Source organism: Anas platyrhynchos, chromosome 16, assembly GCF_047663525.1.
Source record: "Anas platyrhynchos isolate ZD024472 breed Pekin duck chromosome 16, IASCAAS_PekinDuck_T2T, whole genome shotgun sequence".
NCBI lineage: Eukaryota > Metazoa > Chordata > Aves > Anseriformes > Anatidae > Anas > Anas platyrhynchos.
Window position 1 is genome coordinate 2,039,569 of NC_092602.1, and position 115,513 is coordinate 2,155,081.

The following is a 115,513-nucleotide window of genomic DNA, read 5'->3' on the forward strand; positions in this document are numbered from 1 at the left end:
TCTCAAGGAAAATTCCTCTCCCACACAGCACACAAGGTGCGATGTCTGCAGGGTACGCACGCCGCTGAACTTTGCGGGCACAAGGTTTTGGGAGGCCAGGAAAGGATCTTGTGGATGGGTGCCTGGGGGAAAGCACCACGGGAGCCACCCCGCCAGCCAGCACAAGTTAATCCCCTGCAAGACTTGTCTTCAATAGGGAAGTGAAGCAACCTCTGGTCAAACCCAGCTTTAACTTAAAAATACTTGCTGACAAGTGCTGCTAATTGTGTAATCATCTAAAAGGAATCCAACTTCTCGAAACAACTGCAACCACTGACAAACTTCTTTGCTCCTGCTTGCAGCCCTCATCTGAAGAGGCACTATCTTGAGAACAAAAGATCACCGAGGCGTTATCAGCCCTTGAAATAAAGGAACTGGCTTGTGAAGATTTCTGTGTATTGTTTTTCCTTCCCCAAGTAAAACATCTCTTTTCTGAAAAATGCGTTGAACTAAGCAACTCCACATCAGGGACTCTACCAAAATTCCCCAGAGTGGATGAGTTTCTCACAGTGTCATTCCTATGGCTTGACTGTGAATGTTTGACTTCCTATTACTAGTCTATTCACTAAATGGTGAATTTCTCCATTAATTCAATTAAAATTTACCATGAAAGAATGTTGGTAACACTCAGAGCATCCTAATCTCCCACATCATGTTCCCCTTGGTGAGAAAGTTGAGCCCCTCTGTGAAACTGTTTCTGATTTCAAAAAAATTACCTCCCATATTTACAAAGGAAAAAGTCTAACACCTTTACTATGGTCTCGAGATGTGCCAGTGTTCTTAAAACCTTAAAACTTGAAGAAAAAGCATCAGTTTTGGCACTGTCTCGCAGGTAAACCATGTCTGTGCCAGGCTCTTCCGAGAAGCTGGCAGGGGCCATCAGGAGAGCGCAGCCCCTCAGGCTCTTTGTTTGGGGACATGGGATGTGCTGGCAGGGTGCGGCACGCAGCTGCGGATGGCACAGATTTCAGCACTGACAAGCAGATGCAAGTTAATCACATTAATAACCCAGCCAGGATCAGGCATTGCTCCCTGAGTAATGCCTCACCTTGCCTTTTCTAAAACCTAAAGCAAACACAAGCCTGAGCTCAGAAAAGAATGGAGCTGAGTTTCTGTGAGTAACAGCAGGAAGAAAGGGAGTTGGTGATCTGTGCTGGAAAAGGTCTCTGCAAAAGCGAGTTTTGCAATCTACAGGCACAGTTTCTACAAAAGAACAAAAAAGAAGCAAATAGTCACTATATAATTTTTCAGAGAAATTATAATTATATCAAGTAAAAATTACAAACTGAGTTTCCCAAGAAACTAAGGATTGAACATTAAATTGAACAGAACAACAACTCCTGACAATAGTTCCACTTGTAAACACTGTCACTGCGTCCATCAAGAAATGGGTGCTCACAGAGCTAACCATAATTTTTTTTTTTTTGCATCCACAAATACTACCTAATGAGCACAGAGAGTTTCTCTAATTCAGTATTTGTTCTCAGCTGTCAGTCAAACTTGTAATAGGTAAGGGAAAAAAAGATTACCTAGAGGATGACATCCATCTTTACACTCCTTTCTCCCTAAGTGAAAGAACACGTACTTTGTCTTTACCACATTCAAGATGCAGGCAGATAGAAGATGAGTAATGACTAATACAGTCAATCAGATGTAAATACCACGGAGAGTTTAAGTTATAAAGCCAAATTATAACTCAACTTACACAATGTTTTACAGGTTTCTGAGGTCCAGTCAGTATCTATCACTCCTCTTCAAGCTCTAGTTAGACACATCCTGCAATACAGCATTAAATTATTCCCACAGGTTCCTACTAAAGGCAAAGTATGCCTGCTATCTTACGAATTGCTGACTTCTTGCCAAGACGCGTGCTACGGTCTGTGCACAGCGTGGCCGAGCGCAGCTCACAAAGGCCACACGTGCTGCTTGTTCCCAGCTCATCCAGCAGCGTTTGGCCTGGCAGGGAGCAGCGTGAAGCCGTGAGGTGTGCAGGGAGCGCGCAGCAAGCACTGCTGAGTGCAGCTGGAGCAGCCAGGGCACATGAACTAAATAAAATGAGCTAAATAAAACAAACTAAATAAAATGAAGTAAATAAAATGAAGTAATTAAAGTGAAGTAAATGAACTCTAAGCCTGATGCCCCGCTCCTATAGAGGCTCTCAGTTCGGCGCAGTTTTGCTGAATTTTCACACACGTTACCATGCGGGCTCGTCATCCCCACCTCCACACCTGAGAGCCCCCAAAACCACACAAGGCGGCAATTTGGCAGCTGAAAAACCCCAAAGCGGGACCAAACCCATAGGCATGGGGTCACGGGCGGCTACAGGGGGGGGCACACCAGGGCGCTCCGACGGAGCCACCTACACGGACCTAGGGCTGCTGACTGGAAATAAGTGAACAAAATGGAAGGGGATAGAAGGGAAGGGAAGAACAAGGCACCCCCAAAAGCTTGGGGCACCCCCCCCGTGTGGCGGCGCTGCGTGAGGGGAGCCCTGAGGGCCCGGCCCGGCCCCTTCCCCCCGCCCCCGGCGCGGCTGCGCAGTGCGGTTCTGCGCTCTCATCATGGCGGCGCGGGGCCATGTGCAGGACCCCAACGACCGGCGCCTGCGGCCCATCTACGGTACGGGCCCCGCGGGGCTTGGGGAGGGGGGGGCGCCGCTTTTTGGGGGGTTTCGTCGCTTTTTGGGTATCTCTGATTTTTGCGGGAGCCCTGCCCCTTCGGTCTTTTCGCCGCCTGCTGTAGGGGAGCAGGAGGAGGACGGGGCCCGAGCGCCGTGTTGGTGTTTCAGGGTGTTTTAGCAGCTGGGAATTAGTTATTAGTAGTAATTATTAAAACGCAGCCAGGCAGGCTCGTTAGGGTGGTGTGTTGGGGTGTAGCGGCTGTTTGTATTGCTACAGAAATTGATTGAAATGTAAGGGTGAGGTAGCTGTGAGATGGTATTGTTGGGCACCCCCTGTGCTGAGCTGTCCCTGGATGTTCCCGGGGCTGCTCCCTGCTCCTGGGGTTGCTCAAGAAATTGTGGGCAAGTTTCTGTTTATGCAAATGCAGGGGAAGAAAAGAAAAACAATTCCCCAGGCTACGGTGTCGTTCCTTCAAAAATACAGAGAAAAAACTCTCCCTATGAACGCACGGAGAGCAGCCCTTAATTTGGGGTGAGCGCGCCTTGGGAACGGCCTCTGCAGCCCAGCACTGCCCTTAGAGTCAGGACCTTTCAGTTTATAGATTTGTATCTCTCTTGGGTCCCAGCGAAATCAAGGAAGGCTGTGTGGTTGCACTTGTATTGTTGTTTTAAAGTTTGCTGCATAATTATGATTGCAGTTGTGCAGTGTATTTAACAATTTTTTTTCTCCATTTATGATTGTATTTGTGCAGTTTACTTCTTCCCTTAATTTTCTCGTACATGCTGTGATTACACAAATAATTGCACATGAATAAATAGGGCAAAGTCTGAAATGTTCGTAAAACAAAAATGTGGTAAATTTAACAGATTAAAGCAGATGACGTTGAGATGTATTTCGCTGTACTGACTTCACAGAGCGTGGCTTTTACTGAGAGAGCTTTAGAAGTGCTTTCTCCCAGGTCTGGAAAGCGTTACCTGATTTCACAAAAGTCATAAAGTGGAGATATACAGCATGAGGTTAAAAGTCTGTTTCTTTACTTGAAAAAGCGCTTTTAAGTTTGCGCCTTGTGCATTGATTGCTTGGGGTTCCTTGACAGATCTGTTTATCTTTCATCTTAATTTGTCTGCCTTCACCTGGAGGTTCATGGGTTGCGTTTGCAGCCATCGAACGTATCCACCTACAGACCCACAACCAACGTGGACTTAAATGTTTTCCTTCACTTTGAATTTCTTTGGAAGTTGCCAGCTCCCTTAGCTTACAACAAACTTAATTGTTGCTAGCAAAACACTGTCTTTTTGTTCTGCTGCAGCTTAGAGAGGTTTGTGGTTTATTTGACTTACTTCAGAAGACCTAAAGCAGAGATCTTATCAGTGCAGCTCGTTGTTAGACAACTCCAAGACCGGTGGGTAATCTGTAAGTGAGCCATGCAACACAGATCCTTAAATCAAGACATCTCTGCCTGCGTATGGAGGGATCACCAGGATGCTCTGCTGCAGAGTTCTTAAAACCTCTTCACTGATAAATCTGTGCTTAAGTTTTAATGTTAAAAGGTGATGTACAGGCTTCAGTAAGGTGAAATGGCCAACTAACCTGTGTGAAGGCAGAATATTAGGGTTTCAAGCCATCTGTATATTTTATACAGCAACATTTCGTTTTGGTTAGTGTGGGCAGGCTGCCTCATTTGAGGTTTTGTCTGTACGGTCTCAGGAGTCCAATTAGCCCTACTCCAAATTTGTACCACTTGGCTATGGAAGCAAATGTTAAAGCTGCTGGAGATGTAAATCTCACTGGTACAGATGCACATTTTGCACTGAAGATCACCTCATTTTACTAAAGATCACCTCTTAGTGAGAGCTCTTTTCATGAGAGCCACAGTTTTGAAAAAAAAAAGGTGTGTAATGTAACTTCAATGGTCTAGCATTATCTCTGCTCGTAACCTGTCAGGGGAGAGGCCAGAACAGCGTGAGCAGACCTGTCCCTGTTGGCATGTCAGGTGCAGCCCAGCTTTTCTGAAGGTTCAGGTTAGTAGGTATGAATTTTGGAAGGAGGGGAAGCACGGAGGGCCCATGTTCTAATCTAAAATAGCTGGTTTGTCGTTGTAGAAAAATTGCTGGTTTGTCTACATGCTGTAGATGGAGCTGAAATTCATAATACAAAGCTGAGAGAAGTGGTCTTGAGGCAGAGCTTTTCTACAGCTGAAGTGTTACTGGGTAGTGGGATGTCCTCACTCCGCTTTTTTGGCTTTGAAACTTCCCTGTTTAAAGCTTGGTGATACTCTGTTCACTCTGACGGGCTCATTCTGCTTGAAATACAGACCGTGTGGACAAGTAGGTCTTCTCGCAGCACTTTGATGGATTGGGAGTTTATGATTCCTAACCTGCTGTGTGTTAAAAGTCATTCAGAGTCTCCCAAAGGCACACCAAATTAATTTCTACTTTTACTGGAGCAAAGAGCGTAGTGAAGAGCTATAGCAGCAGGACTCGTTCTATTGTACAGCTCTTTTGTTGGTGTAATGAGCTACGGGGAGTAATTACAAAAGCTTGTTTGTGTGAATGACTAGAGATGAATACTGGGGCTACAAAGTGACATGTTTCCTGAATGTTTGGCTTAGTAGTAATTGTGCAAGGAAAAGGGGTTTTGCACTACCAGCCTAACAGCACGGAACTCTGCGATGAAGGTAGAGGTAGGCTTCCCGAATGGTCTGGCGGCCTGTTGTAATTCTGTGTATGTTCTTCTTACGCAGATTATCTTGATAATGGCAATAATAAAATGGCAATCCAGCAAGCAGATAAACTGCTCAAAAAACACAAGGATCTTCACTGCGCAAAGGTAAGCGGGGTGGTTGGTCGCTGAGCTCGTTTGCTGAGTGTGGTTTGAGACCTGGAGCATTTCACTGGGCTTTTCCAGCAGTGCCTGTGAGCTTCTAGAGATCACAGCGGGTTCTGAACCCTCCAAACACAGAATTCTCACAATTTTGTGTTTGAAAAATCATACAGATCTGCCTAGGGAGGTGCCTCTGATGACTGGTATATGTGGTTACACCTGTGCTGATTGTCTAGAGCCCTGCCAGAGCCACTGCAAGCAACCAGGGCAGATGAGCTGTGCCTTAAAATGCCTCCTTTAGACATTAGGTTGAGGTACTTTGTAGTAGTTTGGAGCAAAGCTTTCACTTGGAAGGAGTGTTCCTTACTGAAACTTAACCAGGAGGTTTCTGAGGCATCCGCTCTTCTGTCTCTTCTGCTGCCCTCCTTGTGCCCCTGTTGAAGGGGAAGGAGTTTTGTTCCTCACTTTCCTGAACATTTGAGTGTCTTTCTACTGTTCTCTTTTCCCTATGGATTTTCCTCTGCAGTTCATACCACTTCTACATTTTGGAAACTTCCCAAGCTGAAGTGAGTGTCATTGACCCGAATCTCATTTCTGTCACTTCTCTCTGGCCAGTTATTAAAAGAAAAAAAATGAAAATTGGTCAGTTTTCAGCCTGCAGGTAGGAAAATCTGAGTTGCAGCGGATGCCTTAGTGGCCTGCATGCGTGTTAAGAAATGCAAAGCCACACTGTTTGATGCAGCTTGCATTTGGAAATTTTCCTCTGCAGCCATATGGATTAGAAGCTCCATAAAAACTTGAGTTCTGTAGAAATAATTAGCTGCTTGGGCAAAAACCCTCTCCTCACGAGGAATGAGAGGACTTTCACTGGTAACTGCCAACTGTGTTCCTAACAGCTGTCTCTGTGTTGTATCAATAGGTTCTAAAGGCAATTGGCTTGCAGAGAACTGGCAAGCAGGATGAAGCGTATGCTCTGGCACAAGAAGTAGCAGCACTTGAGCCCACAGATGACAATTCCTTGCAAGCACTGACTATTCTTTACCGGGAAATGCACAGACGTAAGCTTTTTCCTTTGCCTCTCTTAGAAATCATAGTTATTTATGTTCTTCTAAAGTATGTGGGACCCGTATTATTATTTTATTTTTTTTTGAGAAATGCACAGAGTCCAGAGTTCAAATATGGGTGTATTTTTAAGAGGCTGTAGTTGAGGGGTTCAGGCCCTGAGAAGCTGTGTAACAGAAGGGAAATCCTGGCCTCTCATTTGACAGTTACCTTTTTGAATGTGGATCCTCACAGCAGGATGTTATCTTAAAATACTAAATTGTGAATGACTGAGTGAAACTGCGTGTCCTCTTCTGAAAGAAGCCAGAGCTCACATGGTGCTTATCTGCATCTCTAAACAGTTGTTGTTTCTGGCAGCTTCTTGTGGGTCTTGGTGGTGGTAGCAATGTTTACTGTTGAATCACTGGAGCAAATAACAATGGGGTGAAACAACTGTTGTAGAAATAGATGAGTTGTATCAATCTGCAACCATTTTTTGATGCATAGCAACTGCTTATGCCCCTCTAATCTCTTTCTTTCTGTGATGTACACACATACATGTATGTAGTTAAAGTGTTACTTCCTAAACACTACGAAACTTCTGTGTGTTGTGACTACAAAATAAACAAACCCTAGAGAATGTCAAAAGCCTTCCTGGGATTGTAAGCAGCTTGCTTAAACATTAAGCACAGGTCTTTAACTTTGAGGTTTATAGCTCAGAAAGGAAAAAGTGGTTTTTAACTACTTACACGACCAGAAGTGGAAGAAAACTGATATGTAAAATTATATGTAAACTGTGTGAAAACTGAAATACAAACTATATTTTGTTTTTTAATACTCCGTTGAGATGTGATTGTTTTTCATCCTTCTGTTTTTACATATCATAGTATCATAAGTATTGTGTCATGATAGGCCTATTGTTAAGAAGTATGGTGTGAAGTATTTCACTTGTTAAGGGTACTAAAGCAGGCAATTGAGAAGGAACAGGATATGACTAACGCGGACAAACCTGCGAGAAGAGTAAATAATTGGATATTAGGCTCTGAAAATGCTTTGTGTTTTGATACATAATTTACGTGGAGGCATCATTCCGCCAGGACTGGAAGTCTTGATTTAGTTTTAATGGTCCAAAGTAGATAAACTTACTTAAGGCAAGACTTAGAAGTATTTCTGATCAGTTGTTGCTGTTAATTTTTTTTTTTTTAGCATTTCCCCTGTTTGTAGTGCATGGGGTCTTCTGGCGGAGAGCGCAATTTCTGTGGTCGATGAGCATAATTAGATTACCCTTCAGAGTATCACTGATGCTAATTTTAGGTAGCCATGCTTTAAATTTAATCCCCAATGTATCTCAACTCAAACCTGTGGTTTTGGTTTAGCGGAGCTGGTAACTAAGCTTTATGAGGCAGCTGTGAAGAAGGTCCCCAACAGCGAAGAGTATCACTCTCATCTCTTCATGGCCTATGCCAGGGTTGGAGAATACAAGAAGATGCAACAGGTACGATCAACGACTTGTGTTCTGGTTGTTCTGAGGTGACACTTGAAGTCTTTATCATACTGGTAAGGCCTTTTTAAGTTGCATGTAATCGTCCAGAAAGCTAAGGCTGAGCTAGTGCAGGAGTTAGTCTGCTGGTTCATACGGAAGGGCTGAGAAAGCCGTTATCTTAGGGGAAAGGTTCTGTGAAGGCAAATGCTTCCTTTTCCTCTCAAGACGTGTGATAATTGTGCTTTCTGCATGCATATCTGAACTGATAGGATATGCTGGTGATTTGGGGATGGGAGGTTTTTGTCAATTAGGGTTGCACAGTATGGTGTTACCTATGAGGCAGTGTATTATGAAGGAGTTAGGGAGTAGGTACGAGATGATATAGCGGGATAGCCTGATCCATGTTTTCAAACTTGATTTCTTCTTTAATTTGCTGCCCTGTTTACAGAAAGCTATCTTATCCGTGCTTTTGCCTACAGAATCTAACATAAAAGTAGACTTGTATAGGTCATAACTCAGTGAAGAGAAACTTAAACGTGCTTTCTTTAAGTACACTGCCTCAGCTGGCAGAACATTGTCGTACTGGTTAGCTTTGTTTTCAGCCCTTCCAAATTAGGTGCCTGGAGAATGCCTATAAATGGAAGATTCTTTTCAGAGCATGTGCGCTCACTCTTCTGTATAAAAAAGCACAGAGCCAAGTAAATGACTCCTAATCTCCCTGTTGCTCCCGCTGTGTTAAGGTGACTTGAATTTTTGTACAAGAGTGGTTTAAATACCTAGAAGGACACATTGAGCTGTAGTGTTGTTCTCCTTTCTAAGAGTGCTGCTTGAGATCAAAATATAGACAGGGGCAAAGATATTGATGTATGTGAAATTTACCAAGGTTCTTCCTGCTTGATATATATTGTGTAGCTGAATATCCAAAAAGTCAAGGTTAATTTAAACCATATTCTATCTCCTCTCCAAGTGGAGCTATGTTATATCTGATAGTCCGTCCACTTATTCGTAACCAGAAGTTTTCAGAGATGCTGTGATAAATGCCTGTATGAAGTTTGTTTCGGTCTCAATTTTTTGCTTGTTTCATTTTGTTATTACGTGTAGGCTTTAAATACTCCTTTACTGATCAACCTGAGTTATGGTGTCTCAAATAAGAACTTCATATATATTGGTCATAGCAAACCTAATACTGTGTTTTGTGTGTGTTTGGGGAGTGTTTCCAAAAATCTGAGCTAATATACCATGATTTTTTTCTGATTAAAAACTAATTCTAGGTATTCCTGTCCATATATTGTTTTAAAGGCTTTATCAGCTTCGAGTGGAACATCACTCTCCTGTCTTTATATTTTAAGGTTCAGAATCTCCTAGGAACCTGAGCTCACAGTTATATCAGAATTAGGCTGTATAAGACTGAATAGCACCAGAGGCTTGCTTTAGCTGTAGTAAGGGATGTAGCAGAGGGTTGCTAACTGATTGGAGAGTGAAAATAACCTTTGGTTGCCTGTGTCCTGGGGTATTTCAGCTGAGAATAATGGCAAGTGCAAACTGAGAACACAGTCAGAAAATGAGCAGAGAAGTCCTGTGGAAGGAGTAGTATTCTATTATGTATGGTTCCTTATAATTAATTTTGCTAGGGAAAAAGTGATGTCTGTCATTCTACACAGACACTGGAAATCTGTGAGAGAAACACTAGAAGAACTGTTTCTGTGCTAGGCTAGAAAATCTTGAATGCTTCAGTTCTGCTTTGATGCAGCCAGGCTTTCAGCTTGACCTTTGTGTAAGCGCTGCTCTGCGTGTACAGGTGCCTTCGTCTCTCGGGTATCTCAGTGTGTCTGAAATGAGTGAAGGGCAGTTGCTTACCCGAGGAAGGCCTTTTAGCACTTACTGAGCATGCTAGTGAAAATCCACGCTGGAAACATCTCCCTTGCTCTTAAAGAATAAGTCTTTGGCTTCCTGCTGCAGTTACCATTTCTAATTAAAGCTTCATCTGTTCAGGCAGTCAGACATGCACATGCTCACTGCTGTTCCTTGTCAGACTAGCACAAAGTATTTGATCTTTGAAATGGTTTCACCTTCTTTCTTCTTCTTTAGAAGTAAGCTAGGTATCGGAAGGGCTTATGGGTTACTAAAAATCCTCTACTCTAGCTGATAATTCTGAGTTATTTCTTGCCATTGTTGTTGTTTAACTTGTGTTGTCTGTCATGAGTTCATAAACAGATGTGGTTTAGGATTAATTATTCCGTCTTCTATTTTTCAGGCTGGAATGGCACTTTATAAGATTGTACCCAAAAATCCTTACTATTTTTGGTCCGTGATGAGCTTGATCATGCAGGTGTGTACAGTGTTGCAAATGAGTTTGACTTTCACTGCAAGTATAGTGCAAACCTAGAAATGTTTTGAGTGAAAACAGATATTTTAAGTAAAATGTCTGTTTGAACCACTTCTGTATGATGCTGGGAGGATGGAACCCTCTTGAAACCACATTGCTAAAATGGTCGAAAACAAATGCAGTGGTTTTTAATGCAGCTTGACTGGTCTGCCTTACCACACTTACGCAATTTGATTTCTTCTCTTATCTGGACTAGTACCCTACTGTCTCTCAAGTTAGAAAGGTAACGAATAGCATCTGTACCCCGTTATACAGAAGTGTTCTGTTAGTAGGCTGTAGAGGTTCTAGGAGTTCTGGACTTAGCACGTCTTTCAGACTGCAGAAAGCGTGCGGTAACAGCAGCTCAGCTGTGCTGCTTTTAGGTTGTTCAGCTGCTACTGAATCTGCTGACAAAGTGTTGGCCAAGCAAAAAAATAAGCAGAGAGGCGTTAGTTACATTCTCTAAAATACCATAGCATGGAGAATACAAGCATGTTCTTGCTACATGTTACTTGCTGGGGGTTTTGCATGTCTAGAGCCTCTATACAACGTAATCAAGAGTGTTTCCAGGATGCTTATTTAAGGCAGAGAGAGCAGGGTTGCTCTCTTCATGTTGTGGATGGTAGTTCTGAACGTGTGGGTTGGGGGTATGGGGTTAAAGCATCTGATTTACTTTTTTCCTCTTTTAGTGGGGCAGTTGAACTGTTACAGTAATTCTTCCTCCCTTTAGTCTATTTCAGCACAGGATGAAAACCTCTCCAAGACGATGTTTTTGCCACTAGCTGAAAGAATGGTGGAAAAAATGGTGAAAGAAGATAAGATCGAAGCTGAGGCTGAAGTAAGACATGCAGATATTTTCAGCTTGACTTGAATGTTACTGAGACAAGGAATGCAGCGTTAAAGGAAGCTGATTATTTTAACAATTTTCTGAGATAATAATCAGTGTCCTGGAAGTAATGTGAATGTAGTAGGACAGAAGGAAAACAGAGCGGAGATCTGGGAGAGATGCGTGAGAGTGTGGCCAAGGAATTTATTTGGCATTTGATTTGACAGATGAAGTACTTGTTTTTGCTCCCTGGGAGGCCCCAAGAGAAACTTTAGGACTGAGAATGGAAAAAAGACCTAAATTCCTCAGTGCTCCACCCTCTGGGATGCTAAAGATAGCTTTGCAGTCCTTGCTATCTCCTAATGACAGTAACAAGAGTCACTTTATTTCTTGGCATACCTGTATTTGTTTCACTAGCAAATTTCATTGCTTTCTTTTAAGGTTGAACTTTACTACATGATTCTGGAACGTTTGGAGAAATATCAGGAAGCCTTAGATGTTGTGAGAGGAAAACTAGGAGGTAATGTTTTCTGTCAATTAATAATCACAGTCGTGTGGTGGAACAGCAGTTCTCTTTTGCTTTGGGTTTGTCCACTGGCTACAAAAAAAGCTGTAAGCAAGCCTGACTCTTAGCATCAGTTTCAAACGTTGAAGCAAATTCTGGAAGTGATCTTGTGCAGTCTTCTTTTACCGAACTGTTCATGATACTTAAGTGTTATATTCAGTGATGAATTTTATCCTACATTTTTAGGGACTCTTCTTTCTGGTGATTAAAATGCTTTTGCAGTTTTAAGAAATTGGGATGTGAAGATTTCCGCAGGAAATCTGGCCTTTCTTCTGTTGCATTACTGCTTTGCATCCTTGGCTGTAAGAAGATGCTTTATTCAGAAAGCAGAGAAGGAAATGCATTGATTAATCAAATCTGCCCTTCTGTTTTTAATTTAGAGAAGTTAACAAGTGAGCTGCAAAGCCGTGAGAACAAGTGTATGGCAATGTACAAGAAGCTGTGTAGGTGGCCAGAGTGCAACGCGCTGTCGAGAAGGCTGCTGCTGAAAAAGTGAGATGATGATTCTGCAATCCTACTGAGAGCTGAAGGAAAAATCCTGGCTGGTCATGAATTGCATTGTGTAGTGGTTCTTATAAGTGGTTGTTAAAGCAGAAGAATATCAGGTTCTCAAAGCATTTCTAAACATTTGAACTCCAAAGCCTGAGGAGGAAGGCAACAAAAGTGAATGCTAAAGGACAGTGGTGAAGGTCACAGGGAGAGTCTGTCAGTAGCATAGTTGCTTCTCTTTGACTTTGAAGGTTGAGTTCAGCTACATGTTCATGCAATAAACTTGTGTTTCCCTTACTTCTGAAGGCTGTGCTGGCTGTCCAGCTCTTTTTTTTTTTATGGTGGGAGAGGAGAACAACTGCATTTGTCTAATTTTCTGAAACTTCATTTCTCTCACTTGGCCAGACTTTATCCTGGGAAACACATGCTTTGAACAGATGCATCAGAAGAGAGCATGCTTATAGACCAAATCTGTTTCTTGGAACTGTCAGGAGAGATTTGTCCTTTGGTTTTTGTATTTAGCTATGTCCTAAACTTAACTACAAGCTCAGTACAGAGTCTTGAAGGTTAGCAGGTCCTGTATCCACTGTTCAAAGAGACAGCAAAATGTTTCTTCCAGAATTGTTCTTGGTACTAATGTTTGATAGGTATACTTGCAGAAGGCAGAACTGGAGGAAAATAAGAGTCTGTTTTATGGGAAACTTGGAAGTCGTAAGGGGAGAAATCATCTCGCAACACTGATGATGAGTAGAACTAGTTAGTATAAGGACGCTTTATCTTTACCTCTTTGTACGTGGCCATCTCCTATTCTGTACTTTTAAATTGTTCTGAACACAGAGAGGTGAAACTTGTGCTTCAGCATTCTGTGGAGGTATTCATGAGCTGAGTCCAATGGTTGGAATGTAAATATTAAGATGAGAATTTTTAACTTGTCTCGATTCCTTATGGAAATTGTCTCCTTTATTACATTTCAAGAAACTCAGGATAATGGCATTCCTCTCAGATGTGAGACCTTTTCAAGGAGAAATGATTCTTAGTACACTTGTGTGTTTTGTAATGTAAATATGATACTCCTTAAATTCAGTTTTTGTAAGGAATGCAGTTTTAGAAGTGAATTACTGTTTTGGCAATTCCCTAAACTTCTTGTTCTGTGCCTGCTTTTTGTTTCAGCTCAGATGATTGGCAGTTCTATATAACTTACTTTGATTCAGTGTTCCAACTCATAGATGAATCCTGGACACCTCCGCTGGAAGAAGAACAGTAAGTTAACAGTTCTGCATTGGATTTCTTTCTCCTTTGTGATGCAGAGAACTTCTTGCCTTCATGTATAGTGTTGTCCCTGTCTTTGGGTGGGTGACTTCCTGGCATCAGGCCCCAAATGTTGTCTTCTCCCTGTTTTATTTTGGAGGCTGGCAATAGTCTGTTGGAAACAGCTGTGTAAAGTGGTTTGTACACGGTAGAGCTCTTCCAGTTTGTATTTTTCATAGTGATTGAATTAGAGAAGCCATCATGCCAGGTTTCCTTAAGAGTGTTCTGGGAATATGCTGAGCATGTGTTTTCAGTGTCCTAGGAATGAGGGAAAAAATCAAGGAGTCTTCTGTTTCTGTAATTGCACAGGTCTTTGGAAGGAGAGGTACACTATTCTATCGAGCAAGCTGTGAAATTTATAGAAGAGAGGATAACAGAAGAATCTAAGAGCGCTCGGCCACTTCGGGGACCATATTTAGCTAAACTGGAGCTGATTAGACGTTTGCGTTGCAGAGGTTGTAATGATGAATATAAACTAGGTAAGAGCCACTAACTGGATGATAAATGAATCATTGGGGGAGAACTCAAAACAAGCTCTTTGTATTCAGTGGGAATTTAATTCAGCAGTGTGGTATTAAAATCTCTGTGCTGGTTTCAGTATGTAAAGGATTTTGATATCACTAGAAGATGAAGCTTGAGGAAAGGAAGATAGTTCAGGCTACTTCAGGCTTGTAAAAGCAATCAGGGAAACATTTAAAAGGACTTACTGGACTTTAAGAGCATATGATCTGTTACACTTTGATGAAAAGTGCATTCCTGATGCACTGCTTTTGTAAAAAGTCCTTCTGTTTAGCTGTAATAATCTCTGGGTGTTCATTCTTTTTTTTTTTTCCCCAATAACACCAGGATTTGTTTTCTTAACAACTTGCATTTAAAAATTACAGTTAGGGAGTCAGTGAAGGAGAGGGTATGATTACAGCAATACCTGTGCTTACTGGTTCCTTTTGTATTTCCATCCAAAAATAACTAACTAGATAAGCAGAGACTCTGTATGCATGCCCGTTATGCTGAGCTCTTATCTGCCAAAGTAGCTTGAATGAAGCTCTTAGAATTTTGTGTCTCTCTCTCTCCTTGGTTATCAAAGACATTGAGCTTCTGATTAAAATCTACAGTAGTGCAGCTATTTGTTCTGTAACTCAGTTTGTGATCTCAAAGAAAAAATGAGTTAAAGATTTCTCACAGTGATTTCATAGGTTCAGCTTTTAATGGAGCATATTAAAAGGATGAACTGGCCTTTTTCCTAGGTGATCCAGAAGAACTAATGTTCCAATACTTCAAAAAATTTGGGGACAAACCCTGCTGTTTTACTGATCTCAAAGTATTTGTGGATCTCCTCCCATCCAGCCAATACACAAAAGTAAGTAAAGGGTAAGATGGTGGCAGAAACTGCAGCGCTTGTTTGCACTTTGTGCTTTTCTCTTAAGACACCTCTGGGTCATACTAAGAGAGAAAAAGCTGAAGTTGAGTGTTTGGAATAGTGAATAGAGAGGTATTTGCTGCTTGCTGTTACGCAAAGCATCCTTCGCCTTTCCCTTCCTACCAATGCCATGCTTTTCCTGTTAAAGTTGTATATTGAATCGGAAAGATCCGATTTCTTATTGATGCAGGTAGGATGCTACTGAGGTGTCTTTCTTGGCTCTTCTGCAGCGCTGAACAATCTGCATGCTGATGCTGATTACAGGGTGACCAAGGGACCTACTGCAACTTTTCCAGAATCTTTCTGAAATAAGCTCCCTTTAATTGAAAGGCCTGTTTGTGCAGAGTCAGGAGCAGCTCTTGAATGACTTCAGCAGCTGGGAATCCCGTCACTCATCCCATTGTTTCCCTAAGCCATTGTACAAAATGCAGTGCTGGCTAAGGCTAGACAGCTGTTGATAAAATGTTTGTAAACAAAGTGCAGAGAGTGTTGTTGGTTTTCACAGCTTATTAAAATATTTTTTGACTGGTAATACAAGCTCGTCCTCCAGCCTTATTAGTAAGGAGAGAAAGGTGGCCTTGGCAGGTAGTCATTATTGCTGATGTTTTGAGTCAGAAGGTGTGTTCTTGCCCCACTGGCAACAGATGTGGTCAGTAGTGTACTTAACTGGAAGTGGGGGTACCATTGCAAGGTAACCTGTGAGTCTGGAAGCTTTGAACAAGTGTTACTGCTTTTTTAAGAGTTCTTAATAAAGTTACAGTTCAGTAGCTGAGATTGTGGTGATCCTGCTGGGCCAATATGCAGGTACTCCAAAAATAATTGTCATAATATCAATCTTGAATTTCTAGAGGCATAAACTGAAGTATGCAATGTAGTGATTTGCTTGCTCTTGCCCACCTCAGTAAAATTTCAAACTGAAAGTATTTTCAACAAAATCTTCATCAAAATCTATGGGAAAAATAGAATTTTTGTGCTTGGTCATCTGTTCCTTTTACCTAGATGTCTTGAATGTTTTGTTTTATTTTTGTTTTGCCCAGAGCAAGTGTTTGCAGTTCTTGTGTTTCAAGACCAAATGTAGTAAAGCTGAATTAATCAGCTTTAACTCGTTTTTAAGTCTGTAAACACTACTGAATTTTAAAGCAAGGAAAAAAATAAATGTTCACTTCTCGTTGTGAGAAGTCTGCTGTCACCCATTAAATAAAGTTGTAAACAAGAGGCTGCTTTTCTTACAACTTAATTTAGAAAAGTCATTAATCAAAGATGATGACCTCACTGGGCGCGCTGCATTGCTTCAGAGTTGAGAGAAAATATAACAGCTAGTACAAAACCACCATTTCCTTTAAGCGTGCTGTAAGGCCTTTTGGTAACTAATTATTTTAATTGCATAGGTTATTAGTGTGAGTGTTAACAAGTGCTTGAAATCCCTGTGTGTCAATGTTTTGGAAACTTTCCTGATATATTTTTCCCCCTCTGCTTGATGAAACTCACTAGGCTGTTAAGCAAAATGATAACTTTTGCTGGTCACCTTCTCCCCACAGCCCCCCAGAAATGCACTGATGTCAGTGTGATGTCAAGATTTATTCTGACACTTCCACCTCATTTCTTTTCTTGGTTTGAGGGAGGATATGATGTCTCTGTTCATGCAGTCCCGGAGGCCCTGCAGTAAAATTTAACAACGGTGTTTCTCTTCCAGTTCATCAGTCAGTTGCTGGAAGTAATCCCCCTGTCAGCGGCAGCAGAGAGCGAAGTTGCACTGCCAGCTGATATCAAAGCCCTCCAGCAGCACTTGTGCGTGGTGCAGCTCACCAGGTTGCTTGGCATCTACCATGCCATGGATAAGAAGGAAAAGCTGACTGCGGTCCGAGAGTTGATGTTAAGATACCGCCATGGATTGGAGTTCGGTGAGGAAAAATCTTGCAAGTAGTGGTTGCGGTTTGTTTGCAACTCTTTGTGAGTAAAAATTCAATTTTTCCAGGGGAACAGAACAACACAAGCTCTGGCCTGCATCACTGGTGTATAGCAGCCATCAAGCAGCTAGATAACTGTGCGCTCTCCTTTATGGCTACATCCTTGGATGTACCTGAATTAATCTATTTCCTTTTAATTTTCGTTCTTTTCAATCGTCTTAAAATAAATGAGGCGTTCTGTGTAGCTCAGGTGGCACATTGCTATGCTTGCAAAGTTGCTCGTGCCTTTAAGCAAAGCCAGGCTGTATCGCTGGTGTATGTAGGACAAAAATATAGGCGTTAATACTTATTTTTAAATCTTGCAACTGTAGAAGGGTTTTATCATTTCATCAAGTGTCAATGTACGAGGTAGCCAGAAAATTTTTTCAAAGTCATAACAGAAATTTCGTCATTACCAGAAAAATAACAGAACTTGTTTGAAGAGCTGCTTTCTTTCAGTGCTTCTATCTGGAGTTTGAATCCAAGAAAAAAAGAGCTATAATCTGAGACAGAAAAACATGCTGCTTTTGCATTTCAAGCAGAATGAATTAGAAAAAAAATGTATGAAGAGATATAGCATGTGCACAGTTGTTTCAGTTATAAAATCCAGAGTTTCCTTTAGAAATTAAGCAGTGGTTAATCATCTGTCAGATGGCTGTGTCACTTGATAATGCTAGCAAGGTGAGAAACAGCTGACAGCGCTGTAGTGACAAATATTTTAACTATGCAACTCAGGGCAACTTTGTTTTTCTTTTTAGGGAAAACGTGTTTGAAAACTGAGTTGCAGTTTTCAGATTATTACTGTCTGCTTGCAGTTCACCTGCTGCTTGATCTGTGGCTAGAGGAAGGTATGTTTGTAAAATCGCTTAATGCTTCCTGGGATGGTTGGGGTAGGGAGATTGGGTCCCTGTGGCCAGTGTGTACCTGACGTGCCTTGTTTGTCCCGTAGCTTTCTGTATTTTTTTCACTGTGAGGTATTTCAGGAGCTTCCTTGTTCAGCTGGCATTTGAGCTTAGTATCACTGACCTCTAAAGGAATTTTTTGATTCATTTGTGTAGGTCCTGGCAGTTTTGCTGCTGACTGTTGCAGCTCAGCGCTGTCCCCAGGAGTTTGTTCCAAGTTTCCCACGTAGATACTGTTTTTTTCTGTCCCTTTGCACAAGTTATGCTGACAACTCCCTTCTGATTCCAGAGATGTTTTGAGAGTATTTCTTTCCCTCCCTGACATACTTTGTCTTCTGGATCCCTGGCTTCTAGATGTTTGCTGAGATGTGCTGCTTTGTCTTCCGTATTCCTATCTGCCACATCAGCTCTGCCCATTAGTCTCCTAATTCCAGAATCTGTCCCCAGCGTGTGAGGGCTGTGCTCTGCAGATTTGAGCTGGATATTCCCTGTGCAGAGTTACTTCTCCACCTTTCCTTCAGAGAAAGCTATGATGCTGGGGTGGGTGCTATGTTTTAAGGGCAGCAACGTGACTGATGGATGTCATCCCCACGTTTAAATGTTGAGAGAAGTGTAAAATAAGGAGGGAGGTTTTGATGCCAAGGTGAATTGTGCTGTAAGTGTGAAGTGTTCCTCCCTGATCATACCTGCATGTGTTTTTATCTTTGTCCCCAGGTGAAGAAACAGCTGTGTGGCAGTGCCTCACTTTCTTAGAAGAAGGGTTATCTCATAGTCCTTCTAATGCTCAGTTTAAATTGCTGCTAATTCGAATCTACTGCAGGCTTGGTGCATTTGAACCTGTTGCGGAGCTCTACTCCAGCCTTGATGCAAAACACATACAGCACGACACCATCGGGTGGGTAGTATATACTGAGAATAATTGGTGGTCATCTCCAGTAACCAGTCCTGAGATATCTTCCGTTGTCTTTGCCTACTGGAAGTTAGCAGATTGTCAGACTGTCACAGTGTTCTGTAAAAGCATTCTTGAATTCTGTGAGACACATCTGCTATGGTGTGTTCTGCACACCAGTGGAGTATCTTTCCTGGGTGATTTTGATCAGTTCTGGATCTTGAGAATATTAACTAAATTTGAAACTTGTAAAATGTGTGTATCTTGGTGTCAGTTGTAGCTAGGTGTTCCTGCTTATGTCATTGCAAAGTTTGGGAGTGCTAGTTAAAGCAAACACACCAAATGTCCTCACCTTGGTTAGTGTGTTTGTGGGTATCTAAATAAGTTCATGCTCACTTAAGCTGGGTGGAGGAAGTCTTTTTTTTGTTTGTGTTAGGAAAAAAATAAATTCCTTTCTTTACTGTTAAAAGCTTAAATCTTAACACGAATGTTGTGAATGCTCCCCTGTTAAGTCTCCAGAGTCTTCAATAAAGCTGAAGTAGGCTGCAGGTCCATGTTCAGAGCTGGATTTGAAATTAAGGATTCCCCAGCATGTGTGCTGATGTTTGACTTGCGTTGTGTTGTGTTGCAGCTATCTTCTGACACGCTATGCAGAGTCGCTGGGCCATTACGCTGCTGCATCCCAATCCTGCAATTTTGCACTCAGGTTTTTCCACTCCAACCAGAAAGATGTAAGTTGAATGAAATTTCTGCATCCTTGTAACAGAGCAGCTATGTTGAGAATGCCTTAACAGCAGTATTGTGTCCTGTGTGAGGGCTTACGGAACTGTAGTGGGTAGTAACACAGGAATAGTTTGTGCAACTTTGTGTTTATACAAGAATTTGTAATTTACTGTTTGATGGAGTTTTTCTTTACCTTTCTATTTATACAAACCAATTCGAATACTTCTCAAAAAAAAAAAAAAGGTATGATTACTTCTAAATGAGTGGATTGTGATTTAAGAAAGTAAGTGAAATGTGGTAACTAAGTACTGAAAGTTATATGACAGCAGGACTTTGGAAAGTCGTACAGCAGCCCTGGGGATGGTGGGTCAGGATGTCGATGGCATGCATCAGAGTCCTTTGTATCACACTCATGGAAGCAGCGTGTCTTAGGGATGACTGTCGTGGGCACACAGTGTGGGGAAAACACATTGTCATCAACAGTAGCGAAAGCCCAAGGAACAAGGTGGGAGAATTTCAGAGGGGAAGAACTGACTTTTGAACCCACAACTCTAACTGTATTGTTTTCAAGTGATAGGATCAAAAGCCTGGTCTTGTACTAATGGGAGCTACCTGCTTTGTTCAGTTTGCCCCCAGAAAGTGGTGTGGATTAAAAGAAAGTGGTCTTAAATGAGAACCTTGGTACTGGAATGGAGGAGACAAGGGAGGAGAGTAGCTGAATTTTTCTCCAGGAGATCAGGTGCTTCCTAAGATGCGTGCTGTGAGCTAGACATCTGTCATACTCGTAGCTTGCTGCTTAGTAGCTGTGCTTGTCATTAGTCTTACTTGAGAAGAACACTGTGAGCTACATTCACAGGAAAAATCAATTCTGTTTCAGCATTCCCATAGAATCATGACAAATGGGCTGGATAGGGGAACAACGAAGTAACTCATTTTTGAAATCTCGATGGAAATGCACTGGGCAAATAGAACCAGCTGTAGTCCAGAACAGTGGTAGGGAACTACATGCATAGTGCTAGTCCACCTCCCTAAACCATGCAAGGCAGTCCCATTCTGAGGAGTGGGAATATGTCCCTGAATTTATGTTACACAATTTGATCTCCTGTGAGAGGTAGGTGAAGAAAATACTCACTTTACGTTGTAAGAAACAAAGGTGGGATCCAATTGCGACTCTTTACTTAGAGCCTTGGCAGGCAGCTTAGCCAGTGGTCATACAACTTGATTTTGCACCATTCCAGCAGTAGATAACATACAAGAGCTGCCTGTACTGAATAGTAAGGATGCTTAGACAGTAATCCCTCAAACAGTATCCTTGTGCTGCTGCAGCCAAGGTTATTTCTAGGTACAAGTTACCAGTTGCCATTTACCTGTGCCTGAAAGGTAGCTGCTGAGTTACTGTGACCCGTGTCCAACACAAATTTCACTGTAGGGAGGGGGATGCACAGAGATGCATGTGGATCATGAGGTTGGAGCTTGCTCTCATCTGCTTCCCTCACTTGCTGATTGTTTAAGCACTGATTCTACTTGCTAAGATCCTGTGGGTTCCTGGGTGGGATGTGTTGTGCTGGAGTGAAGCTCTGGATCCAGACAGCTTTCTCCTAGATGTCTGTTCTTGGTAGTTGTGGCTTTTTTTTTTTTTTTTTTAAATGAGGAGTGACTTGTTCAGTCTTGTTTAACATCCACCGAGTGACTTTTTAACAAAAAGCGTACCTGGAACCAACTGTCCAAATAAAATGTTTCACTGCAGTGTGCCAGGTGAAAAAAGTGAGCTGAAAAAACTACCAGATGTGATTTGTCTGCTTGGGAGCGCTGTGTTGTAAAGCAGCAAGAAATCATCTCTCCAGGGAAAACACTGAGTGAAGCAGAAGAAGGTTATTCTTTTTGGCATGAATAATAAAGATGCTAGAAGAGCACAAGCTGACTGTCTACAGTAGCTCAGCATACATCTACTGAAAGACCCACTGAGCCACGTGCCAAGTGCTGTTGCCAGGAAAATGCTACTGAACAAACAACTGAGAAATGCTGAAAAAGAGGTGCCTGAGCTGTTCGACCTGCCTCACTACCACACCTTAAAAGGCTGAAATTGCAAGAGCAGGGAAAATGATGCAATAAGTGTCATATAATGCTTCATGCTACAAGACAAGGATGCATCTCTGGAATCCACTCATGTCATGTCTCTTCTTGGAGACAGTATTGCAACTGGAGGACTGTGAGCCATTGTTGTTCTTGAGGAGCCAAATTTCTCATGTTCTGGATGATTCCAGAATTCAGAATCTTCTTTTTAGTGGGAAACTCATCAAAAGCCATGTTAGTGTGCAAATATCAAGTGTCCCATAAAATAACCATGACATACAAATTGCAGGAGGAGAATTCTTAGTGTGGGGCACTGCCCATCTGAGATGGTGGCGTGTCAAGAACAGAGGGGAAAAAACAGGGTCTGTACCGTAAGATACCTCCAGTAACACAAGGTCGGAATATGGCACCAGTTTCCATGCTCCAGTGGTTCTGCTGGGGTTGCTACTTCATGCTTAGGGTCCTGATAATCAGCTTCCCATTGAAGTCCCATAACAGTATCTAACTGCAGTGTTAACGGAGGACTGTCCTTTCAAGGTTACCTTCCTGCCTGATTTCAGCTGCTGCCTGCCCCTTTAGGGTGATGTTGATGCTAGCTGGAATGTCTGCTACAACATAGAGAACATGTCCCGTGTGTTCTGTGCATGGGCTCTGCTTAGAGCAGGAAGTATGGGGTGTGAGCAAATCTGGTATAGAAAATAAAGCTACTGATTCAAAGGGATTGCTTTGGATAAGTAGATTTTCCTTCTGACTTGGTGAACTTAACGGTCTGAAGTGAATCCAGTTAAGAGTGGGTCCCATAAGTAGCAGCCATCTAAGCTGCTGTGCAATCCTGACATAATATTTCTGCTCTGGGAGAGGATGCCAAGGACAGGGAGGAGAGAGAAGACGGTATTGCTATATTTGGCCAATGCTAAAAAGGCAATTTCATCCTTCTCAAGATAGTCCTCCTTTAAATATGCAGAATCACAAGTAATCTCTCTAATTTTCTTGTGTCCGTCCGTCTTTAATTTCTCCAGATACTGCAGGCAAACAGAGCACCAACGTGTCCTATGGGGATTTAAAAACCACGTCGATGCAGTTGAATTAGCTACCATAGCGCAATCCCGTAGCCTGACAATGAACTCTGCAAGGCTGTATATCAGAGGGTATGTTGCTGAATATTTGGCATATTTTTTTCATACAGTACAAATAACCAAATTGCTTAGGAGAAAGACAGAGCTACCTAGAGGACATTTTGTATTTTGGAGGGAGGAAAAAAAAAAAAGGTGGCTTTTATTTGTGAGTGCTAGCTTGCAGTCTGTGAGCCTTTCCAACAGGTTGAGCTTGTATAGTACAGATTTCCATTGCCCAGGGGTCTTTTTGGTGCCTCTCATCTTCAGTGCATTCCATAGTCATATTCAGAAGAAAATATTTGATTTGCCAGAATTTCTCACTCGTGGAGTGATTCTGATTTAAAAAGACAGCCATCTGTCTTGACTGGGAGCATAAATTGTTCACTCCGTCTATGCAGTTAGGAATTTTTGTTGAAATATGGTGCTTGTTTGGGGCTCCTTCATCACATAAATCTCCTCCTGGAGATTGCTTGGACTTAGGTGAAATATTAGTTGTGTTCCTTGTATAGCTGCATTTCATCAGAAGGGAAGCAATCTGTCTTATGGACCCTGATAGTTTCCTTTGGTGCTTAGCCTGTATTGTAATATGTATGTGCTTTGTGATGTTATTTTGTGATACTGTATTAAAAATCTAATAAAAAAAGAAACAAAAAAATGTGTGAGTAATTTTTTTAATCTGTGTTGTGGTAATATGTGATGCACATCCAAGTCAATTCCAGGAAACCTGGGATGTATTTATTTTGTCTGAAAGTACTTCTTAAAATGAAATAATGATTTGAAAAATGAATCTTTCTTTAAAATAAATAAATAAAAGAACCTTCTAAAATCATCTCTCTCCATCTATAAGTATCTTTCAGTTTGTGGCAACAGGAACGTGATCTTGTTCAGTGTTGGTCTGGTTACCAAATAACACTACCTAGTGGAGTGGCTGAGCATTATTAAATTAAAGCAGCAAAGCTACAGGCTTCTCCCAGGGTCTGAGTATCTGCCTGATTCTCTGGGTTAATGAAAGCCACAGAAATGCAATTTCTTGGCAGTGACCTTGTTAAACTAGTCTTGAATTTATAGAAGTAACTAATACAGAGCTGGTGTGTGTTTTCTTGTAGACCTCAGAATATATCATTCAAGCCTACAAGTACGGCGCGTTTGAGAAGATCCCGGAATTCATTGCATTTAGAAACCGGCTGAATTCTTCCCTTCACTTTGCGCAAGTTCGCACAGAACGGATGTTGTTAGACCTCTTACTTGAAGCAAATATGTAAGTACAGCAGCAGTGAGTGTATAATACCTTGCACAGGGAAAAAATGAAGACTTATGCATAAGTAAACAGTGGCTAAATGATACCTTAGTAAGTTGCACTTGTGGCTGTTTGGCAGAAAGTGAAAGCTGCTCTCTTCGTTGCTGTCTCCTTCAGCATCTTTGTACTGTGTGTAACGTTGCTGACACCTGAAGAGTTGAGAGAATGTGGTCTGTTAGTTAGCTGTTATTTTCGTTTCCAGTGCTCAGATGTGTGATTTCATGTTACTTGCCCTTTACGTACAGATCAACCAGTTTAGAAGAAAGTATAAAGTCCATGAGTCTGAGTCCAGAAGAGGATGACATTCCGTGGAAAGATTTGCGTGACAACAGAGACCTGACAGTCCTGTTTAACTGGGATCCAAAAGACAGGTGAGTAGAAATATTCTCAGCTGCAGTCTTGCACCTTTTTCTATAGCATATGGTGAAGGAGATCTTTTCAGGGCAAAACCCATACTTAAATGTTCTCTAGGCTGGCTAACTGCAAACTTAACATTCATTCATCACTTCCAGCAGTGCTGCCTTTTTACATATTAATACAATTTTCTGAATTTCTGACCACTTCTTCCTCTTAATGCATTATTCAATAACTTTGGGATAGGCTTTTGTACCCGAGTGCAAACTTTGCATTTTCCTGAAAACGTTTGGTGCCTTTCTCTAGGGACATTTCTGAAGAACATAGGAAACTCTCACTGGAAGAAGAAACCGTGTGGTTGCGAATCCGGTCTTTAACTTTAAGGCTAGTAAGCGGACTCCCAACTCTTAGTCACACTATTCAACCAAAGAACTCTGAAAAGACTGCAGAGAACGGCGTCTCATCCAAGATTGATACAATTCGATCTCTGCTTCAGCAGCTGGAAGCGGCAGTGGATTCAGGGAAGAAGTTTCTAGAACAAAAAATTCAGGTACCCATTAAGGAAAAAGCTATCCTCAAATATTAAATGAACGTGAATGCAAGCAGAGAAACTGAATGCATCTGGTAACGTCCAGCAGGCTGCAGAATGCACTTAACTGACCCTGAGTTTGTAGTGTATGAATCTGACTGAGAGATGTGCCAGAGGCAAACACTGTGTTCTGGATAAGGAAAAGCTGCAACACCTTTATCTTTTTCTTTGCTTCTTGCCTAGTATCCTGTCCTTGGCCCTCCTCCTACCCGAATGGCTGGCTTCTTCAGTAATGGCAGCTGTCAATGCCAGACTAGCTTGTTTTATCTTGTTAGTGATATTTATGAACTAGATACCAATGGCTTAGGTAAGTGTTTGAGGGGCAGGGGTGTAACCAGATTGTCACGATGTGTGGTGGGAGGGTGTGATGTGTCTCCACTTAGTCTGAAAACTGCTAGGCATTGGATCATGTGGACCCAAACTGTTACTTGTGTGTTAATTTTTGAATGATGCTTGTCTTGGAGATGACACTTTAATTTAGTGTTTTATCGGACTCTTCATTTTTGTGCTGTGTATGTTGATATAATACAAGATACTCTTTGAAAGCAGTTGCATTGGCTTTTCACTGCTAACACTAAATTACATTTAAATGCCTCTTGGTTTTCTGAAAGCAGAAAATGCAGAACTTGTAGTTTAGAACTACTTTTATTCACTTGTTTTTATTTTCTTTTCAGAAGATTCAGCAGAAATCCAGGAGAGGATAGGGAATAGTTTCAAGTCTTTAATAGAACGACTAACAGGTAAGTAGTAACCCAAGAATAAGTAGCGGTAGTTACTGCTTCATGTTACAAGGTCCTGAGTGTGCTGCAAATACATAAAAATGCATTAACGCATCTGCAGACCCTTTTGAAATGTGCTTGAAAGAAAGGCTGAGCATCCCTTTGGCTTGTTTGATCATGAAGTTGTTGCATGCCACAGATGTCTTTATGCTCTGTCATTTCACTACATTACAGCTTAGTCTTAGCAACAGTTGTCTCCCTGATATTTGGTCCAAGCGTGGTGTGGAGATACCATTTGTAATGAAATACAGTTTAGAGGAAACTTTACAGCTAGACCTTCTTGAGAGGCTTTGGCCAAATTTATCCCTAACAACTTAGCATGCAAAGCTATCAGAGGACTGATAATGACACTGAGATGTGTGGTGCACAGAAAATGAGCATTTAAGTTGATCTGCATGTACTAAATAAGGCTTCTCTTTTTTTTCTTTTCAGACTTGTTCAATAAATGTAAAGGTGACTTGATTGAAGTCAGAGATGGCACCTTGAAAACTCAGCCAAACCTGTTAGAAAACTTAGTCTTCTTTGTTGAGGTATTATTTTCTTTGTTGGAAAACGGAAATTTTGGAGTACTTCAGAGTGGGAATGTTGGGACTAAAACACACTGAAAATTCTTCGATCTCAGTCAGTTATGAAAGTGGAGCTTTTGCATATTCTGACTACTCTGAGTCTTTTCACTAGGAGTACAGTAAAATAAGTTTAGGAGCCACTTTGTAAAGTAAATGCAACTTGTAACACACTTGTACCTCTTTTTCCAGACGATCTCCATCACCCTGTGGGTATCAAGTTACTGTGACAGTGTCCTCCGACCTTTTAAATCCAACCTGCAAAAAAAGAAGAAGAAAAAAAAAGAAAGCAGTGTAGCTATGGTAGACGATATACCTTTTTCTCTTCTACTCCAATCCCTCAATCCGGTTATTTACACTGAAAGAAAAATCAGGATAGACAACAGTTTTGCATAAACTTTTTCTCTTGTAGAGTCTGATGTAAATTAGAGTTCAGTTTACTGATTTTTTTTTAATTCCTTTTCTGTTTAAAATCAAATGTCAGAGATGTGGCGCACTTGCTATCACGAGAGCTTTTTAATGAGAAATACAGCTTAGATTATCACAGGCCTTTCTTGCCTGAACGTGCTACAGTAAGGTAGTTAACTGATAGTGTTTCTCTGGGTAGGTAGGTTTAAGTTTAGCAACGCTGTGGGGGAGGAGGTGTTTAGCAATGATAGGTGTTATGAAGTGAGTTGTAATACAGAATAGTCATTTGAAGAGGCATTAACATGTATTTATAAATTAAAAGTATGTGTTTGTTTTTATAGCCACCTGTTTTTACACACTTCCTGGACTATGTTACCGAACTACAGACGTTAACTTCCAATGTAATAGATCACATCAAAGGGCTTGAAATAATTCTGACTGCACTAAAACTTGAAGAGTTGTCCCTCAAGGACACTCTGCTTTTACAGGTAAGAACTTGCCGTGCTCTGTATACTTGTGTGACAGACAGAAACCTGTTAGGATTGACTTAATCACTGTTAACCAGGTATGAGGGACCACATTGAGTTTTGGAGTGGGAAATTAGTTTTTTATAGTTTGTCATCTGGCTAAGTGACTGTTCCTCAGCTGATCAATTCTTGCTCCCTATGCAGAATAATCTTAACAAATGGGTTTTAAACACAGGGATTTTTAATTAGTTTCATTTTATATGATAGTGAAGAAAATCATAAGTTTTAACATTATTTTTGTCTGTGATGTGACTTATTCTGTTCATCTGTCTCTTAGTATGCCATAAGGGATGCAAAATACTTATTCTGGGAAACTTTTGAGATTCTCATACTGCAGATTAGTCACTTCCCTGGTAACATTTAGTTGATCTTTATGGAAAAATGAGTGGCAACTTTCTTTCCCCACTCTTGGCTGTGTAGGGAAAACCAAAAACAGGAGAAATAGGCAGTGTGCGTGCCAAGCCTCATGCCAAATTTAAACATGTGAAACACAGGCCTAGTGAGGAAGATTGACTTTTTAAGATAATTTCCCTTGTCTTGTTATAGACTGATGTAGAAGCATCAGAAGTATATATAAAAATATAAAATATATGTACTTAAATAAAAAGAGAACTGATAAAGCAAGGAAATTCCTTAGACTGTACTTCTTGTAAATTTGAATAAAAATTAAAAGTACATGATCTTAATATCAAAAGTTTCAGCTTTAGAGGACTAAGTTGTTTTCAGGTAATTGTTGAGATCTTTGTGATTATTCTGTTCCTTGAGTCAGCAAATTCCTCCATATTCCTTCTCTCATGCAAGGCATCAAATTGCTGCACAAGGCAGACTCACAAAATCCACAGATTAGATTCACATAGAGTTGAGCAGAAGCACCTGTGGGAGTCTGACTTTTCCTGTGTTTATTCATGGTTTCTATTCTTATTCGTGGTTCCTGTTCCATTTGTTTTTGATGTCACAGTAAACCCAGGTCCAGGCAATATGTGTAGCTCTTCTCAGAGCCAGGACTGTGTTTGCAGCCCAATGTGTTTAGAACTGAAAAGTGCTTTCAAAAAGTACTTGGGTACAAGTGTTAGTGAAAATTCTGCTGTGATTCAGGAATGGAGCGTTACTGGCGATGTGCCTGCCAAAACTTGCTGCTGATGTGAGACTTTTCCTGCATCAGAAGGCACTCGGGCTTTCCCGATTAACATCTATAAAAGAGTCTGCAAAAGACATCCTGGTAGCAAGTCTCCTCTTGACAGGACAGTGGTTTTGGCTGCTGCCCTTCGATGCAAACAATGTCTCATGATGGTGATCCTCCCAAAAGCCCCTTAGTTCGGGGTAATAGAAAACTGCATGTGGAAGGGAATTTAATCCCTTTGGGAAGGACAGGGTACACCAGTGCTGCAGAATGGGTGATAGTGAATCCAGTGTGACTCAATTGTGCTTCTGGAATTTGGTGTAAGATCGTTAGGTGGTCAGCATTCATTTGCTGTCTGAGTTCAGCTCTCCATATAAGGAATTCTCTACTTTAATAAATTTTGACTCAAAGTGCTACATGCACCCTCAATTTCAGCCATAAATTTCACGTGAGAGAGTTTGCAGAGCTGTTGAAGAAATGATAACATTACCAGACCTGTCTGGGGAATCCCGGTATGTGTAGGAATTACTGGTGCTGACCCAGGTGCTACTTACTCTTCCCTGATGACATTCCCTTGGTAAACTTACTATGATCCTAATTAAATTCTTCTTGGTGTTTGCTGAGATGGTATGGGATGTTTGATCATAGAATTCAAACAATTGCTATTGAGTGAATGGTTTCTCTTTTGCATTTTGCAGGAAGAAAAAAAGTTTACAAAGACTGTGCAAGGAAAGGTCCAGAGCAGTTACCATCACTCAGTTCAGGAAATTGGAGAGCTGCTGAAAAAGAGACTTGACACTATTAAAAAACTAAAGATTTGAGAAATCTTTGACAGACTCCACAGGGGAGTGACACCAGAGTCCCAGACAGAAGCAACATCCGATATACCATCACTTTAATCCAGAACTTCCTCATAATGCATGAAGGACTTAAAATCATAAAACAGTTTTTCTAGGTATTACAGATGTATTCAGCTGACTTAAATTATTGTATATAAACAAGAAGCAGGGACCCTTCTCGGGGTTTGACCACTTTTTATACATGTTCATAAGTATATTGCAACAGGAGAAAATTTAACTTTCTTCCCTTTTGATCTCTAGAAACAACTGGAGATGGTCTTTAGAAGCAGCAATAGAAATCCAGTGTAAAGTATATATCTCAAAGGAGTTGTATTTTCATCACCATACAGTGTTTATAATTTTTGTATGGTCCTTGCCTTAGAAATGCAGAAATCGTAGATGCCCGCATTCAGCCACCAGATGAAACAAGCCAGTTTTGGAGCTGCCTATTTTGTCCACAAGCCACCTGGTCCTTCCGAATTCGGGGGTTGGTCCAGCAGGGGGGTGCGAGGCTGCACTGGGGGAATCCCCCCTGCACGCAGCCTTCCCGCATTGCCCAGCCTTCCGTTGTAGGGTGGGAGCGAGCCGTGCCTCGTTGTGCTAAGGGCTGAGCGTGGAGCTAGCTGCTGGAGGAAAGGGGTGGTTTTGTGTTCAGAAAAACTGCAGAGCTGATGAGGAGCAAACTTGGCCGTTAAGTTCTCGAAAGAGATGGGAATTAGAGTTTCAGGAAAAAAAAAAAAAAAGACAAAACCAGAGACCATGTATATAATAGCTGCAGTGAAGTCTGACACTGCGTTCTAATTTCATGTCAATTTAATGTAAAGCAGCAATCATCATGACTTCTAAAGAAGTGTATTTAGATTACCAAAACTTTAAGACTTAAATATTTTCATAGAAATTAAATCCTGTTGGCTTTGGTTTTAAGTTGGCAGAGGTAACTTTTGCTTCCGCTGTGGTATGAGGCTGAGAATACTTTTTATAACTGTATGCTTGCTTTTTGCAGTTGATCTTTGATTATTCGAGTACTAGCTCGTTAGGCATTCTCTTAGAAAGTGCAATTGCATCATCTGCTCCTTCTGAATCTGCATTTCTGCTGTTTTTTTTTTTTTTTTTCGTTCTAAAGGAGCAATGCAGCCTAAAACTGGTAGGCAAAAAAGTACACGTTGCACCTACAATCCGAGGGACAGGTCGGACTTCAACAGATTCCTCATCTTCTGATCTAAAGCAGCTAGTAACTGAAGCCTATATTTAAAGTTCTAAGAGAGCTGACAATCCTACTTTTGTCATCTCTTCCGAATATGTTTTGTTAGAAATGCTAGAATGTTGATGAGAGTATTTTTTTAAAATAAATCCCCTGTGTAAAAAAAAAAATTCACATTGCTGCTCTTGCTGGATTTAGTTTTGCTTTTGCCCCATCCTGAAAGGGAAAGAAGGCTGTCTGCAGGTTGTCTAAATTGTAAGGGATGTCCTCATGGTTTAACTGCGATGTCTGGTAAGTGCTCTGGGCTGGAGGAATACCAAAACGTGTTAAAGTCTGTTTTAGAGTAATCCTTTTCCTGAACAAACTGAACTGTCTTATACGTTGTATAGAAATACCATTTTTGAAAGAAGGGTGTGTTCCTTAAATTAAAGCAAGACTGATGACTGACACTGATGCTTTGAAATGTGTAGGGTACGTGCTGAGATTATGCAATTCACAGAGAAGCACTGAGCCAGAAATCTGCACTGCCCGTTTTCGTTAAAGGAGACAAATTGCCACTGCTGATGTTCCTGTCCCATCCCCTCCCTGTGGCAGTGTAAATGTAGGTAGGGCTTCATGCAAACACCAGCACTGAATGCAGAGTTGACACAGCATCCTCGTCCAGGGGCTGACTTCTGCTGGAATTTCCTTGCACTGCTGCTGCGACAGGCTGAACTTGACCAGTTGTATCAATAAGAACAGCGACAAAAGTGAGGCAGGGTTAATATAACCAAGCTTTTAAAACCCTGTGGGCCAGAAAGCAGAACTTGTTTAAAAAAAAAAAAAAATTTCTGCATCAGTTCCCTTAAAAGCAGAATTGAAATTGCTGGGGGGAGGTGAGGGAGGGGATGTGCATTGTCTGAAGCGAAGCCTGAGAAGAGATGACAGCAGGGCTCAGCTCTGGTGGCTGCTCCCTCAGCCCATCCACAACCAGCACGGGGGGAATGCTGACTGTGTGTGTTGCCTGCTGTTCCGTTTCCAGGTCTGGCCACAGGTGAATGATAAACTTGTCAAATACAACTTGGTTCACTCAGTGTTTTATAAACCAGACGCCATCTCATCACAAGCTGTAACTCCTCTCTGGGAGGAGTCAGTGGGGGTGCAAAAATGACTGTGTACCGATTATTTGGGGGCTTGCTTGAGGGAGAGGGAGAATTTCTCTCTCCTTATAAATTGTGTACAGTTAAATATATTATATATTTCTTACAAAAGAGCATTTCCCTTCCAGAATGTGTCCCCCTGGGACTTGGTAAGAAGTTCAAGCTATCAACCATTGCTGCTGTTCACCCTTTTCCACTCTTGGGGTTTGTTTTTTGTTTGTTTTGGTTTGGTTTTGATGATGAATTGAAAAACATACTTAGAAAAAGCTACCAAGACTACTGTTTACAGACTGAAAAAAATACTGCTTTTATACTACTGGGATCATGAGCCACGATCCTTTTACAGATTTCCTCACCTCTTTGCTTTAAGTTGGTATCTAATGTAGATGAAGGTCAGAAATCTCTTACCCTGCTTTGTCTACATACCGAAGAAAATGTACAATGCCTGTTTGTGTTCCCCCTCATTTTTGTACTTTTTACCAATTTTAACTGTTCGAGAGTTGCATTTATATTTTGCGATCATTGATAATCATGGTGTTATTTTAACCGTTAGTAATCTCAAACGGGATTTTTTTTGTTGTATCTGCAGCCTTATCTGAACTTTCTCTTCCTTGATTATTCATTGTAATTTATGACTGTAGAAGATACGTATGCCTCAGCCTTCTACGGACTTAAGTGACACAACTGCAAACGATCTGCTTTAAACTGGATGGGTTTATAATTTATATAAAAGTCAGTTTCGTTACGAATCAGTCTTGCTGCCTCTTTCATTTTTCCATCTGGATGCTCGGGATGTAACCATAGTGCTTGTCTATGCTCTTATCCACGGTCAGCTTCTTGGTGAAGCTGGATGTTCTGGTGCTGGGCAAGGAGAAAATCAAGTTACCTGGGCTGAATAAAGAGAAAGCAGGGGGAGAAAAATGCAGCTTTCTGCATGTGGTCGGGGTTCGAAGCGCTGCCTGCTCAAGGGAGGGGGTTGATGGCTCTTTGTCTTCATGGTTCCTCTTTGCCATGCTCCTCTGTCGCTGCTGCTCAGGCTTTTTCTGCTTTATGTCCTACCTTTAGCTGAGGACACGGGAAAGCCCTAGAGCTCCCCTCAAAGCGCTGTGCCCACCGGGGCCGCTCAGAGCCGCCTGCCTGCACCTGAACCCCCCCCCCCCGTGCCCCTGCTCCCCTCCGGCCACCCGCAGCCCGGGGCGGGGGGGGGCCGGGCCCCGGTGGCGGCGGCGGCGGCGGGCGCTCCGCACGGCCACGTGACCGCCGCCCCACTCCCTCCGCTCTCCGCCATGGCTGCGGCGGCCGCCGCCGGCTCCCTGCTCCTCGGCTGCCTGCTGGGCCTGGCGCTGCCCGGCAGCCGCGCCCTGCACACCAAGGGCTCCGTGCCCCTCGACTCGCTCACCTTCTACAAGGTACCGCCGGGGGGCTGCTGGGCCCGCGCGGGGGAGCTCGGGGGGGGAGGTGGGGGGCGCGGCCGTGCAGGGAGAGCCGCGCTCCGGCCCTGAGCACCGCGGGGCTGCCGCGGGGGGCCCGGGGGAAGGAGCCGCGGTTGGGGTGGGGGGGACCGGGGGGCGCGGAGAGGGGGCAGCCGGGGTAGAGCCGGCGCGGCGCGGGGCTCGCGGGATGGCTGAGGATCCGGGATCAGCCAATGGCAGAGCGGCAGTGGCGGTGAGCAGCCAATGGGAGAGCGGCAGGGGAGATGGGCAGCCAATAGGCGCGCTCCAAGTGGAGCCGGGGCCGCGGGGGGCTCAGCGCGGCCGGCGGCTCCGTGCGGGGCCCGGCGGGGTTCGGCTCCCTGCGGGCGGAGCGGCGCCGCCGCCTCCCGGCCCCTGCCCTGCGCCCCCCGTGCACGGCGAAGCGATCCTCGGGTGGTCCCCGCTCTGAGCCATGTCCCTGGGGTTTGTGTGGATGGAGCAGAAGGGTCAGACGGAGCAGATGGCTGCTGTCAGGGTTGCATACTTGGTTGGGGGTTTTGTCCTTATTCTTTATTTTTTTTCCCCAAAAAATCGCTTTGAAAGCGTCTTCCAAGAGCCTGGAAGGGTTTTTAATTCAGCAGTGACCAGTGCTGGGAAGGATGGCACAGCTGGGTGGTAGGGAGGCAGAGAAGAGCCTGTCGAAAGGGAGCCATCGAATTGCAGGATCAGCGCGGGCACTTTAGCAACACGGGCAGGAGAGACAATGATCAGCTGAGCTGTTTAAAAAGCGTCTGCCCTGAACAAACTGCCCTGACATGAGCAAATAGCTCTTGCCACACGCCAGCCCCCTCCTGATTTTTCTGCTGTGACAAACCCTTTTTGGTGTTTTAAGGCTACTGCGTTCTACAGCCCTTAGCTCCTTAGGAGGAGAAGTTGAAGTAATTGGCAGTGTGCTGCAAGAGGAGCTTGAAGAGACCGGCAGAAATGTCAGAGCTGTAACACGCTGCGTTTGCTTCATACAAGGACAGTAAATAAGCTGCGAGATCAACAGGCCCTGAGCTGGAGGCTCGTGAAGTGGTGCAAGCAGCTGCTGTGTCCCTGCTTGAGCAGCACTCGCAGGGCGCTGTGTAGGCGGGGACCTGCGCTGCGAGCCGGTTGTGCTCACTAGAAAAAAAAGATGTTGCAAGGTCTTCTCCTGGGGGCAGAACAGAGCCCAAAGCAGGTGGCAGATTCACGCCCGAGCTCATTTAGCAGAGCTAAATTCAAAAGCAACGGCAGAAGTGGAGAGGAATCGATTAAACACCAACGCTGTGTACTGAACCAGAGCAGCGTTTCCGCTCCTGCCCGTACCTCCGCTCTGAGCTGCGGTTCTCATGCTGGGACGCTTCAGAACGGCCTTAGATTTGTCCTCCAACCTCCTAACATCCCCCTGGAAGTCTTCACTGACTTGCTTCCAAGATGCCGATCAGGTTTACAATAAGCAAATCATGTATAATTAAAGCCGTTATCAGATCCCCCCGAACCGATCGTGTACCATCGTTATCATCTGCTATAGGGATACGTACATGCAGTTTTCGCTCACGCTGCAGTGAGTCACTTTTCAAAGGCTATAATTAAAAAATTTCCATCTCCCTCTGCACCTACTCGTTGCGCAGGAAAATATGAAAGAGCTAAAACAACCTTAGGTGGCTTGTAGATTGCTCAAACCTGAAATTTTAAGTTTTGTCTTTTTCTTTTTTTCTTATTTTAGGTAATTCCGAAGCATAAGTTTGTCCTGGTGAAATTTGATACACAATATCCTTACGGTGAGAAACAAGATGAGTTCAAAAAGCTGGCAGAGAGCTCAGGCTCCAGTGAAGATCTTCTGGTGGCTGAAGTGGGGATATCAGGTGAGGAGCTCTGAACAGATTCGTACACTACAGGTTGGTGGCGAGAAAGTAAAACCCGCTGCAGTCTCTGCTCAAAATAGGCTCTGAGGTAATTCTGGTAGTGGGAGACGAGATTGACACGGTGCTGTCAGACCGAAACACCGAGTGGCCCTGCCCTGGCTGGTAGCAGAGCTCCGCCGTCACCTCCTGCAGCGAGCGTGGGAGTGCTGCGCTCTGCTGTCGGCTGGTTAATGAAGCAAGACAGCCCACGGCTCCAGTGGGTGCCACCCTCCTCCTTCACAGCACTTTTCTTCCTTCCTTTTTTTTTTTTTGTTCCTGAAATAAACCTTTTCATCCATTTTCAGGGACCAGACCCCGCAAGAACTGGGTTTTAGCCATCAGCCTGGTCAAACAAATCAAAGCAATATGATTAATTAATTGTAGCAAACCCTCTCTTTGCTGCTGATAAGGCTCAGAAAGTGGTTGTTGCACCGTGGCTGGCGTAAGCTGGCGTTTTGTTGTTGACTTCAGTGGGAAAGCAATGAGGAATGGCTCACTGCCACCTTACTCGTTCTTGCTTTGCAGGTAGAATTAAGGATTTAAGCCCACAGAAATTGCCTAACTGGAACCACACTGACATTGCTAAGCACACGTTGGTTTACCCAGGCAGCATGGTTGACATCCCTTGAGTTATGTTTTTTGTCCTCAAGAATAAATGGAATTTATGTGAGAAGTAAAAACATCCCGTTGCTTGGAATGCTGTCAGAACTAAAATACAAGGGTGTGCTCTCTGCACATAGACCAGGAAAAAAGAATCCATCTAACTGTAATATCAAAGGACAAAACAAAACAAGGAGGAAAAAACCACAATTAATTTCCCATAACAATAACTGGGTTTGTTCCTAGAGGTTTTGTGCTAACAGTCAAAGAAAAGCATCATTAGAATCTTGTATTTTTCTTGGGAAAACCTAATGATGGTCTGCCTTGCCCAAATGATTTTCTGGAGTGTTTTTGTTTCAGTGTATGGCATTTCCTGGCACAGAGGTTATTAGGAATTGTTGAAACTCTGGAGACAAATATTTGTCAGTTTGTAATACAAGAGAATCCTAAAATATTTTATTTCATTAGCTTAATATACTGTGTTTTTCTGTTTTGTTTTCTCTTGACAGATTACGGTGATAAACTGAACACTGACCTGGGCGAAAAGTACAAGATGGATAAGGAAAAGTTCCCTATTTTTTACTTGTTTCGGGATGGTGACTTTGACAATCCTTTACCTTACACTGGCCAAATTAAAGCCGGGGCTATTCAGCGCTGGCTGAAGAGTAGTGGTATCTATCTGGGGATGCCAGGCTGCCTGAAGGAGTATGACATGCTGGCCAGCAAGTTTGTGAGTACCACCGAAAAGTCAGAGCGGCAGTCCCTCCTGAAAAAGGGGCAACAAAGCTTAGAAAAAGCAAAAGAAACTGAGAAGAAGTCAGCTGAGCAATACTTGAAAATTATGAGCAAGATACTGGAGCAGGGAGAAGAGTTTGCTGCTAATGAAGTCGTCCGAATCACGAAACTGATTGAGAAGAACAAAATGAGTGATGGAAAAAAGGAGGAGCTCCAGAAAAGCCTCAATATCCTTGCTTCTTTCCTGAAGAAGAATAACGAAAAAGATGAGCTCTAATATGTTGGATAACTTTGTACAAGCTGTGAAACACTGTCGAGAGTCCTAACCAGTTCTCCTTATGCAAGAAAACTTCCCGCTGTCTTCAAGAGAGCAGCAGATTTCCTTCTGATATCGTCAGCTATAAAATCGAGCCATTCCTTAAAAATACAGTATTCTAAATGTTGGGAAAATCACCTTAAAGCAAGCTCCCAGTATTGTGTAATATCATTAAATAACAGTGTTAAAGTAGACCAAAAAAAAAAAAATACTAGATTGGCCTGAGGCACATTCCTGGTGGTTTTTACAGGTGTTCCCTGGCAAACAAATAACAAAATTCAGTCCCACATTCTATCTTACGGGCTTTAAAAGGTACAGACTTGACGCCCCTGTCCCTACCTTCCCCTGGTTTTAGTGCCCTTGGGTTTTATGCCCTTTCCCCCTCATCCTACCTTTTGCCTTCCCAGTAGGGCTTCTTACCCCAGTCTTGCTTTTCTTACCTGCTGTTGACCGAGAGACCCGCAGTTTCCTCTTTCTGCCTTCTCCTCCAGTGGCTCCTGTCTCTGGTTGCCTTGGGCAGCCCCCAGGTGAGGTTAAGCCAGGTTCTCTGCCCTCCAAACTCGCCCTGCATCTGCTGTCAGCAAGCGTCCTCCCGAGCCCCGTCACGATATTTGGGCTGAGCGAGCACAGTGCAAGGGCAGATCACCTCGAGGTGCTGTTACAAGGAGACTCACCAGTGCAAAAACAGGCCTTTTCAGAGGCTGATGAGGTAAATTCAGGTGAGCTTCCCCATGAAAAGGACATCAGTGCCTGTGCTTTTTGCCTGTTCTTCCTGATCAGTCTTCACCTCCCCAATTCAGAAGAAAGGGAGACAAATACATTGAAAAGTTGCAAACAGTAGTCAACGTGAATGAAATACCTTCTCCAACCTGGTCTTCAGAAGTGAATGGCACTCAAACTAAAGCTTCAACAGCGTTTGGCAGAGTTTTAAGTGTTTGAAAACGAGGTCTTGTGACGGGAAGCAAAAGTATTAATTCCTTAAAAGCTCCACCTGCTTTAATGGAGGTACCTGGCCCAGGGATCAGGCAAGCAGGTGCTGTGGGTGCTGTCCTTGCTGTGTGGAGCTCAGGCGGCTGCTGATCAGGGCCCCAGGCTGAGAGGAACACCTGCTGCGCCTTCTGCCTCAAGGCTCCGCTTCCAAGCTCGGCAAAACTCATTTCTGAGGGAGCTTTGCTGCCTTTTGAATCTCAAGGAGCAGACATTGCTGCAAGGTGAAGTGTATTAAAAATGCTGTAATAATAATAATTAATAATAATAAAAATAAACCGGTTCCAATTAATAGCTGACGCTTCAACTGCTTACTAAAGAAACTGCTGCTGGTTTTGGGGGTCAGGGAGAAGGCAAAGGCTGAGGGGGGTGGAGCGGGGTGGAGGCTCCTGAGGAGACCGCGGCGGCCGCCCCCGGCCCCTCAGCCGTTCCCGCCCTCCGGCGCCCGCCGGTGGCGCTGCGCGGCGCGGCGGCGTGGCGAAGCTAAGCAGGGTCGCCTCGGGTCGGCTGCTGGAGGGGTGACTCCGCCAACACCGCTTGTCTCCCCGGGAGCCCCGCGGCGTTACCGGGACCGGAGCCGAAGCTCCCGCGGGGGCTCCGCCGCCACCGCCCCCGGCTCGCTCCCCTTCAGCCAGCCCCGAGCGCTGGGGGCTGGCCCCGGGGCGGGCCGGGCTCGGTGTGGCCCCGGGGCGGGGCGCGGGCGGGGCGCGGAGCCCCGGGAGCGGCGAGGCGGCGGCTGCGGTGGGTGCCCGGTGGGTCCCCGGTGGGTCCCCGGTGGGTGCCCATGGCCCTCCCGGCGACATCGTCCCGGCTGGACGGGGGCTGGCAGGAGGTGAGCGAGCTCTGTCCCCTCTGTCCCCTCCCTGCCGGGTCCCGTGGGCTCGGTCCCGGCCCCCCGTGGGTTCCCCGTGGGCTCCCCGTGGGCTCCGTGGGGCCGTGGGGGGGCCGCAGGAGGTCCCTGACAGCGCCCCCGTGTCCCTCCGTGTCCCCCAGGTGTACTCGGCTCTGCAGTGGATCCAGTTCACCATGGCCATGCTCAGGTACCGGCTGGACGGAGGTGGTGGTGGCGTGGCGTCTTTTTTTGGGAAAAAAACGAAAAAAAAGAAAAAAAAAAGAAAAAAAGAAAACTGCTGGTCCCAGCCAGCCCCCCCGTGCCAACGCAGGCTTTGTTTTGTCAGTGTTACAGGTTCCAGCTCAATCATTGCCTACGCCGTCTTCCAGAACGCAGTGAGGTCCCCCGAGGTAAGGACGGAGCTGGGCTGCATGGGCCGTGGGCGCTGGGGTTAATTAAACCTTGTTTATTAGAGCCAGGAGGAGGCCAAGGGCTGGCCAAGAGCCTGTGTCCGTGCTGCCACACGTGTGGGGCTGACCTTGGGCTGTACCTGTGCGGGGAGGAGCAGGTCCCTGCAGCTCCTGCCGCGTCCCATGGGTTTGGTTTTGGGGCTGGGGAGCTGCGTGGGGATGCCCCAATGCGTGCACAGGTCCTGGGGGATGGCTGAGGCTTTAAACAGGCAGGCGTGCAGCTAAAAGGGATGTTAGCAGAGGTGCTGAGAGGTTCGGGCAAAAGCAGACCAGTTTGTTGTGCTGAGCTCCCCAGGGAGGCCCTAAAAATTCTCCTTGGCCATGCACAGGAACAGTTAACGTTGCTCATGCAGCAGCGCCTGGCACATCCCAAACGCTTCACACGTGCAGATCATGCGTGTAGGGAATCCAGCACATCTGGGATGGTAATCACGGACCTCCAGCCCAAGCTTGCAGGGTTTTTATGTCCTTGCACAGCCCGTCTGTCTGTCCAGGATTATCGGAGGCGGCGCACGGAGCTGTGTGAAGCTGCGGTTCTTTGGGATTTGCAGATGTCTGGCAGCCCGGTGTGTGGACCACGCAGATAACAGGTTGCTGCTAAGAGCAGGAGGACGGTAAAGCTGGCAGCGAAGTCGTAACAAAGCTGTCTCTGTACTTCCCTTGTCTTCGATGTTCATCATACATCGTGGGTTCAATCTGCAGCCCGCAGACCAGGGAATGCAGTAAATTATCCTCGGAGAAGGAAGTCATGCGTGCAGACATCGCTGGGTGAAGCAGGGTGGGTTGGAGAACCTGTGTTCAAGTTTTCAGGGCAAATTTGCACCGCTTGCAGCGTGCAGGGCAGTCTTGCTCCCGGGTAGCCAGAGCTTCATGGAAAAAACACATCCAGAACAAGCTGTGGAGGTCTCGGTGCATTCCCAGGAAGGAAGGAAAGCTGGGACTTCACCTTGCTGCTGGGACGGACGCCTTCCTGAGCTCGTGCTGCACAAGGCGCTTATCAAAAGTGACCAAGAACCCTCTCAAGATCCACATATCCCCTGCACAGCACCAGCCGTGGTTCTCTTCTGGGGTCCTCCCCTCTGCTGCGGCGTGGAGCTGGGCCTGGCAGGGGTCCCGCTGTGACTCAGCAGCCTCAGCCCGTTGCGTCCCATGGCTACCAGCCCGCATCGCTCGGGAGCCCTTGTGCTATCAGTCATATGATGTGGCTGCGGCCCGGGAGCTGCACTCTTGCTGTTTTTGGGTTGCACATGGCTCCCAGCCGCAGATGGAGCGTTCCTGCTCGAGGGACTCCAGATGTTTCTGCTCAGATTATTGCAAATTCGGCTCGGAAGGATGGATCCCAGCCAGAGGGACCCGTTGGCGTCGGGCTTCCAGGCTGTGCTGCTGCCAGCCGGATCCATTGCTGGTGTTTCAAAAGCAGCAAAATCTTCAGTAACTTCCCCATTCTCTTGTCCCCACATTTCTGGTCCTGTGGGCAAGTTTGTAAACAAAGGGGTTGGAAGAAATCCATATCAAAGCTCGCCACAAATAGTTTATTCCCTGTGTCATGAGACTCCAGAGTAAGAAATAAACAGCTCTGGAGGCTGGGAGGAGAAAAATATTATAAACACTTCCCCCTCCTACCCCCAGCTGAGGAAATCAAATATTGCGTTCTTGAAACTTGCTTTCGGCCTCTACGGAGTCAATAAAACTTCAGCATGAGCTGAATCATTCATGATGGCAAGCGCTGAACACGGAATTTCCTCTGTCATGTCCACAGGTTCTCTGCGGGCAGATGTCCGCGGGCGATGACCAGGCGTAGCAAGATCAACATCTGTGCTCCAGCCTGGCAGCTCCAGCCTGGCAGCTCCTCTGAATGATTACGTCTTTACAGTCCCTTCCTCTATTTTATAAATACCATTTGTTTCTTCTTTTCCCTTCTGCAAGTAAGAACCGTGCTGCCTTTCTCTTAGGACTGGGCCACCTACTTCATTTAGGTCCGTGCCAAAAGGGCTCCTCAGCCTGCAGTGGCGCTTCCCTCCGAGGACACGTGGTGCTGGAGAAAGAGGTCTCGTGTTTTGGGGCAAAAGTTTCTGCTTTGCTTATTTGAGAGCTGCTTGGCTCTAACATGCCGTGCTCACAACCTGGAAGTGTCCCCAGCCTGGCGTGCCCCTGCCTGCTGGTGCTTCAGCTCTGCACCAGCGAGGAGAAGCCCGGATTTATCGCTGCTCAGAGAGACGTTGATAAGCACAACGATGTCCAGGCTCGATCTGCTGGGCGAGGTGGGACAACCTCAGACCTGGGGAGGCAAGGCTGTTTGAGGAGAAACCCCGCAGGAGGCAGAGGGCCTGCTGTGGGGTCTGAAAGACACCAGGCAGATCTCAGCAAAAACCGCCTTTAGGGACAGCTCGGGTTCAATCAGATGTGCCTTGATGCTCCTCAGTCTTCCTAAGCTCTTTCTGTTTACTCACAGGGACAAGAGAAGCATAACATGACATGATGGGTGGCAGGCATTGACTTAAAGGACAATATTGGGGGAAATTTCACCCAAAGGCTCAGTTCCCGGAAAAAAATCTTAAAATCGAGTCTCCTAAAAAGCATCCTTGCTGCATTAACCTGGCATGTAAAATAGGTTCAGCCTGAGTCGCCAGCTGAAATGCCATGAAACACAGGGGAAAAATGCCCGTTTCAGGGTATTTCAGACCTGAAGGAGGGTTTGTGTTTCCCAGAAGTTTCTCTATCAATTGATTTTGTCGATTGCTTCTCCCTGCACACCTGCCTCATTCTGCCAAGCTGCAGATCACACCATGATCTACTGGTTTGTAAGGTTTGGTGCTGCTCTTGGATCTGGGGGCATTGCTGTGGCAGAGAGGGAGATTAGGGCAGGGCAGGGTGATGGCATAGAAGCAGATACAAAGGCAAGGGGAACAAGCTGCTGCTGGCGGTGGTCACGGGGCTGTTGTGAGCACTGCCCGGACCTGCTGACTGATTTCATTTCCCCAGGTTCGCCCTCTTTTCTACCTGAGCCTCTCCGACCTGCTCCTGGGCATGTGCTGGCTCACCGGGGCGCTGCTCTATAGCACACCGACCTCCAAACACGATCTCATCTGCTACAACCTGCAAGCCACGGGACAAGTGAGTAGCCTCGGCATCACGATTCATCATTTTGAGCCCGTTACTGTAATTAGCCTCGCCGGTGATCAGAGCGTGGCCGTGGGGAACTGTTCCTAGACCGGCTTTGGCAGAGGCTCCCTGGGCAAACTTGACTTAATCAGATCTCTTCGCCTCGTTTGTACGCCAGAGATAACGGTGCTTGGTTTTAGGTACAGCTGCTTTGCGAGAGGCAATAAGGAAGGCAAAGAGAGCATGGGATTTTGTGGTTGCAGCGTTTGGGTTACTTCTGCAAAGCGAGTAGATGGGGCTTTATCTATTTCCTGTTGGTCCCGCGCCAAAGATTATCTCTGTGCCTCCCATGCTGCAGCTTTCCTATTCCTCTTCGTGCTTCCTCCACCCAGGGCAGGAGCAGATGTGTTCTGCCATTCATTTGGGCTCGGATTTAAAACATTTCTCAGAGCCCTGCCCTTCCTGAGCTCGCTGACCCAGCCCTGTGCTCTCTCAAGTCCTGAGGATGCTCGGGGGCTGCTCTCTGTGAAACCTCAGCCCCCATGCCCCAGCGATTTCGGCTGCTTTCCAGCGCTCTGGGATGATTTCTGAGACTAACTGGAGTGGAATGAAGGAAATGCTGTTTTCCTGATGTTTTGCTCGTGTCTCACCAAGTTCCCACTTGGACGTTAAGCCCTGCAAATCACTGCTCTTGAAAAGCTGCGGGGCTTTTTTTGTGAGTGGCAACCTCTGGGCTTGACAGTTTCCTTCTGAAGCGCCCACAAAAATGTCGCTGGGAAGAGCAAGGGGCTGTGGAGGTGCTCACACCGTGTGTGTGGGGACGGGAGGCTGCAGCCTGGTGTTATTTCACAGCTGTGTCTGGGTGAAGTTGTATTGTGATGGAGAACAGAGCTTGGAGAGCAGCTGCTCCACTCCTGGCTTCTCACTGCTTTTCCAAGCTGTGCTGCTGGAGAAACAGCGCAATATGTTCACCGCAGCGTGGTTTGGTTATCTGGGAACGAAGCAGAACGGGATCAAAGATGTCCTTTAGATGATAGTACAGGGGAAAGTGAGAACAGCTCAGGGGAGGCTTTTCAGAGCCCGAAGGCAGAAGGAGCCGGCAGGACCGAGGGGGTTGCAGAGGGGTTGTAGAGATGTTTCCCTCGCAGCTTTGCCTGGGGGACAGCTCTTGAAGTTGGGTGTTGGGGTGAACTTCTTAAGGCCTGGAGAAGACAGACTGCAGTGCTGGAGGAGAAACAGACAACACAGCATCAATTCTCAGTGCGGACATGGAGAGCACGCTATGAGCTCGTGCACTTCTGGCTCCTTCCCGCTCTTGCTTTTGGGGTGCTGTGTGGGGTGCCTGCCCCATCCCGGGCTCAGCCACGGGGACAGCCGAGCCGGCTTGTGTCTGGCAGGAGCTCTGGCTGCTGTTTGCTCTGGGAGAAATTAAAACAAACGGAGCACTTGCCATAGCAACAGCGCCCGCGCGGCGCACGTGACGGGGCGCAGGACACCTCCTTGCTCAACCCCAGCAGTGCCCGTGTGCGGTGGGGACATCTCGTGCGTAAGTAGGAGCCAGCAACAGGTTTGACCGGCGCCTTCTGCAGAATGTAAGTGATCTGTGACCGAAGGAAATGAACAAACGGCTCCCGGCCCTGTCCTCTGCACGGAGGAGAAGTCTTGCAAGGGTTGCATTCCTGGCTGTCTCGTAAATCCACGTGGCTGGTTTGCACACCTAAAAGCTGTAAAAAGACAGGGGTGGGACAGGCTCGGCAGCGGTGTTTGCAGACCCACAGCACACTCCGTGTGGTTTGGTGGTCTCAGGGGATCACTGTAGGATCCGGGCAGAGTTCTGGCTTATGCAAGCTGTTGACCATCACATCATCACCAGGGGCTGAAGGTACTGCCAGGGGAACTCCCCTAGCATCCGCACCGTGCCCTAAAGCAGGAGGTGGCTTTATTTCATGGACTTTTCCTGTTTCAGCCCCAGGCTTGTGGTTGAATTCACACTATTAGATGTAAACAGTGCTCCCTTCTGCCACCCCTTGCCTTTGCTCCTTCCTTCTCCCTGCTTTGCCTTTGCACCGCAGCGCTGAAGCCCGGAACAGAGATCGTGGTTATAATTGCACAGTTCCCCCACATTCTTCCAGTTCAGTTCCAGTGGCCTAATAATGTCCTGGCAAGCTCCGCTCAGGCCACCGAGCACAATGGGGAGCCACCGAAGTGTTGTAATGAGGGGCTCTCGGGTCTCCCTTGAGCTCCTCTGGCTGAGCGCTGCGGGACCGCCCGCAGCCCCCGAGGTGGGGCTGAGGGGAGCAGAACTCCCTGCTCCTCCTGCCTTCCTGCAGCTCCACGAGAGGTTTGGGGTTCCCTCTCCCAAAGAAGGCAGCGTTGGCGCTTTGTGAGCTCTCCGAGGCGGTTTGCAGTGCAAGAGAATTATCTTTGCGGGCTGCTTCGATGACCTTCTCTGGAAGTAATTGAAGAAGGGCAACAAACCCTCATTAAACCTCCTCTAATGAGCTGGGAAGTCACTGTAACATTCACGCTGTAGTGTAGCAGTCCCTCGGACCCAGCCTCTCGAGGACAAGCCAAGAGTATTTGCACCCTTGGTGAAGGAGCCCGAGTTTATTTAGTGACTTATTCCTGGACTTTGGTGATACCGGGCTGACAAACCTGTGCTCCTTGCTTCTTTGGCAGAGGGTGGCAAATCCACAGAAAAAAATTCACTTGTCCAGCCCTTCCTCTTTGCCTTTGCCACTGAAGCATGTGTTTCCTGTAACAAGCCCAGCACACACGTATATATAGTAAGGGCAGGCAGCTCTGTTTGGACTCGGCTGCCTCAAGCAACCGTGGCTGGGGATCCAGAAAAAGTGCAAGGAAGATTTGTTCTTTTTACAGGAGATTTTCGGTATTTGGTTTTACCTCAAGCTGCAATCAAGGGCTGGGAAACTCATTGTGGGAAGCGGTGTTTTGTAGCTTTTCTTTCCTCTTTTTTTTTTTTTTTTTTTTCCATGGAGGGAACAGGATTCTTAGCATGCTAAATCTGGCTCACGGTGCAATTGTTGTAGTCTCTGCCCCCGCTTTCCTCTCCATGTATGCTATTGTTTCCCATTTCCGTGAATTCACTGGGCAGTGAGCTTGCCACTTGAGAAAAAAAAAGTCTCATCACCGTGTCTGTGTTGTGTTTTCCAGCGGATGCAGCGCAGAGAAGCTGGAAGTGCCTTTAAACCTTTTTGCATTGTTAGAATTTGGGCCAAAAAATGACCTGAGTCACAAAGATTTGTATTTGTAAGAGTCCTCTGGCCCTGATTTGGGGCCAAATTGAAGCCGTGCTAGAATTTGCGCCAAATTGAACCGGCGCTTTGTGGGCAGTCCCCCATGCTGTTTAATACCCTACCTTTGGCCCGTGGCTCATCAGCCATGAACCAAAGCTGCTGCAGGAGCTCTTGTCCGAAATCCTGGCTCTTTGTGTTCCTCAGGTGTTCTACGTGGCCTCTTTTCTGTACACTGTCAACTACACCTGGCATCTGTACAGGGACCTGAAGGTGAAATACAACCAGAGCCTTAACAGGATGCCCCCCACGGTGAGTAGGACCGATATACAGCAGCCGCTGGGGACCGAGACCTACCTGGGGGGTTCTGGTGGGGTTTGGGAGGCTCATACAAGGCAGCAGACCCTGCCTCAGGGGCTTTGAAGGCCTTCTGGATGAATTGGCGTATCTTGCTGTGGCACGAGTTACAGCTCGGGCTGCTGTAGGATCTCAGTGAAGGATTGGGCTTGCAAGGCCAAAACAGGCAAAAGCAAACAGCAGTGCATGTCTCAGAGCAGAGAAAGCTCAGGATCGGTGAAGTTCTCCCACAGAAGACCAGTTTGCACCAGTCGAGTAGCTGCTTTGTTGCTGTCACTGCCTCCTGGCAGAGCAATGACTCCAGGGGACAGGAAAGCAGGGGCAGCCTGGGCAGTCCAGAACTGAGAACTGGCAATTTCTGGCCTCCCCAGGTGTTGTACAGGCTTTGAGAGCATCAGCAGTGTTTTGTAAGAGCTTGAGATGGGAGGTGTGACGGGAGGGAGCTAGTGATAAAAGGAGGGGTTGGCTCCCTGAACAACCCCTGCCTTCGTCGTCGCTGACCTTTATGAAAACCCATCTGGGAGCCGGTGCGATCGCTGGGAACCGAGGAACAAGGACGTGGTGCTCAAAAAATACTCGTTGAGTTGCAGGCTAAACAAACACTTCACTTGCCATGTGATCTGCATCTCTGCCTGCAGTCGTTTGGTTCTCACACCTGGCTAAACAGTGGCACCACCACTGCTCTAACTGCAGGTCCTCCCGCTGTGGTACTGCAAGAGAGCAGGCTCCTTATGCAGCTCTTCCCGCTGAACACATCTTTAAACAGCTTTTCTCTTCCCCAGACCTTTGCTGTGGGCAGCAAACCACGTCTCAGACACTCCACCTGTCTGCAGATCGCTCTGTTTCAAGGGCTCTTGTCTGTAGGGTTTGGATCCGCTTGTAGGATTGGTTTCCTTCCTGGGCTCCCATTCAAAACGCAGCACCTACAACAAGTTTCCCAACACCACAGCTGTGCCTGTGTTTAATTCTCACAGCTGGTGTGTGGATGCCAGCTGCTGGAGTACATTTCCTCATGACCTGAGGCCAGGACACTCCAAGCTGCCTGCATTTCTTCATCAGAACGTGAAATTTTTGAGGAACAGGGTTGGGTTGAATGAATGAGCAGTACAAAGAAGGAGTAAGTTACACCAGGGAGCTCACCAAGTGTCTGCTGCTTGTCTGGTTTAAAGTGCTCTTCTCAGTCCTGGCTTTGAAGGAGACCACGTCAGTGAGCTGGTGGAGGTGTCGGATGTTCCTCTGGCACATCAGCACACACTGAGCCTGGCGGTGTTCATTCAGAGCAAAGCAGAAAGCAGCATTTGTACTTGGTCTGGGGATTAACCAGCATCTGTAGGATCCAGAGCTGCTGAAGCACTCCCTGGGAGCTGGTTCCTGGGAGCCAGTGGCTGTACAGAAACAATCATTTAATTAAGCTCTTTGGACTTTGCAGGTTGTAGATTACGTGAGCTGCATTGGCCGAGCAGCAACGATCTTGTCCAGGTAAGATTTGTTTCTGGCAAAATGCTGTGGGTTTGGTAAACTGCAGTGTCCTGATCCCTGCTTCCAGCTTGTTTTGGAGCAAATTTTACTAAAACCCGTGTTTGTCATCAATGGCAGCAGTGACCTAACAAACTCTGAGCAAGAGTCTTGGGATGTAAGGGCCTTTCTCCAGCCAAGTTACTTACAGCTGTATGAACTACGTATAGGTTCCTTTTCAGAAAGTGCTCCCTTTACTAATTGCCTGGATGAATGAAGTGTGGAAGTTAGCCAAGCTGGTAAAATACTCCTCCAGAGCAGCACAATAAGAACAATTTCCAAGTCCTCTGTAGTGACAGGAGACAGAAGAAGGAGTGTTTGGGGACAGGAGAATTGCAATACAGTAACTGTGCTGTCGTCCTCTCTCCTCCCAGCCTGGTCCCTTTTCTTCTCATGGTGCCTGTGTTTTGCCTGGGCAACAACAGCAATTGCTACCAGAACTTCAGTCAGAAGCACGGGTAAGCTTCACGCCCCTCTCTGAAAGAGCCTCACCACTTCTGAGGCACGGCAAGAGCTCCGTCCGTTCCCTTTCTCCCCGCAGATGTCTCCTGATGCACACAGAGGCAGCTGTGCCCACCACCGAGCCACTGACGCTGAACGGCTCCGTTTGCCGTGTGATGCATTTCTATGGTGTGGGGGTCTTCCTCGTTTCCTTTCTGATCAGCTTCGTAGCCATTCTGGTAAGAAACGTGGTCCTTGCACGCTAGCGGTGTGAAAGATGAGAAGTTTTGCCCCTTTTTGTCTTTACACGAGTGAGAGGTCACTTTGTGTGCATGCTCATCGGTCTCCCAGGTTTGCTTGGATGGTGCCAGCAGCCAGACAGCATCAGGGGATGAACTGAGTGGTGCTTTTTCCTTTTGGAAGGGATAATTTCATTGTGCCACCGTATAAATCCATCTGCAGCCCCGTGTTCTGTCAGCCCACCTCAAAAAGGATTTGGCAGGTAGTGGAGGCTCAGAGAATGGCAGCAGGGATCACCTAGTGCACAGGCCAGCTCCTGTGCAAGAGAGCAAATGAATTAAGTGTCCTCAGCTCAAAAAAGATCACGTGCAAAGCAACTGCTCTGCCCCAGGGTGTACCCTGTCGCACAGTGTGAAAAGATTTCACAGATTGAAATGAGGATTTAGCTAAAAAGCACAGGATAACTCTGTCCTAGCTAAACAAGCCAGATCAGAGCACGTGTCCAAAATCCAAGCAGTGATATATGCTTATTCTTTTTAGGTTGTACTTGTTCGAGCCCGAGGTTTGTACAAGAGGTTTGTAAACTCCACAGGATTCCTGGGAGACCAGCAGTGGGCCATGATTAAGGTGGTGGAACAACGAGTGGTTTTCTACCCCATCGCATTCTTCTGCTGTTGGGCCCCAGGTTAGCAGAGCACTGAGTTACTGTCACCATATCCTCGTAAGGCATAGAGCCTGGCAAGGAAACTCAAAAGAGGTGGGGTTAAAGCAACACCCTTTTGACACTCCCTTTTCACAGCTGTCCTACTCGGAATTCTGAAGCTGGTGGTTTCAACAAGCAGCAAAATCTACATGGCTCTCCTCATTCTACAGGTAAAGTCTTCATCTGCAACCTCCTTTGTTTTGCCTTCTCTACTTGAACCATCGTCTCTTAGTGCCTGCCTGTTTCTAATCTCTGCCTAAAAACCTTTTTTCTAGCTACAAATATGACTGCTCTATGAGCTTAAGTCAGATTTATACTTCTGGTTGGCAAAGATCTTTGTTAGTTGCTCTGTTTTTCACGGGCTTAAAAAGGTCTCAGTAACTGAGATCATAGCAAATAGGACTGGAAGGGGTCCTCAGAATTCGGTTAGGTTTTTCACTTTCTGTGAAAGTCTCTAAATGTAATTCCTTCCCAGCACTCATCCAGCTGCCTGATGTGCCTGAGGCAGCATTTCGCAAAGCTTATTAAAATAACCGTGAGATTCCTGTATCGTGTGGGGATGCAGATAGATAAAATTGTGCTGGAAGTGGGAGGCCTGACAAAATGTGCCAGGTTTGACAGCCTGGGAGGGAGCTTCCGAGTGCTGTGCGGCGCTGGCTGACGAGACAGCCCTGATCTCTGCTGCTGTCTCTCCCAGGCGCTGACAGCAGCTTCCCAGGGCCTTCTGAACTGCATTGTGTATGGCTGGACGCAGCACGTCTTCCTCTCTCTCAAACGCAACGCCTGCCGCGACGTTGACACTCAGACTCCTCTCCTGCGCTCCCAGAAGAAGTTCTATGACAGCACGCTCCCTGCCAGCCCTCCAGACGCAGAGGTGCCCACGTCCACCCTGCTCTGATGCATCCCTGCAGCGAAAGGAGAACAGGCAGCGTGCCAGCGGGGCCTCATCTCATTCAGCAGTGCCAGCTAGAGCTGGTAGCGGCTGTCTCGGTGTGCACTGTTGTCAGCAGCACAGGTAACTGCTGTGCTGGAAGAGCCTGAGCAGATCTGTCAGAGAAGCACTTTCAGTGAAGGTAGTTATTTATTTTACAGACTTGTATGGACCTTAAAGGGATTCTTTAAACATGGTAAATCTTCTTTAGTACTACAGACTTTCTCCTTACGGAAATATCTCTAGAAATGCATTGAATTATGTACAACAGCTCAGAGACCTAGTGCAGCTCCTTTGAGGGCAGATGCTCAAAGGATGTTTTAATTTTTTAACTGTTTGTCAGGTATTTGCCATTACAAGTTATCATTAAAGCAAAGGTGAATATTTTTAAATCTCTGACTTTTGATTCAACATAAAAATAAGAACACGTACCGTGCTGATAGCCAACTGCATGGAATGGGAAGTTGTAGCAGAAAAGAAACAGCACTCACTTCCATGACTTTCCCCACATCTCCCTTTTGGTCTTCAGGCCAACTTCTGCTCAGCTGCAATACTCAGAACAATAAGCTTCTTCAACCCAGTGGAGCATCTCTCATGAACCAGAGCAGGACTTTGCATGAATCTGTGCTGGTCTAGATACTCAAGTGAATTACTTACTAAGACCCCACCATTCTATAGAAAATAAAACAGTTTTTTAGCTACACTGGGAGGAAAACAACCCTATAACTTTTATGCTCTTTAAATTCTCATAGCTTTACTTTTCGGGTCCAACCCAAATTTATTTACATAGTTGGTAGGACAGGAAGAGGAAATACTCAAGTTTTGTGTAAGTAACTTTTATACAGTTTACACAGTTACACTGTGTAAAATACTTTGTACAAATCTCTTGGGAATAATGGTCTGGTTTCAGAGGTTCCCATGGGGCCTGCAGTCCTTTCCAAAGCTCAGCTGGTGCTTTCCCACTGCTCTCCCAGCTCACAAAGCTCTCCCACTGCTTTCATTCTTTTAAACATCGTCATCATCTTCTTCTGTGTTCTGCTCCTCATCTTCAGAAGTCTCTGATGCCTCTGTGCATGAACGTGTAGTGAAGAACGCAGTGATTACATTGATGTATCTGATTGCAGCAATGAGGAGAGCGATCAGAACGATGGCAACAGGAACAGCGATCCCTAGCGCAGTCCCAAAAGCTTTATTTTGGACAGCCTCTGCCGTGGAGATTCTTAAGTGTGGCGGGGGGCCACTGTCCATGCTCCCTCCCACACCACGGAACTGGCAGTAAGGGGGGGCCCAGCCAGCTTTGCAGTGGCAGTGCTCAAGGTTGTTGCAAACCCCTTTCCCCTGGCACAAAATGTTTGCATCGCACTTTGTTCTGACCACGGCGTCTGTGCACGTCTTATTAATGCAGATCTTTTCCTGACCACACTTGGTGCCATCGAGTCCTCCTCCTATATCAGGTACATCGACGCCAGCACGGTAGGCTGTGCCCCAGCACCACCCCTCAGACCCTGGCATCTGAATGATGGTTTCAGACCCCTCCAGGAAGGGAATCCTCCTCACATTCACACACTGCAGCCTGCCGCACAGAGCATTTTGGGGTTCACATGCCACAAAAGCAACTTCAGTCCCATCACCACCACAGTTGCCAAATCGATCCCCTTTCGTGTTCTGCTCTTTGAAGCAACTTTCTGGAGCACCCCGAGCTTCGTTCCCGAAGACTTTTCTGCACTGCTTGTCATAGGTTGCGCATTTCCCACGGTAGCAGTAGCCATCGTCGCTGCATTGCGTCCCGTCATGTATGTACAGATCCTCTGGGCACCACTCCGAAGTCCCGTTGCAGTACTCGGGTAAGTCACACTCATCCACCTCTGGCCTGCACTTGTATCCCGCAGCACGGAAGCGGCATTTCTGACAGCACTGCCCAACGGAGCAGACAGCCCCCGGCTTCAGCCTGCAGTCTTTGTAGCAGCAGGGGTTGCCTTGGCAGTGCTGCGGCCCCCCGCAGTCACACTGCTCTCCCTCATCTATCACCTTGTTGCCACAATGCTTAAAATAGAAAAATCTGTTGGGCTCGGGGATGTTGTTTAAGCATTCGCCGTCCCCTCTGCTGAGCAGGTCTACAAAGTTCTGAAGGCTGCAGTTGCTGAAAGCCGAGGCGCCGTTGAGCGACTCTCCTGTCATGTAGCACTTGGTGGCTTTTCCACACACACACTCTTTTTTGTCATGCTCCATCCCCAGATTGTGGCCCAGCTCGTGAGTGAAAATAATTGAAAAGGTTATGAAATCCCTTCGTATGTGAGACACAATACCTGACTGATAACCAGGGTAGCAGATGCTACCTACATAGGCCAGCCCAACGGTGAATCCGAAGTCTGTGTAAGTAAATAAATGTGCGACGTCATACTTCATCCTGCTGGAAAGGTCTGTATTTACCCAGCTATTAAAATTTGTAAGAACTTCTTGTATATCCAGGCTGTTCTTGATTATGTTGCCACGTGTCCACATCTCCAGCCCAATCAGGCAGATGCGAATCTTCAGAGGATAATAGTACGTTTCTGATAAATTGATCGTATCTGTAACCAGAGCCATCACAGAGGTTTCGTTGCTCCCTTGGTAAGAAAACAGCTGGTGGTCCACCACAATAAAGATCTCGACATACCTGGTGCGCATCAGTCTCCGAGACAAGTCTTGCTTCGCTGAAGGTATTTTAATACCCGTCAAGCCTGGTTGCTTTTGGATCGCTTCATCAGTCAATCCACACGTCGAAGGCTTGTCCTGGGTCATCTTCCGTCGATAGAGAAGGTGCTGGAAGGTCAGGGACCCTGGCACGGGCTCGATGCCGTAGCTCAGGTTCCCAATTTTCAGTCGTCCCCTCAGACCCGAGCAGGTGCTCAGCGCCACGAGGGAGCCGGGGCTGCCCTCCACGTAGCCCAGGTAGTAGCACTCCTCGGGGACATGGGGCTGCTCCACCACCCTCCTCCCTCGGGGGCTGTAGGTGATGACCGGCAGGTTTTTCACCACGAGTCCCCGCGTCTGCGTGAGGTGGACGACGCGGTTCTCTCCCTCCACCCTGATGACATAGGACACCTCTCCCAACGCTGCCCGGCCTACCACGGGGGACAGCTTTTTTGGCCGGATTATCTCATGGACAGCGTAGCCGGGTGGCAGCCGATGGCTGCCTGCCCTGGGGAGGAGAGGAGCCGCCAGAACTGCCCAAACGCCCAGCCTGAGGAGCAGGGCTTTGGCCTGGCCGCCATGACCTGCCTGGAGCCACCTCACCACCACAGCCTTCAAAATGGAGGCCAGACACCTCCGTGAGGGCTCTGCCAACCCTCGCACGGCCATCTCGAGCCTATCTCCCTTCAGGTGCTCCGTTGGTGGCTGTGGCAGAGCCGGTGCCCTGCAGCTGATCCCCTCAGTGCTGCTCAAGAAGGTTCCAGAAAGGCTGTGAGGTGACAGGGATGAAGGCCAGGCGGCCCTGCTGCGCTTTGCTCTCTGAGGGCTGAGGCAGCCGCAGAGCTGCCGCCGCTCTTCCCTCGCTGCTCCGTGAGATTTGAGGAGCTGGGTGTCCTCAATACCCCCTCCACCTCCTCCCAAAAGGGGAATCCCTGCCCAGAGATCGCCTGCGAAGCGCAGTTTCTGAGATTTAACCACACCAGCACTCCTCACAGTGCAGCACCCGTGCCCCCACAGCAGCTGACGCCTGTCTCAGTTGCGGCCGTGTCCGCCAGTGCAAATGTGCAGCAGCATTTCAAACTAACCTGAGCCCCTCTGTCATTTCAGTCAATTTTTTTTTCTACCAAGGTGTATGAAAACAATTTCTTTTTGCTATTCTACAGCTATTCTAACTCTACACTTGAATCTAGATCAATTTAAAATTAAGTCCACTGCAGCTGTGAGGCTGAAGCCAAGTCCTGCTTTCCACTGCTGCCACACGAGGTCCTATGCAGGGCAGTTTTGCCTCTCAGCTGGTTTAGCTCTGTCCTCTTCCACCTAGTCCTTCACACCCCTTCAGGAGCCCGTTCTCTAGCCTGAAAGCATCCGACCACCCTGCTTAACACTCGGTGTGCTCTGAGCTTTCTCACACGGTCCATGACAAGAGCTGTGAGCACCACACCGGTAACAGTTAGCATGGTCATCCTGATGATGAAATTCATAAGCCCATTTTTAGTGACTGGCGTAGGCCCGCTGTCGATGCTTCCCCCAAAGCCGAAAAACTGGCAGTTGGGAGGTGCCCAGCCACGGTTGCAGTGGCAGTTGCCTTTGTTGTTGCAAACGCCTCTTCCTCTGCACGTGCTCTGGGCAGAGCAGCTGGGTGCCAAGTGCTTCTCCCTGAGGATGCACGTCTGGTTAATGCAGATCTTCTTCACCCCGCACTGCGTGCCATCCTCAATGGCTCCAATATCCAAGGTTTCCATGCCCAAGTGGTAGTCTGTGCCCCAGCACAAGGTATCGTCCACTGGGGTTTGAATGATGGTTGAGTGCTCTTCCAGCCAAGGTAGATGCCAAACATTGATACACTGCACCCTCCCACACAGGACATTTTCGGGCTTACATTTCTGAAATTTGGTCCCTAGCCCATCTCCCTGGCAATTGCCAAACCGATCCCCTTTCATGTTCAGCTTCCTGTAACATTTTAGTGGAGCGGGCTCTGCTTTCTCACCAAAGATGTTCCTACACTGTAACATGCGTGATTTGCATTTGCCTGCGTAACAGTAGCCGTCCTCAGCGCACACTGTCCCATCTTGCTTGGTCACATCCGCTGGGCAATGCTCAGATATCCCATTGCAATATTCAGGCAGGTCACAGGGATTGGTGCTCTCCCTGCACACTTCTCCTTCTGGGAGAGGCTTGCAATTCTTGCAGCAGAGCCCAGAAGTGCAAATGGCTCCTTCTTTCTTTCGGCAGCTGTTATCACAGCAAGGGTCCAATTCACACTGTGCTTCTGAGCCACAGTCACACTCCTCCCCGAGCTCCAGGATGCCGTTCCCACAGCGCTGCGGTACAAACATCGTTACTGATTCTGGGATGTTATTCAGACAGTGTCCTCGCCCTGATGCTATAAAATCAAAAAAGTACCTTGTGCTGCAGTTGCTGAATTCGTAGCTCACTGTGCTCTGTGCGTTCATGATGCATTTAGAGGCGTTTCCACACCTGCAGTACTTGTCATCACGATCAATGCCGAGGACATACCCTAACTCGTGGGCGACGTAGACAGCAGTGTCCATGTAAGTCCGCTTGGCAAACGAAACAACAGCAGAAGCACGTTTTCTATCACAGGCACTGGCGAAGTTCGATTTGCCGCTCCTGTACAACGCTCCCGTGCTGTGACCAAAGTCCAACGAGGCAAACAGACACCCCACATCATACGCAACATGCGTAGGGCTTTGCTGGATCTGCCAAAGATTAAAATTGTGAAGGACCTCAGAAATGTTTTTGGTAATACTGATAGGGTTCTTCTCTGTCCAAATCTCTAGCACAGCTAATAACACGCGAAGGCGGAAAGAAGAAAACAGCCCGTCCACCAGATTGATTATTTCAATAACTTCCAACATCACGTTAGTTATGTCTCCACCGAAAGCGTCAAACCCTTCCTTGTCCACCACGACGAGGAGTTCCAGATACCGCATGTGCCCCTGGTCCTTTAACTGCCCTTTTGCTGTACCATGCCCTGGAAATTGCCTGCCTCTCTGGGGCGTTTTGTAGATCACCGTTCCAGGAACCGCCACCTCCCTCTGCAACAGAAGATGCTCAGATGCAGGGGAAGCTGCCAGGGGCTCAATGCTGTAGCTCAAGTTTCCAATCTGCAGCAGTCCTCTGAGCCCAGAGCAGGTAGTCAGAGTCACCATGGAGTCTGGGATGCCTTCCACGTAGCCGTGGTAATAGCAATCTGCTAGCACACGGGGCTGTTCGATCATGATTTTCCCTTGAGAGTCACGAGTGAATATAGGGAGGTTTTTTATTATAAAGTTTGTCTTCTGCCTGAGGTGAATGGTGTAATTTACCCTCTGAATGCTGATGACGTAGGACATGCTGTCCCGGCTGGCTTTCCCTGCCTTGGGGCCAAGTTTCCTTGGAATGACTATCTCGTAGGCTGCACTGCCCCAGGTGGGCTGGGGGCTGCAGTCTGCGTGGGGCAGCAGGAGCAAGAAGCAGCCCAGCGTGAGGAGAATCCCATTCCCCATCAGGAAACACCTTGGCATGACCCACGGCTGCATCCGGCTGGAGCCACGGTCACCGGCACGGGGCAGGAGGCGAAGCAGAGCCGCTCCTGGGGCTGGCATCCAGCTGGAACGGAAGGGCCCGAGGAGAGGCCGTTTCCCCAGCTCCACTTCGAACACAAACATTCCACGGGGGGGACAGGATTTCCAGGCACCAGCAGGAGCAGCATCCTGTTAAATACCATCCCATCCCACCACTAAGAGCCTGCTGTGCCCTGCTTGGGCTGACCCCGTTTGCTGAGAGCACGACGAGCCAGTGCTGCTACAGCAATTTGTTTAAAAGGGGATTAAGCCTTCCTAAGTGGAAAGCAACAGAAGATTACCAGGAAAACAATGAGGATTTGGTTGCTAATGGGTTCGGCACAGGGTGAGAGCCTGCAGTGGCTGTTGACAGATTTCCTTGCAGGGCACATCACTCAGCTGAGTGCCTGTCACCAAATGTTTTAACCGTTCAGGGAAGTTTCCTTGCTGGAAGGGGAGATGCATACATTGGGCCAGGCATCCTTCTTCTGTGAGTACAGAAGAGTCTTTTCTTCTACGCTTATAGAGTATTTGGCCGCCTTAAATACACTTGGGATGCTTGGAACTTGTTCTCTCACTCCCCTTCCCACCAGCCTGAACAAAGGCCAACCTACTTCTCACCTACCAGTTTCTCACCGGCTGCCAGTCCTTCCACAGTGCCCTGCCAGTCGTCCTCCTCTCCTACAGACACCAGGAACGCTCTTGGCAGAATGGAGGAGTTGTTAGATTCAACAGGGGGAATGTCATAAACACTAAGTGCTACTCGAGCTGCACAGAGCAATTCATCCATCCCTTTCCCTGGAAGCTGTAGCTACAAAAAAAAATAAAAAATTGATCTTCAGGAGTTAACCTGCAGCAGCGGGGATGTCCTGCTGCCATCTAACGGCATTTAGAGGCGCTTTTCAGGCTCTGTCACCAGGCAGAGCACACAAATTCCTAGGGCTTTACCCAGCCTATCTTGTTGGCCGCTCATTCACCTCAAAGAGTTGTGTTACAGAAGCAAATGCCTACCAGCAGTGGTTTCTCACAGTGCTGAGGCAGCAGGGAGCACAACAGCACAGCTCCGGGGCTCTGGGCACCACCATCCTCTCCCCTTCTGTGCTAAAGAGACTTGGGGACCAAAAAAAAGAAGCCAGTAACTTTTAAGTTTAGTAAAATCATTTATATACATTGATGCGTAATATTTACAATATAATACTGATCCGAAATAAACTAACATGGTACAGGTAACACTGGAAAGGAGAAATGCAAACATTTTAATACACAGAAGTTAAACGTGGCAGATGATGACAGATTCAGATTTCCTAAAGAAAAACCTGAAGTAATGACAGCAAAACTTTGACATGTTGCTATTTCCAATCAAAAACTCTTTCTCCTAGTCAATTCTCCTAACCTTTCAACATATATACCTTAAAATAATCAAGTCACAGGAGCAGTCAGATATACATAAAATTTTGAAAAGGTCAAATGATTTCTGAGATTCTTGTCTTAAATAAAACTCTAAGAAAAAAAAAAAAACAACTACATAGCTTTCCCACATCCTTTTAGTGTTTTTACAAAGAATGTCTTCTTTGTTCCCACACAACTCTTCCATCTCAAGATATGTACAATATTCACAGTCTTCTGTAAAGGATCAGTAGATTTATTACCAACTCAAATGTTACATAATCAAGACAAGGTATCTTGCATTTATGTCAACCAAAAAATAAGAAACCCAGGAAGAAGAAAGTAAAATGTAACTTTAAAATAAGCCAATTAGATCAATTCAAGTCTATTTAATTTTGAAATCTAAAACAACTTGTTTTCAAGAGTAAAATAATCAACTTTCTTATAGAAATAAAACCATTTGACCTAGAATTTTCAAATTGCATTTTCTTAAATCTGTCCTTCCCTACCTCCATTTCAGATCAGGCCATTCTTACTTCTCACAGACACTAAAATCAACAGTAAACCCATAAAACGCAGTTCCTCATCACAAAAGCCCTTAGAAATGTGACTTCCCTCCAGACACCAAAACACTTCACAGTCAATCACAAGTGTACCCACCTCACTATCAGTTACTGCTTGAAATGACCCTGTTGTGTAAGTGAGGAGAGCACCAGGAGAGGAGGCACTCTCTGAAGCAGTCAGATCCTGTTTTCTCTGCTTATTTCTAAGCTGCCTTGGATGGCAGCGAGCAGCAGCTGCTCTCCCTCCAAGGTGCTCCCCACTGCACAAACCTCTCATGGTACTACAGAAGTAGGCTGAAGCCATGTCCTAAAGACCATTACACCTCAGCGTACAAGCCTTGCTACTGTCATCTTTAACACCAGAGCAACCTGCCAGAGAAAAAAGAAGTCCCAGTGTGTTACACTCTGCGGTGCTCACAAGCTGCTTGGATCTCAGCAGACTGCGGCGTGGCAGTAGCCTGCTGAACCCACTGTGTTAACAATGAGAGTAGCTACAACCTGATCCATTTTTCTGCTCAGAAGTTCTGGCTCTCCAGAAACTGCCAGAGTATCTTCCTCCTCAGAGGGTAGAGCTGCAAAAGTGCTTTTGTAGGGAGTTTCCTGCACTCCCGTTCAAACACAGGAGAATTCCTTGCTTATTTCTCTATTTTCCATACTTAAAAGTTCCCATACACTGAGATTTCCCAGTGGAAAAACAAAAAAAACACCACACAGATTTCAAGTTTAAAAGGAAATGATCTATACGTTTCAAGATTGTGTGGATGTTGACACGACCTGGAATTTAGGGCAAGGAGAGAAATGCACATAGGGCCTGCAAACTTGCTGATACTACCAAGAAACAACAAACACTCTTGTCACCTGCTAATTCTCTACAGTTGTCATCAATGCATGTCAGTACACAAATATTCCATGTAGTGTCAGAAGTACAATTCTGGCTTATGCAAAAACTCCCCATTTCCATCAGAGAAAGTGACGGTTAAATAGGGACTGTGGTTCTTACTGTGGAATAAATCAAGCACTGGAAAACTCTCAACAGGATTAAAAGAAAGCTGACAAGGTGCTGACGAAGAATGGGAAATGAAGCATCTCCTTCATGTAGAAAAACTAAGTTACTGCTTAAAAAATTTCATAGAAAGAGTCAGACACTGGTTTGCCATCCAAGCTAAAGGTTACAAGGAAGTCTGTTATAGAAAAAAGACAAAAAAGAACAAGGCTGGACTGCCGTAAGAGTAGATTGGGAGATTCATGGCTCAGGTTTGTAAATGTAAACCCAAAATTAACGAGCTATGAAATATAACAATAATGTTCAAGAGTCGTTACTAATAGCCCTGAATTGGCACTTCAGTCTGCAGACCAAACTCATTCAGTGTCTGCACAGGTTTAGTACCAAAATATCTCTATAAAAAGCCTTCGACCAGTCTCAAAAGAAAGAAAAGTGTCAGAAGGTAGAAAACTAGAAATATGTACAGATTCTTTTCATTTGTTTGTTTCATTAAAATAAAAAAGCAGCTTTTGGAGCCAATGTTCCAGACTAGTGTAAGAATCTGCCCTGGGCGGCCTCATGGTCCAGGCAGCATAAGGACATGTGTCAAGGAGCAGCCCTGCATCTGTTGCTCCGCCAGGAGGAGCTCGAAGGCATCAAAGAGACGGGGAGCTTGGACTCCAGAGGGTGACACAAGAGAAGGATCACTGGTGGACTCACACAGCAGCACTATGACCCTTGCCAGGATGATCTCTTTCAAACGAGAGAGGACAAGTTTGAAAACAAAAGTTGGATCTTCTAGAGTGGAAAAAATAAGGTGGAAACAGAACTTCTGATCTGGGGACAAAACAAATAGACCCCACGCTTACTGTTGTCTACAGAAGATCCCATCATGAAAAGAAAAATACCTCGTACATAAGGAACTAGAACATTCTTTGATTCTGCTGTTGAACGGTATGATAAAAAGAGGAGCTTTATGCTGAATGGCCATTAAGCCTTAAAGTAGGTCCAGGGACGATGGGTTACAGAAGAAAGAAAGAGGGCTACTGATCAGAACTGAAAAATGCAGCAAGCGTTTGGACTCAGGTGCCCTTGGCAAGGCCAAGCACGGCTCTTGGGTCATCTAGCGAAACAGAAGGCTATTTTGTTGCCTCTACATAAAGACTCAGAATTTAGGTGCAAAGGATAGCTATGAAGTTTGTATTTCACAGCACTTGCTTCAAGTACTTACTGAGCAGGGTGTTGAGAAACTGTGGCTGTCTTGTTCACATATATAGTCACTGCAGCTGGCTGTATGTATAGCAGATGGAAGGCAGCTTCTGCAACTGGTTATTAAGAAAAAGAATGGTCTTTAACAATATAATTTGCCCCATCTGGGGGGACTCATGATTAACAGTACATAAGTGATCATATATACCTCAAGGAACTGAGTTTTAAAAAAATATTACAGTACCAATGATTTTTTGTATCTACAACTATACAGCATTTTCAAGCAGTATGGAAATTTCATGAAATAATTATGATTTATTAATTTACATAAAAATACTTTTTACAGTTAAAGAATAAATCTTAAATGGTAAAAAAAATAAGATTAAGAAGCTCCAGCTATTGAGAGTCATGGGAGTTTGTCTGCTCTTCAATAACTTGTTTTACTATTTCTGCCAGTTTTAGTCGATCCACTTTATCTGTGAATCCTCTGCCTGAAAGGAAAAAAAGAGGTAGTCAGCAGGTGCTGGGCAGAAGGAGGAAAGTAATTATGGCTGGCATCATACGCTGGCTGAACACAAAGTACAGAGACATTTAGGACAACTTTTGCAAGGCCACCAAATCAGTTAAGATCTCTAATTCCATTAAAAAAAAAAAGAAAGAAAAAAAAAAGAGAGGGAAATTAAAAACTTAAATTAAAAACAAAAAGAAAAAAAAATGAGGAAGAGACATGGCCAAGCCTTGTGAACCTGGCTGGTGCCACTGCCCTGGTTTGTCACGGAGCCATCAAACACTCCCAAAAGCAGCTGGCCTAGTTTAATTCCATTTCCTTTCTAAATTGAATAGAAGAGATGTTGTGCTGACATAGATAAAGGCAGCAGCCTCCAGAAAGAGGATAATAAACAGCTGGAAGGAAACCAGCTCGGATCAGCTAAAGCAGTTTCTAAAGTGATGATCCATCTGTGCTATTAAGTTCCCAAATGACTTGGTGCCTTTGAAAACTCTACCCTGAACCTCAAAGAGGAATTTTAAAGCAGAACTTTAAACCTCATTTCTAAAATATCCATGTTGGAGAAGGGCTGAAACAGTGTGGGAACCTCAATCAGTGTGGCACAAACTCAAGTTTGTTTTCATTTCCACATAATAAGGTCCCTGCTCTCTCTCCTTCACCCTGCGCTAGCACCACCCTGAAGGAAAGAGGAGTTCCTCACCATTCCAGCTGAAGCTCTGAAGAGTGTCTCGCAGCAACTTACACTCCCGATTATATTTCCACGCCTCCTGCATCACTTCATTCAGCTTCTCATCTTCATTCTCTCCTGTTTAGGAGAACAAAGATGAACGGGAGGTTTGTCATTCTGCCTCTCAGCAACACTCAGAGCTTCAGTAAACAACAACACGTACAGTTATTCCCCCTTGCTTCATGCAAACTAAGAAATTGGCTTGAAAACAGACACTCCTGTCTCCAAGTTATTTTAACAGCTCCACATGTTACTGTTGGCACTAATTATTATACATGCACTACAACTAGTGTCCACAGAAACAAGGCAGACTAGGATAGGAGCTTTGTCTTCTTTTTGAAGAAGACAGCTCGTCTGTCCTTCTTCACTGCTAATCCAGACTGATCGTGAGGCACAGCACAAAGTCAGTGCCTTGCATATTTAGGAATGTAACTTTCTTAAAAGTGGCAACCTTTACCAGCCTGCGGTAGAATGCACTGCGCAATCACATCTCTGAGCTTTTCCAGAGCCACATTGGAATCGTTACTTCCATTCTCCGGGTCATGGATGTAAACACCATCCTTCGGCTTAGTGCTGCAGAACAAGGAGGAAACAATTACAATTGGAATGCAACTCGAGTCCGCTACACATTGCATAACTGTACCAGTACAGCTCTCTCTTTCACTGTCTGGAGAGCTGTGAGAGGGAGACATTCAGCATTAATTATTACAATGTGCTGCATTATGAGACCGCTTCAAATATGAAGAAAAATAAATGTTAATTCAAAGTAATTGAAGGGTAATCCTAAAATACATTATTCTATTTTTCAGATAGGTAACCCAAAGAGAGATTACTTGACTTTTTTTTTTTTTTTTGTATATAAATGTCAGGATCTGGAAAAAGTCTTGGAATTCTTTAATTCTTTCTCCCAGTTTGCCTTTCCCTACTCAACATGTGCCTCATCTTCTCATAACGGATCTGTTCGAGTGCCTGTATAATGTAATAACACTACTCCACCTCCTTCCTGCCTGCACTGGCAGATCTTGAAAGAGGCACTGTATTATTCTAGTATCACTTGAATCCAACAATCCACTTCAGCATGAAGAGTATGTAAACCAAATCAGAAATTTAGGAGCGTGGTTACAATTGAATGAACCGGTAACACGCTCTAAGTCACTCTCCAGGCATCACAGCTGCCTACATCTTGATCTTTCAGAAAAAGCTGTAGAGAGTTACCCCAGCAATTTCCTTTTGCGCAGGATGGGGTTGTTGACGGAGTGAAGGGGTTTGAGACTGACTTTGAGGTCTTGGATTCTCATGTTCGCAAGTTGCTCTGCATGAGCCTGTTGTATACCTGCAACCATCGCCTGGAACGAGAAGAGTTGTGGTTGATGTTTTAATTAGCTCCTTTGGGAATTAAAGGACAACATATGGACAATGTTAGCCATGGACAGAAAGAAAAAAGGCATCAAAACCCTATTCACTTGTCCTATCCATTTCAGAGATGCGTAACAAAAATTAGGCGTGCATTAGAACTGCCATCGTTATCTGTAGGAAAATATACTCCAGCCTCACAGGGGCTGAACAGGATGAAGAATCATCCCTACATCTCATGTTCATATGCTTATGAGAGCTGACTGTACCCCTATTTGTGCAGCATTAAAAAAAAAAAAAAAAAAAAGCGAGGGGTATTCATTTGCTTCTAATTAACGAGGTCATAGCTGCAGTCAGATATAAAACATGGGGAAAAACCAGCAAAGACCTCCAGAAGAGTCCTCAGTCATTTTTACTGTTGTACTCTGTTCTCCACTCGTTAGCACTGACAGTCCTGGAGCTTCTCCTCCTAGCCTGAACCTCAAACTGAACTGTTTCCATTTTCTTAAAAATATCTCTGGCTCTCATTAAAGCAGAAGGGAAGCTCTTTGTCTACAGAGCACTATGTGAAAGAAAACACTCAAACCACCCGGGAGCTATCCAGCTCCTCTGTGCAACATTCCTGATTAAACAAAACATTGTTTAGACCTTGTCCATCATCAGCTGGGCAGAGGGTAGGATGTTATCAAGTGCCTCGGTGGAGTTGAGCCAGGGATGGTCCAGCACACCTTCAATGGTCAGCCGTTCCTCAGGTTTGACCTTCAGCAGCCTGGGAGAGGAATCAATCAGTCCATAAAGCAGTCATGATTGATTTACAATGTGCTGCTCTGTCTGGGATCAGAGCACTTAGCAATCTCTAAACATTAGAGAGACCAAAAAAGAAACCACTCCTAATAACTAAAACACGAAGCTGGCCCCGAGGCAGTCTGACTTTGTCAGCCTGACTGCCCCTCACTGCAGCTGATACTGTAAGGTTCTCACAGCTCACTAGGTTGTATTCAGCAACTCAGCGTAAAGACAGGCACTGCAGACCATTTTGGTAACACTGTGTTCAGCTGAACTCTGTATTAACATCCTCCCACGTGGGAAATTACCTTCCAGATAGACTGGAAACAACACGCTCTGGAAATGCACATCTAGAGCTCATCTGCGTGACAGTCTATATGCAAACCAAGGACTCCGGGCTGGGCGAAGTTTCAAAGCTGGAAACCTGTTCTCTGAGTTAGCTGCTTCCACCAACCCCTTGGCTTTTTTCCTCTGTAAAAGCCTCAAGTAACAGATGCTTTGACAAGCTACAGCAACTTGAAATAAAAAGCGACATTATTCTGAAACCTCTGAAAAGCCCACTGAGTTAAATTTGACTGGAACGAGACCCTGGAAAGAGCTTTTCTGGATAACCTCACGTTCTCATGATAATCATAACTGTTTAGTAAAAATAAGCAACATTTCGCACAGAGCACTGACAAGTTGTTCCAAGTGTCTAAATTAGAAACAGAATGACTTGATGACTTTGTCGTGCTTTCTCAGACAATGCTCTAAATCAGCTTCCTGGCTGCAGAGCAGAATTGTTTAATGCACCAAGAAAGTGGAAATAACTTCTACAAAATGTCAGCAGGACCACAGGCTAGCTCATAAATTTCACTGGCAAGGCCACGCTGCCAAACAGGTCGTCGGTTGAGAATTAATCCAAGACCCAAGATAGATGCATTCCTTCTCCATCGGTTTTCAAAGTCCTAATCTATCCTCAGGTGCTTGAGGTCAGAAATCAACCAGACACACCTGAAAGGAAGCGGTCACTTGAATGCAAAATGTGACCTCCAAAAGCAAGACTCCACTTGATTAGCTGCATACATAAATAACGTGGAGAATCCTCCAAAATTCTCAACGTATTCCTGCACTACAAACTCAAATCCAGGCTCTGGATGGAAAAGAGAGGCAGACAGGAAAGGGAGCCCTGACAGCATCATTCAGAGAATTGAGTTAGCTGAATACAAGTGACAACATTCTGTGAGCTGAGTTTCATGGCCATTTTAAAACACAATTACATCTTTTGACTGTTGACCTTGGTTTAAACAGAATTTTCACCGCAGCATAACCTGCAGTTTATGCGTTGAAAGATTGCGGGCTCTCCTGCACTGCTATAAACAGGTCTCAGCACCCTTCCCAAACTGTGCTAAGTCCTTGGAGGCTTTACATTACATCAGAAAAGACAGCAACAGTTTCAAATTGTTTAATAGATTGATTTTTTTTTCTATTTATATTGCTTTTATCCTCCCAGTTCCTCTGGTGATGTAAACAAAGGCAGTAAGTCCCTCTTGCTTTTAAAAAAAAAAAGAAGTGAGGTCAGGACATTGCTTTCAAACAGGATCACTGGATCACAACGTGTGAAATATTTGCAGTTGAGAGACGTGTATTGCATGATAAACAGCTCCCAGAAGCTTTTAGAATAGAATATCAGTGGAAAACCTCGTCTCATAGTCTGACACCTTGTGACAGATCTTAACCTCCCGTCTCATTCTTCCCTCTCGACTCCTTTTAGGCTGTCGAGTGTGTGCACAGGCTTCTACGGGACAGATCTACTGTACTTAGTTGTCCAGTTTCTATTAGGCCTTGATTTTAATGGAAGTTTAGACATTGCCACAGGAGATGTCCACCTAGAGAGCACTTGCAGACGTGCCAGCATACCTGCTCCCTCCACAGACTACATGCACAGTGCTCTAACAACTTCAGACACAGGAAACATCAAAATTTGCACACAATAGTTAGGGAGAAAAGAAGAGAGGGGAAAAAAATTTACCAAACTTCTTTTGCATTGAACATAGAAACTTTTTCAGCTGTATGTTCTGCAGACAATTTACCCCGCCTTTGGAAAAGTGATCCCTTTGTGACAATGCACTTTCATGTGATTTTCCAATTTCTTAATACAAGCAAAGAGCAATACCACATTTTCCTCAACCGACTCACTTTCGCACGATGTCTTTCGCCATCTCTGAGATCTGGCTCCACTCTTCCTCTGGAAATTCAAAACTCCCCGTCATGATCTTTTTCCGCATGTCCTTGGGAATTGTCCGACTGTGGTGTTTGGAGTAGAACGGAGGGTACCCACACAGCATCACATAAATAATGACACCCAGGGACCACAAGTCACAGCTCTGAAAGCAAGGAAACGATCACTTTGGGGCGCGATTTGCAGCAAGCAGTGGTTAAAAAACTTTTAACCTATGTTAAAAGCTTTACACAATTCCCTACAAAAGCAGAAGCACAGCTCAGCCTCCTCCTAAAGACCCATCCAAACACCTTTATGAGAGAGGAGGAGCAAATCTGTAAAGTCAAAATTACAAAAATTACAGAAATAACATTTACTACGTATTTTTCTCCCCATTAGCTGCTTTATGTTTTATCTATTCCTTTAAGTGAAACGTACCAGATCACTATTTCTACCTGGTAGTTTGCTTTAAAAGTGTATTTTAAAATATGTTTCTGGCAGATATATAAGCACAAGATGCTGCCAAACCAAACTAGTCCCAGCACCCAAGCTCTCTTGTTTACAGAACTCGCTCCTGTAACTCTCTGCTATGCAGCAGTGAATTGCATGGAAACAGGCAGTGTGTCAGGCACAAGCCTGCATGCTCACTGCGTCTCTCGGGGTATCTGAACCCTTGTCTCTGACCATCAGAACATGAATCAGGATACTAGATAGTCACTTTTTTAAGAATGTGAGACTAAAATAACCAAACAGCAAACTAATGAGCTGCCAGAAATACTTGTTCAGAGAGGTCTGCAGCAAAAAACACGGAGCTGAAGAAGCTCCAGAAGGCCTGGAGCTTTACAGGATTTCACAGCTGCTGACGCCGTGCTCCCAACCGCCCTCCACGCTCCCCTCCCTGCCCTGCACCAGTTACTGTGGGTGAGGTACAGAACGAGCCCAGCCAGGGGTGGATCCAGCCAAAAAGCACCTCAGAAAAGAAGCTGAAAGCTTCCCGTCTGGATCACTGTGTTCATGCAACACCAACGTGACTGAAGGAGGGAAGAGGGTTGTAGCAGCCTGGACTTCGACTTGAGCTTCGATCAGGCCCCATCCTTCAGCTCTGTCACCACTTGGTTTTGGCACGGTGCAGGCTGGGGCTGGAAGGCCTTGCTCTGACCCTGTTCATGCAGCCGCAGTATTTCTTTCCTGCCAACGCCAGCATTTGTGCAGCTGATCTTTCCTCCTCTACTGGCTTGGGTTCCAGCCCTATCAGTCCTCCAGGGGAATCCTGCTGGCTTATGCCAGTGCAAGGAGGGGCAGGAACACGCAGCCAAGTGCGAGAAGAGTCCTGAACTTCAGGTTCAGGTGACGGTGGAAAGCTGCCCAAGGGCAGATTTGGAGAGCTGAGGGGCTGGACAGGTTCTGTGATCGGTTTACACAGAGGATATTAATGTATCTTTAATGCATCTGTGTCATAGAGATCCAAACTTTATTGCTCCTGGTCATAACTGTGAAATTTGATGACAAAGTTGATTGTCTCAGGTGATATACACTGTGTCTATAAACTACATTTACAGCAGACACACCTGTGGAGGAAAAAAAAGCCAGAACAATATGCTTTAAAGACCTTGACATGTAGGCTGTTCCACAGCTTACCTTGTTGTAAGTGTAAGGTGTCGGTGAGGTGGGGATAATACCAGATTTTTCTTTCTGGTGTCGCCTTTGTGCCTCCAATACCTGTTGCAATGAGAGGAAAAAAATTGCAAAACACACCTCATTTACAGATACCACAAACAGCAACGCCTATGCCAGATGTCTCATAAATTTCCCACTGGTGGATTTATTCTGGCTGCTGAAGATTCTACCAAACTCAAACTGTTCTAAGAAAGACTGAAACTTACTACATGGGGGAAAATTCCACCTAAAATATTTTGCTCTTTTAGATGAAGCCCCCAGTTGTGCCTGAATTAAAGCAATTGCTCACACCTGTTTTGTCCAAGAAGTTCTAACACCTCCATGCTTTGGAACTGGAGTTTAAAGTGTTTGGAGGGTAAGCCTAGCTCCAGAGATGTCCCTTTGTGCCTCCCCCATGAACAAATCAAGTCAAATTTGTCCCTCCCTTTTCGAATCTGTGAGTTTCTACAAAAATCTACAGTTTAAATATACTTAGGAAAAACTTTATGTGCGTTTGGTAGCTGACTTCTTTTTAAAAGCCCTGTCTGTAGAGCATATGCCCTTCACCACAAAGCTCCAGCTGAGGAAGCGTTCAGGGCACTCAGCTGTGGCTGCATGGCTCTGATCTGTGCAGCTGCTCTTCCTAGTCATTAAGGCTGCCGACATGCTCAGTACCATAATTAAGTATTTATCTGCAGTTTTCTTATAATTCCTTCAGGATTCCAACACAAAGTACAAAAGAAAAAGTGGGTAAAGCAGCACTACAGAAAACAGCCTGTCTGTAACTATAAATTATGTCCTAATGCATAATGACAAGGGGGCCAAGTCAAAGGATAACCCTCTGATGCTGCCCCCTTCTAAGCAATTGCCTTTACAGAACCTTATTGTCTCAGCACGGTCATTTTGAAACTCATAACCTTGTATGAGCCTGAGCTAGGAGAAGGACTGCAAAGCAGGTACTTTTCCAAACCAATTCCTTTAACACAGTAAAAGGCCAGTTTTTAAAATACTGGAGCAATCTCACTAGTAGGAGTCAGGACTGGGAGAGTCAAGAGGCATCAGCAGTAAGTCAGCACTGAGAACTCAGTCTGAAATGTGCCTCATGATCTCATCACTGTAGCACTCAACCTCGAAAGGTGGCTCCTACACATCTACTGAAGATTCCTGCACCCAGAAGCCTTCAACAAGACAGCAAAGGCTTTATAAATTATATGGTTTTGAAGACGCAGGCAATAAAGATCATCATTCCCCTATAACCTAGAACTGTGATCGTTCATTACCTGAGGTGCTACGTAATATGGAGTGAACTGTGGTGTCATCAAGTCACCTTGGTCTACTTTGGCAAATCCAAAGTCACACAATTTAACAGGTGCGTCCTAAAACAAGGAGGAGAGGTTTCAGCATAAAATCAGCTTTTCTATTACATCCTTATCGCTTCCTACTCATCTTCCCTTTGGCACATGTATTCCTCGTTTATATTTATACCTTTATCATCCCACAATGCAGCTAGAAGATGTTACACTGATCTTTGCCATCATTTTTGTCTTCCTGGGAGCTCTGGGTCAAAGCAGCCCCCTCTCAGCTTTGGAGAGCACTAAATGCATTGTAGGGAGGTCGCTGTGTATGCAGGGTGGTTACGAGCAAGAGAGGAAAGAAACAGGCAGCATGGCAGCATGCTTCAGTCAAAGCACCTACGCTGCACGTATAAAACACCCTGATGACACCAGAGGAGAAGTGGGCAGAGAATTTTCCCCTCATCCCAGCAGGATTCTGTGCTGAGGTGGAGAACCTGGCCCATGCTGAACACCAGAGGCACTGTTCTCGGATCTGTCCTTCAGGCAGATCAGAGTATGGAAAAGCATGAAGCCAAAGAAATCATTCCTTTTTGTCACCAAAACATTGCATTACTGACAGTTTACATTTTTAAGCTGTTCTGAAAATCAACATTGAGCCATTTTAGAGAATTCAGCAGTACAAAAAGAGTATTAAGCCTTAATCTTACCAAAGAGTTATCCTTGAAGAGGAGATTCTCAGGCTTGAGGTCTCTATGTGCAATGTTTAGTGAGTGGCAATGCTGCAAAGCCAAAGCTATCTGAAAAAGGGCACAATAAATCAACTACAATTACAGAACTCCTGCTTCAGGAGAGTTATTTTAGTTTGAAAAAGGACATTGCTTAGGCCCCAACCTTTTTAATTCCACTTGGGTGGGATTCTCAGAGAAGACAACCCCAGCCACACAGAGCAATCGTGCAGGAAAGCGTGAGGACTGGGAAATGAAACCAACCGAGCTACGCAGTTCACATTTCACTCAAAGCAAACAGAAAATAAAAGCTAAGTTATATTCAGCTTCCCAGCCTCTTTAGTTTGACCAACTCAGGCTTTACTACAACCCCCAGAAGTGTAATGGATCACAAGTGTCCCCTTATAAGCTGTGCCAGGCCCACAGGGCCACTAAATGTGCCTGCAAGCCCTCCAAAGACAACACTCTGAGCTCTTGCTTCAATATTTCTGCAAATATTTTATTGTGTTTGTTACTGACTTAAGAGCCAACACTCAGGCAACGTTGTCCTTTAATTCTGGAAGGTAGTGCCTGCAGTTTATTCCTTTCATGCAGTATGACACAGAAATGCATTCCTTGGTTCTTTCAAAGCCAACTGCTTACACTGCCATGGTTTAGAAGTCTGTAACCTGGCCGTGAAAGCTCTACAGACTGTACATCTGAAAGTGCAACCCATTTAAAGAAAAACACAGCATAAATACTTAAACAGCATTACTGAGGGAAAAGAAATGCAAAGCCCCATGACTCTTATTTGGAGGTATTCCTGCTGGGAGATCGTACACACACACAGCACCCTGGGCAAAGTGCTGAGCCCTCACAACACTGCAAATTTCTGATGGAAGAACTTCAGCTCAGGATGCAGAAATTCAGCAGAAATGCAGCTCAGGAACAAACACGAGCACATTCTCAGATAAAATAAGGTAGCTTCACAAGGTTTTAACTATTACTGGGTACAAGGAGCTAAGGTCTGTAGTTAAGACAGTCACAAACAATCACCAGGTAAAAGAATAAGGCTTTAATGTCACTACCAAAATAAATTTATATAAACAGTAATGCAAGGAGTTACTTGGCACATCAATACCTAAGTGCACACAAAATCAGCATTCAATTCAGATCTCATCTTTTTACATAGCTCTAAACGATTTTTCCAACAGGTTAATCCTAGAAGCTGCCTTGCACTGCCAAAATCAAATCCCTCAAAAGACATGACAATAAGCTGTCAAGAATTCTGTAATTCCTCCTAATTTCTTTGCTGGATGAAGCCGAAGAGGTAACAGCACAATTAGCATTTCATTAGAAAACTCAAAGCACAAGACAGAAAATTGAGATGAAATGATGGGCCCCTGTATTTTGGCTCTGTACCAGACATCTCCCCAGCTCAGAGGGAGGCAGGAGATCAGGACAGGGGTATGTTCATACACAATCCTGTCAATTTACATCAAATGCTGTGAGATCTCCTTTCAGGTTCTCTTTCCTTCATTTTATTCATTCCCACCGGCGAGGGAACAGGCTATTCAAGGCCTCGTATCTGCAATGTCTCACCTACAGTTTGTAAATCTCTATTTAGGAATGTCACTACCACCTCTGCAAGAAGCAGACGAAGGCAACTCGGGCCCTCCGTTCATGCTGTGGTGCCAATTTCTGTGCAGAAGAAAGGGCTCAGCCATTCTGAGAGCAACACCTTTATGCCTCGTGGTTCCTTGCAGGCACAAGCTGCTCCTCTGCTGTGGCTCCCTGGAAAGGACATCCCAGCACACAACCACACCGCCTCTCCTGCAGCCTTCCCACTAACCCAGGCTCCCTGGCTGGCCACCACAAGTCACCCAAATGCTGGGAGAGGGAACAAGCCCACCTGGAACTGAGATAAACTGACACTGAACCACCACACTGAGTCCCCCAGAGCCCTTTCTGCCTGCTCTAGCAGCGTAAGCTACTCACAGCCAACACACTGCTAAGCCACAAACAGCCTATGGACACCCAGTAAATATCGTGGAGCCTCTAAAAACACAGCATTCAGGAATGAGCCGCCTAAAGAAACGGAGAGGGAAGAAGGAAAGCAGAACAAAGAGCACAGAAAACATGAGCTATAGTTATAGGATCCTCTTGGGACCTGATGTGACAGGCAAAAACCAACCCACAAAACCAAACACAGCACCCAGGTTCCAAACCACCAGCCCAGGGCACACGAGTGTTTCTGCCTGCACTGCCCCACCCGAGGGGCAAGCAAAACGCTCAGACTTTGGTGAGGCCAAGAGCCATTCCCAAACCAGAGCTCAGGAGCCACGCTGCGAGCCTGGGGAGGATTGGATCTCGCTTTGAGAACAACAGCAAGGCAAACAGCAGGAAAATTGTGAGGGAAAAGAGTTCTCTTCATCCTGTAGACCACGTTAGGAAAAGCAATGCTAAGAACAGCAGAGACATCAGGGTCCCAACCCAGCAGAGCTAGCCCACACCTTCGGATTCTTTGCTTCTATCAAAACTTTGGCATTGTCAGGTTATAACAAAGCAGGCAATGATCATTGGATCAGAACGGAGGATTATTTTAGCTTCCTTTTTCCCCACTCCCCCCGCCCCAGGAAATTGTTAAATACTTTAGCCATTATCATTCATGGATTTGCTTATACACGGATTGTGACTTGCCTGCTTTGTTACTTGGCTTGCTTGCTTCTCAGTAAAGTGCCGGTGCTGGCTGATTCTGTGAAATAGCTCTCCCCCTTCCATCATCTCCATTACAATTAGGAGCCGAGCCCTGTTTAAAAGCATTTCATGTTGTTACATTAAAAATAATCAAAAAAAAAAAAAAAAAAGAACATAATTGCTAAGCTAATAATGCACACTTCTTATCTACTGAGGCAGGCCAAAAGAGACACATACACTTGCTGCTTCTACAGTCGCTCTAGCCATTTTGGGGCAATAATTTTGACTTTAACCACACAAACTGCAGGACTTTCTGGCTCCCAGCACAACGTGACTCACTGATGGTCAGCCAGGAGCCTGCAGTTTGCTCTCCGAGCTGGGCTCCCACCTCCAGCTGGCGCAGACACTGAGGACATCTACGTGGATGCATTCAGACTCCTCTCAGACCTTCCACCAGCGAGCCAGTCTGGGCCTGGAAGCCAGCTAGACACATCGGTGTGTCATCTGCCCTCAAACAATACTGGGGCAGGCAGAGTCTTGCATTAAACACGTCAAACAGCTTCCAAACCCGGGCTGGCTGAGAGCACGGCCTGCACCCATCCTCGCAGAGGCACCAGCTCGCCTCCCTCGCTGCCTAGGTGCTAACGGTGCTCGTGGCAACTGAGAAGCAGGAGGTCGAGAGTAGTCCTCGGTGCTTTCGAGTCTGGATACTCTACTGCACCTCCTGACTTCAATTTGCAGCTCTACTGCCATCATTGTGAAGGTCAAGGAGTAGGAAGTGTGGTGATCCTCAAGAAACTAACCTCTAGTTCTCACCACACAGCAAAATCATCAGACTAAGACAAGTCCCAGGTCTTTATTTCTCCCAGCTATCCCCCCCTGCCTCAAGTAACAACCAATATTAAGACTTTTTTTTAACCCAAGCCACATTAACTTTTGAAAAATAACATCTGGCTCACGTTTTGCTACGTTTGTTTCAAGAAGGACTATGCATTAGGTTTACAGGGCAGGACCTGGTATTTTTAGAAACGATTCTTTCTTTGTTTTGTTTTTAAAGGAAGACCGGCGCTGTTTTCCACTGTCTCACGGTCATCACCATCATATAAAAGGATCTCCCTGAGGATTCTAGGCAGCGACAAAAGTTGCCGCTCCAATCCTGCTTTAACAGTGCTTTGAAAGCAGAAGGACCCTGAAAGGTTACAAACAATCCAATTCATGCTACTAAAGTAATATTGAAGCAGGACAGAAGCTGGAAGCTATTTTATCCTCTCAGACAATGCAAGTATCACAGACTGAATCAATGGAAGACCTCAGAAATGAGGATGCATTCAAAACCAGTACCGAAGGATGCAAATTCATTTCAATATGCAAAGGTTTGGGCATTGAGGAGGAAGGGTGGTGGTGGGTAATAAGTGTTTTGTAGCCTGAAGTCAAATATCGTGTCTGGAACCCTCCATAAATGTTTAATTTGGTTACACTGTGATTAGGGGAAAAAGGAGGAAAAAAAAAAAGCAAACTCCACTATACCTTGGCCTAAACATGGAAAGCAAGCTGTGGGAGTCAATCACCCTATGCAATCTTACCTTGGGCTGGATTCATGTGGGAACTGCACACTGTTAGCATAAACTTCAATAATTTGAACAATATTGGGATGTGTTGCACACATCATGTGCAGACGTACCTTGAAGAGAAGGGAAGAAACGTTACTGTACGCAGCGACACGCGCCCGGCCAGCTCTGCCCCCCTCTGCCCAGCACTCAGGAGCTCGTTTGGGGCTCAGCACCACTCCCACACAGTTTAAAACTGCCCTTCTATTATCCAAAAAATAAGCAACACCCCCAAGGATTTATACAGGTGACCAGCAGCCATTACACTGCTCAGACTAGGAAGGACATTTCAAGGTAGAACTAGCCTTAAAGTTGCAATAAAAACACGATTTAAACTGATAAATATCTGGAAAATCAAGAATAAAACCTGAAATTCCATAATCCAGATGTTTTTATGGCCAAATGGAGTAGTCCAGCACTCGTGACACGTGGAGCCTCATCTGTTCAGACTCGCTGAAGCAGGGACCTGAGGAATCCCACCCCATTTAGAGCTACCCGGACAGCCAGGTCTGATGCTCTTTGTATACCAACTTTTTTTCCCATGGGAATTTTAAATGAGAATTTGCTCCCTATCAGGAAGTGGAAAATGCTTTAAATTTTAGGATAATTACCATTTTTTTTCACTTTCATGAAAACCTGAACTGAAGCCTGTCATTCTGAATGGACCGACAGCTGACACGTTGGCACGTCAGCCTCAAAAGCCGCAAAGAAAGCCACAAAGAGTGGCGGGGAGCTGAGTTATTTTCTCACACACAGCCAAACCCGCCCAATTTAGAGTGCAACTTGAGGCATTTTTGGCAATTCTTACGGTAATGGCATCCGAGAGCGATGTATGGAAACAGAATTTCTTCTAAACTGTTTGTGTTACGTTGCATGGGACATGGAGAATGCTAGCTTTGAAACGTGGCTCTGTGTGGGCCTTTTGTGCAAACAGATCACACCGGGGGCAAATTCAGGGTCATAAACCCCCCCCTGTGTTTCACCCACCACCTCGTGCTCCAGGGACCGAGCACAGCGAGCCTGGAGGACCAAAGGGGAGGAATCCTGTGCAGTGGGATCCACAGAGCGCAAGTTTTTGAGCCACTGCAGCCATTTCCCCGAGGGGAGAGCCTGTGTGGCGTGTCAGAAGACAGGCAGCACAAACAGGAACCGTACCTCGTTTCTAGCTTTTGGACGATCGAGAAGGATTTTCAGTGCAAAGCGCTCCTGAGAGGATTTTTTCACGCAGACTCTGGTATCACAGCAATAAAATCATTCAGTCAGCAGGGGTGTTAACGAGACACTTCACGCAATTGATTCGTAGTTACGAGCTGGCTCTGTGCACGGGATTTAACAGGGATACCCCCAGCCTGCAGCGTACAGGGCACCTGCTACCATGTCCCAGCCTGAAAGCCTCAGCTTTCGGCCCTCCACAAAAGCAGACACGTTATGCCTGACACAAGGCTCAGCATAAAAAGAGAACTCAAAGCAATGGGCAACAGTTCAAGCTCAAGGCACTCTGTCCCCTCAACATGAGGAGTCACTTGTGATTAAAAAAAACCCAAACCCCCCAGTGGCAGCCTGAGCATCCCCGGCAGAGGATGCAGCCTGCGATAAATAAAGCGTCTCTGAATGGAAATCCTCGTTTTGGTAGGGCCACCAACAGAGCCGCACGCGTTTTTTCCCCTCTTTCCCCCATTTAACGCCAACAATTGAGCTGCGTCAGTGGGGAGGGCCCACACGTTAACGGGCAGCGAGCGGCACCGAGAACAAAGGGGCATTTTCATCGGGATCAGAGGCAGCGCAGCACAAAATGGATGAGGAGAAACCAACTGCCTCGACAGGAAGACGAATGGTGGCAGCACACATTCGCCCTGCCCAGCGCCCAGAGGTTTGTTTCCCGGAGCTTGTGCACAAATTCCTACTCCCAAAAGGCAGCGAGCTCGTCGAAAAGGGAATTTGTTTTATTTTATAGGGAGCACCCGGCTCCTGCCGTGGTTAGAAGCCCAGGGCAGGCAGGCCCGGTGCTGGGCGTGGAGCTGGTGGCATTATCTGCTTGGGCCTCGTGAGATGATCTGAAAAACCAGCTGGTAAAAATAGCTGCTGCCCCGAGTGACGACACCGGGGACGACCTTTGCACCGCCCTGGCAGGGGCATCAGGAGGACAAAGGTGTTGGAGCAGCGCTTGCTGGTGCTGTCCTCTCACAGCCGATTCCCGTTGGTGCCTTGCCTCAGGAGCATGGTAGCGAGACAGGAGCAAGACAAATTTGTTCCTCAGCCATACCCAGTAAAAGCCAACGCCTTGCTCACACACCCAGCACGCCCCATGTGGAGCACACGGACGTTTATCTGCTCAGAAGGAGCCTTCAGCACCATCACAGCACCCTGCTGAGAGCACAGAGCCCCGCAGCGCCTTACCTAACGGGACCGCTGATGCCAGCTCCCAGCTTCTGCGTCCAGTTTATGTTGTACTCCTCCAAAATGGACGTTTCCTGCGCGAGAAGGAGCAGGGGGAGGGGGGAGAGAATGAAAAAAAATACATAAATGACTGCGTCCCATCCAAAAAAACAGCTCAGCAGAACTGATTTGCAAGAGAGCAGAGCGCAAAGAGCCTGCTCCAGAGTTTTGGTTCCCCACGGGGAATTAGACACAAGTGCAAATGCTCACAAAATAACGCAGCGTTATCTCAGCACACAACGGGCTCCGTGCTGCGGGCACTGCTCGGCCCAGCACTTTGAAGCAGGATTACCGAAAGCAAGTGGATCTTGTGGCGTTAACACAGAGACATATAAAGGGCACTTCAAGAGTTGGGAAGGGAAAAACCAGCCTTCTGCCTAAAAACGAGCAGTTACAAGTTACAAGGCCCAATCTCATCATTTTTATGTACTTTTGGGTCAGACAGTAAAATAAAGTCACTTTTCTGCTTTCTTCGGGTTAGCAAACCTTTGGCATCACCCTCCTGCATATTAAACACCGCATGACTAGTTTTGGCTTGTCTGATAATGAACCCAGCTCCTGTTTGTAATCCCTTTGTCCAAATCCTTTTGGCTTTGTTACGACACAGCCCGGGCGCTGCCACGCTCCAACACGTCCCCGCACGGGCCGTGACGGCGGCGGCACAAACCGTAACACACGCCACAAAACTCCACTTCTGGGCTTCTGTCAGCGCTGCTACGTGCGTTGAGAATCGGCTTCCAGAAAGCTGCCTGGTAAATCCCACCAGGAGGAGGTGGAAACAAGAGCTGGCACCAGACGCACAGGGGAAAAAAATGAAGTTGCCCACCCACAAAGCAACGTCCTGCAGGTCAGCGTCCCCCTTCCCTCAGCTTTCCTTCACAACCTGCGGCCCTTTGGAGAGAAGCTGGTGTTTAAGGCAATATCTGAAGGGATTTCAGAGGGTAAAGGCAGAGAGGAATGGGAAATTTCATTTTTGAGGTAGTCCGGAGTGGGCACTGCATAAATCGTAAGTGACCAGAGGGAGAGGTGGAAAGGAAAAAGTTAAGGTTAGCTTCTAACTGGAGACTTTGGGAAGGGTTTTAAAAGGAAGGGGAAGAAAAGGAAGAACGGATTATACGCGGTTTGCTGTTTCCAGTAGAACCACAAAAACTTTCTCTTATCAATTTTACCACAAATTTCACCAACTTGTGAGAGGAACGTAAGGGAAAAGCCAGTTTAAGTTTCCCGCTATTCAGACACAGAACTGAAGGCACCACAGTTTGAACAAAAACTCAGTTTCAGAAAAGCATCCTGAGCTGAGAAAGGGCTCTTCTGAAGTGTGAAGTATTTTCTCCACATAATATGTTTTCAAGCTCAGGCTCATTTAACTTTTGAAGCCAGCCAGCCTCCTGAAGGGGTGAACCAAACGCTGAAGTGCTCTGGAGCAGCACCATGGTTGGGCGATAACCAGTTAGTTTTTTATAGCAGAGCCCCGAATTCTGCTGCTCCTATTCCAAAACCCGAGAAGAGCTTTGAAACTGCCTGTCCCAAACCAGATCTGCTTTTCAGCTGCACAGGTTGGATTAAGAAGAGATCTGTCCCCACACACAAACCCAACCTGGACAAAACTTTTTCTACTGCCTCGTGCTCCTTCTGCGACAGCACAGACCCCGTTTTATCCATTTCAGTGAGGCAGAACACGGAATTTGATCAGGAATTGGGAAGCGTGTGCTCTGCGAGTCAAATGACATGAGAATACGGCTGGGCAGCTCTCAGCTCCTGAGGGATAAGTTCAATTACCACAGATCCGTTAATTTTTAATACAGGATAATTTATTTCCTCTTTCACGTTCTGGGCATGCAGTGTTGTTTTGAATAAAAAGCCAACTTTTTTTTCAGGATTCCAACCTTTACTCAGAAGTAGCTGTAGAATTTGGCAGTAAAAACAAATGATCTGGTAACGAAGAAATGCTGCTCGGTATTGCTAACGATGTGAAATGCAGCATTTGAGAACTGTGCTGCTCATCGGTGGAGGGAATCGCTTACATCTCCTCCTCCCTCAGGGGCAAGAGCTCCAAATCCCGCATCAGGACTCTATCAGCACGGGTTCACAACATTCAAACTGCATGAAATATTTCAAATGTATGGATTAAAAGATGCTTTCTAAAAACGTCAACATTTATTTCTTCTGGCAAGCCTGAACGCCTCACCGTCTCCTTTAGGGCACAGGTGGAAAGGAGCTTTACACCTCGGGCTGCACGCTAAGATCACCCCTCACGTTCATTTCCAGCAGGCAAAAGGAGTGAACTAATTGGAAACATACTCAATTACAAAAAAAAATTAATGGGAGCAGAAAGGGCTGAGCTCTTTTCAGCAGCTCAGCTGCTTCTTGTTGAGCTCAGGGCACCCAGCACAGGGCTTGGGGCTGGTTATTTCCGTGAAGATAAAGGCAGGGAGCAGGGGAAGGTGACAGATAACAGCATATGGGAAGTTTTTGTGTGTATCTTTGTGAAACCCATCTGATTATCGAATTTATTTGCTTTTATGGAGCCTCCTGGACCCTGTGTGCCAGCAAACACCTCACACAAACCCAGGAGCCCCCCCCAGTGCCTCGCTCCTCGCTTATTTCACCTCAGAACCCCCCCGGGGTCCTGGCCCTGCCCCCGGGGGAAGGCAGCGGAGCCCCACGGGGACCTCCCCCTAACCCCAAACCCCAAACCCGATACACGGGGACCCCTCCCCCGTACCTTGATCGTCCTGTCCATGTCGTGCTCCCCCGACATCCTCCCGCGGGGCCCAGCAGGGGGGACCGGGCACCAGCGGGTACCGGAGGGCCTCGCTAGGCCACGGGCAGCCCCGGCCGAGCTCCGCAGCGCCTCATCCCCGGCCGGGAGGGCCGGGGGCCGGCAGCGCCTCAGGGAGGCCGCGGGCGGGCCCAGCGCCGCCGCTCAGCCCCGGAGCCGCCGCCCGGGAGCCAGGCATCGCCGGCACCTCGGCCGGGCAGCCCCGCCTGGCGGCGCGGAGCCTCGGTGAGGCTCTCCCCGCCGTGAAACGCGGCAAAAGGGGGATGGGGGGAGGGCTCCGCGAGCCGCTCAGAGCGGTTTGGGGATTTTTTGGGGTGTTGGAGGAGCGGGAAAGGGAGGGGAAGGCGGTCGGGGAGGGCGCCTCTGGAAGCGCCCAGGGGGTGAGGAGGGCCCCGGGGGCCTGAGCGGAGTCAGGCTCTGACTGATGACGTCACGCGAGGGGACGGGCTGATGAAGGGAGGGGGCGGGGCTAAGAGTGTACAGAGACCCCGCCCACCTATGTGAGGCCACGCCCCCTTCAGCCTCCCGCCCGCCCCCTCCCGCTCAGAGGCGAAGTCTCGCGAGAGTTGCGGTGGCGCCGCCCGCGGCTCTGAGGCGAAGCCGTGAGGGGAGGCGGGGCCCGGCCCCCGGCCCCCCCCCCCCCAGGAGTGAGAAGCACAAATAAAAGCGAATAAATCCACTAAATCGCAATAAATCGCACATTTCTCCCTATATCCGTGTCCCGCCTCAGCTCGCTGCCACCACCCCTGTGCTCCAGCAGCAGGCAGGGGCAGCTTTAGTGACAAAACTCTTTATTTTGTGCGCAGGTACAAAAGGGGAGCACCCCTCACGCAGCACGGGGGGGGGCCGTGAAGCGCTTACAAAGCTACTGCAAACAAGCAAATAAATGATTTTCTGGGGGAATCAACCCAAAACATTCATCAGCTGCACCAGGGCTGCAGTAGGCTGAAGGCAGAGCTCCTCCGGGCACCTTCCGAAGCTTTACATGTAATTTCTTAACGCAGTTACACGGCTGCCACCTAAGCTTGGCGTGTGACAGAGGCTTCCTTTGCTTTATTCCTCACAAAGCTGCATAGGTGTCCTCCATACGTGGGGGAGGATGTTGTCCTTTAGGAGTTTTTCTGGGGGATTTTGATGGTTACCTGGAGAAAACAAAGTTACAGGTCACCTTCCTGCAGCACCCCGCTGAGGGGAGGCAGAGACAGGGGCCAGCGTGTCCCTGGTGGTGGTCACTGATGGGATCAGGAGAGCTGTCCTAAGAGGCAGGGGAAGCTCAGAAGTGGTCCCTGCACCCCTCCAGAGGTTCCCCTGCTTACCAGGAGCCGTGCAAGCTCCCTGCCAGGCACATGCCGGAGGCCCTGACCTGTTCCAGACCTCATGCTGGATCACAAGCTGCAGGCAAACCACCTCAGCCCACGAGCTCCGTCACCCTTCAGACACTAAGCTGCAAGCAGACCGAGTGCCTGCCCTTCTGCCTCGCCTTCCAGGAAGTTACTCAACACCAGCAGTGCTGCTCCAGAGAGCAGCATTGAGGGCTGGGGTCACTGCTCAGATTCCCCCTCCTGAGTGCTAAATGCCCAGTTTTCATCTGCAAGTTTATACACACAAAAGCTTCCACCCCACTGACACACACCCCCAGCACAGGTTCTCTCTCTCTGGTCTCCACAAAATAAGCTTGCAGAGCCAGCACGCTTCCACTCCTTACAGTGAGAGACTCCTAAACTGTGCCAAGTGGCGCGGGCAATTGGTAATCTGTCAGTCAGGGCACGTATCCTTGCTTTCTAAAGCTGTACAAAACAAGACTAGCTTTCTCTTTTAAATAGTTACACGGAGTTTTGTCTGTGTAAGAAGCACAGCTCCAAGTTTGGTTCAAGTATTAGAAAGAACTGTGACTCCCAGGCCCACACCAGCAGGCACAGAGACAATTTGGAGCTACAGCAGAGGGTTGGGAAGTACTCACACAGGGGGATACTCACATTTTTCACCTCTACATATGCCTCCAGACCATATTCTCCCAGCTCTCGCCCATTCCCAGATGCTTTGTAGCCACCAAATGGGGCTTGTGCACCAAACACATCATAGCAGTTCACCCTGAAAAGGAAAGCACAAGTCAAGCACCTGCAGTTTCAGAACTGGGTAATTGAAGAGCTTTTTCCACAGCAAATGGACATCTCAGCTGTTTATAGCAGAGGGACAGATGAATTTCTAGACATGATTTCCCCACTTGTTAGCTATCTCAATCATCAGAATTAATTAATACCGGAACCCCATCTTTATCAGCCAGGAAGCAGAACACCATGAAATTAATTCATGTCTTGCACCACACAAGCTCAGAGCCTTGCGGGAGCTGCTGTCATTGCCAACTGCAGTGCTTCAGTTCTGCTCCCCCGTCCCATTCACTAATTCACAATGAGAGTGTGGAAGTTTAATATTCCTAAATTTCACCCAAAGCAGCACTGCAGTTGAAGGTCTGATGTTACATTCGGTGAGGTACTTGTATCCAAATTTGATCCAATTTGATCCAAAGCGCAGACAGGCTATCAGAGAGCAAGTGTAACAAGAAATCACAGCGCACAAGAAAGCTGCCAGCACTTTAGGGAAGGGAAAAAAAAAGCATCAAGGCTCACCAAACTGTCCCAGCTCGCAGGGCCTGAGACACATAATTAGCTTTGTCAAGGTCCTTCGTAAAGACTGCTGCTGCCAGACCATACTTGGAGTCGTTTGCTCTCTCAATTACTTCCTCGATTGTTTTGAACTTCAGAATCTGCATGACAGGCCCAAATATCTGCAAGATCCAAACAGAGCAAGTGAAAAAGTGTAAAGCGGTCCCAGGAGAGGCTGTGGTTGATGCTGGAGCTGTGTGTGTATGTTGGAAGTTGCACAGGACACTACATTCAAAGTATCAGTGTGTCACCTCCCATATCATGAAGCACCCAGCGTGTAATTTGGAAGGAATTTTGCTGCGCTAACTTCCTAAAAAGCGCCAAGTTTCTCTTTCTATTCTCATTTCCTGAATGTCTCGTGCTTTCAGACCTGATTCTTTCTCCACCAGTGGGTGCAAAGGGACAAAAGTGCGAAACTGAGGGCAGGAAGGTGCCGCAGGTCTCACCTCTTCCCTGGCGATCGTCATGTTGTCCTGCACCTCTCCAAAGACAGTTGGCTGGATGAAGTAGCCTCTATCTGCAGCGGGGCTGCCACCGCACAGCAGCTTGGCTCCTTCCCGCTGCCCGGCACTGATGTAGCCAAGGATCTTCTTATACTGCTCTTCGTCCACCTAAGAGCCATCGGGACAGACAGATCAGCTCGGTGTTTGCTGGGGGTAAAAAAAGGGTTCGACTGGAGCCCCTCCAGCACACAGCTGGGCTCTGGCAGTTCTCCATTTCACTAGGTTGCCAAGCCAGCTTCAAAGGGAAATGAGGATTTTTAAGTGCCAGTTTCAAGGGGAGGTTTTGGAATAATCAGAATGGTTAATTAGCTTCTCCCTCCTGCACACGGAGGTAATAGGCACAGTTCAAAGGAGATGAACTGGGAGACTGGAGGATACCCCTCATCCTGACCTACCGATGCCCAGTGACTCAAAATCAGGATAATTTCATGAGATAACAGTTCCAGACATCCCCTGCTCTCACCTGAGGCCCCTGCTCTGTTTTAAAGTCAAACGGGTTTCCAACCACCCTGGACTTGGCTTTCTCAACGCTCCTCTCCACAAACTCTTTATATATATCTTCCTGGACGTATGTTCGGGATCCGGCACAGCAGCACTGCCCTTGGTTGAAGAAGAGGGCAAAGTGGGCTTGATCCACAGCCCAGTCCACTAAGATGGGGGAGAAGAGAGAAAAAAAACACAGCCCAAGTCAGTAAGTGACTTTTTTTGAACTATTATCATGCCAGCTACTGGAGCATCAGTGACACAAGGTCCTTTCAGCTGATGGCATTTTCTATGCTTTGGTAGTTAGATACAGATTTAATCAGCATAAAGACCCATTAGAGTATCCCATAATAGAAGAAAAAAATCTGATCTGAGGTGGATTCTAGTTCTTATTTGAAATTAACAGATATTAAAGATGAGTTAGTTTGGATCTAGCAGAATTTCCTTCCTTACTAATGCATTTGGTTCATCCAGATCAAAAATGAACTTATATGCAAGAGATGAGAGAACCAGAACTGCATAACAATAAAAAAGGGGAGGTAAGCGCTAAGAGAAGAAAAACAGAACTGAGAAAGCTGAAGGAAGATACAGAAACAATAATCATTTGCTGATAACTGAGCTTCTCCCCAGTCCTGGGAAAGAAGTGGGAGTGAAGAAGCCCTGCTACACAAACACGGCAGCTGCAGCAGGAGGCACAGAGACTTCACGGAGAGAAACCAGCCAGGTGGTGTCAGAGCTGGGGACGCACGACGCAGGAGAGGTTTCTTTTCTCCCTCCAGCTCTGCTTGCAGAAAGCCAGCGTGAAATGCACAGACCAAACGCTCCGCCAGCAGGTGCTTACTGTCGGCATCAGACATGATGATGTTTGGACTCTTCCCTCCGAGCTCCAGCGTCACACGCTTCAGGTTACTTTCTGCTGCAGCCTTCTGGATCAGGTGCCCAACCTGCAGCAGGAGAAGAGGCATTAGGGACTGCCCCCAGCCCGCATCACACCCGGCAGAGCGGCTGGTTTTAGGTCCCAGTCAGCAGTTTAGCAGTAATCCCTTCATGGTCAGGGCTTTACGGGAAGTCCGCCTAGAGTTTCACCTCTAGCACAAAGCAGATCAAGGAAGACAATAGGAAATACTCTAAAGAAAGCACCTGAAAAGAGTCTTAGACAAAGGAAAATTCAACGTCACGCTGTAAAGGCAGCCGTATTTCTTGAAGGAAGTTGTAGAAGGCAACACACCTCCAGTATTTGTACAAAAGAAGCCATACAGGAATGAGATGATCTTTATGTCCCAAGGGTTTAAAGGTAAAGCCCCCCCCTTACCTCTGTGGAGCCTGTGAAGGCCACTTTATCTACGTCCATGTGGGAAGAGATGGCAGCCCCCGCAGTGGGCCCGTAGCCAGGGATGATGTTCACCACGCCTGGGGGGAATCCGGCCTGCAGGAGAGGGCAACGTTATTCCTTCCGTAAATCAAGGATTTCACCCACATTCAGCTGTTGGTAACGCTCTGATATGCCTCCCACAAAGAACAGAGCCTTTCCTAGCTCACTTCATTTCCCAGGTCTTCAGGTTTAACGCTTGATTTCCAAGAAGCAGAACAATTCCTTGCCCCACCCTGTACCCTAAACATGGCTGGGAGCTATATATTATTTCAGCTTTTATTTTAGCACATATTTGAGCTTTCTAATCACCCTGAAGTTTATTTAACTGAGCCTTGGAGTCCTTCCCTAAATCAACGAGGACGTTCTCTGCATGTGCATTTATGAACATGAAGGTGTTTGAATGCTGTGGGGTGTTGCTGACCCAAACCCTAAGATATCCAAGGCAATCTGGCATTTCTCCAGACCACACAGCCCTCTTCTGTTCCTGTCACATTACCCCAAACTCCAGCAGTTCTGACGGGTCGGCTGATGGAAACCCAGCCCTTCCCTCACCTCCTTGATCAGGTTTGCTACGTAGAGGGCACTCAGGGGGGTTTGCTCGGCCACTTTCATCACGATCACGTTCCCAGTAGCCAGGGCAGGCCCCAGTTTCCACGCCTGCATCAACAGCGGGAAGTTCCACTGGAAAACAAGAAGAAATTTGCTGAGCTTGCAAGTTCCAATTACCGAGCATGTAACGAGCGAGCTTTATTCAAATCTGCAGGTGCAGCACCTATGGAAGCAGCCTCTGAGCTTTCCCGAGCTGCGGTTTTTGGCTCCTTTTCAAGCACTGTCTTCTGCTTGCCCAGGAAAACTGTACTGACGTGTGAAGCCTCCCAGTACCACTGCGAAACCACAGCTCTTTTGGAATTAATCTTTACCCTCCATTTAGCCTTTTTTTTTTTTTTTGCATACTTTGAAAGAAACCCTTTGTAATGACAGGGCAGCGCTCGCAGATCGGTGAGGCATTTCCATTCAGTTCTTGTGCAATGCAGACACAAAACCCGTGTAAACACAGCGTGCAACAACCAGAACGTGGCTGCTCCTACAAGCAGGTATCACCATCCACGGATCGTTGTATACACGGGGCTTTGCTGTTGCCAAACCTCGTTGCTCTGCTTGCTACCAGTTACAGAAACAAGACCAGTTACATAAAACTGAGTTTTGCATGCTAGTTCTCTATTTCCTCATCACACAAACTACCACCTAGCATTAAAAACAGAAGTTTAAACTTAACTGTGGCGCTGAGATAATAAAGGGGCTGATTTTTATTTATTTATTTTTGCAGCTGATACAAAATAAATCTTACCCATACCCCATGAAATCAACAAGTAGGTCTGTGCTGCCAGAGCAAAGTAGCAGCCCTCCCAGCTGGAGCGAGGATCACGTTATTTTTAGCATTGGAAGGAAGCAGCGCTTCAAACAGCCTTGCATTTTAAGATACCTCCTCGTTGTAACACTCAATTCCTGACATTTTTCAGGACCTACTGATACATTTTACTGACCGGGATTATCTGTCCACAGACTCCCACGGGCTCATGTCTCGTGTAGCAGAAGAAGTCCCCGTCTAAAGGGATGGTTTTGCCGTGGAATTTATCAGCCCAGCCTGCAAAGTACCTGGCAACAAGAAAGTTTTGCTCATTGAATTGAAAACAGAAAACAAGAAAGATTTCCCCCAGCTGTTTGTTTTCCTCCCTTCTTCTGTCACTTCAGACAGTGCACACTAATGCAAGTATTTCCCAGGAAGGTGATTTTAAGAGTGGACAGTAAATGTAAACTTTCATCTCGCATGTTTGCCAGCAATTTGTATGGCCTCTGGTGTGTCAGTCCTGCACTGCCCCACAGCTTAATCCATTTGTACAAGTTCTGCATGTGGTCAGAGAGCAACAGACACATAACAAGAGCCCGTTGGAAAAAGTCTCAGGAAGAAAATTCCTTTTATTTGTACTTAACCAAAATAAGAAAAAAGGTAAGAAAGAGATGGAAACAGACTGGAAGGGCCAGATAATACCAAGGGGTCGAAACCAGCCTGAATCAGAGGCATCAGAGGCTCAGCTTCCACAGGCAGCCAAGCAGGAGCGTGGGGCATGAAGCGACCACGCTGTCAGCACAGCCTCTGTGCCTACCTGAGACATTTGACCACCATGTCCAGATCCACCAGGTAGGAGATGGAGTAGGGTTTGCCATTATCCAGAGTTTCCAGCGCCTACAAAAGACATTTTGCAGAGATTGCCTGAAGCACGGGATAGGAAAAAAAATCACACGTCTAGATTTAGATTTCATTCTCGAGACCCAAGACTACCTCCCAAGACCACCTCCCCGTCCCCTGCAGCTCAGGGTTAGCTGTGGCTGACGTCCTCGCCGCACCGATGGGCGCCCACCACCCGTCTCTGCCCCGGCTGAGGGCCCACGGAGCGCGATACGCACCGCCAGGTAAGCCCGGTCCCTCTCAATCAGGTCAGCCAGGCGATTCAGCAGCTTCCCGCGGTGAGAAGCATCCATCCTCCTCCAGGGCGAGCCCAGCTGGAAAGCTGCCCTGGCTGCCTTAACAGCCTTGTCCACATCGGCCTGTAGAGGAGTCCAAGAAAGGTGGGTGAGAAAGGAGCAACCAGCTCCCACCTCCCTCTCCCAGCACAACTGATGCCCTCCCTGGGCTCCAGGAGGAAACACCACCTGTGCCTCTTATTTCAGCTATGTGGAGTGCAAATATTGACATTATTCCTGCAATATCATCTGCTGGGTTAATATTTTCATCGTAGAACGAGGCAAGGAAAGAGCTCTAGAAATCTGCTTTGACACTCTTCCAGGGTTTGATTTCACCAGCACAGTCTAAAGCACTTTTTTTTGTTGATCAAGTATCTCTAACCCCTCATTTTGTCCAGTCGGGACATTAATTTGGTTTTAGTTGTTCTTCTGTTCTGGCTTGCTGTAATGGTCTCGCCAAGACAAGCTTCTGTGCCATGGACGAGCAAACAACAAAGAGCTCCTTCGCTCACCCCTCCCCTGGAGAATACAAACGAGTTTCCAGCCTGGAGGATGAGCCCCAAATTGCTGGGAAACAAAACCTTGCTCTGCCACAGACTCCCAGGAGGGCCTTGCATAGAGCACAGGGCAATTATACCGCTGCTCCCAACCCTTTCGCTTTCATTTCTTAACTTCCCCAGACTGGGGACAATCTCCCACTTCACGTGTACAGCACAGGGAGGCCGTTCAGGCACCACTGCCCTTCTGCCTCCTCTCCTGCCGTGACTCTGGGTCACGCTCCCACCACAGCAAGGGGCTCAGCATTCACCCCTGCCTGGCCCAGCAGCTTCCACCCACGGCTGCTCCTCCCAGCCCAGGCTCCACTCCACACTGTCTGCTCCTCCCCACCCTTTCCAGTCCCAGCTTGCCACTGGGAAGAGGCAAAGCCGGAGGGTTTTGCGAGAGCCGTGCTGGGGAAGGACAGCAGCAGCACTGCACGTGGCATCGGTGCAGGTCAGCCGCTCCGCGATCCCTGCGTGCTGCAAACAAACAGATCTCAGAGGGAATATTTACCTTATCGCCCTCGGCAACCTGGCAGATAACTTCTCCTGTTGCAGGGTTGACAGTTGGGAAGGTTTTCTTACTGACTGCATCGTGCCACTCGTTATTTATAAAAATCTGTAAGGAAGGCAACAAAACAGGGTCACGCCTTGGAGCCAGACCGAGGGGAATCGCTAGGAGCTTTATTTGTTTGCTGGCTTCTCAACAGGCTGCTTAATTCAAGGGGCTCAGCTTGCGGGGGCTCCAAAACCGCACGGATCTGGAGGCGATGTTCTGGCCCAGACGGAACAGCAGCTGCCAGCCGACAAAAAGGATCCACACCGCGGCAGTTCCCCTCTCACCGGCTCCTTCCAAAGCCCCGGGGAGCGCCTCGGGCAGCGGCACCGCACCCGTTTCACCCGCGGTACCGGGGCTGCATCGCCCCCAGCAGCCGGTGCCAGGCAGCCCGGGGAGCTGCGGGGACTTTGCTCGGGCACGGCCGGGCCCGGGGCAGCGGGGTCGGCCTGGGACGGGCCTGTTCTTGCTGAGCTCCGAGCCACGGCCGCGGGGAAGGAGCGCCCAGGCCATGTCGCAACACCCGCCCGTGTCGGGACACCCCCCTATGTCGGGACACCCACCTATACCACCGGGACACCGGCCCAGCCACGTCGGGACACCCACCTATGTCGGGACACCCCTAGCCGTGTTGGGACACCCCCCTATGTCGGGACTACCCCCCAGCCATACGGGACACCCACTTATATCGGGACACCCCCAGCCGTGTCGTGACAGCCCCCCACCTTCCCCAGAGCCTGCCCGTCCCCCCGGCCCAGCCCTACCTTGTTGTAGGCGATCTCAGGGCGCGGGTTGGGCGCGGGGATGGGCGAGGCGGCGGCGGCCGAGAGCGGAGCGGCCGAGAGAGGAGCCCCCGGGCGGGCCGGGCCCCAGCAGAGCCGGGAGGAGCGCAGCGCCAGCCGCAGCATCGCCGCCACCGCCAGCACCGCGTACGCCGTGCGCCACGCCCCCAGCTGGGCCACGCCCCCTTTGCGTAGCCATGCCCACCAATCGCTTTCGCCACGCCCCCTCCATTCATCACCACGCCCTCTTCATTCATAACCACGCCCACTTCCATTCACCACCACGCCCCTTTCATTCATAACCACGCCCACTTCCATTCATAACCACGCCCTCTTCATTCATAACCACGCCCACTCTCATTCATAACCACGCCCCCGCCAATCATAACGCGCCCTCTCGCCTCGCCCCCCTGCACGTGCAGCCCGAGGCACGCGGCGCGGCCGCCCCGAGCGCTCCCCCCCCCGGGTCCCGGTGGCTCCAGCCCAGCCCCGGCCGTGGGTTTCGCACCGAGGGGACGTCCCCGGGGAGCTGCAGCCTCCGAGGCTCGGGCTGGGACCCCGCTCGCTGCAGGATGAGGGGGCGAGAGGCGTAAAGGCAGCTGCAGGCTCCTGGAGTCCTCCTTCAGAGCCCAGCGCCTGGGGGAGGTCGGGTTTCATCCTGTGGCTCCAGCAGGCGCAGCTCAGGTTGCAAAGGCTCCCCTGCAGCCACACGGTCTCGGTGCTGAGCAGCCAGCGCAGCTGTCCCAGGGCCCTCCTGCAGCTCCCCTCGTTCCCCTGGCAGCTGAATAGGGCTGTGAGAGTGTGCCCGTGCTGGGGGAGCCAGCACCAGGCATTGTCACACACATCAGTGCAGGGACACTGCCACATCCCACTGTCCCCAGCAGAGTGTTTCCAACCAGAGCGAAACGGGCAGAGGACACCGAAGAGTTGAACTTTTTAATCTGGTGGATTCCAAGAATTACATCCAGCACTTGAATTAATACCAGAGAACATGAAAAGAGCCCAGGAATTAGCACAGTCACAAGCCCCCTGTCCTCCCTGCTGCTGGTCCGTGTGGAGCACTGGAAGCCCCCACTGGTCTACGTCACCCCTGATCCTCAGGGAAACCCAGAGAGATCCACCACAGCCCTGGAGCCATTGAGTCCTCCCCATTCCTCCCAGTTCCAGGGCCTCCCCAGAAGCCAGAGTCCTCCAGGAGTTCCCCACCACTGGAGCCTCAGCACCCACGGGGTGCTGGAGATGTGCTGAAGGAGAGAGGCTCTGCTCCATCTTCATTCCCAAACCCAGCACTCGCACCCCTGGCCCTGCTCTCCCCACTGCAAGGCTCCGTGCCTGCAGCCTCATGACCAAGGGATGGAATTTGCCCCACAGCTATTGAGCCCAATGGCAATAAAGGCACTGAGCCAGATAACAGAAATGCCTCTGAAATTCAAAAGCTCACAGGCTGCAGATAACACGACCCCTCCCACGCCAGAGGGGCCGGTTTGGTCTCACATCCAAGGCTCCCCAGCTCTGTTTTGGAGCATGCTGTCCTGCGGGGCACACGGGACCTTTGGCCAGATGTGGGACTTTCAGCTGGACGTGGGGCTCGGGCCTGGGCTGGGGTCTGCACAGCTGCGATGTTCTGCTCCTGAGACCTGTGTGAGAGTGAAATCCACGCCCATGCAGGGCAAGGAAGGGGCTGCAGAACCAGGGAAGCACGGCAGCAAATGCCCCAGCTCCTTCCAAATGCCCTATCCTCGTTGGGGATCCCAGAGCAAACAGGACAAACCACCCCTTAGGCTCTTTGGCCCTAGGCTGTGTGACATTCCTGCTGTGGTCTTCTTGTCCCCAAAAGGCTGGTGTCCCCCTGCTGCTTTATCTGGGCCACAGGAGGATCAGCTGAGAGGTGTACGTGCCTGCTCACCTGGCTAGCCTGATCCACGGCCTGCCCAGTCAGCATCGGAGACACGGCTCTGGCTCTGGCACTCTGCCTGCTGGAAGGGGACGAGACACATTACATCCTTCTCCGTCCTCCCCTGGCTCTTCCCCAGCCGTGACAGTGCAGCCACAGGCCGGCTGTTTCGGCCACACACACTCATGTTTGCTCAGAGAGAGGCTGAGCTTTGCTGTGCTCCCCTCGAGAAGCTCTCCCCGGGGAACTGGGAGCATGGGCAGCCTCTGGGACCTGAGCGTTCCCGTGCAGGGCATGGCAGGATCAGCCCAGGCACTGCTGTGTTCAGCTGAATTTCATCTCGCAGGGACAAACCCTGCCCCGCAGTGCCAGCTGGCCCTTTCCCTTGGCCCTTGCCCAGCCTGGGAGTGCTCTGACAGCCCTTGGCCAGGCCTGCTCAGCTGTTTAAGGCCCCACTGCTGTTATCTTTTCTCTGCAGGCAGCAGCACCCCACCCCTGGCCTCCTCCCCCAGCCTTTAAAATGTCCTTCCACAGCTGACACAGGGCAAGGGTGATGTCAAGGGAAAAAGCAGTGGGATGGACAGGGAGAGGGCAGAGATGAGAGGGATGGGGGGGGCTCCACCACAAGCCCAGGGCATGGAGGAGGGACAGAGCAGCAGCCCTGGGGCTTGAAGACCTGGGAACTCTCCCCCAGGTGTGAAGATGAGTGTCTGGAGGAAGGGTGAGGAGATGTGCTCCTCTCAGCACTTCCAAACTGCCTGCAGCCTGTTTCCTCTCCTCCGTCTTCTCGGGGATTAGCTGCTAAGCACCCTGACACGCTGGTTTTTGCTGCGTGAGCACAAGGAAACATTTCTGAAAGGCTCAGCAGCAGACGGATTGTGTTTTTTTGGCAGTTACAAGGCAGTTAAGTAACCCACTCGCATTCGATAATGTCACCGGAGTATGCTAAGAGCCCAATCTGGGCAGCAACTCGAGGAGAGCGATGTTTGCTTTCATGACACGCTCTGGGAATGATTACTTACGACACCACTCCCAGCAAATCTGTTTGGACCATGAGCCAGCCCAGAGCCACAGGCACACTGAGCAACCCTGCGTCCATCAGCAGCACTGGGAAGTGGCAGCACAGAGAAATCAGTTAGCAGAGCCCGGGCAGGGGACCCAGGTGTCCTCGTACCTGTTTTTGGCCTGTCCTGCCTTGCACTGGCAGAAAGAAGAGATGTGTCGTTAAAATTCTATCCTCTGGGACTTGATGGTACCCTCTCACTGACCCCAAACATGACCTGGTGAGTCATTTTGGTAGCTGCTTTCTGCCTCCTCACCACCACACCAGAAAGAACCAAGATCCTTCTGTTCTGAGGACTCAGGGCTGCAGCAGCACCCGCTACGTTTGGGAGAGCTCAGGGCCAAAGTGCAAGCAGCATCCCAGAGCCTGCTCTGCCTGATCACACACTTATCTCCGAGCAGGGATAAGTTGTTTGCTGACAGGGAGCCTGCAGGGACAGCCCCTGCTGGGAGAGCAGGCTAAGAGAACAAAAACGAGGAAATGTGGAGCATGCCAGCAGCTCCCTGCCCTACCCAAGGGTCATCCCCAGCCAGTGCACCAGGAGGAACTGTTACAAAGAGCATTAACTCGGTGTTAAGTCAGCCTTTCCCACTCAGAGACAGCCCTGCCAGGGGAAGGGAGTGAACAAGCAGTGGGCTGGCAGCACAGGAATGAGAAGTCCCAATTTCTGGGCCTCCATCAGCATTGGTGGCAGTGCTTTTGGGGGAGCAGCCCCATTTATTGCAGCTGGCCTGGCAAAAACCTGCTCATCTGGGAAGGGAGTGCCAGCTTCTGCAACTGCTGTTTCCTAGGATATGAACTCCGTACTAAGCAATTTCTCCAAGCCACAGGACTCTGAGCGCCAAGTGTCTGATGTGATTAGGAATGCAAAGGCTCTTAGAGGCATGCCACGACCCTTGTGTAAGGGAGCAAAGCTGCTGTAGGAAGGAAGATGCCTCACCTTTAGGTCTAGAAGAGGTCGCAGAGTCCACCTGAGCTGGGAAATCAGCAAACTCCACTGGACTTCCAAGATCCTTTCCAGCTTGTAGTAAAGACCCTGGGCCATCCCCAAGAGGCCACTGAGGGAAGTGATGGGGGGGACCTGGAGCACGGAGGCAGCCCCAGGACACGGCCAGGTGCCACAGCTCCTGCTGAGGAACGGCCCCTGCCTGGCCCAGGTGCTGTAACGCCGTGCAGAAGGCTTTGCAGCAGGGAGGCTCTCGAACACACGGAATCCTTCTTTGATGGCAAAGTCCCAGGCCAGGTCTGCCACGAACTCTGCGTGCTCTGGGCGGCTTTCACCTGGGGCTGGCCTCCCTGGGGACAGGAGAAGAATAAGATACCCGTGTGACACAGCCACATCCCAAACAGAGCCACGTGTCCTCATCCACGCCACCACAGAAGGACTCGGGGAGACTCTTCTCCAAGGAATTTGAAAATACCATCTTTTTCTCTGATAAAAACTCCCCAGGCCAGACCTGATGTATGCAGATAAACAGCACCAAGAGCCCCCACCACCTCCCTGCTTCCCAGTTGCTTTAAGGCTGGGGCTTCCTTCAGAAGTCTGAGAGCTCCACCTGTAGGACACGTCTCTGGGCTCTGGCCTCTGCTCAGTCCTCGCAAGAAAGAAGTGAGCACCCAACAACCTCTGATCAGCACAAAAAGCAAACACAGACCTTGCATCCACCAAAAAAAGCTGCAGCAGGGGAAGCGCCCTCTGTGTGCTCCCCTTTGGACCTTTTTAATGTTTGCAGGACACGACTGGACCACCAAACGTGCTATCCTCAAAGCACAAGGCTGCCTTGCTCTCCTGCTGACCCAGCAACCTCCCAGGCACATCAGGCTTTGCTTTACTGCCCAAAATTTCAGAGACCTGCGCAGAACTGGGCCGCGTGGTTGGGCTCCTCACCTGCCAGCGAGCTTTTGTAGCGTCCCTGCAGCACTGCGGCCAGTCGGAAGAAGGCAAAGGCCATGTAGAAATGAAAGTTCACGGGCAGCTCCACTCCCCTGTGGCCGCAGTACATCTGGCAGTACTCCTCTGCAGTGGGGACCCCCAGGTGCCCCCGATCCCACCTCGCTGAGCCTGGAAGACACGAGGGGCAAAACGAGTCAGCAGGAAGCAGGCAGCTCGGCGCTTCCTAGGGGAACCAGGAGCCTTGTGGCAGAGCCCTGCAGGGGCTGCAGTGAGAGGGAGAAGAATCCAGACTGGTTTTTGAACACGGTTCTGCTCCCTGACAACGCTCTGCGTGCAGGACCACGGGGCCAGCACCAAGCAGGATTTGTGGAGCACACAGCAGGGCTCACACCAGGGGCATTTCCTCAGCACACAGGCAGCAGGCAGGAGACAAACTGGGGATGGGGTGATCGTGGCACAGGGACCTGCACGTGCAGAAAAATGCTCTGCCCTGGAGGAACGTAGGGGTCTTCGGAGAAAGGGCAGAGCAGGGAATATGGTACAAGATCCACAGCGCTTCTGAACTGCAATGAGCCAACTGTCAGCTGAGCTCTCTAAGGGCAGGAGCTAATCTGTTTCAGAACTCTGGTTCCTCTCTGTGTGTCAAATGTGCCTTTGCCCCTCTCTGTACCTCTCGGTGTGTTAAAGTGAGGTGGCAGGAAGAAGGCCATACAGTTATTCGCCAAATCGGAGATGGGATCTCCTAGAGTTGAAAGCTTCCAGCCAAGGACAGCAAGGATTTCTGGCCTGTCTGGGTGAAAGACCAGGTTGTCCACCCTGCATCAGAGGGAAAAAGAGATCAGAAAAGTCTCAAGAGGGAGAAAAAAAAAATCCCAGGGCTCAGCAGCAGTATGTACCTTCCAGTGCTCTTCACTCTGTGCAAAAATTGCTGAGTCCTCTGAGAGGTTATGCAAGTGAAATACAATTTCTGCAAGCACAGGTCAGGGAGGACAGAGATTACTCAACAGTGAGCTCCCTGGTTAATGGTGAACTGAACTGCACTTTGAGGAATGAAACCCAGCTATGTGGGGCCTTGGATCATTAACATGTTCCAGGACAGGCTGGCCAAAAAGCAAAGCTGGCAAGTCCCCATCCAGGGAGATCTTCTGGTCACTTTAAGGGCACGTGGTATCTCGAGGCCCTCCCCTGTGGTGTCCTGCAGTTTGTGTGCAGGACAGCCTTCAACAATTTGACCCCCAGGAGAGGGCAGCAGCCCACTGAGGATGAAACAGAGAGGGCAGTGATCCTGCCAGGGCGCAGAGAGCACCTCTGACCCCAGCCACACCGCTCTTGAATGGTTTGATGTCTAAGACTGGCAGCAGGCACGTTTTGCTGTACCTCCTGCAACGCCTCAGCAGCCTCACAAAGTCTACAAACACCAAACAGCATTGCTACCTGCACCAGCACTGAGTTCTGAAGATTGCAGGCACAGTTTGTGATTCCCCAGCATTTGACCAGCGTTTGTGCTGTCAGTTTCTGTCCCCAGTTTTCCTGGGAGAGGATCAGCAGGGGGAAAATACGGGAGCATTTTTGCTCCCCCTCTGCCACCTAGGAGGTGTTCCACAGAAATGCCATCAGCCAAGCAGTACCTGAAGTCACCGTGCACAACTGTCACCTCCTGAGAGTCAGGAAAATGCAGAGGCAGCCACTTGATGAGCCTCTCCATGGCTGGAATGACATGAGTTTCCACAGCTCGATACTGCTTTGTCCAGGAATCAACTTGCTGCTGAATGTAATTACCTGTAACAAGGGAACGAAAGCTCTCAGGGAAAAGAACGCGTACAAGGAGCTTTCAGAAGAGATATATAAAAGAAACGTGCTGAAACAGTCCAACAGCTAAGAAGATCTCAGTCTAGCACTCTGAGAGAAGCTACAAGAGTTTAATTGCGATTCCCAGGGGTCCCATACATTCATAACTGGGCACTGGATTTGATATTCTGGTAGAAATAATCAAATCCTGGCCAAAATTTAACTTCTCCACCAACTCTGAGAAGCTGAGGTAGCCCTGCAGGCAGTCTGGAGGAGCTGACAAGTCACTCCTACAGCTTTTGCAGTTCTTGCTGGTGGCAGGAAGCTCTGGGGGATATGAACAGGAAACACAGACCTGGAGAATTTCAAGCAGCTTTCCACATACCCTCCAAGAGGCCTGGGGATGCAGGCACTCTTCTGCACACCTTTGCTTTCCCCAGGTCTGGTCCAAGTCCTGTACTTGAGCCTGTCCCTTGAAATGCTGCTACCCAGGAAGAGAAAACAGTGACAGGGACACAAAGCCTTCTCTCACCACGCTCCCCGTAGTCCTGCAGCCGGGCTGCTCTAAGGTCTACGCTGTGGATTTTGGCGAGGACTCGGCTCATGGCAGCGTAGGCAGCCCCCCGCTGGCTGGGCAGCAGCGCTGGCAGGGAGGCGTCGCTGTAGATGTGGCCGGCGCGGTGCTCCATCAGGTAGAAAGGTGCCCCAAGGGTGCTGGGGAAGCAAAGTGGAACTGGTGTGTCCAAGGTTAATCCCGCTACCTACCACCTGCAGGTCTCACCTGCACCAGGAAGAAGCCCCCAGGCCTTACCTGCACTCTGAGGGGAGGAGCAGCCTCAAGAGCACTGCTCCCTGGGCGCTCGTGCCCAGCTGTGGCCTGAGCTCAAGCCTAACTCGTGCTGCCTGGTGGCACGTGGCTGTGGCACGATCAGTGCAGCCCCTCCAGCCCCCAGAAGCTGGCAGTTAGAAAAATCACCTCCTTACCCGAGCACACCGAGTCAGGGGGAAGCACTACAGCATTTTTACAGAGGAAGAGAGCATTTTGATTAATTGCTAAAACACGGATGCGCCTAAAACAAGCCAAGAATGGGCAAACACTGATTAGATCAGTGCAATTTAGAAGTTGGGGCTGGGAGACACAGCAGCTCCCGGGGCAGATCCCAGCAGCTGGTTAGCAGCAGGCAGTGATGCTACCACGGAGCTGAGCATGGCAAACACCAGCACAGCCATGGGAAAGCTCCCCTCTTCTTGGGGGAATCTGGCTGAAGCTGACAAGTGGGGAGGGAAAGCTGAGGGACAAGATTACCTGCTGTCCTCACAGAGAGCAAGTACAGTGGGAACAGGAACACCAGCCTCAGAGAGTGCCTTCAGAACCCTGCCAGGGCAAGTCAGAGAGCTGATTCAGCACAGAAAGGCATTAGGGAATCAATACTCCAACGGCACTGTTGTTAGGCAGATGCACAATATTAAAACAAGTCCTGTGCTCAGTGTTACATACACTAAAGTAAGGTGACTCGAGGTGGGGGAGAGAAGCACGCCAAAATCTTTGTCTCAGCGGCTCGAGACCAATCCAATACACTTTGGGAAATCACAGGAAAATCGCCACAGACCTCCAAAAGTGCTGCTGCTCAGCTGCCGAGGCAGAGATCTCTGGCACAGCAAGCTGGTTTGGGACTGCAGTCTGTGCCAGTCAGCTGGCAGGAGGAGCAGAGCTGCCTTCTCACCTGTATTCTCTGCTGACAGCAGGGCCTGGGGGAAGCTGGCCGTCGGGGAGCGCCTTCTTCAGCACCAGTGAGTGACCTCCAAACCTGACGTAAAAGGTCTGGGCAGCCCGGCCACGGCCAAACTGCCGTAACACCAGAGGACCTGGAGAGATCAGAGCAGAGGGGCAGCAGACAGAAGCAGTATCTGGGATTATTTCTCACCATTTCTACAGGTTTTACTTTCCTTTCCCATGCTTGGTTCTGGAAACTCATTTGTAGCAGTCAGGAACCTACACTTTGCTCCTCAGCCACGGACACCTGCGGAGCACAGCAGCAGCTCACAGATGGACACAGGTCAGGAATATTCCTGGCATCTCTTTGGCAACTTGTGCTCAACACCTCCCAAATAATGAAGTCCTAAAATGTTGTTTCCCAACCCAGTAGTGACGGATGACTGAAACCTGAGTGGCTGCAATGCCTGCTTGGAGTTCAAGAACCTTTCCTTAATATTATTTTCAATCCATCTGCCATGGGACAGAAAGAGCCAATGGCTCCAGGATATGCGAGCGTTCAGGCTGAAGAGCAAGAAGTGCTGCACTACCTGTTGCCTGGTCGCTGAAGACATTTTCAAGGTACTTTTGCAGACGATCTTTTGGAATCTCCATGCTTGGTCTCACTGAACAAGTATATGGCACAAAGCCTTGTAAAGGAAAGCCCAGATGGGTTTCCAGCTCTTTGAGTGCTACTTCTAGATCATCGACCTGCAAGCAGGAGGGAGGGAGTTAGAAGATAAAATTGCCTAGGAAAGAAGGAGCTCTGCATGCTTGTGAAGCATTTACCTGTGAGCTCAGTGGCTCTGATTCACTGAGACACGCAGGAATTCAGTGGTCAGCCTCAGCCAGCACCAAGTGCCTTTACCAGCACTCGCTGAGCCTCCCACCTTGCTCTCTGTCCCCACGATGTACCTTTCACAGTGACATTGGCACTGTGAGCTTGGGCTGGGATAAAAGCTGGAATTCCCCATGTGCCATCCCAAGGAGTTCTTCCCACCAGTCCCGTACTTTCCCTTGTCCCAGTGGTCCCTTCACCCAAGTAAAACCCCTGTGCTCTCTATCTCCAAAGCCTGAGTGTTAACCATTGCCCAGGTGACAGATTCTTGAAGCCTCAGTTTCCAGAAGTGTATTATTTAATAAATCATCCTGGAGGAATAAGGACAGGCTGAAACAAAAGGCTTGGCAACATGAGTCTGCCACTTTTCCATTTGGAAATCCTGAGCCACTCCAGTCAAACACAGCTGCTGGGCTTAGAAACCGTGCCCACGCCTTGACCTGGTTCCACTGCTTTGTACCTTCACTGTTTTGATGCCGAGCTGGGCTGCTGTTTGGAGGCTCTGGCTGCTGCTGTCGAGGAAGATGGATTCCTGAGGCTGAACGTCCAAGCGCTCCAAGCACAGCTTGTAGACACGAGGATCTGGCTTGCACTTTCCTTCCTGATGAGCTTCGACTACCTGTGGCGACAAGCAATGGGTTATGCACGCGCCTGCTGTGACCACAACGTCTGTGGAGAACAGGAGGACAGCTACCAACCACACCGCAGCAATCTTCACAGCAGGAAGGTTATTGACCATCATCATCTGCCCAAATTTGGATCCACAAAATACACTTACATATATGCAAAATATTCTTACATATATACGTGGGGTTTTGTGGGCATTAAGCAATGAATTTTCAGGTGCACCAGCACCTGCCCCTCACTCAGACCCTCCTCAGGGCCCAGGCACTAGAGCAAGCTGTGCCAGGACACGTCTTCACTGACTGCTAATTGTACATCTGCTAATTGGTGCTGCTGGAAGCCTTTCCCTTGCTACCTGCACGTAAAGTATTTCAGTTGCTGCTCTCTACAGACCTAGCTTCAGCACTGCATCTTGTAATCCACCCAGGCTTACCACATCGAAGTGCTGCTGGTCTAGGGGCAGAAAGCTCTCCCCATTTGACAGACGGAAGCTGTTGCTCAGAAGAGCTGTCTTAAGGCCTTCCGCACGGATACACTGCACGGCTTCTGCCATTGTGGGGAGCTGTTTTATCATCTCATGTCTGATTAAGTTGGAGAGAAAAGAGTCCACTGGAACACAGACGTTTGCCTAGGAAACCAGAGAAACCCCCAAGAATGATAATTAGCCATAGATGGTTTTTGAGCAGGAAGGGGAATGAGAGCGGTTGGGTAGGTAGATTGCCCGATCATCTTATCTTGCTGCCCCGCTTCCTCTGGCAGCAGAAGGCAGACAGTGAATCTCCCAGCTAAATTGCTTAGGCCAAATCTGGTTCTCAGATTACTAATTCTACAGAAGCGGCAAAGCTAAAGAGCCGATTTTGGCAAAGAGGAATAGGCTAAGACTGATCCTGTCATGGAATCGAGGCAGGTTAGAGATAAATACTGGATTACCATTCAACAGGAGGGAAAGGAATCTGCATTTCAGACTCAGATGTTTCAAAAAGCCCTCATCAGGCTTCTACTGATCTTAAGAACCCTACTCAGAGACCACTGTCTCCATCTGTCAAGCACATTCACGTATGAACTAGCAGCAGAAGCCTTTCAGCTGGCCTTTGATTCTCTGATTTCTCATCTCAGGTGATCCCAGAGGTGTCTTCAGATCAGAAAGCTATGAAATATGGAGGAGGAGGCTGGTGGAAGTGAAGGCAAGTTCTGCTCACCATCCTGCCTGGGTAGCAGAATGATAACGGCAGTGAGAAGCCTGCCCTGATCAGACAGCAATGCTTCCCAGGTGGTAAATCCAAACCCTTCCTTGAAGGATTTATTTTAAAAGCTCCCCTTTCCTTACTGAACCACCAGGTTCCCATCTTGCAGAACCCATTTCCCTGCAGTCAGGAAGCACAAAGAGAGGAAGGGGTAGCTGGCTTACAATCTCAAAGCACTGCTGTCCCAGCTCCTGCAAGAACTCCACAGTCGTCAGCTCTCCTCTTGAGTACTTGAGAGAGGGACTGTTTTCCCCTCCAGAGGTTACAGCTTGTTGGATGGTGCCAGCTGGAATACAATTCTGGGCCTCCCAGTCTATGTAGAGAAAAGAAAGCCAGGAAAGAGCACATATGGCATCATCAGAACTGGGAAACTTGCTTCAAATCCCTCTGCAACCCTGAAACCTGACAGATAAGACTAATGAGAACCGATGTGATGGGCTGAGATAATTTACCTAGACACAGAGATAAGAGGTTTAGCATTTCCCCAGACAAAGCACCCCGTCTTTATTTTTGGCGTGGTACCCTTGGGGTAAAAACACAGCTCTTTGTGTCCTGCAGGGCAGTGCCAACGTTAGGTGCTATCAACCAGTGCCATTACAGGGCCGATTTATCACCAGAAGTGGCCGGGCCCTGGCCTGGAGATGTCAACACGGTTGCCAGCTGCTGACAGTTCTAGCGCTTCTGATGGCGCAATCGGGAACGCTGCACAGCGAGCGGTGACCATCGCAGCCTCTGCAGCTTCTCCAACATCTCACCCGCTGCAGAGCCAACCGCCAGCGCCATTTGAAGCGGATTTTACCTACACGCACAGGAACGAGAAGACTGGATGAGAAATGAGAGCACGCACCCGCGGCCGTCCTGTGTGGGGCCGGGAGGAGCACCCCGCTCGCGTCCCAGACCACGGCTCTGTAAGGGCTCCGGCCACATCGCATCCACCGGGCTGAGGCAGTGGGCGGCGGGGCCACGGCCCAACGTGGGCAGGGGGAGCGGGCAGCGCGCCTCAGGAACATGTCCCGGCCCTGTGGAAACATCAAGGGGGTCACAGCGACGGCCGGGGCAGCGCCTGATACCCAGCGGGGCTCTGAGGGGGAACCGGGGCTGAGCTGCGGGACGCTAAGGGGCAGGTGGGAGGGGAAAGGACTGAGGCGTTTGGGGGCATTTGGAGGTGTTTCAGGGAGTTTCGGGGGTGCTTTGGGACATTTTGAGGCATTTTGGGACGTTTTGTGGTGTTTGGGGGCGTTTTAGGGGCATTTTGAGATGTTTGGGGGTGTTTGGCGGGGCTTTGGGGTGTTTTAGGGGAATTTTGAGACGTTTGGAAGTAGTTTGGTCCATTTTGTGGTAGTTTGGGGCGTTTTAGGGGCATTTTGAGGCATCTGGGGGCATTTTAGGGGCATTTTGAGGTGTTTGGGGACCCTTTGGGCTGTTTTGTGGTGTTTGGGGGCCATTTTAGGGCCATTTTAGGCCATTTTGAGGTAATTCATGGTGTTTGGAAGCTTTTTAGAGGCGTTTAGGACCATTTTGGAGCACCTTGTGGTGTTTGAGGGGCATTTTGGGGCACCTTGTGGCGTTTGGGGGGGCATTGTGGGCCATTTTGAAGCATTTCATAGCGTTTGGGCGCTTTGGGGCCATTTTGAGACACTCAGTGGCGTTTTGGGGGCCATTTTGGGGCACTTTGCGGCATTTGGGAGCTTTGGGGCCATTTTGAGACACTGTGTGGCGTTTTGGGGGCACGTTGGGGCCATTTTGGGGACACTTTGTGGTGTTTTGCAGCCGTTTCAGAGCCATTTTAAAGCACTTTGGGCCACGAGGCCCAGCCCTGCGGCCTGCCCGTGCAGGATCACAGCCCCCCCCCTCCCCCCCTCCCCTCAGGCCGGGCATTGCCAGGCCCCGGCTCCGGCTTCACCCCGCGCGCCAACTCTCGCGAGAACTCACCGCCAAACCTCGCGAGAACCACGCCAGCCCCCCGCGGCGAGCCCCCTCTCTCCCCACACCACCCAGCCCCGCCCCCTCGTGACGTCATCACGCCGACGTGACCCGGCGGGGTCAGAGGGGAGAGGTGCGCGAGGCGGAAGCGGCGCCTCAGAGCTCCCGGTGGCGGCGGCGGAGGAGGAGGAGGAAAAAAAGGAGGCGGCGGCGGGGCCGGGCGGGGCCGTGCCGGGCCCACCCATGAGCGTGTCGCTGGTGGTGATCCGCCTGGAGCTGGGCGAGCACTCGCCGCTGCCCGCCGGCTTCGCCTACAGCGCGGCCGGTGAGTGCGGCCTGCTCCCGGTAGGGCCTACACCGGGAGCTAGGCCTTGATGTTTACCCCCCCCCCTCTCCTCACAGCTCCCGACATGGCGGCGGACAGCAGCGGCGCGGCCCCGGCCTGCCTGCAAGGGAAGGGCCCCGGGGAGCGGGCGGCCATCCTGCACCAGCACCTGGGCCGCAGGGAGCTCACCGATGTCATCATCGAGACCATCCGGCCGCGGGCAGGTACGGGGAGGGGGTGTGGGGGGTGCCCGGTGCTGGCAGGAGCCTGCTGCTGCTACTGGGGTGCTCCCCGGTGGGGTCTGGTATCTAGAAAAGGGGGTCCAGGGGGTTGGTTGGGTTTTGGGGGGGTTTAAGGGAAGGAGTGCCCGGTTACAGTAGTGTCTGGGTTGTGGTGGTGTCTCTGATGCCCCCAGAGCAGCGCAGGAGGAGCTGACACCACGGCGCTCGCCTTGCTTGTGCTTGGCAAACCCGTCCAGGTTGCTCTGTGTTGGTGATGGCAGCTGGCAGGATTTAACCTGGCACCAAGCAGACCCCGCCTGTCAGGGTTTAACCCGGCACAGGTCAGAACTCGCACACCAGGGTCTTGCTACGGGCTCTCACTGGACTTTTGGCAACTCCCCAGAACCAAAAAGCTGAGCTGGGTCTCATTCTGCCACCTTCCAGGGGTACAGTTTGATTCCTCACAGTTCAACTTCTCAGTCTGGTTGCGTTCCTGCAGGCTGTGCTCAGGGAACAGTGAGCGTTTCTCGTGTGTGGTTAGTAATCTGAAAGCTTCTGGTTTGTAAAAGATGAACCAAAAGGTGCCGTGGAAGGAAGGAAATCTTCGGAGGCTGCATCTGCTGAGGACAAAACCAACCCCGATGAGCAGAGCAAAGAGCGTGAGGCTGCTCCGGACTCGCCTTCCAAGCAGCTCCCTGACCAGATCTCCTTCTTCAGCGGGAATCCGTCGGTTGAAATCGTTCACGGCATCATGCACCTGTACAAAACAAAGTAAGGATGCCTGACTCACGGCAGCTCCCTGGGAGCCACGCTCCTGAGCCGTGAGGCCAGCAGGAAGGGCGGGTCAGTCGCCCCGGGCTGTGGCAGGCAGGAAGGGTGACCCAAACCCACGGGCCTGGGGTGGTGCTGGAGCTCGGGGTTGGCTTGGAGCTGGCTGTAAGAAATGGGGTTCCTAAAAAAAGGGAAAAAAGCAGTTTCTCGAGGGATCCTGCAGTTGAATTGTGGTCTGCAGGGTCTTGGCGGCAGGCCTGAGGAGCTCCCTGAAGCAGGAGGCTTCGTCCTGTGTTTCAGGGCTTATAATTCCACTCCCTTTCCTGGCAATAGCACGAGAAATTCCATTTCAGATCTGCCTGAGAGCTGTCAGGAGACACAAAATGAGCATTTGAAATGGGAACAAACATTGCTCATTTGTTCTAGGAGTAGTTCTGAGTATCTGTGGCTTGTCAACTTCAATTGTTTTTCTCAAAAACAGCTGTCAGGTTATTCCTGAAGCAGCCATTATTTATTGGAGCTGCTGTTTTAATCCTTTGCTAAAAAGTGAGAGTTTCGTGTGGGTATTAAGGACTCCCAACAGCCCCTTGCTTCTTTGTAACTGTTCACAAACATGCAAAAGAGCGTTCAGGGTGACAAAAGAACTGTCCTAGTAGCTGCAGCTGTGGGAGGGGTGGTAAAAGCTGTGCCTTTGCCCCCCCTGGAGTGACGTGAGGCCGTGTAACCGTTCCCTTCGCAGCAAAATGACCTCCCTGAAGGAGGACGTCCGGCGCAGCGCCATGCTCTGCATCCTCACGGTCCCCGCCACCATGACCAGCCACGACCTGATGAAGTTTGTGGCTTCTTTCTACGACGTCATCGAGCACATGAAAATCATCCGGGACTCCACTCCCAACCAGTACATGGTGCTGATCAAGTTCAGCTCCCAGGTAAGAGCTGGAGGCCCCTGAGCCTCAGGAGGGCTCTACAGCTGCTGGGTGGCTTCACTGGCCAGCTCTTAGCCAACCTCATGGTTTATCCTCAGTGAAACAGCTCTGTCCTAAAGCCCAGCACCTCCCTGGGGCTACTGGCTGAGGTTCTTCCCACTCCCTGACCCACAGGGAAGTGTCTGCACGGTCTGTCCAGCCTATTTCTTGTTGGCAGGGGATTTAAAAGCTGTTAGGCATTACCTAGACGCCCTGTTCTCTGCCATCAGAGCACATTCAGGGTGGTGCATTGTGCTGTGCTGAGCAGAAAGACCCCAGCCAGTGGGGTTTTGATTCTGTTCTAGGAAAAACTTGGTCTGCTGAGGAACTGTGCAGCGGGAAAAGGATGGTCTGACCCCAAAACTGAGGGCCTTGGGGATGCAGTATTTGTGTGCAAGCTGTGCTACGTGCAGTAGCTGTGAAGATGCATTTTGTGTGTCTCCCTATCCAATTTCAAATACCTAGCACTGAACAGCCTCAAAACCATGAACAAATCACCCTGAAATCCCTGCTAAGACGAATCCCCACAGCCCTGTTCCCCAGTGACCCCTAACGGCTGCCTGCAGGTAGCAAAAACAAATCTCCTGGGCTTTTAGTTATCTGCCTCATGTGACAAAGAGCAAGGGAATGTGGCATTTGGCTCTCAACGTGTGTGATTGTTGGCGAGGTGAAGGGTCTGGGGAGGTTACCCCCTGAAAATGGGTGACATTTGGTGGGGTTGGGTTTGGTTCTGCCTCTTTGCAGGTGGCTCAGAGCCTGCCGGAGCTGCTACAAGTGGATGGATTCCTGCCCTCACTGAGCCTCTCCCTTTCCCTGACCCGAGTATCGGTGTCCTGCGACGTGGCCCTCTGAAATTTTCACAAAGAGACTAAATTTGCTTTGCAAATGCACTGAAACCGCTGACAGGGAGCGAAAGAGATGCTGAAGGGGAATCCGTTATTCCTGCTGAGTGCTCAGATGCTGGAGCTGCCTTCACGGCTCCGCGTCGTGTCCTCGGGTGGCAGCGCTGAGCCCAGCCCCAGGCTGAACTGATTCCCTGAGGCTTGGTGGAGGGGAGAGGAGAGGACGCAGCAGATTTCTCCTCTCCCTTGGCTGTCTCAGCTGCAAGCCTTCTCTTTTTAACGCCTTCCCTTGTGTGTACAGGCTGATGCAGACAGCTTCTACATGGCGTGCAACGGCCGGCAGTTCAACTCCATCGAGGAGGACGTGTGCCAGCTGGTGTACGTGGAGCGCGCAGAGGTCTTCAAGTCAGAAGATGTAAGTTTTTTTTTGTTTTCCTTTCTTTTCCCCTGAACTTTGGAGGCTTAACAGAATTATTTATGCTGGACAGAACGCTGCAAGAAGCGCTTCACTGCTTCAATCCAGAGCTCGTTTCACATTCCAGTGCTGTTCCTACTTGGGAGAGTTTGTTTGGTGGCTCTGTAGGCTTCGTGCCTCGCTTCTGCAGTGTCTCTGACCTAACCCTGCCAGGTGCAGTGGTCTGGTGGATCCAGAAAACGTGGTGGGACAGCAGCAGCCGCACTGATCCTGCACTGCCGTGAGGCTGTGCTCTGTGGAGTGCTGAGTTGCCTTCTTTTCTGGTAAATTTCTAACTGCTTTATAGACTCACAGGATCACTTGGTTCTGTTTTTGTACCCCAGTGCCAGCAGTAGTGAGAGACGTTTGACTCTTCCTGTGTGGGTGCTTCGTTTATGGTGACGGGAGGGTGCTGAGCAATTTGTCTCCCCTTGTTCTTTCGAAGGGCGCCAGCCTGCCCGTGATGGATCTGACCGAGCTGCCAAAATGCACGGTGTGCCTGGAGAGGATGGACGAGTCCGTGAACGGGATCCTCACCACGCTGTGTAACCACAGCTTTCACAGCCAGTGTCTGCAGCGGTGGGAGGACACCACGTAAGAGGCTTTTTTTTTTTATTTCCACATCTAAAACCCTGCTCCGATTGTGGTGGCTCCGTGCTGACAAGACCGGTTCCTCTCATCAAAGTGTGGGGGCTGGAATTGCTGCGAGTTCTGATGCTCTTTTCCTTCCCATTAAGGGACTCCCAGGGAGAAATCTCCCAGCCAAAAGTAATTGAGCGATGTTTCCTGTGAGCCTCACTGCTGAGGCAACGAGGCAGCTGTAAAGTGATGCAGATTGTTTTAAAATGTTGTAGGATAAAAATAGGGGGACAAACAGCTCTGCACGCACACAGCCCTGTTTTGTGCAGCCTCCTGTGTCTGTTTGGGTGTTGGTTTACTTGGCGTAGCTGAGGCTGCAGTACGCACAGACGAGCACTGCTTGCTGCAGCCTGGAATCCTTTTGGGAACTTTTGGGAACATGCAGGGCAGCAGCCTCGGCTGTCTCACTTCTGGATGCTCAGAGGGTGAAGGAAAGCTGGGCTGGGACAGGGCTGGAAAGCCAGACAAATGGAGGCAGGGAGGAAAGAATAACGACAAGATCACTGAATCAGGAGGCTCAGGGCCACACTCCCAGCACAGGGCAGTGCTGGGCTTGGACCTGTGTCTGTCCTTAGAATATCCCCTCTTTTTGCTGCTACCCCATTCCTGTTTTTGCTCCTGTTGTCCTTCCCATCACCAGAGGTAGGATTTCAGCATGGCTGAGCCCCTGATTGGCACCCAGGCATTATCAGTCGTGCACATCTTGCATTCTTCTGGCCGCTGCTGCTTTACTGCACGTCAGGCTGTCACAGGTACTGCAGCAGAAGGCTGCTCCTCCTCACTGTGATTTCTTCTCTCATCCTGGTACCGCTGATTGCCTGATTCTGTGACAGTGCGAGGAAAAACGTAGGTCAAGGAAATAATTTGTGAGGCAAAGTAAATGAACTTCGGTGGCATTAATCAGATTTGTAGCTATTAAGGCTGATTGGCTGCTTTGCCCCATAAATCAAAACCAGTTTAAATTTGAAGCAGTAGAGCTTAGCCAGTGTAGGATCGAGATCCAGAATAGCACTCAGATACCTAATGTACAATTTAAGCAGAACTTCTGCTCCTGATCTAGGAGCAGCCTGAATCCCTTTGGTTTGGCTGAAATCGAGGCAGCAGCCCCCCACCGTGTCCTTAGGGATGTCTCAGCACTAAGTAACATTGCAAAGTGCAGGCACCTCGCTGTTAAGCAGCTCTCCTCAGCACTCTGTAGTTACAGCATCCTTCCACAGCAGCGTGTAGCTGCTGCACGGAAACCTCTGCAATAATGGAGAATGTCCAAGAAATAAAGTGACAACGAGAAGTCTCTTTATTATAAGATCAGACTGCCTTCGCCGTATGAGAAGGGTATGGAAGAGCCCTTCTGGGACCTGAACGTTGCTCTGTGTATATCGCTCACATCGCTACAGCACCGACTTGAGACCAAAATGGAAAAACTGATTTGTTCCTCTGCCACTTACTAGCTTAAAAGCCTTTTGTGGAATGGAGGCAAGTTTGCGAGGGCTAAATGGGAGCTGAAAGATGCGTGCGCATAGGGAGTGTCCCACAGCATGAGGCATTCACTCGGAGCTCTTTGGCTCTGCTTTTAATTACCTTAATACTCAGTTGGAGCACCGTGTGTCTAATCATGCTGCTTGTTGCCCTCTAGGTGTCCTGTCTGCAGATACTGCCAAACGCCCGAGCCAGTGGAAGAGAACAAGTGTTTTGAGTGTGGAGTTCAAGAAGTAAGTAGGTGGGTGGATGGTGAGTGAGATCTAGACTAGATCTGACTGCACAGCTGCTGTAGTTGTTTTTGAGGTTGATTCTGTGGCTCCTTTTGGGTTCACTTTACCAGTCGGTGGTGCATCTGCTTTCCTTTTGAGCTGGAGTCAGTACTGGGAAGGGATGCTATCTCCCAGGTTTCCTGCTCTGACAAATGTTTCCATTTCTTAGAGAGTGTTAATGCGTAAACTGATCGGTGCCTGTGATGAGATGTGTGTGATAGCAGGGGGCCAAACTAGTGCTGAACTCAGTGCTCCCTTCTAGTCTGTGCTCCTCAGAGCTTGTTTTTGTGGTTCTGTCAAGCTGCCACCTTCGTTAATCAAGGCCGTTCTTCCATCCACGCCTGTGGTAGTCTGTCAAGGTGCCTGGCATCTTCAGGCTCCTTCTCCTTGCTCTTCCACCTGAACAAGGTTTCCTGGAGAGGGGGGAAAAAGCAAACTGTTCACATTTTAAGGAATTGCCTGGCTGTACGTAGCATCAGCAGGCTGTTGGTGTCAGATGGTGCTTTCTCAAGGTGCCGGTGCCGCTGTTTGATGGTATTGTGAGGACAGAGCTTTTCCGTTCTCTCGGCAGAATCTCTGGATCTGTTTGATATGTGGGCACATCGGCTGCGGCCGCTACGTGAGCCGACACGCTTACAAACACTTTGAGGAGACCCAGCACACCTACGCAATGCAGCTGACCAACCACAGAGTCTGGGACTACGCTGGAGGTGAGCGCCGTGTCTTCCCCCCCTTGCAGGATGACCTTGGTTGTAAAAACAGCTTCTGGGACCCCAGCAGTGTTAGGAAGAACACTAGTGATAGTTTGCTTGGAGCTTAAGGGGTTTGCATCCGTACTAATCCTCCCTCTTTTGGGAACATCCATCTCCTCTCTAATAGCAATTTTCGTGGGTCTGTAGCAGATGGGAGAGGGAGAACACGATTCCATAACGAACTGGAGCGGTCCTGTAGCCTCCCTGGAATGTGTTTGTTACTCCCTTTCCATCAATTTGCCCTGAGGTATGAGAATGGGCTGTGGTAATAAATACCCTGCAAGGTGTCTATGCAAAGCCTGCTAAATAACAAATACATCTGGTGTTGGCTTGCTGCCGTGCTAATGTGCTGTTGCAGCAGTCTGCGTGGTTAATTGTGCTGCATAAAGTATTTCCACTGGTGTCAACCTGGGTGTTCTTAAGCAAAAACTCCCTTTGGTTGAATTTTCTCTCTTCAGATAACTACGTCCACCGGCTGGTTGCAAGTAAAACTGATGGGAAGATAGTTCAGTATGAGTGCGAGGGAGATATGTGTCAGGAGGAGAAAATTGATGCCTTACAATTAGAGGTAAATATTGTGGCTCGTTGGGCTCTGCTTTGTGCTGCTGTGTGGAAATGTTTCAAATCAGATACGAATACAAGAAAATGACATCAGCTTATGCAGCAGACCTGCTCCCTGCATGTAGGCAATCATCTTCAGACAGAAACAGGATATTTTTACTTTTATTTGTTTAAAAAAAAAAACAAAACTCCTTTTGGCTCTGCAGAGCCAATGCAGCTAAGAGTAAGCTGGCTGCAGTCTCGTCCTGTGTTCACCACTAGATTGGAGATTAGCTGCTTATGCTGCTACAAACACTGAGGTCATTGCAAAGAGAAATGGGTCCGAATGCCCGGACTCGCTCACCAGACCCTTCCTAGTGGAACTGTGACGTGGTGTAACAACCCAGGATAGCCCAGAATGGGTATAGAACCGTCAATTTGATTAGTTTGATTTGTACACCGAGCAAGTAAGTAGGAATCCATAGCTGCATGCCTACTGTGGCTATCAAAGAAAGCTGACAGCCCTGTCTGATACCAGCCCTGTTCTGCTGCCGTCCCTTCAACAGACAATGATTTTTTGTGCCTGCTGGCCGGCTTCTCCCACACTAACTAGAAGGGTAAAACAACGGTTCATGCAAGTTTTCCCTTGCCAGTGATCTATTTTAAAGGGAAACTCAAATTACTGCTTCAGTGAGCAGATATACTGCAGCAGGATTTCAGTCGCATTAGACACAAGGTTATCTGTAGAGGAGAAGCCTGTAGAGACCGGCCTTTGTAAGCTTATTGCTCAAATAAATATTTGTTTGTTTTTTTTTCCCCTGAATTTTCTGTGTAACATTTAGATGCAAACCCAGCTATTTTTTAACCCTTATTACCAGGAGGTCAGTGCTTAAAGTATGTCAAAGACCTCTCTGTCTGGCTTATGCGATCTAAATGTTTGCAGAGAGAATGAATTTGGCAGTGTGTTTTGGCTCCCTGATACTACTGAGAGTATTCAAGGCTTTTTGCACATGTTTAATTCCACAGTGAATGCCTAATGCTCTGCTTCTTAGCCTGATGGTAAGAAACGCTCACGTTTTCCAACCTTCTCATAACTCATTTGCAGAACCAGAGGGGAGAAGAGGGGATGTAAGGCACATATCCTTGTTCCCATGCCAAAATAACATTGGAATGGGCTGTACTTGTTGGAGAACAGTAAATGTGGATAGCTATACACAGCTGGGGATGCTTTGCCAGAGATGCTCTTACAGTGAAGCTAGATTTGTGCATTTACCCTTCCCACTTGGGTTTTGGGCTAGAAATGGGGAACTTGGCCTTTGGGATCTCAGACTCATGACAGCGATGATTGATGCTTCATTTTCCTGTGGAGTGTAAGATTTTGAGCCCTGTTGCTCCTATGGTGAAAAACAACTCTCTCTTTAAAAAGTATTTGGTGTGATAGTGGGTACAGCTTGGTGGCCCTTTCACCTGGTCCTTGCTGTTGTTCTCTGAGGACTTCACTTGATTCCAGAAAATCATGTGATTTAATTCTGAAATCAAATTGGTGAAACGTGCATCTGCTGGATCTGCAGTTTGCACGTACATTCAGACTGCCCTCTGTGCTCAATTTCACTCGATTAAATTGATTTTTACATCGGAGCCTTTTGGGCTTCTTCATCGGGGTAGCCACCCTTAGGAAAAGCTGACCGCTCTGCGCACACTTCTGTGTTTGTAGTACTCCTATTTGCTAACGAGCCAGCTGGAATCACAGCGAATCTATTGGGAAAACAAGATCGTCCGGATAGAAAAGGACACGGCTGAAGAGGTGAGCCCTGCTCTGGGGATGTTTGGAGCTCTGCAAGATCAAGGTGCTGGTCTCTGGGAAGGCGGCTGGGAAGCGGAGCTGCTCGGTGCCTCTCACAGGCTGCGCGTCGCGTGACGTGACCTCACGTAGCCTGTTTCACTACCAGCTGAGAAAATTGGCTCCGAGATGTATCCCTTATCTCGGCGCTCACATCTAGCAATTTGCTGCTCAGTGATGCAGAAGTAGGTAGATTGCCACCTAGATTTAAGGTTGATTTAAATGTGCTGCTCGGGAAACTGCAGCAGTGGTGGAAGCAAGTCTGCGCTGCTGCAGGATCCCTGCTCGCTGATGCCATCAGTCTCACACTGACGTTTTTCTCTGGGGAAGGTTAGCGTAGCATAGACAGTATGACTTTAATTTGCTCGGCTGTCTTTCTGCTCCAAATGCATATTGATTTGCCCTTTCTTTGTGATCCCCTACCTTTCCTCATCACCCAGTGGGAGAAGTTCAGAGTCTCCTCCCATAAAGCATTCTGTAGGCAGGGCTGCTTCAAAATGTCAGGAGCAAAAATCCGGAGAGAATATTTTAATGCTTCTCACTCCACGTAGATCCTTTCAGCTAGGTTTAAAGCGAGTCAGGATTTAGGGCTGAGTCCTCATTTGAACTTTCTGCATGACTTCTAATTAACCACGTGCAGTACATGCAGCATCCTAAATGCGGAAATTCGGACCACTGAAATAGTGGTCAGCGACTTTGGTCTAAAGAACAGACCCAGAAATCTCACAGACATCCCCAGAAAAAGAAAAGGTGTAGCAAGAACTGTTGTATGTGACCAGGAAACATGATCCACAAAGCAACTGCAAAGTGAAACAACTACGATATACACCTAAAATGTGGCTTTGTGTTTAAAGATCCTTATGATTTTATTCATGGCACTCATGCCGTGTAAGTCGTGCCTGGATCAGTGCCACTCTGCAGTGTATTCCATTATCAGTGCTCACGCTACTTCCCCAAATTAACCATCAGCTGCATAAACATTCAGTGATTAAGGCCGGAAGGCTTAAAACCTGCTCTGTACTGACTCTGGCACCAGCGAAGACAGCATGTGTGCTGACACTGACATTTATCCAGATTGCTCCTCCAGGAAAGCATTTTTCCTTTAAATTCCTCTCTCCAGTACATGCAAGCATATTTAAAATGGGGAAACGAGTATTTCTGTCTATAGATCTCTTCTAAATCATATCTTTAAAAGTTTAGATGTGTTCTGTGAAGTGCCTAGACAATGGGAGCATGTTTTTTTCGGCAGCAGTGGTCTCTAGTTTTGAAGTAGAGGAGAGGAATCCAATGTACGTGTGTTTCCATTTGCCTTTGACATGAGCAGGATATTCATGTCAGTAGGTCAGTGTCTTATGACAGCGCGCTGAGTCAGTGCTGAGTGGAGTAGCACGTTTGTTTTCAGACTTTGACCATATTTATTTGGCGTTTAGTTTAAAATGAGCAAAAGCTCCGCATTGTAAAGCTCTCAGATGGAAATTTAAGTTTACTGCTAGCCATTCTCTCAGATGCTTTTTGTATCTATAGAAATGCTGAACTGCAGGCACTAAGAAGTTAAGGAGCTGATATAGGTGGTGGGTTTTGTTGCCGTTGTTGAATGGGGTTCCCTGGCACAGCTCTGCAGCCAGAGTTGCTGTTCTGTAGGAGCAACTTCCACGGCAACGTGGTTCCTTGTCGGGCTCTGCGAAGTGTAACGCAGAGGGTCTTAATCAAAATTAAGCCTTTTCTTGCCTCAAATCTTTTGCTTACCTGGGTATAGTAATTGGTCAAAGTCTAGAAACCACACCAGAAAAAATGAATGTCATAATGAAAGTGCACAGGACTTTGATCTGTTTGAAATGCCTGTGTGTTTGTTTTTACAGATTAACAACATGAAGACCAAATTTAAAGAGACCATTGAGAAGTGTGACAGTCTGGAACAGAGGCTGAATGACTTGCTCAAAGAAAAGCAGTCTGTCGAAAGGAAGTGGGTACCGCTGCCAGGTTTAGTTCCATGCAGCCATTAAAGCTCTGCACGCTGACATCCAAAAAGAGGGAAAAAAAAAAAAAAAAAGAATCTTGCTATTCTTGGGCAACTTTGAGCTATTTAAACCGGTTTACTGAGAACCCCGCTCATTTATAAAAAGCTCTCATTTCTGTAGGTGTTCCCAACTTGAAAGTGCCTGAGTGGAACGCAGCTTTTGGGCCCATGGCTCTTTTTACATGGTCTGCATATTTAGCTTTCAGTAGTCTTCCTCTGCCTGCTCAGAAGCAGACACCAGTCTGTTTTGCAGGTCAGATACCTCCAAAGAGGAGAAAAGAAGCCCGACAGAGGCATCTCACCCAGCACAGAGAAAAGTGTAGATCTTAGGAGGTGCTTAGATAAAAGATGTCAGGCATGGAGAGGGTGCAGATCGGCGTGTTCCAGCTCCCTAGGTGGGGCTGTGTGGTCTGTTTGAGCGAAGGGCCATCTTCAGGGTCTTGAACTTACAGTTTGGTGGGGGTCAGTATCTACAATCTCTGACTGCCCTTAGCTGTCAGGACCACATGTAATTCCTGTGCCCTTTCTGGCACCCGTTCTTGAAATTGCAGATGCACGTTCAAGGTTACACTCCCGTGCTCCCCCCACATCCTGTCTGTTGCCTGCACTGTTGCTCTTTGGTACGATGTGGAATTGCCCAACTTGCGAGGGAAAGGACCGTCCTGGGTTATGCAGTTTGAGGGTCAAAGGTGTGGTTCTGCTCCCACAGCATCCTGGTTTCTGTGCAGGTAGCAGCGTGCAGGCAAGCGGGTGTTAGCAAGCCTTAAACTGGGTTGAAAAATCCTGGGGGGTTCGGTCCTTTTGTGTTGCCTTCCCTGGTCAAAAGACACAAACCAAGTTCTGGGTGGTCTTGGTGGGGCTGGGGACAGTTGGGGAGACGGTTTCCCTAAGGACTGGAAATAAAAAGGATGCAGTGATGGTTAATTTAGTGCAATACACTGCTCTTCCTGACCTGTGCTTCTATTTGCAAGGTGTTCTCAGCTGAATAACAAAGTGGCTAAACTTTCCAACGAGCTGAAGGAGGAACAAGAACTGAATAAGTGTTTGCGAGCGAATCAAGCCATGCTCCAGAACAAGCTCAAGGAAGAGGAGAGAGTGCTGAAGGAAACGTGCGAGCAGAAGGACCTGCAGATCTCGGAGATCCAGGAGCAGTTGCGAGATGTCATGTTCTACTTAGAGACACAACAGAAAATCAATCACCTCCCAGCTGAGACCCGGCAGGAGATTCAGGAAGGACAGATCAACATTGCGGTGGCATCTTCGGCCAGCTCCTCCACGGGGGGCTCAGGCAAACCTTCTTCCAGGAGAGGCCGTGGCAAGAGGGGCAAATGAAGATCGGAACACGCTGCTCCCAAACTGAATCTGGCCCTGCTGGTGGTAGGCCAGGCCCTCCTCTTGGGACTCCGGCTGGGAACGCCCAGTTCAGTAAAGCTCGGCTAGAAATTGTCTTCAGAGCTTCTCATAAAACTGGCTGCCAGTCACTGGAGGTGTCTGTGGTATTTAAAAGCATTTCACTGCACTATTTAGCTGTTTTTAGGCAGATCTTAATGACCATTTTGCCTTCCTACCTTTTCAGAGCCCCCTCCTGTCGTGCGTTTGACTTTCTTCTTGGAGAGTATTCTGTTCTGGGGTGGGTGCAGGGTGTTCGACACCGCGTTCCCTCAGGGGTGCTGCGGGGTAGGCTAAGGCCCAGCGTGTAAGGCTTCTCAAGTTCTTCTCCCCACTCCTGGATTTAAAAGTATTCTCGATTAATAAATGATTTTTTTATTTAAGAAACGATGTAAATTAGATTATATGCATCTCCTTGTAGTATGTGCAGACCAGACACTGCAGAACAGTTGGCGCAGGAGTAGAGCTGTAGTTTGGAAATAAAAAGGAGCGAGGTGTGGAAACGAAACCATCTCAGCGGTGTAAGAAACTGAACGAGTCCTCACGGCTTGTAATGTAGGATATTAAACACTTTAAGGACTCTGCTACTATCCGTTTCTTCATTTTAGGGTGGCCTTTGACAGGCCGGCCGTCGCTGCCTTTGGTGCAGAAGGTATCAAGGTCTTTTTAGTCTGGGAATTGTCTAACATAGTTATTTTACAGGCATTTCTACAAATTAAATGGAGCTGTCTTTGTGAAAATGGGCCCGTGGTGTGGGCCAGGAGCTGCCAGAGTGTCCCGATCCTCCCGGAGCGGGGTGCGTACGCTTTCCCTTTCTTAGCCGCACTCGGAGCGTGTTGGCATGAGCTCCAACACTATCCTCAGAACGAGGTGAGGAAAATAACCAACGCAGCGTTTTTGCAGCCCCATTCCTACATGCCTGCACTCGGCCCTCGCACTGCTGCCAGCCCCCAGCCCACCCCTGGGGCTGCTGTGCTCGGGTTTGCCCCGCAGAGCTGAGCGCGCTGCCCTGCGACCAGACCCTCGCCACTAGATGCAGCTGTTGTATCCAGTTACTGGGAGCCTCGTGCTGCCTCTGCTGCTCTGGATCGTGGCTCTGTCCAAAATCCTGGCTGGCAAAACTTTTCTGTTACTTGCCCAAAAAGTATGCCAACCCCCCAGGGGAAATCTGAGGACAAATCCTTTTTTTTTTCCTCTTTCCACTAAAGTATGTACCAGACTCGATGCTCTGGTTAGGCTCAGTTTTATCATGATTGGAGGGGTGACTGTTCTGTTTGCTGTGTTGTGCTCAGCAGCCTGAGTGTTTAAATGCTAATTCCTTTTTAAAAATGTTTGGGGAGTCGTGCAGTTGTCTCTTCAGACCACAGCACGATCCCCTTCCCTGGTTGGAAGTGCAGGAACAGCCTCAATCTTTAGTCTGTAACACTGAAAATGGAGATCTGAATTCTTTGTTCCAGTTTGGAGCTAGTAAGTAAGACAGCTGGTCCTTTACTGATCGTTGTTCTTTTTGGCCAAGCAAAAGGAATGAGTTACAAAACGTAGAATGACTCTCGGAAGGTGAGTCTGCATCCTCTGCTTCCTGACGTTACCGGCTGGAGGTGTTAAACTTCCTCATGTTTGTTCGTGCACTCGTTGCATCCACTGCTTTGGTTCGAAGATCTGCCCCGATCACCTGGAACTTCCACCTTTTCTAACTTTGTAGCATGAATGTACACTAACTCTTTTCTAGTGAGTGGATTGTACAGCCTCTGCCTTCTGTAAATTATTCTAAGGACCTAGCGATGTACAACACAGCTTGCTCTCCTATAGAAACTATTTTATTTAAGATATATTTTTACACCACCTGAAGATCCTCCAACCTTTCGCTGGAAGCTTGCTTTGTGTAGAACACTAAGATGCTGTACTGTATCCTGGACTTCATTTTCAAAAAATGTGACTGAAAATTAAAAGGGCGTGCAGTGTGTCTGTGTGTGCTAACTGGCCGGGGAGGGAGGAGGTGGCAGGGAAAAGGGCAAAATGTGTGGCCTGTTCATTTTAAAGTCCTGACTTGAAGGCAAAGCTGCCCAGATAAGGTTTTTGTGATGTTTGGGTTGGGGGGAAGCTTCATTCAGCTGAGCTGGTAGGAGGTAAGGCAGGGTAGGTATCTCCAGCTCAGGAGAAGCGGGAAGCAAAGC

General features: G+C 47.9%; 9 protein-coding genes across 15 annotated transcripts; 4 read left to right on the forward strand and 5 right to left on the reverse strand.

Annotated features, from left to right (window-relative positions):
- Window positions 1-2,464: 2,464 nt before the first annotated feature.
- NAA25 (N-alpha-acetyltransferase 25, NatB auxiliary subunit) lies at window positions 2,465-32,190 on the forward strand. Of its 2 annotated transcripts, none has more exons than XM_038187303.2 (24): window positions 2,465-2,658; window positions 5,404-5,489; window positions 6,403-6,541; window positions 7,901-8,019; window positions 10,262-10,336; window positions 11,103-11,210; window positions 11,640-11,718; window positions 12,144-12,255; window positions 13,423-13,512; window positions 13,870-14,039; window positions 14,805-14,917; window positions 16,671-16,878; window positions 17,682-17,771; window positions 18,540-18,720; window positions 19,346-19,445; window positions 23,732-23,883; window positions 24,168-24,293; window positions 24,583-24,826; window positions 25,049-25,172; window positions 25,540-25,605; window positions 26,077-26,174; window positions 26,400-26,510; window positions 26,957-27,103; window positions 28,961-32,190. In XM_038187303.2, exons 1-24 carry the CDS (start codon window positions 2,601-2,603, stop codon window positions 29,081-29,083), a joined length of 2,919 nt encoding a protein of 972 aa, XP_038043231.1. In that variant the 5' UTR covers window positions 2,465-2,600; the 3' UTR covers window positions 29,084-32,190. The 2 variants fall into 2 exon arrangements, with proteins under 2 accessions (XP_038043231.1, XP_071880259.1); XM_072024158.1 differs by having other exon boundaries at window positions 25,543-25,605.
- Window positions 32,191-32,684: 494 nt separating this feature from the next.
- ERP29 (endoplasmic reticulum protein 29) lies at window positions 32,685-37,713 on the forward strand. The gene is made up of 3 exons (XM_038187310.2): window positions 32,685-32,850; window positions 34,604-34,742; window positions 35,891-37,713. Exons 1-3 carry the CDS (start codon window positions 32,728-32,730, stop codon window positions 36,391-36,393), a joined length of 765 nt encoding a protein of 254 aa, XP_038043238.1. The 5' UTR covers window positions 32,685-32,727; the 3' UTR covers window positions 36,394-37,713.
- Window positions 37,714-37,962: 249 nt separating this feature from the next.
- Window positions 37,963-49,656, forward strand: TMEM116 (transmembrane protein 116). The gene is made up of 11 exons (XM_072024161.1): window positions 37,963-38,251; window positions 38,413-38,459; window positions 38,598-38,661; window positions 41,704-41,835; window positions 45,285-45,389; window positions 46,864-46,913; window positions 47,324-47,407; window positions 47,491-47,629; window positions 48,171-48,315; window positions 48,430-48,503; window positions 49,031-49,656. The coding sequence occupies exons 1-11, from the start codon at window positions 38,204-38,206 to the stop codon at window positions 49,229-49,231; spliced, it is 1,089 nt and encodes a 362-aa protein (XP_071880262.1). The 5' UTR covers window positions 37,963-38,203; the 3' UTR covers window positions 49,232-49,656.
- A 501-nt stretch (window positions 49,657-50,157) lies between these two features.
- LOC119718500 (disintegrin and metalloproteinase domain-containing protein 20) lies at window positions 50,158-52,752 on the reverse strand. Its single transcript, XM_038187305.2, has one exon. It carries the CDS (start codon window positions 52,604-52,606, stop codon window positions 50,270-50,272), a length of 2,337 nt encoding a protein of 778 aa, XP_038043233.2. The 5' UTR covers window positions 52,607-52,752; the 3' UTR covers window positions 50,158-50,269.
- Window positions 52,753-52,828: 76 nt separating this feature from the next.
- LOC119718499 (disintegrin and metalloproteinase domain-containing protein 20-like) lies at window positions 52,829-56,265 on the reverse strand. Its single transcript, XM_038187304.2, has one exon. The coding sequence runs from the start codon at window positions 55,606-55,608 to the stop codon at window positions 53,263-53,265; it is 2,346 nt and encodes a 781-aa protein (XP_038043232.2). The 5' UTR covers window positions 55,609-56,265; the 3' UTR covers window positions 52,829-53,262.
- Window positions 56,266-59,938: 3,673 nt separating this feature from the next.
- Window positions 59,939-78,792, reverse strand: MAPKAPK5 (MAPK activated protein kinase 5). 2 transcript variants are annotated; one of them, XM_038187307.2, is made up of 14 exons: window positions 78,338-78,792; window positions 75,574-75,647; window positions 74,332-74,407; window positions 73,153-73,250; window positions 71,573-71,681; window positions 68,876-68,965; window positions 68,154-68,249; window positions 66,856-66,936; window positions 65,196-65,383; window positions 62,880-63,000; window positions 62,094-62,224; window positions 61,330-61,451; window positions 60,852-60,956; window positions 59,939-60,134 (listed from the first exon to the last, which is right to left on the reverse strand). In XM_038187307.2, exons 1-14 carry the CDS (start codon window positions 78,371-78,373, stop codon window positions 60,040-60,042), a joined length of 1,422 nt encoding a protein of 473 aa, XP_038043235.1. In that variant the 5' UTR covers window positions 78,374-78,792; the 3' UTR covers window positions 59,939-60,039. The 2 variants fall into 2 exon arrangements, with proteins under 2 accessions (XP_038043235.1, XP_038043236.1); XM_038187308.2 differs by having other exon boundaries at window positions 61,336-61,451; window positions 78,338-78,790.
- A 376-nt stretch (window positions 78,793-79,168) lies between these two features.
- Window positions 79,169-87,996, reverse strand: ALDH2 (aldehyde dehydrogenase 2 family member). Its single transcript, XM_038187364.2, has 13 exons — window positions 87,798-87,996; window positions 86,992-87,096; window positions 85,882-86,022; window positions 85,581-85,660; window positions 84,960-85,071; window positions 83,968-84,096; window positions 83,356-83,469; window positions 82,885-82,987; window positions 82,024-82,208; window positions 81,504-81,668; window positions 81,022-81,179; window positions 80,371-80,485; window positions 79,169-79,536 (listed from the first exon to the last, which is right to left on the reverse strand). The coding sequence occupies exons 1-13, from the start codon at window positions 87,939-87,941 to the stop codon at window positions 79,504-79,506; spliced, it is 1,584 nt and encodes a 527-aa protein (XP_038043292.2). The 5' UTR covers window positions 87,942-87,996; the 3' UTR covers window positions 79,169-79,503.
- Window positions 87,997-88,733: 737 nt separating this feature from the next.
- ACAD10 (acyl-CoA dehydrogenase family member 10) lies at window positions 88,734-100,978 on the reverse strand. 5 transcript variants are annotated; one of them, XM_038187361.2, is made up of 15 exons: window positions 100,846-100,978; window positions 99,761-99,932; window positions 99,078-99,226; window positions 98,103-98,297; window positions 97,506-97,664; window positions 96,759-96,918; window positions 96,179-96,320; window positions 95,761-95,829; window positions 94,987-95,168; window positions 94,295-94,445; window positions 93,337-93,482; window positions 92,661-92,834; window positions 91,713-92,068; window positions 89,722-89,788; window positions 88,734-89,452 (listed from the first exon to the last, which is right to left on the reverse strand). In XM_038187361.2, exons 2-14 carry the CDS (start codon window positions 99,921-99,923, stop codon window positions 89,726-89,728), a joined length of 2,109 nt encoding a protein of 702 aa, XP_038043289.2. In that variant the 5' UTR covers window positions 99,924-99,932; window positions 100,846-100,978; the 3' UTR covers window positions 88,734-89,452; window positions 89,722-89,725. The 5 variants fall into 5 exon arrangements, with proteins under 5 accessions (XP_038043289.2, XP_038043287.2, XP_071880264.1 ...); XM_038187359.2 differs by having other exon boundaries at window positions 89,722-89,791; XM_072024163.1 differs by having other exon boundaries at window positions 89,722-89,791; window positions 99,366-99,932.
- Window positions 100,935-115,302, forward strand: BRAP (BRCA1 associated protein). The gene is made up of 12 exons (XM_038187363.2): window positions 100,935-101,161; window positions 101,239-101,385; window positions 101,952-102,153; window positions 102,893-103,082; window positions 104,262-104,375; window positions 104,860-105,008; window positions 106,687-106,762; window positions 107,373-107,511; window positions 108,012-108,121; window positions 109,808-109,897; window positions 111,793-111,896; window positions 112,922-115,302. Exons 1-12 carry the CDS (start codon window positions 101,080-101,082, stop codon window positions 113,280-113,282), a joined length of 1,764 nt encoding a protein of 587 aa, XP_038043291.1. The 5' UTR covers window positions 100,935-101,079; the 3' UTR covers window positions 113,283-115,302.
- The last annotated feature ends 211 nt before the right edge of the window (window positions 115,303-115,513 follow it).

Excerpts from the sequence above, each read along its gene's own strand:
- MAPKAPK5 (XM_038187307.2), bottom strand. The coding sequence starts at position 78,373 with ATGTCGGGGGAGCACGACATGGACAGGACGATCAAG. Across the intron at positions 75,648-78,337 it reads ACATGGACAGGACGATCAAG|GAAACGTCCATTTTGGAGGA; the intron begins GTACGGGGGAGG and ends CTTCTCGCGCAG. Across the intron at positions 66,937-68,153 it reads CATATTACGTAGCACCTCAG|GTATTGGAGGCACAAAGGCG; the intron begins GTAATGAACGAT and ends TCATTGCAACAG.
- ACAD10 (XM_038187360.2), bottom strand. The coding sequence starts at position 99,923 with ATGTTCCTGAGGCGCGCTGCCCGCTCCCCCTGCCCACGTTGGGCCGTG. Across the intron at positions 97,665-98,102 it reads ACCAGCAGCACTTCGATGTG|GTAGTCGAAGCTCATCAGGA; the intron begins GTAAGCCTGGGT and ends TTGTCGCCACAG. Across the intron at positions 93,483-94,294 it reads GTTGTGCACGGTGACTTCAG|GGTGGACAACCTGGTCTTTC; the intron begins GTACTGCTTGGC and ends CCTCTGATGCAG.
- ALDH2 (XM_038187364.2), bottom strand. The coding sequence starts at position 87,941 with ATGCTGCGGCTGGCGCTGCGCTCCTCCCGGCTCTGCTGGGGCCCGGCC. Across the intron at positions 82,209-82,884 it reads CATCATGTCTGATGCCGACA|TGGACTGGGCTGTGGATCAA; the intron begins GTAAGCACCTGC and ends CCCCCATCTTAG. Across the intron at positions 79,537-80,370 it reads CATATGTAGAGGTGAAAAAT|GTAACCATCAAAATCCCCCA; the intron begins GTGAGTATCCCC and ends TGTTTTCTCCAG.
- TMEM116 (XM_072024161.1), top strand. The coding sequence starts at position 38,204 with ATGGCCCTCCCGGCGACATCGTCCCGGCTGGACGGGGGCTGGCAGGAG. Across the intron at positions 41,836-45,284 it reads ACCTGCAAGCCACGGGACAA|GTGTTCTACGTGGCCTCTTT; the intron begins GTGAGTAGCCTC and ends TGTGTTCCTCAG. Across the intron at positions 47,408-47,490 it reads AACTTCAGTCAGAAGCACGG|ATGTCTCCTGATGCACACAG; the intron begins GTAAGCTTCACG and ends TTCTCCCCGCAG.
- NAA25 (XM_038187303.2), top strand. The coding sequence starts at position 2,601 with ATGGCGGCGCGGGGCCATGTGCAGGACCCCAACGACCGGCGCCTGCGG. Across the intron at positions 8,020-10,261 it reads AATACAAGAAGATGCAACAG|GCTGGAATGGCACTTTATAA; the intron begins GTACGATCAACG and ends TCTATTTTTCAG. Across the intron at positions 25,606-26,076 it reads TTTAATAGAACGACTAACAG|ACTTGTTCAATAAATGTAAA; the intron begins GTAAGTAGTAAC and ends TTTTCTTTTCAG.
- LOC119718499 (XM_038187304.2), bottom strand. The coding sequence starts at position 55,608 with ATGTTTGTGTTCGAAGTGGAGCTGGGGAAACGGCCTCTCCTCGGGCCC.
- BRAP (XM_038187363.2), top strand. The coding sequence starts at position 101,080 with ATGAGCGTGTCGCTGGTGGTGATCCGCCTGGAGCTGGGCGAGCACTCG. Across the intron at positions 101,386-101,951 it reads GACCATCCGGCCGCGGGCAG|ATGAACCAAAAGGTGCCGTG; the intron begins GTACGGGGAGGG and ends GGTTTGTAAAAG. Across the intron at positions 102,154-102,892 it reads ATGCACCTGTACAAAACAAA|CAAAATGACCTCCCTGAAGG; the intron begins GTAAGGATGCCT and ends TTCCCTTCGCAG.
- ERP29 (XM_038187310.2), top strand. The coding sequence starts at position 32,728 with ATGGCTGCGGCGGCCGCCGCCGGCTCCCTGCTCCTCGGCTGCCTGCTG. Across the intron at positions 32,851-34,603 it reads ACTCGCTCACCTTCTACAAG|GTAATTCCGAAGCATAAGTT; the intron begins GTACCGCCGGGG and ends TTCTTATTTTAG. Across the intron at positions 34,743-35,890 it reads GGCTGAAGTGGGGATATCAG|ATTACGGTGATAAACTGAAC; the intron begins GTGAGGAGCTCT and ends TTCTCTTGACAG.
- LOC119718500 (XM_038187305.2), bottom strand. The coding sequence starts at position 52,606 with ATGGCCGTGCGAGGGTTGGCAGAGCCCTCACGGAGGTGTCTGGCCTCC.